At 49.6% G+C, this 108481-nt stretch overlaps 6 protein-coding genes across 6 annotated transcripts in view; 3 read left to right on the top strand and 3 right to left on the bottom strand.

Moving 5' to 3' along the window:
- Positions 1–18680: 18680 nt before the first annotated feature.
- On the bottom strand, positions 18681–23065 carry si:dkey-16n15.6 (organic solute transporter subunit alpha). The gene is made up of 8 exons (XM_068749301.1): positions 22966–23065; positions 21283–21434; positions 21119–21192; positions 20886–21041; positions 19821–19932; positions 19445–19697; positions 18856–19326; positions 18681–18763 (listed from the first exon to the last, which is right to left on the bottom strand). Exons 1-8 carry the CDS (start codon positions 23063–23065, stop codon positions 18681–18683), a joined length of 1401 nt encoding a protein of 466 aa, XP_068605402.1.
- A 1489-nt stretch (positions 23066–24554) lies between these two features.
- Positions 24555–31029, bottom strand: LOC137902589 (protein-serine O-palmitoleoyltransferase porcupine-like). The gene is made up of 12 exons (XM_068746683.1): positions 30894–31029; positions 30179–30371; positions 29974–30017; positions 27815–27996; positions 27615–27745; positions 27338–27463; positions 27159–27259; positions 26144–26220; positions 25723–25786; positions 25458–25543; positions 25268–25378; positions 24555–24914 (listed from the first exon to the last, which is right to left on the bottom strand). Exons 1-12 carry the CDS (start codon positions 31027–31029, stop codon positions 24816–24818), a joined length of 1350 nt encoding a protein of 449 aa, XP_068602784.1. The 3' UTR covers positions 24555–24815.
- Positions 31030–37533: 6504 nt separating this feature from the next.
- LOC137902524 (myelin transcription factor 1-like) lies at positions 37534–70428 on the top strand. The gene is made up of 21 exons (XM_068746615.1): positions 37534–37588; positions 37916–37958; positions 38040–38105; positions 40352–40584; positions 40694–41752; positions 42842–42961; positions 44075–44165; positions 44464–44577; positions 44710–44927; positions 46728–46948; positions 49976–50191; positions 50310–50458; positions 66711–66773; positions 67650–67718; positions 67883–67945; positions 68226–68309; positions 68989–69210; positions 69371–69462; positions 69726–69829; positions 69924–70067; positions 70285–70428. The coding sequence occupies exons 1-21, from the start codon at positions 37534–37536 to the stop codon at positions 70426–70428; spliced, it is 3570 nt and encodes a 1189-aa protein (XP_068602716.1).
- Positions 70429–81413: 10985 nt separating this feature from the next.
- asxl1 (ASXL transcriptional regulator 1) lies at positions 81414–92180 on the bottom strand. The gene is made up of 13 exons (XM_068746604.1): positions 92124–92180; positions 90427–90509; positions 89978–89980; positions 89638–89755; positions 88979–89180; positions 86896–87056; positions 86707–86791; positions 85714–85880; positions 85507–85603; positions 85266–85371; positions 84789–85187; positions 84068–84644; positions 81414–83987 (listed from the first exon to the last, which is right to left on the bottom strand). The coding sequence occupies exons 1-13, from the start codon at positions 92178–92180 to the stop codon at positions 81726–81728; spliced, it is 4317 nt and encodes a 1438-aa protein (XP_068602705.1). The 3' UTR covers positions 81414–81725.
- Positions 92181–96943: 4763 nt separating this feature from the next.
- Positions 96944–98218, top strand: LOC137902624 (zinc finger protein PLAGL2-like). Its single transcript, XM_068746721.1, has one exon. The coding sequence runs from the start codon at positions 96944–96946 to the stop codon at positions 98216–98218; it is 1275 nt and encodes a 424-aa protein (XP_068602822.1).
- Positions 98219–105754: 7536 nt separating this feature from the next.
- The window catches only part of mfn2 (mitofusin 2), a 10697-nt gene continuing 7970 nt past the window's right edge, over positions 105755–108481 (top strand). The window contains exons 1-6 of the mRNA XM_068745320.1: positions 105755–105932; positions 106954–107089; positions 107201–107363; positions 107438–107562; positions 107640–107748; positions 107852–107959. Coding sequence (XP_068601421.1) covers positions 105755–105932; positions 106954–107089; positions 107201–107363; positions 107438–107562; positions 107640–107748; positions 107852–107959 — 819 coding nt within the window. The remainder of the gene's footprint in view (positions 105933–106953; positions 107090–107200; positions 107364–107437; positions 107563–107639; positions 107749–107851; positions 107960–108481) is intronic.

The raw sequence follows: 108481 nt of genomic DNA, 5'->3' as shown, positions 1-108481 counted from the left end.
GCGTTAACTGGAAGAATAAACCGTCTTTGAACATCAACCATTGGTCGAACCTCCTCATAGAACACATATCAATGGAGAAAATCTCTGCCTCCAAAAAAATAAATAAAAAACATTAGAAATATTTTACAGAAAGTTGGTCTCCTTTTATTAAATATAAATATTGCAACCTGATTCTGCCTGCTAGCGAAAGCCACCACATTGATCTAAATGGTAATGCTGCTTACAGTTTTTTGCATGACTCATCTTGTTTTTGTTTTCATTTAGGAACCCGGTTTCTGTCTCCAGGACCGAGTGGACCTCAGAACTCATTCATTCATTGTCCCAACCGCTTAATCCGTTATCGGGTCGCGGGCCAAGCTGGAGCCAATCTCGGCAGTCAATGGGCGAGAGGCAGGGGACATCCTGGACAAGCCGCCAGTTCATCGCAGGGCAACACAGAGACAGACAACCAGCCACACACACACTCACACCTACGGACAATTTAGTGTCACCAATCAGCCTGAGCTGCATGTCTTTGGTGGTGGGAGGAAGCCGGAGAACCCGGAGAGAACCCACGCAGGCACGGGGAGAACATGCAAACTCCTCACAGAATGGCCACAAGTCAGAAACGAACCCACGACCATCTCGCTGTGAGGCAACAGTGCTAACCACTGCGCCACCGAGCCGCCAGCCTCGGAACTCACCTCCCAGCCATTCTAACTTTCTATGTTTCAGCTCCAGTCTCCAGCTCAATGTTCTTCACACAAGGATGGTTGATCTCCGGGGCTGTTGCATGCTGGGCTAACTCTTCAGGGGCTGTCCCCGTGGCTTGATATACGCAGCCCGGCTCCTCTGGTCTCTGCAGGGTGACGCATGCTTCCCGGGCGGCCGCAGGTGTTCCCCTGGGTTGCCGTGCCGGGGTGCTGGCCTATGCGTTCGGGACGGCGCTGAGCTGGCGCAGTGTGTCACTCCTCTGCTGGTAATAGCGGCCCGGGTCCGACTGGTGACCTAGGCGTGGCCATTGCCCCCTGACCTCCCCTCCCTCCTCTCTGACCTCTCTCCTCCACTCTCACCGTCCCCCGCTCGCCCTCTGCTCCTTGGTCCCGTCTCCTGTCCTGCCTCCCCCTCTCCCTTTTCCTTCGCCTCCTCTTCCCTCCCCCCGTGGTCTTCCCCTTTCCCCCCTCTCCCCGCCTCTCCTCTTCCGGCATCCCGCCGGGGACTCGCGGCTCCCTCCTTCCTGGGGGCTGGGTGGGAGGCGTCAGAGGCGGTGCTCGAAATAGAAAACAAACTGCCACTCAACAAGTTTGGTGCAAAACAACTTTTCTTTTTTAAGTGTCCTGCTTGACATCAAGTGTTATAACACAATATAAATATTGACAGCATATAACATTCTTCAACTTCTGTATTTTTTGTGCAATAAGAAAAGTGCAAGCAGAAGATATTGTATTTAATATATTAATAAATATTATAACTACTAAATGCAACTAAAAGCATGGATTTTTAAGGAAGACCAATAATTTAAAAGTATAAAGTCTCTGAATTTATTCTTTGGTAACGTTCGTTAACTTTGTTATACTGAAGTAACATAATAAATAATGTACAGTAATATCTTGACATGTCAAATAAATGTTTCCAAGATAAAATATCTGGGGGAAAAAAGTAATCCGTTCCGTGGTGTACAGTGCGGAGGAGGATGGAGGGAGAGTTGGATGATACGTACACACTTTATTCTGTAATTATACCTTTACACGTACTCTTACATAAACTTAGACATAATAGTTGTGCTGTCCTACCAAATGTGAAAATAGAGCCACTCGAGAGTTTACTTTCTGATCATCCGCTCAAAGTCACTGCAGCAAATGGGACGGATGTTCCTTTTGAAGGGTGGATAGAAGTTTTACTCGAGATCACAAGTTCACAACATGGCTCTGTGTCCTTGTATGTTCCAATGCTTGTCAGCCAACAAAGTGTAAGCACTCCACTGCTCGGCTTTAATCTCATTCAAGAGATCATAATGGGAAACAGTGACAAAAGCGACAATATCAGTTTAGTGGACTTGTTGTCAGAGACGCTGAAGGTCGAGTCACTCATCTCGGATGTTCACACCAAGTCAACGGAAAAAGGAGGAGGTGAAATGCTGTTTGAACCATGTGTGGGAAGTAACTTACCTGATGGTTTGGAGTTATTTCCAGCTCTCATTGATGCAGCCCCTGGTGCTACAAAGACAGTTAAAATCCCAATCCAAAACTCAACCAAACATGACATTTCCTTACATCCAAAGACTGTGTTAGGACGTATGGAAAAGGTTTTTGAATATAAACCTATAAGCATTTGTCCTGAAAATGTCAAACGAACCAACCAGTCATTCTGTCGTACAGCTCAAGTGTCATGTGACGGTCAAAGCGAGGAAAAAGAGACTTTGAGTGCAGCTCCTTCACATCTGAGATGGTGCCCAAATGTTGATTTAAGAAGGTGCATTGCAGCCATTTCCTCTGCAATGCACCTTAAAGTTCTCACTCCGGTAGAGGTCGAGCTTTAAAACATCTCTCAGAAAGTGATCAAGAAGTTGTTCGCCAAATGCTCTATGAACAGTCTGATGGTTTTGCCTGTGAAGAAGGGGATATTGGATGCATTCCTGGACTACAGCTAAAAATCAACACCACAGAAACACACCAGTGCAAAAGAGCTACAACTCCATCCCAAGACCGCTCGACAGAGGTAAAGGAGTATGTTCAGAACCTTTTAACAGACGAGACAAAACTGGAACCGTTTGGTGTTAGATATTTGAGTTATGCAGCACGCTCACAATACACAGGGTGCACAAACACTCTTAGTTTCTTTATCTCTACATACTTTGTGGTAATAATCACACACATAGATTAATCACATATAAAGCATCACACTTTGTTAACTGATACATGGTGGGAATAAGTCAGGGCCCTAACGGCCCATCCCAGGAGGAGGGTGTTTTCACGCCCACTATAAAGATCACTGCCGTAGAACATTCGGGACTCTTCTACAGAGTCCCGCTTCCGCATCTGTAGGAGAGTCCAGCGCTGCATTTCCTTACCAGCTTTGTACTTACTGAAAACCTTCAGTAAAACTTGATTCACTTTATAATCCTGACTCATTATTGAATAAGCACCTCCAACCTCCAAAAGGAGAATCCCAACATCGGCAATGCACATCAGCTCTATGTTCACAAATGCGAAAATGATGCATACCAAGGAAAGATCACTGCTGTGAACCATGGAGGAGGCTCCATTATGTTCTGGGGCTGCTTTGCTGCATCTGGAACAGCGGTTGAATCTGTGCAGGGTGCAATGAAACATCAGGACTATCAAGGTATTCTAGAGAGAAATGTCGCAGGTCAGGATAATGACCCAAAACACACAGCTAGAAACACCAGAGAATGGCTAAGATGAAAACACTGGACTCTTCTGAAGTTTATTTTATTTATTTATTCGTTTATTTAACAGGGACAGCGCACATTAATAAAATAAATTCTGTAAATGTGCCAGAATTAGCCAAAAGGCTATTTTACATCTGTTGTCCCTGGACAGATTCCAAGGCCCCCCAATATATACACACATATGAAATAAAAATAGATATAAAATAACCACATAACTAAAAGCAATATCAAAAAACAATTTCAAGTAACTGTAAAATATGTCTCATAACGTAAAATGTATAAAACAACTAAAACCATAAAACAGCAGTTTCTTTCAGTGGTGACACTGTGTGCTAATGAGCCATTCCGTAAGTTTAAATTTAAACACATTACAGGTCTCTGGATTTCTGACCGTCACTGGGATGGAATTCCACTCGTGTGCAGCTTTAAAGGAAAAGGCAGACTGACCAAATGAGCCTTTCCTTAGTGGGACAACACAGTCCCCCCTTGCAGCACCTCTAGAAACTCGATGTGTGGCAGTTCTTACATCCACAAACTGTCCGAGCGGAGGAGATCTTAAACCATTAATAATTTTATACATCAGACATGAATTTATATATTTAATCACATTTTCCCAGTTTAACAAATTGTATTTATGTAATATCGGGTAGTGATGAAAATGTGCTGGTTTTTTGTCCAGTATTTTAAGTGTTTGTTTGTACAGACTGTAGAGGTATTAGAGTAGTGGGACTGGCCTGCGACCAGGTTGTTAAGCAGGAAGTGATATGCGAAAGAATCATTGAATGCATATACGTCAGCGACGCCCCTCTAGACATGTAATCTCTAGTGAATCTAACATTTGAGAGACAGAGTTTAACTCTATTACAGACCTTTTTAACCTGTTTTTTGAAATTAAGTTGTAAATCTATAAGGACTCCGAGGTACTTGTATTCGGAAACAATCTGCAGCCTTTCCCCCAAAACAAAGACACTTTGTCTTTGAGAAAAACATGCAGACCGTTTTCGACAAATTTAATTGCAAACAGCACTGCTTCAGCCAAGTTCTGTGAGTTCTTCAGCAACTTGTGTTGTACTGCTACCATAAACATAAATAACAGTATCATCAGCATACATTTGTATGTCGATGTCAGGACAAACAGAGGGTAAATCATTAACATATAAAGAAAACAGCAATGATCCCAGGACGGAACCTTGAGGAACACCTGTAGACTGACCTAGAACAGCTGATTGATGGTTTTGTTGTCGAACACACTGAGAACGGTTTAACAGATATGATTCTAACCATCCAAGTGTGCGCAGTGAAAAATTAAAGGTAGACAGTTTAGAAAGGAGGATTCTATGATTAACAGTATCAAACGCCTTTTTCAAGTCAAGAAATATCGCTCCGACAACACCACCTTTATCCATTAAAGATTTGATCCTTTCAATGAAACAAGTTTGCCGTTTTAGTTGAATATTTGGCCCTAAAGCCAAATTGCATTGGATGCAGAGAAAACGGGCCAGTATTCAGATAGCAAGTTATTTGTTCTGCTACCAATTTCTCTACCACCTTTGACAGTGTCAGGATTATGCTAATAGGCCTATAGTTGCTAGGCAGCAGAGGATTTCCACCTTTAAATATCGGAGTAACAACTGCCTCTTTCCAAATACTTGTAAATTTTCCCTGAGAGATTGAAAGGTTAATAATTTTGGTTAATGGATTAATGGATATTGATGAACTGAGCTCTTTGAGCATAACTGTGTCCATACCAAAGACATCTTGACGTTTTTAAAGATTGAATAATTCTCCTAACCTCCATTTCACTAACATTTCTTATGCTGAATGCTGGTTCATTTGTGCTTAGTGTACTGATATTTGTTTTGCCAACAGGAAAACATTGAGCAATTGTAGACACAGAGTCAACAAGGTAATGATTGAGAACCTCTATAATTTCAGCCGGACTATTTATGATTTTTCCATTTATTTTAAGTTCAATCAATTCCTTGACTTTATTGTGATTTCCTGTTAAATATTTCAAATGTTTCCAGACAATTTTACTATTACCTCTTCCTTTTTCGATTATAGTTATGAAATAATCTGCCTTTGCTTGTCTAATTTTATTGATTACTTTGTTCCTCAGCATTACAAAAAGATGCCTGTCATGGCTAAATTTAGTCCTGAGTGACTTTTTTAAGGCCCTGTCCCTTTCTTTCATTATTTTTAAGATATCAGCATTTATCCAAGGGATGTTATTTTTCCTATTTCTATGTCTCAATTTACAACTAAGGTTAGTAATAGTGTTCTCTAAGCTTTTTGAGGAAGCATTGCTGTCTTCTTCCAGTTCTATCCCCCGCAAAATGTAAGAAAGTGGCCTTTGACGAGCCCTGATCCACATCCTATTGAACATCTGCCGTCTGGAGAAGGCAGCCTTCAAACCTGAGACGACTGGAGCAGTTTATTTTTCACTTTTGTCAGATTCAAATTATTTATGTAACCATTTTGGGGTTTTCTTTCTTTAACCGGGGGGTACCAACAATTTTGTCCAACAAATATATATATAGTATTTTCCAAAAGAACTGGATTGGTATAAAAATGATTCTCTACTGACATAGTTCTAAGGAGGAGAAGGGAGAATAAATGTTTTTGGATGTTATAGCAAGAAAAGGGGTCAGTTATAGATAAGCATTAGCTTCAGCATTCTCCCTTTGGTTTCGTCTGTGTTAAAAATGCTTTAAAATATTGTCCTTTGTCACCATTTCATTCCTTCGACTCGAGCCTGGGGGGGCCCTTCCTCACCGGAGCCGAGGGGCTGCTGCCCCGCCCGTTCTGTTTGTCTCATAAGGATCAATAAGAGACTAAAGTAAAATCGATATTCAGACAGTTAGTCCACTGATTATTCTGAAGATAAACTTTAGTGTCCGGACTTAACAGAAACTATTTAATGCCGCCTTTTTATTACAGTATATAATTAAAATGAAAAAAAATATTTTTGGAATATTGGCGGAAACATAATAAATAAAAATAAAGATGTAAAACTTTTTTATTTAATGCTTTTGCACAAGTGTATTGTATACTATATGTATTTTTAGTCTAATGCTGCACTGTTTGAACACATCTTTTGCTTTTGTATTTATATTTAATTTATGCAGAGAACATGTTTTTTCCCTTTCAGAACTCCTGATCTTTCCCTCTTTTCCCTCAATGACATTTATTATTTCCCTGTTTCAATCAGCCATTTTAGCAGCATAAATTGGTAGCAGGTGAAACTTGTATTCACAGTATATTTCTATGTACCTTCTGGGTAACTGACTCAGTGACTCAAATGACTCAAATGAATCGATTCACTTTAGTGAGTGATTCATTCAAACCCGATTCAGTAAAAAGAATCATAGTTCCCATCACTAATGTAGACTGACACAGCGCGGCCCTCCTCTGGAGCCATTTGCGCATGGCCGCTGGCTCAGTACAATGAAACAGAGCAGAAAGGAGCCTCATTGGCTGGGCTAGTCTCAGTGGGCGGAGCTACGCCTCCGGTCAAAACAGAGAATCAACGAGGCGAGTTCGAACCCCATGCCAGGCCGGTGTTGTTGATGCGTCATTTGACACCTGCAGTAACTCCTGAGGACTTTTCTTCTTCTTCTGTTTTTTTGTTGTGGTGACCAAAACAAAAGAAATATACTGACCAAAAAAAAGCACTTTATTTCAAAATATATACATAATTTACAATACATAACTTGGGACAAAATGTCATTTACAAGAATGCCATGGCGAGGGGGGGGGGGGGGGGGGACGGTTGGAACTGCACCACGACATGCAGAGAGGTGGTTCTGAAGCTGTGGAAACGTCATTGAAAACCTGCAGGGCCGGTTGAGTGAGCAAACACAGGGGAACACATGCACAGCCATGCGTCTTAAAAGCTTTGCTGTATAAAATCTATATTTTATTTTACTATATTTTAAACACATAATGCAGCTGTTGGTATTACAGCGACAGATTGAAAATCTGTTTTCTAAAAATGTAACTTAATGCATTTACTTTAGCTCCTGGGTCTTGTTATTTTGCACGCCGGCTAATATCACATTGTACTGACTTTCTCAGACAAAGACATATTTAATTATTAAAATTAATATTTTAATTGTTCTTTAATTTAATTGCTGCGACATTCATTTGTATAAAGTCCTATACATTGTAGTTCTTTTGTCTTTTGTCTCTGCCAAACTCAGCCCTCGACTCGCATTTTAAGTGAAATTAAATCCTAATTCAGATGATTTTCAATCCCAATCCTGTCCAATCTAGCAGATGTTTCCATAATAAAACATACTTTAGAATGCGCGGTACTCAGAGGGATGTAATAGTGTAGGGTCAGAGCGCCACTCCTAACTTCTCCTTCTTCCCAAACACATTAGAGTCCAATCCGTCTCAGATTATATCTGGCGGCGCTCCCATGGTGTCGCTGCCTCATGTTAGATTTAAGGAGAGTGAATAATGTCGCTCCTTTCAAGGCGGGCCTTCGGTTATTAGGACGTGTAATTGCATTATAAGCAGCTGTGACTGATTATGTCGATTCACTGCTTCGCTTGTGCAACACTTAAACAGTGAGGTTCTCCAATGTTAGCTTAATGGTGGCGTAGTGGCGCGATGATGTGTTCACCTTCGTCCCAGTCGTATTCCAGGAGACAAACGCCGATCAAAGACTGATATTGATCGAGAAAGGCCAAAGGGTGTTTGCTCAGCTGTTCTCAGACGTCTGTCCCAGGACGTCGGACGACTTCCGGGGCGTCCCGCTCTGTTATAGGTTTTCATGTTCCATCGTGTGGTTTCCAACGGCTGGCTGCAAGGCGGAGGTACGTCCCGGGCCAGCCTACGGTCGCAGCATTGGGGGGAGTTTGGCTCTGCGCTGGGGGGAGCCAGGGCTTGGGTCTTTACTGGGGGGAGTCTGGTTCTGCGCTGGGGGGAGCCAGGGCGTGGGTCTTTATCGGGGGGGGGGGGGGGGGGGGGGGCTGGGTCTATGCTGGTGGAGCTAATTTATCTTCGCAGAGTCGGTGGATTGTTCTGGCGAGTTGGGAGGTTGTGATTCGGCTGTGTTATGTCTCCCGACTCGTTTCTTCACTTATTTCCCGTCTAGAGGTGAGGGAGTTTCGATCGCCACCACCGTCGCCGCCACCAACGCCGGGGAGCCGGAGTCGCTGCTTGATTCAACGCCGGCTGGAGAAGGAGGAGAAAAACACATGTTCATTCATAAAACCCTGAAGGGGGGGGGGGGGGGGGGGGCACCGGAGCTGCAATAACATAAAAAACACAAGAAAACTGAATGATCAATGATCTCACCTCTGGGATGGGAGCCGGGGTGTCATCGGGCTCAGCCGGGGGGTCAGCGGGCGGAGCCAGAGTCTCTACGGGAGGGAGCGTGGCTCTCCCCGCAGGGACCTCCACCAAAGGGAAGGGGAACATCCGAAACATCCGCGGAAATAAAAGGTGCGTCTCGGGAGGGAGCTGGTAGATCGGCGGAGGGAACTCCATGGGAGGGATCTGGAATTTCGGCCGAGGGATCATTGGGGAAGTGTAGGCAAATATCCGCGGAAATAAATGGTACATCTCGGGAGGGAGCTGGTAGATCGGCGGAGGGAACTCCATGGCAGGGAGCTCCATGGAAGGGAGCGGGCACACCGGCCGAGGGATCACCGAGGAAGGGTAGGCGAATATCCGCGGAGGTTTTTTAGGCGGTGTCTGCCGTGAGGGAGCCAGAGTCGCTGCATGCTCAGCCGGGGACTCCGCGGGCTCAGCTGGGGTGTCGTCAGACTCAGCTGGGGTTTCAGCGAGCTGAGCCGGATTCTGCAATAACATAAAGGAATTCATTGCCTTGGTTAAACGATGAATGCAGGAAAATAATGGACCACAACTTAAAAAATCATTTAAAACTGGTCTCACTACAGAAAGACAAACAGTTACATGTTTAAGAAATAAAGTAACTCAAAGTCTGCGAAAGGCTAAAGCAAAATTCTTTATGGATATCATTGTGGAAGCAAAGGGGAATGCAAAAATAAACTGGCAAAATCTGAATAAATTACTTGGCAAAGACATTAAAGACTCAAACAAATGTATTGATCTTAAAATGAACAATGCAATGGTAAATAGTCCAACTGTCCTAGCTAATAAGTTTAACTCAGTCAGGGAGAAGACAGAAATGTTTGCACCGTCTATTCTTACTCCCAGCTAAATTAATAAGTAAATAAATCAATAAAAAACACAAGACAACTAAATGATCGATTATCTCACCTCTGAGATGGGCTCAGCCGCGGGAGAGATCTTGTATTTCTGCCGGTGCAACCGCCGCCGCAACCACCGCAGAAGACCCGGGGATTTCCATCGCTTGGTCACCCGGTTATCTCCAACTACAGAAACAGGATCAGAGTCAATCGTCTGAAATGTGTAAAATACAAAAATGAGCTAATGGTGCAAATTACCGTGTGGATCCGGGCCATCGGCCATGGCGTTGAAACTCGCCTGCTGCATTCGGGTTAGGTCCGTACACAAACCTAATCCAAAAAGGATATACCAATATCCAAAAACACTATCCAAGCTCCAAGCACTAAACCAATCTCCAAACACGACACCAAGCTCCACACACCACCAGCAATCAAAACGCAATGAGGTTCTGACTGCCTGGGCTGGGCTTTATATAGGCAGGGCAGTTGAACATCAAAGCTCTGAAATTAACCTCCAGCAGACATTGAGATGAAAGCACCATGGCTTTAAAAATTAGCTTTGGTGATTGGTCCATACGTGTCACGTGATAGTTTAGTGCGGAAGTGTTTGTTTTAATGGTAAACGTGTTAACTTTAATGAATAAATAAATTAAAAAAAATAGCGTCAAAAAGATGTTTTATTTTGAAAAACGACCGGATGTACTCCACCGTAACATTCGCCTGTGAATTTTTATTATACTTTACGCGGTTACGGTGATACGTTACTAAAAACAGACCGCGAACTAGCGAAAATAAAATAAATAAAAATAAAAACGTCTTTTGAGAGCTTCTTTGCGAATGGAGGAGGAGCCGACGACCTCCGGGAAAAGAGCCGGACTCAAAACACTGATCAACAGCTGATCAGCTCCGTTAACGAGCAGGGAAGGGTTCGAAACGGCTTCGGCGCATCGAGACCAAGAACCCCGATTAAAAAACAAGAATGTGGAAATCATGACACAAAAAAACGTGAACGCGAACGACAGAAGCGATTATTAGATATTGGTGGTGTAATGCTTGTTTAATAGCTATTGCAAGTGCATCATATTGTAGCGTCCGCCGGACGCTGAAACGAGAACTGTTACAATATAAAGTTTGGTAAGATTATATTCCTCCGATCATTGCGTGACAACGCGGTGAACGAAAGAGAATTCACTTCTGAAACACAAAGCTTGGGCCGAGATTTGTTCGGGCTGCACAAACTCTCATGATTCTCATCACAACTAGTTTCTGTCATTCAATGCTCTCATCCTTCAAACTCTTTTTCCCACAAGTTATCGCAGTTCTCAGACACTCGTATATAAAATATCAGAATCAAAATATCAGAATCAGAAACGTTTAAATGTAAATATGGCAGAATTAGCCAAAGGCTACTTTCCATCTGTCCGTCCCTGCTTATGAACTGATGCTGAACGTTACTCGGATGCGTTGACCCGATCAAGATGGGGGGGACGCCATCTTGTAATTTTGCTTACATTATCCAGAAAAAACTTTCATTCAATTACTAAAAAGATCCTTTGATGAAACGTTGTATTACGTTTACCTGAACTCTACGTCTTAGTAAATGATCACCTTTACTCTCCTCGGGGAGCAAACGGAGCTGAAATCAAGAACAGCGCTGCTTCCCTCATCTTTATTCATGAAGACGGCTGAGCTTCGTCATGAGCTTCTCTCTTCAGCAACTTTGCTTGTTGCTGGAGCAGCAGACGCCCGGCGGCAAAAGCCACAATCATTTGAGGAGGCCTTCAGTCGGAGCCGTGACTCAATCGTGAGGCGTTGGGAGCTGCTGAAGCTCGGAGGGGCCGGATCTTCACCAGGTGAAGGTTGGAGGAAGCTCTGAGGGGGCATTTTACAGGCAGTACGGTGGCTCGGCGGGCCCAGATCTCATCGTAGGGCCGAGCGATGCCAGCCTGCCGTTCCCTTGGAGGATTGGATAAAGGCAGAGAACAAATTTCAGCCAAAGAGATTCTTCTTCTTCGATTGGAACCCGCCTGAACGAGAGCATCGTTTGAACCAATAGAAACAATTGATCGCAGAGCAGCAGAAAAAATCATAATTTAAATTAGAATCAATCAAAATGACATGACAAAGGAATGATTAATTTATTAAACATGAAAACTTGTGTCTGCACACTTTTACCTGATTCAGTTCCAACACAGTCTATTATATACATGTGTGTATAAATATATACATATATATTCATGGGCGTGCTTGCATACAGTCTACGCCCCAGAGTCTGTGACTCCTCGGACCCCCTCCCTCCAGACGGCGGCGTCACGCCCGTCCCGAGCCTGATGGGGAGCAAACACCACCTCCAACCTGCGGAGGGCGCTGCTCTGGTCACTGCGGGTGACCGTCTGCGGAAGACGATGCAGACGACCGTCACCTGAAAAACAGGATTCACATCGAAACACAGTGAAATAACTGCTAACGGCTAAACGCATCACGATGCAGAAGCTCCGCCCTGCTGCCAGGGGACAGGTGTGTGCGTTACCTGGTCGATGCAGGGGACAGGTGTGTGCGTTACCTGGTGGATGCAGGGGACAGGTGTGTGCGTTACCTGGTCGATGCAGGGGACAGGTGTGTGCGTTACCTGGTCGATGCAGGGGACAGGTGTGTGCGTTACCTGGTCGATGCAGGGGACAGGTGTGTGCGTTACCTGGTCGATGCAGGGGACAGGTGTGTGCGTTACCTGGTCGATGCAGGGGACAGGTGTGTGCGTTACCTGGTCGATGCAGGGGACAGGTGTGTGCGTTACCTGGTCGATGCAGGGGACAGGTGTGTGCGTTACCTGGTCGATGCAGGGGACAGGTGTGTGCGTTACCTGGTCGATGCAGGGGACAGGTGTGTGCGTTACCTGGTCGATGCAGGGGACAGGTGTGTGCGTTACCTGGTCGATGCAGGGGACAGGTGTGTGCGTTACCTGGTCGATGCAGGGGACAGGTGTGTGCGTTACCTGGTTGATGCAGGGGACCTGTGTGTGCGTTACCTGGTTGATGCAGGGGACAGGTGTGTGCGTTACCTGGTCGATGCAGGGGACAGGTGTGTGCGTTACCTGGTCGATGCAGGGGACAGGTGTGTGCGTTACCTGGTGGATGCAGGGGACAGGTGTGTGCGTTACCTGGTCGATGCAGGGGACAGGTGTGTGCGTTACCTGGTCGATGCAGGGGACAGGTGTGTGCGTTACCTGGTCGATGCAGGGGACAGGTGTGTGCGTTACCTGGTCGATGCAGGGGACAGGTGTGTGCGTTACCTGGTCGATGCAGGGGACAGGTGTGTGCGTTACCTGGTCGATGCAGGGGACAGGTGTGTGCGTTACCTGGTCGATGCAGGGGACAGGTGTGTGCGTTACCTGGTCGATGCAGGGGACAGGTGTGTGCGTTACCTGGTCGATGCAGGGGACAGGTGTGTGCGTTACCTGGTTGATGCAGGGGACCTGTGTGTGCGTTACCTGGTTGATGCAGGGGACAGGTGTGTGCGTTACCTGGTCGATGCAGGGGACAGGTGTGTGCGTTACCTGGTCAATGCAGGGGACAGGTGTGTGCGTTACCTGGTCGATGCAGGGGACAGGTGTGTGCGTTACCTGGTCGATGCAGGGGACAGGTGTGTGCGTTACCTGGTTGATGCAGGGGACAGGTGTGTGCGTTACCTGGTTGATGCAGGGGACAGGTGTGTGCGTTACCTGGTTGATGCAGGGGACAGGTGTGTGCGTTACCTGGTTGATGCAGGGGACCCGTGTGTGCGTTACCTGGTTGATGCAGGGGACAGGTGTGTGCGTTACCTGGTCGATGCAGGGGACAGGTGTGTGCGTTACCTGGTTGATGCAGGGGACAGGTGTGTGCGTTACCTGGTTGATGCAGGGGACAGGTGTGTGCGTTACCTGGTCGATGCAGGGGACCCGTGTGTGCGTTACCTGGTCGATGCAGGGGACAGGTGTGTGCGTTACCTGGTTGATGCAGGGGACAGGTGTGTGCGTTACCTGGTTGATGCAGGGGACAGGTGTGTGCGTTACCTGGTCGATGCAGGGGACAGGTGTGTGCGTTACCTGGTTGAAGCAGGGGACAGGTGTGTGCGTTACCTGGTTGATGCAGGGGACAGGTGTGTGCGTTACCTGGTTGATGCAGGGGACAGGTGTGTGCGTTACCTGGTTGATGCAGGGGACAGGTGTGTGCGTTACCTGGTTGATGCAGGGGACAGGTGTGTGCGTTACCTGGTCGATGCAGGGGACAGGTGTGTGCGTTACCTGGTTGAAGCAGGGGACAGGTGTGTGCGTTACCTGGTTGATGCAGGGGACAGGTGTGTGCGTTACCTGGTCGATGCAGGGGACAGGTGTGTGCGTTACCTGGTTGATGCAGGGGACAGGTGTGTGCGTTACCTGGTTGATGCAGGGGACAGGTGTGTGCGTTACCTGGTTGATGCAGGGGACAGGTGTGTGCGTTACCTGGTCGATGCAGGGGACCCGTGTGTGCGTTACCTGGTCGATGCAGGGGACAGGTGTGTGCGTTACCTGGTTGATGCAGGGGACAGGTGTGTGCGTTACCTGGTTGATGCAGGGGACAGGTGTGTGCGTTACCTGGTTGATGCAGGGGACAGGTGTGTGCGTTACCTGGTCGATGCAGGGGACAGGTGTGTGCGTTACCTGGTTGAAGCAGGGGACAGGTGTGTGCGTTACCTGGTTGATGCAGGGGACAGGTGTGTGCGTTACCTGGTTGATGCAGGGGACAGGTGTGTGCGTTACCTGGTTGATGCAGGGGACAGGTGTGTGCGTTACCTGGTTGATGCAGGGGACAGGTGTGTGCGTTACCTGGTCGATGCAGGGGACAGGTGTGTGCGTTACCTGGTTGAAGCAGGGGACAGGTGTGTGCGTTACCTGGTTGATGCAGGGGACAGGTGTGTGCGTTACCTGGTCGATGCAGGGGACAGGTGTGTGCGTTACCTGGTTGATGCAGGGGACAGGTGTGTGCGTTACCTGGTTGATGCAGGGGACAGGTGTGTGCGTTACCTGGTTGATGCAGGGGACAGGTGTGTGCGTTACCTGGTCGATGCAGGGGACAGGTGTGTGCGTTACCTGGTTGAAGCAGGGGACAGGTGTGTGCGTTACCTGGTTGATGCAGGGGACAGGTGTGTGCGTTACCTGGTTGATGCAGGGGACAGGTGTGTGCGTTACCTGGTCGATGCAGGGGACAGGTGTGTGCGTTACCTGGTTGATGCAGGGGACAGGTGTGTGCGTTACCTGGTTGATGCAGGGGACCTGTGTGTGCGTTACCTGGTTGATGCAGGGGACAGGTGTGTGCGTTACCTGGTCGATGCAGGGGACAGGTGTGTGCGTTACCTGGTTGATGCAGGGGACAGGTGTGTGCGTTACCTGGTTGATGCGGGGGACAGGTGTGTGCGTTACCTGGTTGATGCGGGGGACAGGTGTGTGCGTTACCTGGTTGATGCGGGGGACAGGTGTGTGCGTTACCTGGTCGATGTGGGGGACAGGTGTGTGCGTTACCTGGTCGATGTGGGGGACAGGTGTGTGCGTTACCTGGTTGATGCAGGGGACAGGTGTGTGCGTTACCTGGTTGATGCAGGGGACAGGTGTGTGCGTTACCTGGTTGATGCGGGGGACAGGTGTGTGCGTTACCTGGTCGATGCGGGGGACAGGTGTGTGCGTTACCTGGTCGATGTGGGGGACAGGTGTGTGCGTTACCTGGTTGATGCAGGGGACAGGTGTGTGCGTTACCTGGTTGATGCAGGGGACAGGTGTGTGCGTTACCTGGTCGATGCAGGGGACAGGTGTGTGCGTTACCTGGTTGAAGCAGGGGACAGGTGTGTGCGTTACCTGGTTGATGCAGGGGACAGGTGTGTGCGTTACCTGGTTGATGCGGGGGACAGGTGTGTGCAGTGTCTGCGTCGCTGTCCTCGCTGGACGAGCGGCTTCTCCTGGTTCCGCTTCGGCTTCCTCTCTGTGAAGACGAGGGAGACGCGACATTAGTCACAGCTGGACCACATACATGTAACATACAACATAGGACATGCAGCCCCCCCTCAGCGGCCCCCACCCAATCAGAATGCTTTGATTTATTCAATCAGAAGACAAATGAGACAGAATATGCCTGAACCACTGCCGTCTTCTGATTGGTTGGGCACGCTGCATTAGCGATGCTGCAGCTAGCTGCTGAGTGGCTGGGGGGGTGGGGGGGGGTTCTAGTGCTGCTGAGTGGCTGGGGGGGGGGGGGGGGGGGGGGGTTCTAGTGCTGCTGAGTGGCTGGGGGGGTGGGGGGGGGGGGGTTCTAGTGCTGCTATTGCCCTCTGCAGGCAGGAAAACAGAATCTATGACAAACTCACCCGGGGCGCTCCAGACGACTTCAAAGCACGCCACGGCGTTCCTCACCCGCGGTTTCAGTATCCTGAGAGACGAGGGACGAGGACGAGAGACAAGGGACGAGAGACGAGAGACAAGGGACGAGGGACGAGGGACGAGACGAGAGACGAGAGACAAGGGACGAGAGACGAGGGACGAGAGACGAGAGACGAGAGACGAGGGACGAGGGACGAGGGACGAGAGACGAGAGACGAGGGACGAGAGACGAGAGACAAAGGACGAGAGACGAGAGGAGGGTTCGTTGCTTCAGGACCACGTCTGTGTTGACGGGTCATTTGACACCTGCAGTAACTCCTGAGGACTTTTCTTCTTCTTCTGTTTTTTGTTGTGGTGACCAAAACAAAAGAAATATACTGACAAAAGAAAAAAAAGCACTTTTGTTTCTCTCCATTTCAAAATTTGTTTCAACATCTATTAAATAGAGAGGTATAAACTTTTTGTTCAGACCCTCATGTGACTTTAAAGTCCTTTAAGTATTTATAAATACTCGTAGTGCTACATTAACGCGAGCATTCTAGCAAGCCAATATTAGCATGTAGCTAAAATAATTCCTGATGCTCCTCCTCCGGTTCCGCACACATCTTGTGTAAATTAATCCCCAGATCAGCGTTAATGATAAGGAATTAACGACAGGCAGAAATCATGTTATCATTTTAACAATAGTGCTTTTCGCCTGAACGCGATGGAAATACAACGAGTCGTGTTTCTGGAAGTCAAGGGGCAGGATGGCCTGCTGTTTTAGCCGGGTTATAAAGGCGTTATTACATTATAATCTAAAAAGAACCACGGTCAGCGGTGCGTGTGCGCGTGCGCGTCCAGCCCCGCACGCAGAGGTCTTATGTAGACTGCAGTAGCCTCGTGCTGCTTCTTCTTCTACGGTTTCCTTCTCAGTCTTCTTCTATGATGGCGGTAGTCAAAGGGCTCTCCAGCTCATTGCTGCCACCGTCTGGACAGGAGGGTGTATCAGAACGGCTCTGATCCTGATAGACTCGTCTCCATTTATAAATATCTCGTTTATCCTGATTCAGAAACATCTCAGCTCCTCAATAGTTTCAGCGTTTAGAGAGATACTCTGGAGAATCAGGACAGTGAGGAGGATAAACCAGCGAGGAATCAGAACGGTGGACGACTTTAGATTCAGGACACCGGTGTTCAAACTGGACCCCCATGATGCTTTCCCTACCTGGCAGGTATGTGTGGCTGCATGCATGAAAGGAACGAGGACTGTCTTGTGTGTTCCTTTAGGCCAGTGCTTCTCAATTATTTTCTGTTACGCCCCCCATGAAAAAAAAACACCCCCCCCCAACTATAAATACCGTAATATAATTTGTCAATTGTTCAGTGTACCTCTGCATAACATTGTATCTTTATTAACAATAAAGAAAAAAGAAAGAACTATAGATCAACTCACAACAAAGAATAACTTCATTAACATTGTTTTTAAATTTGTCTGAAATTAAAATAAATAAATACATTCAATCCTTATTTAAACTACAATTTTTTTTTGACCAATTGAACCATTTGGTCCGAGGCTACAGTCAAGTCTGTCTGTCTTACGAAAAAGAACATTTTAAAGCAGTTACACAAGACAGTACTGAGTAAATTACGTCTGTCAGCAAGTAATGAGTTACACAGCTAACACAAGGTGCTCTGAGCTAATTCTTGCTGCTTTGAGGGAGCATCTTTCCTGTTGATCCGAGCCAGCCAGAATCTCCGTCTTCTCACATCCATGAAGTCTAATGACGGGGACACTATAAAACTAAATTTAACGATTTAAACATCCATTGACGCAGCAGGAGACGGAACATTTACACTTTGTTTTATCTCGACACTCGGTTCCCAGCTGCCCGCAGATAGCGAGCTAATGCCGAGCTAATGCTAACCGTTACGGCGCAGGCGCTGCAACAGCCGTAAGTCGTGACGTCGTGTGGGGACTATGTGTAGGGACTGTACCGTCTAAACGTGTGGATGACGTTGAATACACCTTTGAATCTCAAATGGTTTTTTGTTTTTGGATGGACAGGAGAAATAATCTATTATGATTTAAAGAAAGTGTGAAGCTCTTTATTTACCTACCTTTACCTTTGATCTCCACCCAGACGTCTCATATCATAACTCAGATTTCTATCAAAGGGTTTGATTAAAGGCGCATTGCTGCGTTACGTTTGAAGTGTAATGTTTACTGCAGCCTCACAATGAGGTGTGTTCATCCAATGATAGAAGCGACAATGTCACGCTGCGTTACTGAGGTGTTTCAGTAGAACCCATGACCTGCTGCTTCCAACCACCAGAGTAAATGATGCAGATCGAGCCGATGATGCATCAGGATACTGTGACATGAATGAAAAGCTCTCTGGATCCAGCGCGCGGTCCTGAACAGGACCTTTGCTTGTTACCGAGAGCATTCTGTTAAAATGGAAAGCTTTTATCGTCCGTGTCAACACAGTACAAGTACAGAGTACAAGTACAGAGCAACAATGAAACTAGAGTCGATGAGTGAGCATCGGCTGCATCAAATAAATCACGCTGCCAACAACTCTTCTTCGAGGTGCAGAAAGCATCAGGTACACAGGAGAACACACGCAGGAGGAAGGAACGACCCGAACGACCCGATGCGCAGGGATTTTATCAGAGAGAGGAGAAATGTCTGCTCTCGTACTTGTTGTACTCACAAAGCGCTTTACATTAGGCCTCACATTCACACTCCAGGGGGCGACTGCTCTGCGACCGGGAGCACCTTGGGGTTCAGCGTCTTGCCCAAGGTCACTCCGACAGTCAGAGCTGGGATTCGAACCACCAACCTACTGATCACCGGACGACCCACTCTACCTACTGAGCCACTGTCCTAGATCAAACCACAGTGACATCCTCACGGTCCGGGTCGTTGGTGTCAGCTCTGACAGTGACGTGGGTCAGATCTACACCAGGTTCCACCGCAGAACGGGGCCCCACTGGTTCTGGTCTTTGTGGGTGTCGACCCCTGGCCTGAGGGAAGCTGAAGCCGTCCAGAGGTGCGTGCTCTATCCTGCACAGGCTGTCAGGCCACGCCTCCTCCTCTGTCATCTGAAAGCAGTCTGTCTGAACAGCCTTCTCCTTCTGCCAGACAGAAGTGGGCTCCCGCACCACACTGGGCTCCTGCACCTCCCGCACCACACTGGGCTCCTCCACCTCCCGCACCACACTGGGCTCCTGCACCTCCCGCACCACACTGGGCTCCTGCACCTCCTGCACCACACTGGGCTCCTCCACCTCCCGCACCACACCGGGCTCCGCCTTACGGAAGGTATGGCGGGCGTACAGGCTGATGCAGAACATCTCCACAATCACGCAGTAATGGTAGATTACTGATGGCAGACGGAGACAGCGACACACAGGTAAAGGCAGGTAACAGCCAAGGATCGACTACACAGAAATAGAGTCTTGATGTTCTGGAGAACCACAAGACTCTGTGCTGTGACTCACGTTGGGACCTGGTCAGAACGGAGAAGGGCGGCGTGCATGGGATGACCTCCAGAGCGCCCATGGTCTCCAGGATGCCGCTCTGCAAGCCACACAGCACCAGCGCCACGACGATGCAGATGAACTTGGCCCTCAGGCCGTAGCCGTGGAGGGCACTCTTAGTGGCTTTGTAAAACAGCAGGTGGCCGTAGAAGGACACGAAGGTGGACACACCTATGATACCGTTCACGTACAGGTTGGGGTTGACTGAATCCACCTGGAGCACAAGAAACCGTTCGAAGCGATTGAGGATAACACCAGACAATGTTCTGTAACAGAGTAAGACGGGCCTACGGAATGATGGCCGCTGGGCGGACCCGGATCGGAAGGACTGACTCACATCTCCATAGTCGTACTGTTCATCCGTCCACAGCACCAGCGTCACAAAGAATAAGATGCTGCGGACGACGGAGAGCTGCAGCACGGCAGCCAGCATCCAGCTACGGCTGCTCCTACGAGACAGGACCGCAGGTTAGCCTTTCCGCTCTTATTTTGGTAGTCCAGGGCTCTTTTACTTTACACTTCCTGTGTGTTTGTTTCTTGCTTTGTGTCCTTATCTCGGGGTGTTTCTATCCTTCCTGTACTTTCAGCCCAGTTGTTGCTGTAAATCATCTTTTTTGGGGCTGTAAGCCATGATCATTGTGGCCCAGTGGGCCCGGCCCAGTGGGCCCAGTGGGTCCAGTGGGTCCAGTGGCCGATAGGTTGGGCTCTGATCCTGAAATCCCCCCACTGGGCCTGGTGGCAGCTCGCATGGCAGCAGCCGCCCACTGGCGTGTGAATTTGAGACTGTGTAGAGTTGACAGGACTATCATGTTGTCACTTAAAAACCAAACTGGGCCGAGCAACACACAATAATAAAGAAGGTGCATCGTTTGAGTCGCTTTTATGTCAGCGCTTTCAGAAACAGTCCAGGTAGACCTGAGCCCACGTAGCTGCGCTGCCCACAAGCCCACTGTGCTGTATGTAGCGCAGGTTTGTGAGGTCCTGGTCTTCAGGTAGACCTGAGCCCACGTAGCTGCGCCGCCCACGAGCCCACTGTGCTGTATGTAGCGCAGGTTTGTGAGGTCCTGGTCTTCAGGTAGACCTGAGCCCAGGTAGCTGTGCCACCCACGAGCCCACTGTGCTGTATGTAGCGCAGGTTTGTGAGGTCCTGGTCTTCAGGTAGACCTGAGCCCAGGTAGCTGCGCCACCCACGAGCCCACTGTGCTGTATGTAGTGCAGGTTTGTGAGGTCCTGGTCTTCAGGTAGACCTGAACCCAGGTAGCTGCGCCACCCATAAGCCCACTGTGCTGTATGTAGCGCAGGTTTGTGAGGTCCTGGTCTTCAGGTAGACCTGAGCCCAGGTAGCTGTGCCACCCACGAGCCCACTGTGCTGTATGTAGTGCAGGTTTGTGAGTGGGTGAACCTGTTGATGGCCACCAGTGGCAGGCAGCAGCAGCAGCAGCAGGGGAATGGATCCGGAGACACCCGCTGCCCAGACAGAACCGCCAACATGCTGGCCTCCCCTCCAAAGAAGTCTGTGATCAGTCCCATGAACTTCAGCAAGGTGATGGAGTGATACCTGCACACACATCAAGAGAGGAGCAGCAGTAGCAGGTCCAAGTCCAATCTGGAGGTCGTGTCGAGACGTTAACTCACAGTGAGGCGATGAAGTTACACAGTGAGGAAGAGCGTGGCACGTACAGCGCTATGAGGGACGTGAAGGCAAACACCTAAACGAAACAAAGAGTTCTCGCTTGTAACGCGGGCCATGGTTCATCTAGCACTGAGAGAAGTCCTGCCTTCAGAAGAGCGGACATTACCGGGTACATTCCTAAAATCCACAGGTACAGCCGTTTCCGTCTGGATGAGGTGAGGAGGCGCAGGAAGAAGCCCACCTCCTCCAGAAACATCCCGAGGAGAAGGAGAGCCAGGGCGGCCGGGATGAGGAAGAGCCACAGCTCGTCTTTGATGGCTGCCGAGACACACCGAGCTGCATGTCAGCGCTACAAACAGGAAACTGTCCAGCTGGACCCACATTTAAGTCCCTCTGTCCCAAGGCGCACTACCGGTCCAACTTCTGGACCGGTAGTCCCAGTCAAGGGGGTACTTATTTTCAGGACTATATCTGTTGCAGATTCTCACTGAAGGTCAGAACTATGAGTGGACACAAGTGGAATTACGTTTGACAGTCTTTGCTTTGATGGTTTAAACGCCCGGCCTTCTGTGGATGAGCTTCCTGAGGCCGTCACCTGAAACGGTTTGTTGTTGGCCCTTCACACTACAGTCCATATCATCCCAAACATCTGACGGTGGGGGCCAGGTCATGTGACACAGCCCTCCAGGTATCTAGTCCTCGCTCCTCTCCTTGGTCTAATAGCCCTGACTCATCCTGGAGCTGTGCTTGAGGTCGTTGTCCTGGTGATGATCCAAGTCAAGTCAAATCGGATGGGCTGGCATGCCGCTGCAGGACGATGGGGTCACCGTGGGAACCATCCATTCACCTCTTCTCCATCACACAAAGACACGGGGGTGGAACCAAAGATTTCGGCGCTGTACTTTTCGGCCGTGGTTTCTTTGCTGCTGCTTGACCATAAAGTTCTGATTCGCTCAGACTAACGTCGTTTCTCTACTGACTGGAGAACCGTGTCACCAACATGGCTTCTGCCACACGATGGTCCAACCCAGGCATGGGCAAACCCAGGCCCAGGGGCCATATGCGGCCCGTTGGTCTTTTTAATCCGGCCCGCCAAACTTGTCCAAATTATATTATTAAATAAAATTGTATTATAATTGAACCTCATTCATTTGACCTTTTCCCTGTAATGCTGCCTGTAAAAGGCCAAATCCTTTAATGCAATAGCTTTCATGTGTCATTTATATTAGCTCACACAAATACTCCATCCATCTGTTCTTGGTCCGGCCCCTCTGTCAAATTTTAGAACCTATTATGGCCCGCGAGTCAAAAAGTTTGCCCACCCCTGGTCCAACCGCATGAAGACGGCGAGAGGATCCACTGATGCACCTTGATGAGCCTCACCTGTGGAGTGGAACACTTCAGGTGGCGACCTCATGAAGCTCATTGAGAGGCCAGGCAGAACAAAAGGGTGGTGAATGTAAAATATAACACGTATTCAGCTCGTTCACATTACTCCATACATCTCGCCTCACAGCTTTGATGTCTTCAGTTTGAATCTGATCAAAGCAATCAAAAGAAAGGAAGGCGTGTCCAGACCTTTAGCCTTGTGTGCTACAACGCAGTAGCTTCTCTGCTGCTGCACCGTCTTCCTGATTGACAGAATGCATCTCAAACAACCTGCGTGTAGCTCAAAGTGCCGACGAGCATCTGATGAAGCAGTTACGCGGTTTAAAAGCTTCAGTCAGGGACAGGCAGGAGGAGTAATACGAACGAGATACTGCAGTATCAGCGCCGTTAAACTGCAGTCACACAGAGCCGAATCTGTCTCACGATCGGGAGTCCTTCACGCTGAGAAAGCTTGACTTACTGCTGAAGATTTGTGAGGACAGCGGGATCTCAGGCCCGATCCAGCTACAGTTGCCCCCCCTTTCCATTCTAGCTGTCACAGCACAATCACTCAGTCCCATTCAGGAAGCTGCGGCGTCCCGGGAGAGCGGCGAGAACATCGCCTTCGCGGACAGTCGCTGTCGGACACATTAATGATTGACCAGGAACCGGCAGGAGGACAGCTGGGATCCAAGTCCACCCTGGGCGAGGCTGCTCTGCTCACTGGGAGGGCAGCAGAAATACACCTGTGTATGTTAAAGCTCACTAATCAATACTATTTATTGATTGTATCGGGTTTGGGCCAATAGATGATGCCATCAATGATAGGTTCTGAGAGTCCTTCATAGGATTATGATGTAATTAATCAAAAATGATTTGACCCAATGTTTCCATCGATCAGCTTGATGAAAACAAACATCTCTCAGCAAAGCGAGAAGCTGAGGAGCAGGATTCAAGTTGTTCATATGCTCCACAGGTAGGAGGTGAGTTAGAGGAGAAGGAGAAGTTCTTACGCTCCACAGGTAGGAGGTGAGTTAGAGGAGAAGGAGAAGTTCTTACGCTCCACAGGTAGGAGGTGAGTTAGAGAAGAAGGAGAAGTTCTTACGCTCCACAGGTAGGAGGTGAGTTAGAGGAGAAGGAGAAGTTCTTACGCTCCACAGGTAGGAGGTGAGTCAGAGGAGAAGGAGAAGTTCTTACGCTCCACAGGTAGGAGGTGAGTAAGAGGAGAAGGAGAAGTTCTTACGCTCCACAGGTAGGAGGTGAGTTAGAGGAGAAGGAGAAGTTCTTACGCTCCACAGGTAGGAGGTGAGTTAGAGGAGAAGGAGAAGTTCTTACGCTCCACGGGTAGGAGGTGAGTTAGAGGAGAAGGAGAAGTTCTTACGCTCCACAGGTAGGAGGTGAGTTAGAGGAGAAGGAGAAGTTCTTACGCTCCACAGGTAGGAGGTGAGTTAGAGGAGAAGGAGAAGTTCTGGAGTGTCTTAGATGAAGTGCTTCAGAGCATCCTAGCAGAGAGTCCTGATTGGAGCAGACCTCAGTGGGCGTGTTGGTCCCGTCATGTGATGCAGTCTGAAGGGAAGGACCGCCCCAGAGACATCGTTACCCACCAGATGGACGTCCCCTCTAAAGTCAGGACAACACGGGGGGCGGCGGGGGCTCAGTGGGCTGGGGAGTGGAGACGTCCACCGGTTCGAGTCCCAGCCCAGACAAAATGTGGAGTGTATGCTGGTGGCTGGAGAGGGGCCAGTCTACCTCCAGAGCACTGCCGAGGTGCCCTTGAGCAAGGCTCCGGGTGCGCCGATCATGGCGGCGCCTCCACCCTATTGCCTCTCCGCACGCGTGGTTGTTTCCAGCGGCCCGTTGTACTACGGCGTAAATACAATTTCATTGTGTTTGCAGTGTAACGACGACATGAATAAAGTTTTCTTTCTTTGACACCCACTGTTCCTCATCCGTTTAGAACCCCCCCGTCTCTAGGGTGTTCTAAGTAGCCGCCGGTCTGTCCATCTGGCTCATGTTAGTGACTATAAAAAGGTTTACATGAAGAAGGACATAAATCAGCACCTTCACATTCAAATATTTAATAGAAAAGGGTATAAAAAAGGTAACGGCAGTAAAAAACAACTGTTGTAATAAAACTTAGAGTCCCAGGTTGAGTTTTCCTGTTAGATGGTATCTCGTCCAGGATCTTCCCCTGATGCTAAACCTGCGGTGTTACAGAACAGATGGGTCTGCAGAGGGTCCTTTGGAAGTTCATCAGGGTCTCCTGTCCCTCTGTGGACGTCTCCCCAGCACAGACGCAGTCATGCTCCCGTCCAACCTCCACCGACGTCACTAGATTAACCGGTAGAAGATCCAGGAGGCCAACAGGACCCAGTGGCTGGCCCAGCTCAGCTCGGACCACCTGTGGATGGTGTGGCCGGCTGCATAACCCTGTGAGGAGGACCACAGCCACGCGTGGGTGTCAGCGCTGACCCTCTCGCCGCGCGTACACCTATCAGAAGGCTGCAGAAATCCTAAACACGCCTTCTTCGGACTGACTTGTTCAACGGAGCCAGGATCCAACGACCCGACAGGCCACACCTCTGCTTTTAGGCTAGACAGGTGTCTTTGTTAGCTGAAGGTCAGACACATTCGTATTTACAGAAGCTCGTCTTTCACTTTGAGTCTGAATGTGGTCAGCCTGAAAAGCCACAGTCATAATTTAATGTTGTTTAATGATGTTGTTACAACATCTAACACAACAAATACGGTTTAATGCGCTCGGCTAGACAGGGCGCTCTCACCCTTTCTGCTTCCTGTTCATCATCTGCAGGATCAAACATGGAGCCCAGGTAGGTCAAGTGGAAGATGGCCAGGAAGCTGAAGCCCAGATTGAGCATCCTCACCCAGTACTCCTGCAGGTGAACAGGAAACAGGTGGTGAGCTGTCGGCCTGGTCGTCTAACGCCTGCCACGGATCAGCTTTCCACTGCACCTTCTTGTGTCGATGGCTGCAGTCAGCGGGGCAGGGCCTGGACAGGACACAGGCGCCGAGGATGGACGCCAGCTTCTTCCGCAGAACTGAGGATGATGAACACAAACAGAAGGTTTCATCTTTGAGGTGTGAAACAAGACCTGGCGTGCTCCTCGAGCGGTCTGCGGAGGCAACATGGTGGTCCCAGTAAAACGCTCTGTAGCGAAACAGTGGCGGTAGCTAACGCCTTAACAATTTAAGATGGACAGAGAAATATCATCCATACCCTGTTCAACATATGTGATGAGGCCCAGAGAGAGCAGAACAGCTCCAAGGTGAAAGCTCAGACCCTGAAGGAAACGTTAGAGTCAATCATTCAGCTTCTCACACGCGAGTCATTCCAGACGGAGACACGAGGGAACAGCCGGAGTCTCCGACGCAGCTAGCGTGAGCACCAGAGCGGGCGCCGCGACACCCCCCCACCCCTCAGGAGGCAGGAGAGCGGGCGCCGCGACACTCCCCCACCCCTCAGGAGGCAGGAGAGCGGGCGCCGCGACACTCCCCCACCCCTCAGGAGGCAGGAGTGCTTTACTTTGGTTGATCGATGCTTTTAAAACGCGAAAGAAAGATTGCATCATGATCGGATAAAACCGATGGCGTGACCCCCCCCCACCCACGCTGTGACATCAGGACAGCGTCTTACTGACATGCAGCAGGGCGCTGGCGGTGTACGTCACCAGGATGGCTGGAAAAGTCCCCAGTTTCACTGCGTTCTTAAAGACGTCTGAGGAACGGAGGACAGAACACTTCAGAGAACAGTTTATATGTATACAGTCGTCCCTCGATATAATGCGGTTCATCTTCCACGACTTCGCGGAGTTTTAATGCAACTTTTCAGATTTTATTTTTTGCACTTGAACGCGCCTTGAAACGGCGCAAGGACGAAGGGGCGCGGTCGGAGGAACTGTGAAATACGCGCGAGTTGCTATTAATAACTTCTCATGTGTTCAACCTCGTAGGTTGATCATTAAAATTAAATTTGTTATTTCTAAAAGCTATCATGTTTATTTGTTAAGCGTTTGTTTTATAGCGCTCTTATTCTCTGTGTAAAAAGAGGCTTTTATTTTGTAGGAGCATAAACGTCACGTCCCTTTTGGGTTTTGTTTCTTCCTGTTGCTACATGTAGCCGCTGCCGTTCCGCTGTGCTAAGCTATCCAATAAAGCAGCATGAGAGGCTAAAGACAGCACGAGTAGAATATTTGTTCTTCTGCACTCCAAGCGGCTCTTTCCTCGACCTGCACGCCTTAACATTATTAACAGGAAAACGTTTACTGTACGTACTATATATTTATATTCCTCAAACAAATGTTTAGTTCTGAAAAGGTTCTGATCTTTGGTTTCATTCTATAATACTGAAACAATCTATTTAGATTAATGCCTGACTGTTAAACGTGTATAAAGTGTGTGGTGAGGGGTTTAACAGCCTTAAAACATTTATGTACATGTATAATAATTAAAAATAAAATAAAGATCACTACATTGCGGATTTCACTTATTGTTGTTTTTAGAACGTAACCCCCGCGGAGAATGAGGGACTACTGTATTTATATATGAAGCATTTCTTCCACTAGCTGACTACGGCGGCTACCACTAGCACCACGATCGTTCCCGAGCAGGCTACCGTAGCATCAACACCCTACTAATGAGGACACGGGGACTCACAGGTCTTCAGCCACTGGGACATGGGGACGTTCCAGGACGTCACCACAAGGACCATGGAGCGAGGCATTTCCACGCCGAGAGGCTTGACCACGCTTAAATCCCTGCGCGGGAGAACAGACACAAAGCACGGTGGCACCGGAAGACATCGGCCTTCCGGCGCGCGTGAAGAGGAACCTCACCACGACACGGCGCCTTTCTGCTCCGTGAAGCCCGCCCCAGCCAGCATGCTGCTGCCCTCGCTGAGGTGACCCACAAAGTAGTTGCTGAAGTGGAAGGACAGGGCGGTCTCATAGGCAAGCAGCCACCTGCGTAGCACAGCACAGCAGCACGCTCACCCTATTGTCTGTTCATCTTCATACGTTGAACAAACATTCCCCCAAAGACTATTCATCCTGAGGAACAGGCTGTAAGCGCCGCGGTAAAAAGCAGCCACTCAATGATGGAAGCAGGCCTGACCTCTGCGTCACGGCGCTTCCCTGGATGGGGATGAACAGCTGGAAGAGGAAGGGGGCGATGCAGGTGGACACCAGCAGGCAGACCTGACTCCTCAGGAGGCAGAGGGAGGAGCTGCGTAGCCACGCCCAGCTCTGAGGAACACACCGCCTCGTTACACCTCGGTCACCACACGGGGGAAGCAGGAGGCCGCGGCCACGCACCAGCGCTCTGCCTTCAACGGCTCCCCGATAGCTGGAGAAGCTGGTCCAGGGCCCGAAGACCACGGAGCCCACAAACAGAACGTAACCCAGGAACTCAGCGGGGGAGGGCAGGGTGGCCACGGCCCCTCTGTCCAGGTCAAAGGCCAGGGAGATGGCCTTCATGGCCACCACCATCTGAGAGCCTGGTGGCAAAAGAGAGAGAAACACAACAACACGTTCTACGTCTTCAGTCTCACGGAGGAAAGACAGTTGTAAACGTGTCACGCTGAACTTTTCAGCTCAAAACATTGCAGGTACTCAATAAAGAAAACTCTGTTTGGAACCAGACCCGCTCTGCGTGTTGAGTTTCTGGTTGACTCGGAGACACGCCAGATACATGAACCGAGTGCAGCTCCTTTTGGAGTCAGAAGTGAAGCGGGGTTCAGTCTGTCCCCCAGGTTTTACGTCAGTCTTTATCCCGCAGCAAACGCTCCGATTAGCTTTCATCATGTTTAGTCAACATTATTATAGGAGGCCGGTGACTGTCAGGTCAGCCAACATAGGCTGGTGGTGAGGAAGAGGACTAGTGGTGAAGAGGAGGGAGAGGACAAAGTGGTGGAGGCTGAAGAATGAAGACGTGAGACAGGCTCTGGGTGGACAAGAGAGGCTTCCAGAAGACTGGAATACAACAGCTCAGGTGATCAGGGAGACAGGTAGGAGAGGACTGGGTGTGTCTTCTGGAAGGAAAGGAGACAAGGAGACCTGGTGGAGGAACCAGGAAGTGCAGAAGTGTATCCAGGAAAATAGGTCAGCTAAGGAGAAGTGGGACATTAAGAGGACAGAAGAGAGAAAACAGGAGTACAGGGAGATGAGACGCAAGGCAAAGGTAGAGGTCAAAGGTCAAACAGAGGTCATATGATGACCTGTATGCAGGTTAGATAGTAAAGAGGGACAGAAGGATCTGTACAGGCTGGACAGACAGAGAGACAGAGACAGGAAGGATCCTGAGAGACAGTGGTGAGGACAGCCACGATGGACGGCTTAGAGACAGTGGTGAGGACAGACATGATGGACGGCTTGGAGACAGTGTCTCTGAGGAAAAGACAGGAGGCGGAGCTAGAAGTGGAGGAGATGAAGATGCTGAGGTTCTCCTTGGGAGTGACCAGGTTGGACAGGATTAGAAATGAGACAATAAGAGGGACAGTGAAGGTTAGACGTTCTGGAGACAAGGTCAGAGAGACCAGACTTTGATGTTTGGACATGTCCAGAGGAGAGACAGGGACTATATCGGTAGAAGGATGCTGAGGATGGAACTGCCAGGAAACAGGACTAGAGGACGACCCAGGAGAAGAGACATGGACGTAGCGAGGGAGGACATGAGAGTGGCTGGTGTTGGGGGGGACAATGCAAAGGACAGGGTGAAGTGGAGAATGTTGGGTTGCCGTGGTGACTCCTCACGGGACAAGAAGAAAGGACAGTAGTAGTAATTGTTCTAGTTTTGTGATTTTTACTTCTCATCTTAAACACGCTCCCAGCTTCTTCCCTTTTAACGTGTGAGACGGGCCGAGACCCGGAACCAGGTCCAGGGACCGATCATCCGTCCTACACCGGGGTCGACGGGCCATGATTCATGTTTACCCAGTTACCAATGATGGGGGTTCAGGGTCGAAGCTGAGAGCTTTTTAGTCATTTATAACCAAATTATTGATTAAACAAAATGCATAGATGTAAAATCAGGCCACAATACTTTACTATTGTAAAATATATTCAGTCACTGTCTTCCTTCAAAGCTTCACTTGTCCTCATCAGAAGACTTGAGACGAGACGCGTCTTCGTCTTATTTACATGCTTCACAGTTCAGAATTGGTTCTGCTACTTTGGCCACGCCCTCATCTATTCGGCTCCATCTTCCTCTTTAACTCCTTCTGCTGCGTTTGACCTGAAATGCTACGAGCATTCTGATTGGCCTAAATGGTTTCATCCAAACATCTGTTAACAAACAAGCTAAAGTTATTCCATATTCCTGTTTCCAGAAAGCATGCTGGGAAATGGAGTTGACACGCGATCATTGTTGAAGAAGAAAATGAAAACCGTGTCTCGTCATGTTTCCTACCAAAAACATGCTAACTCACGATAGCTGACAAGAACACAGACGGCTCTCTGCTCCAGGTGATAGTTACCTCTGATCTTGTGCCAGGTCGCCATGTCAACCAAATGCAACTCTCTGGAAGGAAGAGGGAGAAAGACCAGAGCCCAGCATGTTAGCGGTGGTTAGCGGTCCACGGACCGCTAACCTCCCTATGAAATGTGAAAACGGTTCAGCAAGGAGGTTGTGAAGCATCGCACAGGAACGCAGAAGCTGATCTTCAAAGGAAACCAACTCACCCGACGAGGAGGTACGCGAGGATGACCACGGAGAGGAAGGGGCCTCTGGAGCCGGCGTGCCGGGTGAGGAGCAGAACGAGGTAGCAGAGCAGAGCGAGGAGCAGCACCCACAGCGTGGACGAGCGGAAGAAGAGAGCCAGGCTGCAGAGCCCCGCCAGCAGCGACGCCCCATGCTTCACGGCGGACACGCCCCCTGAGGGACACGGGGACAGACCAGCCAGGCAACTTTCATCTCCACGCAGGACACGCCCCGTCCTCAGACCAGGGCAGGCAGCCTGAGACGCGTGTCCCGGCGGCACGCAGAGAATATTAAGAGCCCAACATTTCCTTCATTTGATCATATTTAACGCCTCACAGGAAATGGACACTAACGGTGGCGAGCCCCCGCGGAGCAAGTACAACAGCAGTAGTAACTGTAGTAGTAATACGTGTAAACGATTAGGCTGCGAGTTCCCTCAGTCAGCTAGCCTAGCAGCGGTGTTAGCACTGATCGATCGATGGAGCGCTGATCTGGATCCTGGAATCAAACCTCAGGAGGAGCCTGAGAAAAAGGACCCCCTTTGCAGGGTGGACCGACGTCCAGTCGACGCCACCAGGAGCAAGGAAAGAGCAGGACATGGAAGGACGTCCAACATTTGTGTTCTGTCCTCATGCACTGGAGGACGTTAGCCTGAGCCCAAGGTCTTCTGGCTGACGCCAGGTCAGCGCAGCTCACCCAGCCTGAAGCAGAGTCTGCAGACGAGGCAGAGCAGCAGCAGCCCCCAGACCTGCTGCAGGCTCTGCTGGACGGTGACCAGTCCACAGGTCTCCGCCAGCTCCCGCCACAGCGCCAGCCTGCTGGACACGTCCATCCTGCAGCCGCACACAAGCACAGGATCAGCAGAAACCGAGCACAACTCTCATTCGGTGTCTGGGACCAGGGATCTACTCTTAGTGGGTCTGTCTCGGACCAGGGATCTACTCTTAGTGGGTTTGTCTGGGATCAGGGATCTACTCTTAGTGGGTTTGTCTGGGACCAGGGATCTACTCTTAGTGGGTTTGTCTGGGATCAGGGATCTATTCTTAGTGGGTTTGTCTCAGACCAGGGATCTACTCTTAGTGGGTTTGTCTCAGACCAGGGATCTACTCTTAGTGGGTTTGTCTGGGATCAGGGATCTACTCTTAGTGGGTTTGTCTCAGACCAGGGATCTACTCTTAGTGGGTTTGTCTGGGACCAGGGATCTACTCTTAGTGGGTTTGTCTCAGACCAGGGATCTACTCTTAGTGGGTTTGTCTCGGACCAGGGATCTACTCTTAGTGGGTTTGTCTGGGACCAGGGATCTACTCTTAGTGGGTTTGTCTGGGATCAGGGATCTATTCTTAGTGGGTTTGTCTCAGACCAGGGATCTACTCTTAGTGGGTTTGTCTCAGACCAGGGATCTACTCTTAGTGGGTTTGTCTGGGACCAGGGATCTACTCTTAGTGGGTTTGTCTGGGACCAGGGATCTACTCTTAGTGGGTTTGTCTCAGACCAGGGATCTACTCTTAGTGGGTTTGTCTCAGACCAGGGATCTACTCTTAGTGGGTTTGTCTCGGACCAGGGATCTACTCTTAGTGGGTTTGTCTCGGACCAGGGATCTACTCTTAGTTGGTTTGTCTGGGACCAGGGATCTACTCTTAGTGGGTTTGTCTCAGACCAGGGATCTACTCTTAGTGGGTTTGTCTCGGACCAGGGATCTACTCTTAGTGGGTTTGTCTGGGATCAGGGATCTACTCTTAGTGGGTTTGTCTGGGACCAGGGATCTACTCTTAGTGGGTTTGTCTGGGATCAGGGATCTATTCTTAGTGGGTTTGTCTCAGACCAGGGATCTACTCTTAGTGGGTTTGTCTCAGACCAGGGATCTACTCTTAGTGGGTTTGTCTGGGATCAGGGATCTACTCTTAGTGGGTTTGTCTCAGACCAGGGATCTACTCTTAGTGGGTTTGTCTCAGACCAGGGATCTACTCTTAGTGGGTTTGTCTCAGACCAGGGATCTACTCTTAGTGGGTTTGTCTGGGATCAGGGATCTACTCTTAGTGGGTTTGTCTGGGACCAGGGATCTACTCTTAGTGGGTTTGTCTCAGACCAGGGATCTACTCTTAGTGGGTTTGTCTGGGACCAGGGATCTACTCTTAGTGGGTTTGTCTCAGACCAGGGATCTACTCTTAGTGGGTTTGTCTGGGACCAGGGATCTACTCTTAGTGGGTTTGTCTGGGATCAGGGATCTATTCTTAGTGGGTTTGTCTCAGACCAGGGATCTACTCTTAGTGGGTTTGTCTCAGACCAGGGATCTACTCTTAGTGGGTTTGTCTGGGATCAGGGATCTACTCTTAGTGGGTTTGTCTGGGACCAGGGATCTACTCTTAGTGGGTTTGTCTGGGACCAGGGATCTACTCTTAGTGGGTTTGTCTCAGACCAGGGATCTACTCTTAGTGGGTTTGTCTCAGACCAGGGATCTACTCTTAGTGGGTTTGTCTCAGACCAGGGAGCGGTACTCTAACATTCTATCTAATAAATATATTCATCATCAACTAGCGTTAGCTTCTTAACTTACTCCTAGCTTCTTAACTTACTCCTAGCTTCTTAACTAGCTCATAGCTTCTTAACTAGCCCTAGCTCCTTAACTAGTCCCTTTACTAGCCCTAGCTCCTTAACTAGCCCTAGCTCGGTGCACTCTTAACATTCAAACGCTGACAACGAAGCTCCACAGGACTGAATCCTAAAGTGTGATGACGGTGTTAGTTTATAGTGTCCAGCTAATGTTAGCAGTGCTGTAGCTGCAACTACGAGCTCTGAGGCTATCTGAGGCTAACCTGAACCGGTACCGACCGAACCGGGCGGCGTTCTCAAACCTGACAAAAACCCCGTTAACGGAAAAGGTCCGGAGTCCAGCTCCGGTCCGCTCGGTTCTTCTTCGTCGAGTTTTTACCACAACTCGCGTCCACACGTTGCATTTCCGCTTCTCCGTGTCTCTAGCCGCTGTTTGGGGCGGGACTTCCGGTGACAAGTCCGACCACTAACAGGGAGAGAGTGGAATTAGAGCTAACAGGCTCTAGCGAGGAGTTAGCAGGAATGAGAAAAACTTCAAGAAACTCTCCACTTTCTGTCTGTACTGTAGCATGTATTACAGTACAAGTACAGTCAGACAGTAGCATGTATTACAGTACAAGTACAGTCACACAGTACTATATGTATTACAGTACAAGTACAGTCAAACAATAGCATGTATTACAGTACAAGTACAGTCAGACAGTAGCATGTATTACAGTACAAGTACAGTCAAACAGTACTATATGTATTACAGTACAAGTACAGTCAAACAATAGCATGTATTACAGTACAAGTACAGTCAGACAGTAGCATGTATTACAGTACAAGTACAGTCAAACAGTACTATATGTATTACAGTACAAGTACAGTCACACAGTAGCATGTATTACAGTACAAGTACAGTCACACAGTAGCATGTATTGCAGTGCAAGTACAGTCAAACAGTAGCATGTATTACAGTACAAGTACAGTCAAACAGTAGCATATATTACAGTACAAGTACAGTCAGACAGTAGCATGTATTACAGTACAGTCAAACAGTACTATATGTATTACAGTACAAGTACAGTCAAACAGTAGCATGTATTACAGTACAAGTACAGTCAAACAATAGCATGTATTACAGTACAAGTACAGTCAAACAGTAGTATATGTATTACAGTACAAGTACAGTTAAACTGTAGCATGTATTACAGTACAAGTACAGTCAAACAGTAGTATATGTATTACAGTACAAGTACAGTCAAACAGTAGTATGTATTACAGTACAAGTACAGTCAAACAGTAGTATATGTATTACAGTACAAGTACAGTCAAACTGTAGCATGTATTACAGTACAAGTACAGTCAAACAGTAGTATATGTATTACAGTACAAGTACAGTCAAACTGTAGCATGTATTACAGTACAAGTACAGTCAAACAGTAGCATGTATTACAGTACAAGTACAGTCAAACAGTAGTATATGTATTACAGTACAAGTACAGTCAAACTGTAGCATGTATTACAGTACAAGTACAGTCAAACAGTAGTATATGTATTACAGTACAAGTACAGTCACACAGTACCTAAATTGCTGCAAAATAACAATCAATTAAAAAGACACATAATATGTACAACGTAGGTGGACGTTCAGTTGCAGTTCCCCTGTGCTCCGGCAGGAGGCAGTGCAGCGTGACGCCTGTCCATGGTGCTGAAGATTCGGCTGGAACTGTCCGGGGTGCTGAACGGATCCGGCGCGCTGGGCTTAGTTCGAGGCTGCTGCCACCGCGATCCGGTCCCGCCGAGGCTGCTGTCCGTGCTGCTGTTTCGCGCTCCGCTCAACGACCACGGTGCCGGAGCGGAGCGGAGCGGAGGGGGAGGGGGGCCGTGAGGTAAGGCGTTCTGCCTCACAAAGAGGCCACCGTATTTATCGGTATTTGTCGGGCCTGCTGGCGGCCTCACGGTGACTGCGCACGGAGCCGGACGGGCTCTCCCGCCGTGGCGTCAGCTCTCGGTACGAGCGCGCGACCGTCGGGATTTTAAACCGATTATTATTGTCGCTCCTTATTTCTTATCCCTGCAATGGCGGCCGGATGTCACTTGTGTTAAAATCATGAACCGAACGCCGGCGGCCTTTGTTGTGTTCGCCTGTGCCGGTTAGTTACCGGAGAAAGGCCTCCTCCTCCTCTTCCTCCTCTTCCTCCCCCTCCTCCTCCTCCTCTTCCTCCTCCTCCCCCTCCTCCCCCTCCTCCTCCTCTTCCTCCTGGGCCTACAGCTCTGCTGTCTCCACAATCTCATCTTCGCCGCAGTTTAACTGTAGCAGAAGTAAACCCAAATTTAGGCGTGAGTGATGACGTCACTGCACTCACGATGTCTCTTTAAACCCGTTCTGGCTCTGACCCAGTTCGAAGATCCCCAGAGAGACACGATGTCCCACTCCCTGTGATGATTAGTTTCACTGTTTGATCTTCCTACTTGTTTGATTGATCTTTTATGGTGTTTCATATAATTCCGTTCTTAAACTCTTAAACTCTTGATAAGTGCCTTTTAAAAGCTCCGTGTCATCATGAAGTCAGGATAAGTATCCAGTACTGAACTAATACTGACTGAGAGGAATATACTGCAGTAATAATATTTGTAATAGGTGTTTGTATCTGCTCGATTGGATATTAAATAAACAAATACAATCCTGGCTGACGTAGGATCAGTTTGATGTGTTTGTACACAACCTGCCTGCTCTCACTCTTCTGCTGGGCCAAGAATAGTTACCCTCGCCAATTGGGTCTGTTTGTCTGTCTGTCCGAGCGCATAACTCAAAAACTAGGAACCCAATCGACTTGAAACTTTTACACAAGCAAGGTTCTGTCCGTGGAATGGAGTTGATCCGGATCTGGATCCAGATTCTAGAATTTTTTTAAGGTTTTTAAAGTGGATCCTGCTGCTTTAAATGTGAACGTCGTGCTGTGACGCGGCGCTAGCCACCGTTAGCTTCAGCCAAGCTACACGTCTATGTGTGCCGTTAAGCCCCTCCCCCAAACGTACCACTGTTTGGGTCACAGTTCCTGTTGGGGCCACGCCTCCCGGCCCGGGACATTGCGAGATAGGGAACTTTTTGACATTTTTCTTAATTTCTTCAAAACGCATGGCGGTATGGATCTGAAAGAATCACACATAAGTACTCCTTAAAGGTCTATGACCAGGACTAATTTCGGCCGGATCCAGATCTGAGAGCTAATTTTCATTCTAAAATCAGCATTTTTCAGGAGTCCATCCTGACCTCAATTCTGGAGCTAGAGACTTCAGATTTGGTGTGAACACTCATAGTTCATTCTGGTTTCATATATGTTACAGTTGTAGTTGTATATTTTCCCGTTCCGGAGCAGCAAGCTAGAGCAGGTTTGGCCCCTCTGATCCGGAAGCCCTGTTTACTGACTCACAAGATCCAATAGTCTATTGGAGGCGGAGTCTGCAATCTCTGATTGGCTCTAGTTTGTTATTTTACTTTATTTGTCCAAAGCTTTGCTCCTGAGTGTCTGTGTCCTGGTTCTGGTCCTGGTCCGGGTCCGGGTCCGGGTCCTGGTCCTGGTCCTGGTTCTGGTCCTGGTTCTGGTCCTGGTCCTGGTTCTGGTCCTGGTCCGGGTCCTGGTCCTGGTCCTGGTTCTGGTCCTGGTCCTGGTTCTGGTCCTGGTCCGGGTCCGGGTCCTGGTCCTGGTCCGGGTCCTGGTCCTGGTCCTGTTTCTGGTTCTGGTCCTGGTCCGGGTCCTGGTTCTGGTCCTGGTCCGGGTTCTGGTCCTGGTCCTGGTCCTGGTCCTGGTCCTGGTCCTGGTTCTGGTCCTGGTTCTGGTTCCGGTTCTGGTCCTGGTCCTGGTCCTGGTTCTGGTCCTGTTTCTGGTCCTGGTCCTGGTCCGGGTCCTGGTCCTGGTCCTGGTCCGGGTCCTGGTTCTGGTCCTGGTTCTGGTTCTGGTCCTGGTTCTGGTCCTGGTCCGGGTCCTGGTTCTGGTCCTGTTTCTGGTCCTGGTCCTGGTTCTGGTCCTGGTCCTGGTCCTGGTCTCTGGGTAAAGGGCTTCTTTCATGATGAGCTTCTTAAAGCTTTTAATGTGAATATTCATGTTTCACGGCGCTGCGACTCACCAGGGGCATTTTAACAAAAGTTTTTAAACTATTATAATGGAGAATCTTGATTTTCCCATAATGCAACAGTATCTAAACGCCCTCGGTTTTGACATCCTGTTTCTGCTTTACCCTCCTGACTCGTTTACAGCAACACTTCATTTCTGTGTTCCGCCCACAGAAAATGAGCTTCAAGGTCAGACACTGAACCACCGGCGGACCCGGGTAGAACCACCCAACCAGAGAGGACGAGCGTCAGCATCAAAGTACCTACCTACCTGTACCTACCTGTACCTACCTGTACCTACCCGTATACCTGTACCTACCTGTACCTACCTGTACCTACCTGTACCTACCTGTACCTACCTGTACCTACCCGTATACCTGTACCTACCTGTACCTACCTGTACCTACCTGTACCTACCTGTACCTACCTGTACCTACCCGTATACCTGTACCTACCTGTACCTACCTGTACCTACCTGTACCTACCTGTACCTACCTGTACCTACCCGTATACCTGTACCTACCTGTACCTACCTGTACCTACCTGTACCTACCTGTACCTACCTGTACCTACCCGTATACCTGTACCTACCTGTACCTACCTGTACCTACCTGTACCTACCTGTACCTACCTGTACCTACCTGCCATCACTGTTCTTCATCCTGCTCATGTTCTTCTTTTATCCAGATGAGCCAAGACACAACAGAGACGCGAACCCGTACCCGCTCCAAAGGCATCCGGGGTCAGTACAGAACATGATGTCATCACCGTTCACCTGGAGCACCGAGCCTGCGCTGTTTGTGAAGCGTCCACGCTGTAGAATGAGAAGTTAAAACATGTCCTGCAGCTCCGGGTTCTGTTCTGGTGATCCTGATGTTGAAGCTCTGTAAAAAGGCCACTTTACTGCTCTACGGTGCTCTGGGGACGCAAACCAAGCATGTTTAGGACATTTCCATGTAGCCATGGAGACAGAACGGACCTGTGTGTGCCGGGATTCGTTTTACAGTGTGGACATGTGCAGCTGGTAAAGTAAAGCCTGCTGTAATGATTCTCCTGCTGCCGTCCTCAGTGTCATCAGAGCTCAGCGGACAAGAGGTGAAGCAGGACACAAGGTAAGAGCCGCCGCACGGAGACACCTGTCCTCACGTGGGAAGCGTGTTCATGACGCGTGTGCCTGTCTGGTGTGTGAGCAGCAGCTGCCCCACCCCTGGATGTGACGGTAAAGGCCACGTCAGCGGAAGATACTCTCGACACAGAAGGTAGGGTTCCTGTCGGGTTCCTCAAGTTACTGAAAATCAAGAACAGAAACTAAAGATGAACCTTTCAGTCAAGGAAAGCGAAAAGCTTCAGATGACACATTTAAATTCAATGGAATTCAGTTCGGCCCCAAAGACACGATGAGACTAGTCATCGGCCGGCTGCTTCCGGATTCTAGTCATCGGTCGGCTGCTTCCGGATTCTAGTCATCGGTCGGCTGCTTCCGGATTCTAGTCATCGGCCGGCTGCTTCCGGATTCTAGTCATCGGCCGGCTCCTTCCGGATTCTAGTCATCGGTCGGCTGCTTCCGGATTCTAGTCATCGGTCGGCTCCTTCCGGATTCTAGTCATCGGTCGGCTGCTTCCGGATTCTAGTCATCGGTCGGCTGCTTCCGGATTCTAGTCATCGGCCGGCTCCTTCCGGATTCTAGTCATCGGTCGGCTGCTTCCGGATTCTAGTCATCGGTCGGCTGCTTCCGGATTCTAGTCATCGGTCGGCTCCTTCCGGATTCTAGTCATCGGCCGGCTCCTTCCGGATTCTAGTCATCGGTCGGCTGCTTCCGGATTCTAGTCATCGGTCGGCTGCTTCCGGATTCTAGTCATCGGTCGGCTGCTTCCGGATTCTAGTCATCGGTCGGCTGCTTCCGGATTCTAGTCATCGGTCGGCTGCTTCCGGATTCTAGTCATCGGTCGGCTGCTTCCGGATTCTAGTCATCGGCCGGCTCCTTCCGGATTCTAGTCATCGGTCGGCTGCTTCCGGATTCTAGTCATCGGTCGGCTGCTTCCGGATTCTAGTCATCGGTCGGCTCCTTCCGGATTCTAGTCATCGGCCGGCTGCTTCCGGATTCTAGTCATCGGCCGGCTCCTTCCGGATTCTAGTCATCGGTCGGCTGCTTCCGGATTCTAGTCATCGGTCGGCTCCTTCCGGATTCTAGTCATCGGTCGGCTGCTTCCGGATTCTAGTCATCGGTCGGCTGCTTCCGGATTCTAGTCATCGGCCGGCTCCTTCCGGATTCTAGTCATCGGTCGGCTGCTTCCGGATTCTAGTCATCGGTCGGCTGCTTCCGGATTCTAGTCATCGGTCGGCTCCTTCCGGATTCTAGTCATCGGCCGGCTCCTTCCGGATTCTAGTCATCGGTCGGCTGCTTCCGGATTCTAGTCATCGGTCGGCTGCTTCCGGATTCTAGTCATCGGTCGGCTGCTTCCGGATTCTAGTCATCGGTCGGCTGCTTCCGGATTCTAGTCATCGGTCGGCTGCTTCCGGATTCTAGTCATCGGTCGGCTGCTTCCGGATTCTAGTCATCGGCCGGCTCCTTCCGGATTCTAGTCATCGGTCGGCTGCTTCCGGATTCTAGTCATCGGTCGGCTGCTTCCGGATTCTAGTCATCGGTCGGCTGCTTCCGGATTCTAGTCATCGGTCGGCTGCTTCCGGATTCTAGTCATCGGCCGGCTCCTTCCTGATTCTAGTCATCGGCCGGCTCCTTCCTGATTCTAGTCATCGGCCGGCTGCTTCCGGATTCTAGTCATCGGTCGGCTGCTTCCGGATTCTAGTCATCGGTCGGCTGCTTCCGGATTCTAGTCATCGGCCGGCTCCTTCCGGATTCTAGTCATCGGTCGGCTGCTTCCGGATTCTAGTCGTCGGTCGGCTCCTTCCGGATTCTAGTCGTCGGCCGGCTCCTTCCGGATTCTAGTCATCGGCCGGCTGCTTCCGGATTCTAGTCATCGGCCGGCTGCTTCCGGATTCTAGTCATCGGTCGGCTGCTTCCGGATTCTAGTCATCGGTCGGCTGCTTCCGGATTCTAGTCATCGGCCGGCTGCTTTGTTCAACTGCGACATCACACTTTCAGCTATGCTAACTGATTTATGCTAGCTGATTTATGCTAGCTGATTTATGCTAGCTGATTTATTTATTTATTTATTTCTGGTTTATTTGAATATGGACAAAGACAAAACATAGACACATGTAGCACAAGTATCTGATGCTTGCATTATAGCGCTTATAGCTGAAGCTAATTTGCAGCACCTGTCCATAGATGGGCTTCCAACACAGATATTCAGCTAGCTGATTTATGCTAGCTGATTTATGCTAGCTGATTTATGCTAGCTGATTTATACTAGCTGATTTATGCTAGCTGATTTATGCTAGCTGATTTATGCTAGCTGATGTATACTAGCTGATTTATACTAGCTGATTTATGCTATCTGATTTATGCTAGCGTTCACTTCCATACCCTTCCTGCTTTCCGTAGCACGCTGGGATGTCCAATAGTGAAGAAAAGGAAACTGGAGGAGGCTGAGGCTGAGGAGAACCAGTCTGCACCCAAGAAGAAGAACCAGCCTGCCAAACAGGCAGCAGATGAGAGCGACACAGCAGAGGAGGAGGAGGTAGAGGAGGAGGGAGAAGAGGAGGATGATGAAGAAGAAGAAGACTTTAAAGAGAGAAACAGCGACAAAACAAAAATGAGACCGGATTCAACAAAAAGTGAGTGAAGCAGAAAGGTCACCTTGTGTGTGTGCGCGTGTGTTTGTGCGTGTGTGTGTGCGCGTGTGTGTGTATCATCACATTCATTCTGTATCGTTTGCATCCACAGCTGATCGCGCAACAGAAGCAGCAGTTTGTTGTGCAGCTGAAGACGTCACAAACAAGAGCATCGACTCTGAGGCGGAGAACGAAGCCGAAAGAGGGAGGTGTGAGGAGGTGCCACCGCCAATACTCACCGAAGATTACCAGGAGGAAACGGAAACACGGGAGGAGGAGGAGGAGGCCTGTCAGCTGGTCACGACACCCCAGACACCTGAGCAACATGAAGAAGAAGCAAGGCTCGCCGAGCTCCTTCAGACAAAGGAAGAGGAGCAGGAAGTGGCTGAAGAGGAAGACGAGGAAGAGGACGAACAGCTGGAAGCGCAAGACATCGTTGTGGAGAGACAGATGTTACGGCAGGAAAACTCTGATCACCAGTACTCCAGTGGAGATTACAACCATCAGGCCAAAGAACCAACAGTGGAGCAGAGCAATAGGGAGGAGGAGGAGGAGGAAGAAGAGAGGGAGGTGCCCCAAGAAGTTGACACTTCGTACTCTTTGAGTCCACATACACAGGGATCTGAAGCCGAGGTGTTACTCAGGGAAGAAAAAGTCTGCACCCCCATGACTGAGGAGGAGGAGGAGGAGGAGGAAGAGCAGGAGGAAGGAGCAGACTATGATGAAAGGCAGGGGAAAGAGGCAGGCGAAGTGGTGGAAGAGGAAGAGGAGGACCGAGACTCCAGCAGAGCATCTCCAACGACAGTGGTCATCGAGGTCCACTCTGAGGACGAGGACGAGGACGAGGACGAGGAGGAGGAGGAGGAGCAGGAGGAGGAGGAAGAGGAGGAGGAAGAGGAAGATGAGGAGGAGGAGGAGGAGGAGGAGGAGGAGGAGGATGGAGTAGAGCAGGACCGTGTCTCAGAGGGATCAGGAATCACGGATGACTCCGAGAACTGGGATATGACCCGGGGGAACCTGGGGCTGCTGGAACAGGCCATCGCCCTGAAGGCGGGGGAGGGGAAAGGGAGTGAGGAGGCCCAGAGCTCCCCAGAATACCATCCATACAGCACCTCCAGCAAGAGCTGCCTGCCTGCTGCAGCAGCCCGGCGCACCCCCCACTACAGCAAAGGTACCATTAACGCAGTATAGACCAATGAGTCCGGACTAGCCCAGGACCGGTTACCGGCTGTTGATCCCTCTGAGGTCCACCGGGTGTAGAACAGGACCGGTTACCGGCTGTTGATCCCTCTGAGGTCCACCGGTGTAGAACAGGACCGGTTACCGGCTGTTGATCCCTCTGAGGTCCACCGGGTGTAGAACAGGACCGGTTACCGGCTGTTGATCCCTCTGAGGTCCACCGGTGTAGAACAGGACCGGTTACCGGCTGTTGATCCCTCTGAGGTCCACCGGTGTAGAACAGGACCGGTTACCGGCTGTTGATCCCTCTGAAATCCACCGGTGTAGAACAGGACCGGTTACCGGCTGTTGATCCCTCTGAAATCCACCGGTGTAGAACAGGACCGGTTACCGGCTGTTGATCCCTCTGAGGTCCACCGGTGTAGAACAGGACCTGTATATCAGCCTCTTTTGTGTGTGTGTGTCCGTGCGTGTGTGTGTGTGTGTGTCCGTGTGCGTGTGTGTGTGTGTGTGTGTGTGTCCGTGCGTGTGTGTGTGTGTGTGTGTGTGTCCGTGCGTGTGTGTGTCCGTGTGTGTGTGTGTGTCCGTGTGTGTGTGTGTGTGTGTGTGTCCGTGTGTGTGTGTGTCCGTGTGTGTGTGTGTGTGTGTGTGTCCGTGTGTGTGTGTGTGTCCGTGTGTGTGTGTGTGTCCGTGTGTGTGTGTGTGTTTGCGTGTGTCCGTGCGTGTGTGTGTCCGTGTGTGTGTGTGTCCGTGTGTGTGTGTCCGTGCGTGTGTGTGTGTGTGTGTGTTTGCGTGTGTGTGTGTGTGTGTGTGTGTTTGCGTGTGTCCGTGCGTGTGTGCGTGTGTGTGTGTGTGTGTGTGTGTGTGTGTGTGTGTGTGTGTTTGCGTGTGTCCGTGCGTGTGTGTGTCCGTGTGTGTGTGTGTGTGTGTGTGTGTATCCGTGTGTGTGTGTGTGTTTGCGTGTGTGTGTCCGTGTGTGTGTGTGTGTCCGTGTGTGTGTGTGTGTGTGTGTGTGCGTGTGTGTGTATCACCCCTGGCTTTGCGGTTTATCTCCTTGTTGTCTAACTCGCACCGTCTTCAGAGAAAAAGGAAGTGAAGTGTCCCACCCCAGGGTGTGATGGGACCGGTCATGTGACCGGGCTGTACCCCCACCATCGCAGTCTGTCTGGATGTCCCCACAAAGACAGAATCCCCCCAGAGAGTGAGTACACAAACCCATGTCCGCTCTAGAGGGACTGTTGGTAGCAGCTCTACTCGTACAGTAATACCTAGACATAACGCAGTAATACCTAGACATAACGCAGTAATACCTTGACATAACGCAGTAATACCTTGACATAATGCAGTAATACCTTGACATAACGCAGTAATACCTTGACATAACGCAGTAATACCTTGACATAATGCAGTAATACCTTGACATACGAGTATAATTTGTTCCTGGACCGAGCTCGTAACTCAAATCACTGTTTTCATATAAAATAACTGAAAACAATTTGATCCGTTCCGGCGTCTAAAAACACTCAAATCAATGCTGCTAATGGAAACATGTTTTCATTGTTATATAAATACACACAATGATATAATGAATATGTACAGTATTACTGTAATATAAAATGTGGTTTTATAATGAGTTTAGTGATAGTGCTAACAGCGAGGGGGTAATAACTTTATGCAGTAATTGTACCTTACAGATAAACTTAGACATAGTAGTTCTGCCTCTGGAAGGCTTTGCGTTCTTGACAGCATCCTTCTCTTTGAGGATTGTACACATCGTCCATGTACTCCGCTCCTCCTGTCGTGTCCCATCACTTACGGACACCACGGTCATGTTGATGGATCATTTCATGCTTCATCTCCATCGTCATCATCGTCTTTTCTTCACTGCATCCTCACCCCTCGCTTCTCTGGACCCATCACTGATCAGGAATACTCACAGGTACAGCCAGAACCAGGTCAATACTGGAAACACTACACGGAGACGTGCAGGAGACGGGGACGGGAGGTGGACAACACCTGAGCTGAACCAGCAAAGTTAGCTAGCAGCGCTAGCGTTAGCATCTGAAAGCTACTCGTAGCTCAAATTCATGATCGTGTCTAAGAACACTCGTATGTCAAAGTACTCGTATGTCGAGGTATTGCTGTACTAGTTCCACCACTACTAATGCCTTCTGTTACTGAAATAAATTACTAATGCTCCTACTGCTTTTGTGAAAACTGTGTTTTACAAATACTACTACAACTGCGAGTGATGTGAAACCCCCCTCAGCACACTAATCAGACTGACCCGAGTTTCCATCTGTTGCGTCTGTAGTCCTGGCAATGCATGAGAACGTCCTGAAGTGTCCGACTCCTGGTTGCACAGGCCAAGGGCACGTGAACAGTAACCGCAACACACACCGCAGGTTAATGGCACAGACAAGGACACACACTCTCCACACTTCACGTTGTCAGTAGCTTTGCATTCAAAGGCTAGCTCAAAGTTCATGATGCTACATGCTCATCAGTGCGTCCCTGTAGCCAGGGGTCCAACAGCACAGAACCAGTTTGGTAGTCATTTGATCAGAAATGTAAATGTCCAGTTTATACTAAATACTGAAGTCCAGAGAGATGTACGTACACCTAATACTACTAACCCAACAGCCATGAATGCCCCTGTGTCTCTGCCCCTTGATCTTGATCTTTCCTGTGTACCTCCGACAGCCTCTCCGGCTGCCCCATCGCAGCGACAACGAAGCTGAACAAAAGCCAGGACAAGCAGGTTCACCTGCAGGCCGCGGCCAGCGAGCCCTCCTCCAACTCCGACAGGGTGCTCAGGTGAGGCGTGCAGCCGGAGGAGGTGGGGTCAGCAGGCGCTCCCGCCCTGTCCCTGGCAGCAGCAGACGAAGTGATTCAGCATCATTCAGTATGTTGAGATGGCTCTTGAATAATCAGCGGCCTGCCCTCCAGGCCCATGTGTTTTGTGAAACAGCTGGAGATCCCTCAGTATGGCAGCTACCGCCCCAACACCGTGACCACCACGCCTCGAGCCAACCTGGCCAAGGAGCTGGAGAAATACTCCAAGGTGTCTTTTGACTATGCAAGCTTTGATGTCCAAGTGTTTGGAAAGCGGATGCTCATTCCAAAGACACCCAGCAGCACCGAGTCTTCACCCAAAGCCTTCAAGTGTAAGAGGCACACACTCCCCACCCCCCCGGGGGCTGAGTTGACTTGTTGTCGCATGCTGTCGTCCTACAATGTGCCCTGACCTCATTCTGGATCAGAACCAGAAGACATGTTTCATGGTGGTTCATATCGGACACCTTTAGGGCTGGGACTGGGGCAGATTTTACAAGATAGGATTGTTTTAAAAAGCCTCCATTATAAGTAAATGGGAAAATCCAGATGTGTTTGTATCCAGACGGGAATTTAATTCAATTTCAATTCAATTAAACTTTATTTATATAGCGCCAGATCACAACAGGAAGTCATCTCAAGGCACTTTACGGGATTAGCAGGGAAAGACAGACCCCAACTTGACCCACAAGAGCAAGAACTTTGGAGACAGAGGCAAGGAAAAACTTCCCTTTAACAGGCAGAAACCTTGGACAGAACCTAGGCTCATGGTGGACGGCCATCTGTCTGAGAGAGAGAGAGAGAGAGAGAGAGAGAGAATGGCAGGTCGGAGGAGAGTCAAAAACAAGGAGATGGATAGGGAAGCGATAGCGAGACAGAGCAGGAGCAGACAAAAACAAGATTTATAAGACTATAAATGCTAATGCTAGCGATATGAAGCTATAAATGCTAATGCTAGCGCCGTGGACATCAGCGGTGAGGGACACAGGTCCAGGATCTAAGCTAGACCAAGACCATCTTAGTTTTATGAATCCAGATCCATCCAGCAGATTTTCTGTAATCCTGCTAATAGACGGAGAAACAGAAGCTCTTGGGTGGAGGTGATTATATTCCTTCACTGACTTCAGAGCACATATTAGTGATGGACGTTCTCCGTGACGTTCTCCGCGACGTTTTCCGTGACGTTCTCTGTGACGTTCTCTGTGACGTTCTCCGTGACGTTTTCCTTGACGTTCTCCGTGACGTTTTCCATGACGTTCTCCCTGACGTTCTCCGTGACGTTCTCTGTGACGTTCTCCGTGACGTTCTCTGTGACGTTCTCCGTGACGTTCTCTGTGACGTTCTCCGTGACGTTCTCTGTGACGTTCTCCGTGACGTTCTCTGTGACGTTTTCCGTGACATTCTCTGTGACGTTCTCTGTGACGTTTTCCGTGACGTTCTCCGTGACGTTCTCTGTGACGTTTTCCGTGACATTCTCCGTGACGTTCTCCGTGACGTTCTCCGTGACGTTCTCCGTGACGTTCTCCGTGACGTTTTCCGTGACGTTCTCTGTGACGTTCTCCGTGACGTTCTCTGTGACGTTTTCCGTGACATTCTCTGTGACGTTCTCCGTGACGTTCTCTGTGACGTTTTCCGTGACATTCTCTGTGACGTTCTCCGTGACGTTCTGGGGCGACTGTGGCGCAGTGGTTGAGAGGGTCGTCCTATGACCGGGAGGTTGGCGGTTTGATCCCCGGCTCAGGCGCATGTGTACACTGTCGTTGTGTCCTTAGGCAAGACACTTCACCCGCATTGCCCAGGCGCGTGCGCACGCTGCGACCAGCAGCAGCTCAAACTGCTGTAAGCCAAATTGCCCTCCAAGGGACAGATTAATAAAGTATTGTATTGTATCTCCGTGACGTTCTCTGTGACGTTCTCCGTGACGTTCTCCGTGACGTTCTCTGTGACGGCGTTGATGATCTTAAGGTGGAGTGCTGCTATTAGTGAGTTGTTGCAGCAGTTACCAATCCTTATTGTTCCAGCCTCTGTGTGGTTGCCATCCAGGTGAGCGTCAAGTGACGCGTTAACAACTGCAGCCAGTCAGTGGCTAAAAGCAGCCCAGATGTGCTAACCGCTGCTCCACCCCCACACAGCGAAACCATTCCCCAAGGCCTCCTCCCCCAGTCAAAGTGTGTCCGGAGGCTTTTCCAAGAGCTCCTCGTCCTCCAGTGGTTACGACTACAGCCAAGAGGCAGAGGCCGCCCACATGGCAGCGACGGCCATCCTCAACCTGTCCACCCGCTGCTGGGAGAGACCCGAGAGCCTCAGCACCCAGCCCCGAGAACCCCGAGAACCCCGAGAACCCTGCAGCAAGGTAGGCGGTTCCTGTTGGGCCTCAGGTCGACTCAGTGCGTGATCAACATTCTCTGTGACGTTCTCCGTGACGTTCTCCGTGACGTTCTCTGTGATGTTCTCTGTGACGTTCTCTGACGTTTTCTGTGATGTTCTCTGTGACGTACGCAATGACGTTCTCTGTGACGTTTTCTATGACGTTCTCTGTGACGTTCTCTGTGACGTTTTCTATGACGTTCTCTGTAACGTTCTCTGTGACGTTCTCTGTGATGTTCTCAGCGACGTTCTCTGTGACGTTCTCTGTGACGTTCTCTGTGACGTTCTCTGACGTTCTCTGTGACGTTCTCCGTGACGTTCTCCGTGACGTTCTCTGTGACGTTCTCTGTGACGTTCTCTGTGACGTTCTCTGTGACGTTTTCTATGACGTTCTCTGTAACGTTCTCTGTGACGTTCTCTGTGATGTTCTCAGTGACGTTCTCTGTGACGTTCTCTGTGATGTTCTCTGTGATGTTCTCTGTGACGTTCTTTGTGACGTTCTCTGACGTTCTCTGTGACGTTCTCCGTGACGTTCTCTGTGATGTTCTCTGTGACATTCTCTGTGACGTTCTCTGTGACGTTCTCTGTGACGTTCTCTGTGACGTTTTCTATGACGTTCTCTGTGACGTTCTCTGTGATGTTCTCTGTGATGTTCTCTGTAATCTTCTCTGACGTTCTCTGTGATGTTCTCTGTGATGTTCTCTGTGATGTTCTCTGTGAAGTTCTCTGTGACGTTCTCCGTGACATTCTCCGTGACGTTCTCCGTGACGTTCTCTGTGACATTCTCTGTGACGTTCTCTGTGACGTTCTCTGTGACGTTCTCTGTGACGTTTTCTATGACGTTCTCTGTGACGTTCTCTGTGACGTTCTCTGTGACATTCTCTGTCACGTTCTCTGTGATGTTCTCTGTGACGTTCTCTGTGATGTTCTCTGTGACGTTCTCTGACGTTCTCTGTGATGTTCTCTGTGATGTTCTCTGTGATGTTCTCTGACATTCTCTGTGACGTTCTCTGATGTTCTCTTTGACGTTCTCTGTGATGTTCTCTGTGACGTTCTCTGTGACGTTCTCTGTGACGTTCTCTGTGACGTTCTCTGTGACGTTCTCTGACGTTCTCTTTGACGTTCTCTGTGATGTTCTCTGTGACGTTCTCTTTGACGTTCTCTGTGACGTTCTCTGTGACGTTCTCTGTGACGTTCTCTGACGTTCTCTGTGACGTTCTCTGTGATGTTCTCTGTGATGTTCTCTGTGACGTTCTCTGTGACGTTCTCTGTGACGTTCTTTGTGACGTTTTCTATGACGTTCTCTGTGACGTTCTCTGTGACGTTCTCTGTGACGTTTTCTATGACGTTCTCTGTAACGTTCTCTGTGACGTTCTCTGTGATGTTCTCAGTGACGTTCTCTGTGACGTTCTCTGTGACGTTCTCTGTGACGTTCTCTGACGTTCTCTGTGACGTTCTCCGTGACGTTCTCCGTGACGTTCTCTGTGACGTTCTCTGTGACGTTCTCTGTGACGTTTTCTAGGACGTTCTCTGTAACGTTCTCTGTGACGTTCTCTGTGATGTTCTCAGTGACGTTCTCTGTGACGTTCTCTGTGATGTTCTCTGTGATGTTCTCTGTGACGTTCTCTGACGTTCTTTGTGACGTTCTCTGACGTTCTCTGTGATGTTCTCCGTGACGTTCTCTGTGATGTTCTCTGTGACATTCTCTGTGACGTTCTCTGACGTTCTCTGTGACGTTCTCTGTGACGTTCTCTGACGTTCTCTGTGACGTTCTCTGTGACGTTTTCTATGACGTTCTCTGTAACGTTCTCTGTGACGTTCTCTGTGATGTTCTCAGTGACGTTCTCTGTGACGTTCTCTGTGATGTTCTCTGTGATGTTCTCTGTGACGTTCTCTGACGTTCTTTGTGACGTTCTCTGACGTTCTCTGTGACGTTCTCCGTGACGTTCTCTGTGATGTTCTCTGTGACATTCTCTGTGACGTTCTCTGTGATGTTCTCTGTGACATTCTCTGTGACGTTCTCTGTGACCTTCTCTGTGACGTTCTCTGTGACGTTTTCTATGACGTTCTCTGTGACGTTCTCTGTGACGTTCTCTGTGATGTTCTCTGTGATGTTCTCTGTGATGTTCTCTGTAATCTTCTCTGACGTTCTCTGTGATGTTCTCTGTGATGTTCTCTGTGATGTTCTCTGTGAAGTTCTCTGTGACGTTCTCCGTGACATTCTCCGTGACGTTCTCCGTGACGTTCTCTGTGACATTCTCTGTGACGTTCTCTGTGACGTTCTCTGTGACGTTCTCTGACGTTTTCTATGACGTTCTCTGTGACGTTCTCTGTGACGTTCTCTGTGACGTTCTCTGTGACATTCTCTGTCACGTTCTCTGTGATGTTCTCTGTGATGTTCTCTGTGACGTTCTCTGACGTTCTCTGTGATGTTCTCTGTGATGTTCTCTGACGTTCTCTGTGACGTTCTCTGACGTTCTCTTTGACGTTCTCTGTGATGTTCTCTGTGACGTTCTCTGACGTTCTCTGTGACGTTTTCTGTGACGTTCTCTGTGACGTTCTCTGACGTTCTCTTTGACGTTCTCTGTGATGTTCTCTGTGACGTTCTCTGTGACGTTCTCTGTGACGTTCTCTGTGACGTTCTCTGACGTTCTCTGTGACGTTCTCTGTGATGTTCTCTGTGATGTTCTCTGTGACGTTCTCTGTGATGTTCTCTGTGATGTTCTCTGTGACGTTCTCTGACGTTCTCTTTGACGTTCTCTGTGACGTTCTCTGTGACGTTCTCTTTGACGTTCTCTGTGATGTTCTCTGTGACGTTCTCTGACGTTCTCTTTGACGTTCTCTGTGATGTTCTCTGTGACGTTCTCTGTGACGTTCTCTGTGATGTTCTCTGTGACGTTCTCTGTGACGTTCTCTGTGATGTTCTCTGTGACGTTCTCTGTGACGTTCTCTGACGTTCTCTGTGACGTTCTCTGTGACCTGGCCTGCTTTGACTTCATGTCTGAACCTGCAGGAATCAGACATCGAGGTGGATGAGAATGGCACCTTGGATCTCAGCATGAAGAAGACCAAAAGGGAGGACGCGCAGCCTCCAGAACCTTCTCCCTCGTCTTCTTCATCCTCTCAAGTCATCGGTGCCTCCATATCTCAGGGTCAGACTCAGCCGGAGTGGGAGGAGCCGCTGGACTTCACCAAACCTAGCGGCGTCAAAGAGGAGGAGCATGAAGAGGTGCAGGAGTCACGCACGGAAACCACTGGAGACGAGAGCGTCACAAAAGAGTAGAGCGAATGAAGATCAGCTTCCAGGGTTACACGTTCTCATGTGACAATGTTCCCCCTGTCTTCAGGTGGAGTACACAGCTCCCTCATACTCTTCATCTGATGGAGAGGAAGAGGACCAGGAGAACCTGGATGACAGAACATATCCTGGTGAGGTCACCAGCAGCAGCTTCAAGGTCAAGTTTCAGCCCAAAGACAGCAAAAAAGACATTCTCATGTAAGTGACCCAAAGAATGCCATCTGGAGCATGGCTGACTGGAGACTTGTGATTGGCTGACAGCTTTGACAGTAACTTATAAAGATCGATACTTTAACCAGCACAAACCAAAATGGCCATGTTACACGCCATCCATCCCATAATGTGAACACAACACCCCGCCCATTCGCCATGTTTGCACCAAGTGAAATGTAATCAACAAACCAGGCCGGTGGTGTTTTCTGACTGGACAGTGATTCAATTAAATTCATTTTTATTTCTAGGAACAACAGGAAGTTATTACAAGACACTTTACAAGAGTAGCAGGGTGAGAGAGAGAGAGAGAGCGCAGACGAAAACAACATGTAAAATTAAAGCTGCTGAACAAGATACTGACTAAAGAGCTGCTATATAAAGCTATAAATGCTAATGCTAGCTATATAAAGCTATAAATGCTAATGCTAGCTATATAAAGCTATAAATGTTAATGCTAGCGATATGGACATCAGCGTTGCGGGACACAGGTCCAGGTTCTGCAGCACCACGGACAGAAGGACCTGAAAGAGAGAGAGGGACAAACAGAGGGAGAGAGAGCACAAGACTACGGGGAAGAGAGAGAGATTACTGACATATATTTATAACATGAATAACCAGATAAAGAGGGAGGAGCTTAGTGTGTCATGATGTTAAGCCACCAGTGCTGCCTAATGACAGCAGATTGATTATACTGATTACTGTATCGATTAACTATAAGCTTTGTTAAAAAGGAAAGTCTTTAGTCTACTCTTGAACATAGAGATGGTGTCTGTCTCATGAACCAATCAGGGAGCTGATTCCACAATAAAGGAGCTTGATAACTGAAAGCTCCGCCCCCCTGTCTGCTCTTGGAAATGTCTGGAACCACGAGCAGGCCAGCATTTTGGGACCGCAGGGTTCTAGTGGGGCAATATGGGATAATCATCTCTGTAAGGTAAGGAGGGGCCTGGCTGTTGAGGGCTTTAAAAGTGAGTAGAAGGATTTTATATTCAATCCGTTCTCTAACAGGAAGCAGAGACGCCAGAACAGGGGAAATGTGTTCTCTGTCTGGTTCCTGCGCAGTCCTTTAAATATGCTTTATCTGGGACTGAAAGGACCGGTCCTGATCAAAGATTACCCCCAGATTCTTGGCAGTGGTGCTGGTGGACACTGAGACGCCATCTAGTTCAACTACAACACTAGAACACTCGTGAAATTTAACTCTAATATTTAATGTTTTAGTGACACATCGAACATCTCAACAGTTGTTTACTTCTAGATAACGGTAACAACAACACTGAAAAGGAGCTTTTGATGTTGTAATAACACATTTATTTACAAACAATACAACAACTGTACAACAGCTGCTCCTCGGTGATCCAGGCCAGGCTCACTGTATCGGCCCGAATCCGAACCCGATCTGAACCAAAACCTGCAATTGAACCGTGCGTTTCGGTGTGTGTGGTGACACACGTCGGGAGTTAGACCGACTCACCAGGGTGCAACATCGGCTGTCGCTCCACTTCGGTAGCGCTCGACTCTTCAGCTCCGTGACTTCACCGTGATCATCATCTTCATTTTGAAGAACAGAAACAGTTGCTTCCTTCTTAGTACCGTGACAAACGCTACCGCTTTAGCTGCTTATACTTATCAGATTGTTCCTGCGCTGCCATTATCCCTCCTCCTCTCTCCGTCCATCCTGCTCCGTCTAATTCGTTACATTGTAATAAACAGACACCCAACAATGCTTTCTGACTGAACAGTGATCTTTTCTGACTGGTCAGTCATTTTTTTAGACTTGACAGTGATGTTTTCTGACTGGTTAGTGATGTTTTCTGACTGGCCAGTGATGTTTTCTCATCACTGACCAGTCAGAAAACATCACCGTCTAGTCTAAAAATATTTTTAGACGAGTCAGTGATGTTTTCAGACTGGTCAGTAATTTTTTCTGACTTGTCAGTGATGTTTTCTGACTAGTCAGTATTTATTTTTAGACTAGACACGTTTTCTGAGTGGCGGCCCGGTGGCGCAGTGGTTAGCACTGTTGCCTCACAGCGAGGTGGTAGCGGGTTCGTCTCCGACTTGTGGCCGTTCTGTGAGGGGTTTGCATGTTCTCCCCGTGTCTGCGTGGGTTCTCTCCGGGTTCTCCGGCTTCCTCCCACCACCAAAAACATGCAGATTGGTGACGCTAAATTGCCCGTGAGTGTGTGTGTGTGTGTGTGTGGCTGGTTGTCTGTCTCTGTGTTGCCCTGCGATGAACTGGCGGCTTGTCCAGGATGTACCCCGCCTCTCGCCCATTGACTGCTGGGATTGGCTCCAGCTTTTTTTAGACTAGACAGTGGTGTTTTCTCACTGGTTAGTGATGTTTTCTGACTGGTTAGTGATGTTCTCTGACTGGTTAGTGATGTTTTCTGACTAGTCAGGGTTTTTTTTAGACTAGACAGTGATGTTTTCTGACTGGTTAGTGATGCTTTCTGACTGGTTAGTGATGTTTTCTGACTGGTTAATGATGTTTTCTGACTTGTCAGTGATGTTTTTTGGCTGGTCAGTGATGTTTTCTGACTGGTTAGTCATGTTTTCTCACTGGTCAGTAATTTTTTCTGACTTGTCAGTGATGTTTTCTGGCGGGTCAGTGACGTTTTCTGGCTGGTCAGTGATGTTTTCTGACTGGTTAGTGATGTTTTCTGACTGGTCAGTAATTTTTTCTGACTGGCTAGCGATGTTTTCTGACTAGTCAGGGTTTTTTTTAGACTAGACAGTGATGTGTTCTGACTGGTTAGTGATGCTTTCTGACTGGTTAGTGATGTTTTCTGACTGGTTAGTTATGTTTTCTGACTGGTTAGTGATGTTTTTTGGCTGGTCAGTGATGTTTTCTGACTGGTTAGTCATGTTTTCTGACTGGTTAGTCATGTTTTCTCACTGGTCAGTGATGTTTTCTGACTTGCCAGTGATGTTTTCTGGCGGGTTAGTGATGCTTTCTGACTGGTTAGTGATGTTTTCTGACTGGTTAATGATGTTTTCTGACTTGTCAGTGATGTTTTTTGGCTGGTCAGTGATGTTTTCTGACTGGTTAGTCATGTTTTCTCACTGGTCAGTAATTTTTTCTGACTTGTCAGTGATGTTTTCTGGCGGGTCAGTGACGTTTTCTGGCTGGTCAGTGATGTTTTCTGACTGGTTAGTGATGTTTTCTGACTGGTTAGTAATTTTTTCTGACTGGCTAGCGATGTTTTCTGACTAGTCAGGGTTTTTGTAGACTAGACAGTGATGTGTTCTGACTGGTTAGTGATGCTTTCTGACTGGTTAGTGATGTTTTCTGACTGGTTAGTCATGTTTTCTGACTGGTTAGTCATGTTTTCTCACTGGTCAGTGATGTTTTCTGACTTGCCAGTGATGTTTTCTGGCGGGTTAGTTATGTTTTCTGACTGGTTAGTGATGTTTTTTGGCTGGTCAGTGATGTTTTCTGACTGGTTAGTCATGTTTTCTGACTGGTTAGTCATGTTCTCTGACTGGTTAGTGATGTTTTCTGACTAGTCAGGGTTTTTTTTAGACTAGACAGTGATGTTTTCTGACTGGTTAGTGATGCTTTCTGACTGGTTAGTGATGTTTTCTGACTGGTTAATGATGTTTTCTGACTTGTCAGTGATGTTTTTGGCTGGTCAGTGATGTTTTCTGACTGGTTAGTCATGTTTTCTCACTGGTCAGTAATTTTTTCTGACTTGTCAGTGATGTTTTCTGGCGGGTCAGTGACGTTTTCTGGCTGGTCAGTGATGTTTTCTGACTGGTTAGTGATGTTTTCTGACTGGTCAGTAATTTTTTCTGACTGGCTAGCGATGTTTTCTGACTAGTCAGGGTTTTTTTTAGACTAGACAGTGATGTGTTCTGACTGGTTAGTGATGCTTTCTGACTGGTTAGTGATGTTTTCTGACTGGTTAGTTATGTTTTCTGACTGGTTAGTGATGTTTTTTGGCTGGTCAGTGATGTTTTCTGACTGGTTAGTCATGTTTTCTGACTGGTTAGTCATGTTTTCTCACTAGTCAGTGATGTTTTCTGACTTGCCAGTGATGTTTTCTGGCTGGTCAGTGATGTTTTCTGGCTGGTCAGTGATGTTTTCTGACTGGTTAGTGATGTTTTCTGACTGGTCAGTAATTTTTTCTGACTTGTCTGTGATGTTTTCTGGCTGGTCAGTGATGTTTTCTGACTGGTTAGTGATGTTTTTTGGCTGGTCAGTGATGTTTTCTGACTGGTTAGTCATGTTTTCTGACTGGTTAGTCATGTTCTCTGACTGGTTAGTGATGTTTTCTGACTAGTCAGGGTTTTTTTTAGACTAGACAGTGATGTTTTCTGACTGGTTAGTGATGCTTTCTGACTGGTTAGTGATGTTTTCTGACTGGTTAATGATGTTTTCTGACTTGTCAGTGATGTTTTTGGCTGGTCAGTGATGTTTTCTGACTGGTTAGTCATGTTTTCTCACTGGTCAGTAATTTTTTCTGACTTGTCAGTGATGTTTTCTGGCGGGTCAGTGACGTTTTCTGGCTGGTCAGTGATGTTTTCTGACTGGTTAGTGATGTTTTCTGACTGGTCAGTAATTTTTTCTGACTGGCTAGCGATGTTTTCTGACTAGTCAGGGTTTTTTTTAGACTAGACAGTGATGTGTTCTGACTGGTTAGTGATGCTTTCTGACTGGTTAGTGATGTTTTCTGACTGGTTAGTTATGTTTTCTGACTGGTTAGTGATGTTTTTTGGCTGGTCAGTGATGTTTTCTGACTGGTTAGTCATGTTTTCTGACTGGTTAGTCATGTTTTCTCACTAGTCAGTGATGTTTTCTGACTTGCCAGTGATGTTTTCTGGCTGGTCAGTGATGTTTTCTGGCTGGTCAGTGATGTTTTCTGACTGGTTAGTGATGTTTTCTGACTGGTCAGTAATTTTTTCTGACTTGTCTGTGATGTTTTCTGGCTGGTCAGTGATGTTTTCTGACTGGTTAGTGATGTTTTTTGGCTGGTCAGTGATGTTTTCTGACTGGTTAGTCATGTTTTCTGACTGGTTAGTCATGTTCTCTGACTGGTTAGTGATGTTTTCTGACTAGTCAGGGTTTTTTTTAGACTAGACAGTGATGTTTTCTGACTGGTTAGTGATGCTTTCTGACTGGTTAGTGATGTTTTCTGACTGGTTAATGATGTTTTCTGACTTGTCAGTGATGTTTTTGGCTGGTCAGTGATGTTTTCTGACTGGTTAGTCATGTTTTCTCACTGGTCAGTAATTTTTTCTGACTTGTCAGTGATGTTTTCTGGCGGGTCAGTGACGTTTTCTGGCTGGTCAGTGATGTTTTCTGACTGGTTAGTGATGTTTTCTGACTGGTCAGTAATTTTTTCTGACTGGCTAGCGATGTTTTCTGACTAGTCAGGGTTTTTTTTAGACTAGACAGTGATGTGTTCTGACTGGTTAGTGATGCTTTCTGACTGGTTAGTGATGTTTTCTGACTGGTTAGTTATGTTTTCTGACTGGTTAGTGATGTTTTTTGGCTGGTCAGTGATGTTTTCTGACTGGTTAGTCATGTTTTCTGACTGGTTAGTCATGTTTTCTCACTAGTCAGTGATGTTTTCTGACTTGCCAGTGATGTTTTCTGGCTGGTCAGTGATGTTTTCTGGCTGGTCAGTGATGTTTTCTGACTGGTTAGTGATGTTTTCTGACTGGTCAGTAATTTTTTCTGACTTGTCTGTGATGTTTTCTGGCTGGTCAGTGATGTTTTCTGACTGGTCAGTGATGTTTTCTGACTTGTCAGTGATGTTTTCTGGCTGGTCAGTGATGTTTTCTGGCTGGTCAGTGATGTTTTCTGACTGGTTAGTGATGTTTTCTGACTGGTTAGTGATGTTTTCTGACTGGTCAGTAATTTTTTCTGACTTGTCAGTGATGTTTTCTGGCTGGTCAGTGATGTTCTCTGGCTGGTCAGTGATGCTTTCTGACTGGTTAGTGATGCTTTCTGACTGGTTCGTGATGTTTTCTGACTGGTTAGTGATGTTTTCTGACTGGTCAGTGATGTTTTCTGACTGGTTAGTGATGTTTTCTGACTGGTCAGTGATGTTTTCTGACTGGTTAGTGATGTTTTCTGACTGGTCAGTAATTTTTTCTGACTGGCTAGCGATGTTTTCTGACTAGTCAGGTTTTTTTTTAGACTAGACAGTGATGTGTTCTGACTGGTTAGTGATGCTTTCTGACTGGTTAGTGATGTTTTCTGACGGGTTAGTTATGTTTTCTGACTGGTTAGTGATGTTTTTTGGCTGGTCAGTGATGTTTTCTGACTGGTTAGTCATGTTTTCTCACTGGTCAGTAATTTTTTCTGACTTGTCAGTGATGTTTTCTGGCGGGTCAGTGACGTTTTCTGGCTGGTCAGTGATGTTTTCTGACTGGTTAGTGATGTTTTCTGACTGGTCAGTAATTTTTTCTGACTGGCTAGCGATGTTTTCTGACTAGTCAGGGTTTTTTTTAGACTAGACAGTGATGTGTTCTGACTGGTAAGTGATGCTTTCTGACTGGTTAGTGATGTTTTCTGACTGGTTAGTTATGTTTTCTGACTGGTTAGTGATGTTTTTTGGCTGGTCAGTGATGTTTTCTGACTGGTTAGTCATGTTTTCTGACTGGTTAGTCATGTTTTCTCACTGGTCAGTGATGTTTTCTGACTTGCCAGTGATGTTTTCTGGCGGGTTAGTTATGTTTTCTGACTGGTTAGTGATGTTTTTTGGCTGGTCAGTGATGTTTTCTGACTGGTTAGTCATGTTTTCTGACTGGTTAGTCATGTTCTCTGACTGGTTAGTGATGTTTTCTGACTAGTCAGGGTTTTTTTTAGACTAGACAGTGATGTTTTCTGACTGGTTAGTGATGCTTTCTGACTGGTTAGTGATGTTTTCTGACTGGTTAATGATGTTTTCTGACTTGTCAGTGATGTTTTTTGGCTGGTCAGTGATGTTTTCTGACTGGTTAGTCATGTTTTCTCACTGGTCAGTAATTTTTTCTGACTTGTCAGTGATGTTTTCTGGCGGGTCAGTGACGTTTTCTGGCTGGTCAGTGATGTTTTCTGACTGGTTAGTGATGTTTTCTGACTGGTCAGTAATTTTTTCTGACTGGCTAGCGATGTTTTCTGACTAGTCAGGGTTTTTGTAGACTAGACAGTGATGTGTTCTGACTGGTTAGTGATGCTTTCTGACTGGTTAGTGATGTTTTCTGACTGGTTAGTCATGTTTTCTGACTGGTTAGTCATGTTTTCTCACTGGTCAGTGATGTTTTCTGACTTGCCAGTGATGTTTTCTGGCGGGTTAGTTATGTTTTCTGACTGGTTAGTGATGTTTTTTGGCTGGTCAGTGATGTTTTCTGACTGGTTAGTCATGTTTTCTGACTGGTTAGTCATGTTCTCTGACTGGTTAGTGATGTTTTCTGACTAGTCAGGGTTTTTTTTAGACTAGACAGTGATGTTTTCTGACTGGTTAGTGATGCTTTCTGACTGGTTAGTGATGTTTTCTGACTGGTTAATGATGTTTTCTGACTTGTCAGTGATGTTTTTGGCTGGTCAGTGATGTTTTCTGACTGGTTAGTCATGTTTTCTCACTGGTCAGTAATTTTTTCTGACTTGTCAGTGATGTTTTCTGGCGGGTCAGTGACGTTTTCTGGCTGGTCAGTGATGTTTTCTGACTGGTTAGTGATGTTTTCTGACTGGTCAGTAATTTTTTCTGACTGGCTAGCGATGTTTTCTGACTAGTCAGGGTTTTTTTTAGACTAGACAGTGATGTGTTCTGACTGGTTAGTGATGCTTTCTGACTGGTTAGTGATGTTTTCTGACTGGTTAGTTATGTTTTCTGACTGGTTAGTGATGTTTTTTGGCTGGTCAGTGATGTTTTCTGACTGGTTAGTCATGTTTTCTGACTGGTTAGTCATGTTTTCTCACTAGTCAGTGATGTTTTCTGACTTGCCAGTGATGTTTTCTGGCTGGTCAGTGATGTTTTCTGGCTGGTCAGTGATGTTTTCTGACTGGTTAGTGATGTTTTCTGACTGGTCAGTAATTTTTTCTGACTTGTCTGTGATGTTTTCTGGCTGGTCAGTGATGTTTTCTGACTGGTTAGTGATGTTTTTTGGCTGGTCAGTGATGTTTTCTGACTGGTTAGTCATGTTTTCTGACTGGTTAGTCATGTTCTCTGACTGGTTAGTGATGTTTTCTGACTAGTCAGGGTTTTTTTTAGACTAGACAGTGATGTTTTCTGACTGGTTAGTGATGCTTTCTGACTGGTTAGTGATGTTTTCTGACTGGTTAATGATGTTTTCTGACTTGTCAGTGATGTTTTTGGCTGGTCAGTGATGTTTTCTGACTGGTTAGTCATGTTTTCTCACTGGTCAGTAATTTTTTCTGACTTGTCAGTGATGTTTTCTGGCGGGTCAGTGACGTTTTCTGGCTGGTCAGTGATGTTTTCTGACTGGTTAGTGATGTTTTCTGACTGGTCAGTAATTTTTTCTGACTGGCTAGCGATGTTTTCTGACTAGTCAGGGTTTTTTTTAGACTAGACAGTGATGTGTTCTGACTGGTTAGTGATGCTTTCTGACTGGTTAGTGATGTTTTCTGACTGGTTAGTTATGTTTTCTGACTGGTTAGTGATGTTTTTTGGCTGGTCAGTGATGTTTTCTGACTGGTTAGTCATGTTTTCTGACTGGTTAGTCATGTTTTCTCACTAGTCAGTGATGTTTTCTGACTTGCCAGTGATGTTTTCTGGCTGGTCAGTGATGTTTTCTGGCTGGTCAGTGATGTTTTCTGACTGGTTAGTGATGTTTTCTGACTGGTCAGTAATTTTTTCTGACTTGTCTGTGATGTTTTCTGGCTGGTCAGTGATGTTTTCTGACTGGTCAGTGATGTTTTCTGACTTGTCAGTGATGTTTTCTGGCTGGTCAGTGATGTTTTCTGGCTGGTCAGTGATGTTTTCTGACTGGTTAGTGATGTTTTCTGACTGGTTAGTGATGTTTTCTGACTGGTCAGTAATTTTTTCTGACTTGTCAGTGATGTTTTCTGGCTGGTCAGTGATGTTCTCTGGCTGGTCAGTGATGCTTTCTGACTGGTTAGTGATGCTTTCTGACTGGTTCGTGATGTTTTCTGACTGGTTAGTGATGTTTTCTGACTGGTCAGTGATGTTTTCTGACTGGTTAGTGATGTTTTCTGACTGGTCAGTGATGTTTTCTGACTGGTTAGTGATGTTTTCTGACTGGTCAGTAATTTTTTCTGACTGGCTAGCGATGTTTTCTGACTAGTCAGGTTTTTTTTTAGACTAGACAGTGATGTGTTCTGACTGGTTAGTGATGCTTTCTGACTGGTTAGTGATGTTTTCTGACGGGTTAGTTATGTTTTCTGACTGGTTAGTGATGTTTTTTGGCTGGTCAGTGATGTTTTCTGACTGGTTAGTCATGTTTTCTCACTGGTCAGTAATTTTTTCTGACTTGTCAGTGATGTTTTCTGGCGGGTCAGTGACGTTTTCTGGCTGGTCAGTGATGTTTTCTGACTGGTTAGTGATGTTTTCTGACTGGTCAGTAATTTTTTCTGACTGGCTAGCGATGTTTTCTGACTAGTCAGGGTTTTTTTTAGACTAGACAGTGATGTGTTCTGACTGGTAAGTGATGCTTTCTGACTGGTTAGTGATGTTTTCTGACTGGTTAGTTATGTTTTCTGACTGGTTAGTGATGTTTTTTGGCTGGTCAGTGATGTTTTCTGACTGGTTAGTCATGTTTTCTGACTGGTTAGTCATGTTTTCTCACTGGTCAGTGATGTTTTCTGACTTGCCAGTGATGTTTTCTGGCGGGTTAGTTATGTTTTCTGACTGGTTAGTGATGTTTTTTGGCTGGTCAGTGATGTTTTCTGACTGGTTAGTCATGTTTTCTGACTGGTTAGTCATGTTCTCTGACTGGTTAGTGATGTTTTCTGACTAGTCAGGGTTTTTTTTAGACTAGACAGTGATGTTTTCTGACTGGTTAGTGATGCTTTCTGACTGGTTAGTGATGTTTTCTGACTGGTTAATGATGTTTTCTGACTTGTCAGTGATGTTTTTTGGCTGGTCAGTGATGTTTTCTGACTGGTTAGTCATGTTTTCTCACTGGTCAGTAATTTTTTCTGACTTGTCAGTGATGTTTTCTGGCGGGTCAGTGACGTTTTCTGGCTGGTCAGTGATGTTTTCTGACTGGTTAGTGATGTTTTCTGACTGGTCAGTAATTTTTTCTGACTGGCTAGCGATGTTTTCTGACTAGTCAGGGTTTTTGTAGACTAGACAGTGATGTGTTCTGACTGGTTAGTGATGCTTTCTGACTGGTTAGTGATGTTTTCTGACTGGTTAGTCATGTTTTCTGACTGGTTAGTCATGTTTTCTCACTGGTCAGTGATGTTTTCTGACTTGCCAGTGATGTTTTCTGGCGGGTTAGTCATGTTTTCTCACTGGTCAGTGATGTTTTCTGACTTGCCAGTGATGTTTTCTGGCTGGTCAGTGATGTTTTCTGGCTGGTCAGTGATGTTTTCTGACTGGTTAGTGATGTTTTCTGACTGGTCAGTAATTTTTTCTGACTTGTCAGTGATGTTTTCTGGCTGGTCAGTGATGTTCTCTGGCTGGTCAGTGATGCTTTCTGACTGGTTAGTGATGCTTTCTGACTGGTTAGTTATGTTTTCTGACTGGTTAGTGATATTTTCTGACTGGTCAGTGATGCTTTCTGACTGGTTAGTGATGTTTTCTGACTGGTCAGTACTTTGTTTTAAACTAGACAGTGGTGTTTTCTGACTGGCTAGTGATGTTTTCTGACTGGTTAGTGATGTTTTCTGGCTGGTCAGTGAGGTTTTCTGGCTGGTCAGTGATGTTTTCTGACTGGTCAGTGATGCTTTCTGACTGGCTAGTGATGTTTTCTGACTTGTCAGTGATGTTTTCTGACTGGTCAGTGATGTTTTCTGACTGGTCCGTGATGTTTTCTGACTGGCTAGTGATGTTTTCTGGCTGGTTAGTGATGTTTTCTGACTTGTCAGTGATGTTTTCTGACTGGTTCGTGATGTTTTCTGACTGGTTAGTGATGTTTTTTGGCTGGTCAGTGATGTTTTCTGACTGGTTAGTCATGTTTTCTGACTGGTTAGTCATGTTCTCTGACTGGTTAGTGATGTTTTCTGACTAGTCAGGGTTTTTTTTAGACTAGACAGTGATGTTTTCTGACTGGTTAGTGATGCTTTCTGACTGGTTAGTGATGTTTTCTGACTGGTTAATGATGTTTTCTGACTTGTCAGTGATGTTTTTTGGCTGGTCAGTGATGTTTTCTGACTGGTTAGTCATGTTTTCTCACTGGTCAGTAATTTTTTCTGACTTGTCAGTGATGTTTTCTGGCGGGTCAGTGACGTTTTCTGGCTGGTCAGTGATGTTTTCTGACTGGTTAGTGATGTTTTCTGACTGGTCAGTAATTTTTTCTGACTGGCTAGCGATGTTTTCTGACTAGTCAGGGTTTTTGTAGACTAGACAGTGATGTGTTCTGACTGGTTAGTGATGCTTTCTGACTGGTTAGTGATGTTTTCTGACTGGTTAGTCATGTTTTCTGACTGGTTAGTCATGTTTTCTCACTGGTCAGTGATGTTTTCTGACTTGCCAGTGATGTTTTCTGGCGGGTTAGTTATGTTTTCTGACTGGTTAGTGATGTTTTTTGGCTGGTCAGTGATGTTTTCTGACTGGTTAGTCATGTTTTCTGACTGGTTAGTCATGTTCTCTGACTGGTTAGTGATGTTTTCTGACTAGTCAGGGTTTTTTTTAGACTAGACAGTGATGTTTTCTGACTGGTTAGTGATGCTTTCTGACTGGTTAGTGATGTTTTCTGACTGGTTAATGATGTTTTCTGACTTGTCAGTGATGTTTTTGGCTGGTCAGTGATGTTTTCTGACTGGTTAGTCATGTTTTCTCACTGGTCAGTAATTTTTTCTGACTTGTCAGTGATGTTTTCTGGCGGGTCAGTGACGTTTTCTGGCTGGTCAGTGATGTTTTCTGACTGGTTAGTGATGTTTTCTGACTGGTCAGTAATTTTTTCTGACTGGCTAGCGATGTTTTCTGACTAGTCAGGGTTTTTTTTAGACTAGACAGTGATGTGTTCTGACTGGTTAGTGATGCTTTCTGACTGGTTAGTGATGTTTTCTGACTGGTTAGTTATGTTTTCTGACTGGTTAGTGATGTTTTTTGGCTGGTCAGTGATGTTTTCTGACTGGTTAGTCATGTTTTCTGACTGGTTAGTCATGTTTTCTCACTAGTCAGTGATGTTTTCTGACTTGCCAGTGATGTTTTCTGGCTGGTCAGTGATGTTTTCTGGCTGGTCAGTGATGTTTTCTGACTGGTTAGTGATGTTTTCTGACTGGTCAGTAATTTTTTCTGACTTGTCTGTGATGTTTTCTGGCTGGTCAGTGATGTTTTCTGACTGGTTAGTGATGTTTTTTGGCTGGTCAGTGATGTTTTCTGACTGGTTAGTCATGTTTTCTGACTGGTTAGTCATGTTCTCTGACTGGTTAGTGATGTTTTCTGACTAGTCAGGGTTTTTTTTAGACTAGACAGTGATGTTTTCTGACTGGTTAGTGATGCTTTCTGACTGGTTAGTGATGTTTTCTGACTGGTTAATGATGTTTTCTGACTTGTCAGTGATGTTTTTGGCTGGTCAGTGATGTTTTCTGACTGGTTAGTCATGTTTTCTCACTGGTCAGTAATTTTTTCTGACTTGTCAGTGATGTTTTCTGGCGGGTCAGTGACGTTTTCTGGCTGGTCAGTGATGTTTTCTGACTGGTTAGTGATGTTTTCTGACTGGTCAGTAATTTTTTCTGACTGGCTAGCGATGTTTTCTGACTAGTCAGGGTTTTTTTTAGACTAGACAGTGATGTGTTCTGACTGGTTAGTGATGCTTTCTGACTGGTTAGTGATGTTTTCTGACTGGTTAGTTATGTTTTCTGACTGGTTAGTGATGTTTTTTGGCTGGTCAGTGATGTTTTCTGACTGGTTAGTCATGTTTTCTGACTGGTTAGTCATGTTTTCTCACTAGTCAGTGATGTTTTCTGACTTGCCAGTGATGTTTTCTGGCTGGTCAGTGATGTTTTCTGGCTGGTCAGTGATGTTTTCTGACTGGTTAGTGATGTTTTCTGACTGGTCAGTAATTTTTTCTGACTTGTCTGTGATGTTTTCTGGCTGGTCAGTGATGTTTTCTGACTGGTCAGTGATGTTTTCTGACTTGTCAGTGATGTTTTCTGGCTGGTCAGTGATGTTTTCTGGCTGGTCAGTGATGTTTTCTGACTGGTTAGTGATGTTTTCTGACTGGTTAGTGATGTTTTCTGACTGGTCAGTAATTTTTTCTGACTTGTCAGTGATGTTTTCTGGCTGGTCAGTGATGTTCTCTGGCTGGTCAGTGATGCTTTCTGACTGGTTAGTGATGCTTTCTGACTGGTTCGTGATGTTTTCTGACTGGTTAGTGATGTTTTCTGACTGGTCAGTGATGTTTTCTGACTGGTTAGTGATGTTTTCTGACTGGTCAGTGATGTTTTCTGACTGGTTAGTGATGTTTTCTGACTGGTCAGTAATTTTTTCTGACTGGCTAGCGATGTTTTCTGACTAGTCAGGTTTTTTTTTAGACTAGACAGTGATGTGTTCTGACTGGTTAGTGATGCTTTCTGACTGGTTAGTGATGTTTTCTGACGGGTTAGTTATGTTTTCTGACTGGTTAGTGATGTTTTTTGGCTGGTCAGTGATGTTTTCTGACTGGTTAGTCATGTTTTCTCACTGGTCAGTAATTTTTTCTGACTTGTCAGTGATGTTTTCTGGCGGGTCAGTGACGTTTTCTGGCTGGTCAGTGATGTTTTCTGACTGGTTAGTGATGTTTTCTGACTGGTCAGTAATTTTTTCTGACTGGCTAGCGATGTTTTCTGACTAGTCAGGGTTTTTTTTAGACTAGACAGTGATGTGTTCTGACTGGTAAGTGATGCTTTCTGACTGGTTAGTGATGTTTTCTGACTGGTTAGTTATGTTTTCTGACTGGTTAGTGATGTTTTTTGGCTGGTCAGTGATGTTTTCTGACTGGTTAGTCATGTTTTCTGACTGGTTAGTCATGTTTTCTCACTGGTCAGTGATGTTTTCTGACTTGCCAGTGATGTTTTCTGGCGGGTTAGTTATGTTTTCTGACTGGTTAGTGATGTTTTTTGGCTGGTCAGTGATGTTTTCTGACTGGTTAGTCATGTTTTCTGACTGGTTAGTCATGTTCTCTGACTGGTTAGTGATGTTTTCTGACTAGTCAGGGTTTTTTTTAGACTAGACAGTGATGTTTTCTGACTGGTTAGTGATGCTTTCTGACTGGTTAGTGATGTTTTCTGACTGGTTAATGATGTTTTCTGACTTGTCAGTGATGTTTTTTGGCTGGTCAGTGATGTTTTCTGACTGGTTAGTCATGTTTTCTCACTGGTCAGTAATTTTTTCTGACTTGTCAGTGATGTTTTCTGGCGGGTCAGTGACGTTTTCTGGCTGGTCAGTGATGTTTTCTGACTGGTTAGTGATGTTTTCTGACTGGTCAGTAATTTTTTCTGACTGGCTAGCGATGTTTTCTGACTAGTCAGGGTTTTTGTAGACTAGACAGTGATGTGTTCTGACTGGTTAGTGATGCTTTCTGACTGGTTAGTGATGTTTTCTGACTGGTTAGTCATGTTTTCTGACTGGTTAGTCATGTTTTCTCACTGGTCAGTGATGTTTTCTGACTTGCCAGTGATGTTTTCTGGCGGGTTAGTCATGTTTTCTCACTGGTCAGTGATGTTTTCTGACTTGCCAGTGATGTTTTCTGGCTGGTCAGTGATGTTTTCTGGCTGGTCAGTGATGTTTTCTGACTGGTTAGTGATGTTTTCTGACTGGTCAGTAATTTTTTCTGACTTGTCAGTGATGTTTTCTGGCTGGTCAGTGATGTTCTCTGGCTGGTCAGTGATGCTTTCTGACTGGTTAGTGATGCTTTCTGACTGGTTAGTTATGTTTTCTGACTGGTTAGTGATATTTTCTGACTGGTCAGTGATGCTTTCTGACTGGTTAGTGATGTTTTCTGACTGGTCAGTACTTTGTTTTAAACTAGACAGTGGTGTTTTCTGACTGGCTAGTGATGTTTTCTGACTGGTTAGTGATGTTTTCTGGCTGGTCAGTGAGGTTTTCTGGCTGGTCAGTGATGTTTTCTGACTGGTCAGTGATGCTTTCTGACTGGCTAGTGATGTTTTCTGACTTGTCAGTGATGTTTTCTGACTGGTCAGTGATGTTTTCTGACTGGTCCGTGATGTTTTCTGACTGGCTAGTGATGTTTTCTGGCTGGTTAGTGATGTTTTCTGACTTGTCAGTGATGTTTTCTGACTGGTTCGTGATGTTTTCTGACTGGTTAGTGATGTTTTCTGGCTGGTGAGTGATGCTTTCTGACTGGCTAGTGATGTTTTCTGACTTGTCAGTGATGCTTTCTGACTGGCTAGTGATGTTTTCTGACTTGTCAGTGATGTTTTCTGACTGGTCAGTGATGTTTTCTGACTGGTCCGTGATGTTTTCTGACTGGCTAGTGATGTTTTCTGGCTGGTTAGTGATGTCTTCTGACTTGTCAGTGATGTTTTCTGACTGGTTCGTGATGTTTTCTGACTGGTTAGTGATGTTTTCTGGCTGGTTAGTGATGTTTTCTGACTGGCTAGTGATGTTTTCTGGCTGGTCAGTGATGTTTCCTGACTGGCTAGTGATGTTTTCTGGCTGGTTAGTGATGTTTTCTGACTGGTCAGTGATGTTTTCTGACTTGTCAGTGATGTTTTCTGACTGGTCAGTGATGTTTTCTGACTTGTCAGTGATGCTTTCTGACTGGTCAGTGATGTTTTCTGACTGGTTCGTGATGTTTTCTGACTGGTTAGTGATGTTTTCTGGCTGGTCAGTGATGTTTTCTGACTGGTCAGTGATGTTTTCTGACTTGTCAGTGATGTTTTCTGGCTGGTCAGTGATGTTTCCTGACTGGCTAGTGATGTTTTCTGACTGGTCAGTGATGTTTCCTGACTGGCTAGTGATGTTTTCTGGCTGGTTAGTGATGTTTTCTGACTGGTCAGTGATGTTTTCTGACTTGTCAGTGATGCTTTCTGACTGGTCAGTGATGTTTTCTGACTTGTCAGTGATGTTTTCTGGCTGGTCAGTGATGTTTTCTGGCTGGTCAGTCTCAGAACTGTTTTACTGGTGCTGATCTGTGACTGTCCCGTTTTTAGATGTCCCACTCCAGGCTGCGATGGCAGTGGACACATAACTGGAAACTACGCGTCCCATCGAAGGTAAGCCCTGTCCTCACGCCGTCTCAGGGACTCTGTTGTGGGTGACGGATCTGCCTCTCACGCTGACCGACTGCTTTGTGGACACAGTGATCTCAGCTGGACGCTGTCTCCTGGACACACGTGACACACATGAAAGCCTTTTCAGACTGCCACCCCCGAATCAATGCAGGTGTGGACGCATCCGCGTGTCACTCCTGGATCAAACTAGGTTTGCTGCTCACAGCAAGGCAACAGACCTGTTCTGTCTAATCTACGAGAGGTTGGACGTTGACAAGACGCTGTAGGGGACTGTCCCTGTGGTTGGACAGAGATGCATTTATGTCCTATAAGTAATTAATCGCTTAGTCCATTTGCAGCCGATCCATGATGCCTTCGAGTCCTGCATGGACGTGGCTGGTCGCTGCCAGCGAGTCTCAGCCAGTAAAGCGGCTCCTGATATTTGACCTTGGTCTCCAGGTGCTCTCAGATTATCGTCCCCACCGCGAATAAAGTGAGACGTCCGTCCCCAAGCTGAACAGCCGTAGTTGTAGACGATGTAATTGGACCTTCATTGAGATCGGGTTACAGAGCGCAGTCACGGTGGCCCCACATAGACCAGGGACACTCCCCTCTGGCTGGGTTGGGTTCCCAACTCAACACGTCTTCCAGCTGCTCTGAGTCTGGTCAGGAACCCGCGTGAAGTTCGTCGTCCTTACTGGCTTTGTCCTCCCGTGACACTGATGATGAAATGAGTCCTGTTCTTCTGTGTGTGTCTGCTGCCCCGTCCTGTCCTGGTTCTATAGCCCAGTAACGTCCTGGCTCTTTTCCTTCACTCATGCACAGACATCCTGTCCCCGGTCTGGTTTTCTGACATTGTCTCTCTGACCTATCTTCCAGTCTGTCAGGCTGTCCTCTTGCTGATAAATCACTTCGGACCCTCATGGCTGCCCACACAGCTGAACTAAAGTATGTCCGCTTCCTCCTGCCTCCAACATGTTCACTCAGTCTGCAGCTACAGCTCTGTCCTGCTCTCCTTTAAGACAAAATAGACCACAATATGTCCCAATATGTCCAGCTGGCTTCTGCCTGCGGGAAGCTGTGCAGTGAAAGTCTGTCTGTGTGTGTCGCAGGTGTCCCACGCCGGGCTGTGACGGGTCAGGACACATCACTGGGAACTATGCTTCACACCGGAGGTGGGGCTGCGCCACATCCCGGACCGTACTGTGCTAATGAGCTACAAGCTAATGCTAGCACTACCTTTAGAATCGGACTCCGGTGTCATGAGGGGACATAACCTTTCACTGCATCTGTGTTTGCTTTTAGAACCAATCAGGTTTGAATTGAAATGAACTTCCTCTCGTCCCCACGTTGCCGTTGGATACAGCTGCTTTGGACTATTTCCACGTTTATTTTTCATCTTCCATCTTGTCCGGGTACGAGGATGATAACGAGATTCTGTGTTTCCTCTGCCAGTCTGTCTGGATGCCCCCGAGCCAAGAAAAGTGGGGTCAAATCCACCCCCACCAAGGATGACAAGGAAGACTCTGAGCTGCTGAGGTGAGCAGGGTGCTAGCAGGGTGCTAGCAGGGTGCTAGCAGGGTGCTAGCCTGTTAGCCCCCACGTGACTCCAGGGAGACATACAGATGGACTTCCTGCATGTCCTGCAGTTAAAGACATATGATCATTTCCCGATTCCTATCTGGAGGAAAGATAAGGAACGGAGGGACACTCTGAGGACATCTGGTGGGCATAGAGGGAAGAACATGTGGAGTGAGCGGTGCAGGAGTCATTAACTCACTGAGTGCCAGACATTTTCAGCGCAGCTCTAAGCTGCGTGCCCCACAGAAGACTCTTTACTATCTTCACTGTGACTATGGCCACACCGAACCTACCAAAGATTCAAGTCTCGTCTTTCATCAGGAACCTTTTTCGTGTTCACAGTTATTAGCCGTTGACGAGAGGCTGGGTTATAAAAATCTTTTTAGATGTGAATGGCACTCAAAGAGTTAATGTAGTAAACTAAAGAATAATATCCTTATTTTCCAAAAGTGTCTTCATTTAACTCGTCTGGTTAAACCAGCTCCAGGTCAAGGTTGAGCTATGGCTAGGGAAGCAGCAGGGCAGCCTGAGGACACCGGTGTGGGGTCCTCAGAGTCCACAGCGTGGGGACACGTGTGACTTCTGGGACCTGGGACCACTGCTTCCAACCAGTAAGGTGCTTCCTGTCGGTTTCCAGGTGTCCAGTTCCCGGTTGTGACAGTCTGGGCCACATCAGTGGGAAGTACGCCACCCACCGCAGTGCCTACGGCTGCCCCCTGGCAGCACGCCGGCAGAAGGAGGGTCTTCTTAATGGCACCCCGTTCTCCTGGAAGTCCTTTAAAACCGAGGGCCCGACCTGCCCGACACCGGGCTGCGACGGCTCCGGACACGCTAACGGCAGCTTCCTGACACACCGCAGGTATGCAACGGACCGGGCTGAACTCTAGCCCTAGCGCTAGCCCTAGCGCTAGGGCTAGCGCTAGGGCTAGTGCTAGCGCTAGGGCTAGCACTAGCACTAGCCCTACTTGAAGGACTTTCCCATTGATTAGCTCTCGACCCTGATCAGCAACTCCTCTCAGTCTCTCAGGTTGTCCCAGAGCATCAGCAAATAAGAAGAGAGCAAAGTTTCCTGGAGACGAATACATCACTGCAAAGTTCAGAGCCAGCGACGGTGAGCTTCCACTTTTATTCACATCTGCTTCAGACGTCTTAGAAGTTAGAACCCATGACCTCACTGCAGCAGTAGGACAGGAGCTGGATCCCCACCTCACCAATAATCAATATGCACATTCACTTGGCCCGGTTCCGGAATCAGGCGGGTCGGCCTTTAGACAGTCTGTACAGGTGACCCTCCTCAGAAACATGGAGCCATCATCGGTTCTGGACGTACAAACGGCCAGAACTGATCCCGCCTGTCTTGATGTTCTATCTTAGTTCTGGACAACGACGAGGACATCAAGCAGCTCAACAAAGAGATCAACGATCTGAGCGAGTCCAACTCAGAGATGGAGGCCGACATGATGAACCTGCACACTCAGGTGAGTCCGCTGCCAGAAGACATGCTGTCCCCCCAGGAGACCCCGCCGTGTGTCCGTGCATACCGACAGATGCGTCCATCTGTCTCTGCTCCAGATCTCTTCCATGGAGAAGAACCTGAAGAGCATGGAGGAGGAGAATAAACAGATCGACGAGAGGAACGAAGCCCTGTTTCTGGAGCTGTCCGGTTTGAGCCAGGTCCTGATCCGCAGCCTGGCCAACATCCGCCTTCCCACCATGGTGAGTCTGCACAGTCGGCGTCGAACCTACGACAGGAAGTCCCCTCATAACCGTGTCAGGGTTGAGTGCCAACACCCCCCAGACGGTCCTAGAGTGTCCTTTGAGGGCGCTGCAGCTCAACCTCTGACCCGTCCAACGTGAGGCGGGTCAGAGGTTGACCCTCTGCCCAGCTGTTTGTGAACTAATCAGGACATACCTGGACTTTTGTGTTTTTTAGCAGGAGCCGCTCTCAGAGCAGAATTTCGACGGCTACGTGGAAACCCTGACCCAAATGTTCACCAACAAAGACTGCTACCAGAACCCAGAGAACCGGGCTCTGTTGGAGTCCATCAACCAGGCAGTGAAGGGCATCGAGGTGTGACAGACCGGAGGACACAGCAGCCATCTTCCTTTCCACCCCTTTAGACACTGTCTTCTTAGTTGCAGCTTGGTCCGTCCATCCGTTCTTTCCGTTTGCTGTTTGCATGTTGCTTTCTGACGGTACGAGCGCGGCCAGGTTAGGGCGTGGCTCTGGAGCGTGTCGCAGCACACCTGAACCGAGGTGTTACCCGTAAGCCACAGGACAAGCGTTCCTCCTCCACTCAATAATGTGGATCATATTGAATATGAGCGTCGCACCTTCAGCATAGTTTGTAGATTCATTCTTACTCTTGCTGTGGAACTATTGAAGTCCAACGTATTTATTATCGTGTCTGTATTATGCTTTGATGTTGGACTATTTATGATTCACAATCTATTTATTCACTTTATTTAATCTCCAAATGCTACCTGGTAACAAAGAGAAAGGAATAATTTCCCCTGCATTGTTGAACAAAGAGGAAATATTTTAAGATATCAACTGTGAATTGTTTTATATATCTTATTCATTTAAAATAATGGAATCTTTTTAAGTGCAAATATTTTGTATCTGAAAGTTTTTTAATAATTTTCTAGGATTTGTTTTTGGTGCTTCGGTTTTTATGATTTTCCGTTTTACTTTACAAACTATTTTGAGTACATTTCAATACACTGGGAATATGAAGTATTTGGTGATGATGAACAAAGTGATGGTGAATATTTCTTTTGTATTGTCTCCGTGGTAACGATGGCTGTGTCTGCTCTTGAAATAAAGCTGATCCTGCAGTAAACGTGAACAGACTGGGTTACTGCATCGCTCCAGGTGGGACCGTTAGCGACACGCTGGGATGCGTCGGGGAAGCTTTTCACGCTGCAGCCAATCACCAAGTGTTTGAAGAATTAGCTTGGAATAAATAATTAAACACCATCAGCTGATCAGTGATCAATGAAAGCCACGCTGCTACTCAGGACCGCATGACGGATCGCTGGAATCTCACTGCCTGGTCTCCGCTGTACTTCATGTTTGTTGGTACGTTTACCTCACTGCCTGGTCTCCGGTGTACTTCATGTTTGTTGGTACGTTTATCTCACTTCCTGGTCTCCGGTGTACTTCATGTTCGTTGGTACGTTTACCTCACTGCCTGGTCTCCGGTGTACTTCATGTTTGTTGGTACGTTTACCTCACTGCCTGGTCTCCGGTGTACTTCATGTTTGTTGGTACGTTTACCTCACTGCCTGGTCTCCGGTGTACTTCATGTTTGTTGGTACGTTTATCTCACTTCCTGGTCTCCGGTGTACTTCATGTTTGTTGGTACTTTTACCTCACTGCCTGGTCTCTGGTGTACTTCATGTTTGTTGGTACGTTTACCTCACTTCCTGGTCTCTGGTGTACTTCATGTTTGTTGGTACGTTTATCTCACTGCCTGGTCTCCGGTGTACTTCATGTTTGTTGGTATGTTTATCTCACTGCCTGGTCTCCGGTGTACTTCATGTTTGTTGGTACGTTTACCTCACTGCCTGGTCTCCCATGTACTCCATGTTTGTTGGTACGTTTACCTCACTGCCTGGTCTCCAGTGTACTTCATGTTCGTTGGTACGTTTACCTCACTGCCTGGTCTCCAGTGTACTTCATGTTTGTTGGTATGTTTACCTCACTTCCTGGTCTCCCGTGTACTCCATGTTTGTTGGTACGTTTACCTCACTTCCTGGTCTCCCGTGTACTCCATGTTTGTTGGTACGTTTACCTCACTGCCTGGTCTCCAGTGTACTTCATGTTCGTTGGTACGTTTACCTCACTGCCTGGTCTCCCGTGTACTCCATGTTTGTTGGTACTTTTACCTCACTTCCTGGTCTCCCGTGTACTCCATGTTTGTTGGTACGTTTACCTCACTGCCTGGTCTCCAGTGTACTTCATGTTCGTTGGTACGTTTACCTCACTGCCTGGTCTCCGGTGTACTTCATGTTTGTTGGTACGTTTACCTCACTGCCTGGTCTCCGGTGTACTTCATGTTTGTTGGTACGTTTACCTCACTTCCTGGTCTCCGGTGTACTTCATGTTTGTTGGTACTTTTATCTCACTGCCTGGTCTCCGGTGTACTTCATGTTCATTGGTACGTTTACCTCACTGCCTGGCCTCCGGTGTACTTCATGTTTGTTGGTACGTTTACCTCACTTCCTGGTCTCCGGTGTACTTCATGTTTGTTGGTACGTTTACCTCACTGCCTGGTCTTCCGTGTACTTCATGTTCGTTGGTACGTTTATCTCACTGCCTGGTCTCCGGTGTACTTCATGTTTGTTGGTACGTTTACCTCACTGCCTGGTCTCCCGTGTACTTCATATTTGTTGGTACGTTTACCTCACTGCCTGGTCTCAGGTGTACTTCATGTTCGTTGGTACGTTTACCTCACTGCCTGGTCTCCCGTGTACTCCATGTTTGTTGGTACTTTTACCTCACTTCCTGGTCTCCGGTGTACTTCATGTTCGTTGGTACGTTTACCTCACTGCCTGGTCTCCGGTGTACTTCATGTTTGTTGGTACGTTTATCTCACTGCCTGGTCTCCGGTGTACTTCATGTTTGTTGGTACGTTTACCTCACTGCCTGGTCTCAGGTGTACTTCATGTTTGTTGGTACGTTTACCTCACTTCCTGGTCTCTGGTGTACTTCATGTTTGTTGGTACGTTTATCTCACTGCCTGGTCTCCGGTGTACTTCATGTTTGTTGGTACGTTTACCTCACTGCCTGGTCTCCGGTGTACTTCATGTTTGTTGGTACGTTTATCTCACTGCCTGGTCTCAGGTGTACTTCATGTTTGTTGGTACGTTTACCTCACTTCCTGGTCTCCGGTGTACTTCATGTTTGTTGGTACGTTTACCTCACTGCCTGGTCTCTGGTGTACTTCATGTTTGTTGGTACGTTTACCTCACTGCCTGGTCTCCGGTGTACTTCATGTTTGTTGGTACGTTTACCTCACTGCTTGGTCTCCCGTGTACTCCATTTTTGTTGGTACTTTTACCTCACTTCCTGGTCTCCAGTGTACTTCATGTTCGTTGGTACGTTTACCTCACTGCCTGGTCTCCCGTGTACTCCATGTTTGTTGGTACTTTTACCTCACTTCCTGGTCTCCGGTGTACTTCATGTTCGTTGGTACGTTTACCTCACTGCCTGGTCTCCGGTGTACTTCATGTTTGTTGGTACGTTTATCTCACTGCCTGGTCTCCGGTGTACTTCATGTTTGTTGGTACGTTTACCTCACTGCCTGGTCTCCCGTGTACTTCATGTTTGTTGGTACGTTTATCTCACTGCCTGGTCTCCGGTGTACTTCATGTTTGTTGGTACGTTTACCTCACTGCCTGGTCTCCCGTGTACTTCATGTTCGTTGGTACGTTTATCTCACTTCCTGGTCTCCGGTGTACTTCATGTTTGTTGGTACGTTTACCTCACTGCCTGGTCTCCCGTGTACTTCATGTTTGTTGGTACGTTTACCTCACTGCCTGGTCTCCGGTGTACTTCATGTTTGTTGGTACGTTTACCTCACTGCCTGGTCTCCGGTGTACTTCATGTTTGTTGGTACGTTTATCTCACTTCCTGGTCTCCGGTGTACTTCATGTTTGTTGGTACTTTTACCTCACTGCCTGGTCTCCGGTGTACTTCATGTTTGTTGGTACGTTTACCTCACTTCCTGGTCTCTGGTGTACTTCATGTTTGTTGGTACGTTTATCTCACTGCCTGGTCTCCGGTGTACTTCATGTTTGTTGGTACGTTTATCTCACTGCCTGGTCTCCGGTGTACTTCATGTTTTTTGGTACGTTTACCTCACTGCCTGGTCTCCCATGTACTCCATGTTTGTTGGTACGTTTACCTCACTGCCTGGTCTCCAGTGTACTTCATGTTTGTTGGTACGTTTACCTCACTGCCTGGTCTCCAGTGTACTTCATGTTTGTTGGTACGTTTACCTCACTGCCTGGTCTCCAGTGTACTTCATGTTCGTTGGTACGTTTACCTCACTGCCTGGTCTCCCGTGTACTCCATGTTTGTTGGTACGTTTACCTCACTGCCTGGTCTCCCGTGTACTTCATGTTTGTTGGTACGTTTACCTCACTGCCTGGTCTCCCGTGTACTCCATGTTTGTTGGTACGTTTACCTCACTGCCTGGTCTCCAGTGTACTTCATGTTCGTTGGTACGTTTACCTCACTGCCTGGTCTCCGGTGTACTTCATGTTTGTTGGTACGTTTACCTCACTTCCTGGTCTCCGGTGTACTTCATGTTTGTTGGTACTTTTATCTCACTGCCTGGTCTCCGGTGTACTTCATGTTCATTGGTACGTTTACCTCACTGCCTGGCCTCCGGTGTACTTCATGTTTGTTGGTACGTTTACCTCACTTCCTGGTTTCCGGTGTACTTCATGTTTGTTGGTACGTTTACCTCACTGCCTGGTCTCCCGTGTACTTCATGTTCATTGGTACGTTTACCTCACTGCCTGGCCTCCGGTGTACTTCATGTTTGTTGGTACGTTTACCTCACTTCCTGGTCTCCGGTGTACTTCATGTTTGTTGGTACGTTTACCTCACTGCCTGGTCTCCCGTGTACTTCATGTTTGTTGGTACGTTTACCTCACTGCCTGGTCTCCCGTGTACTTCATGTTTGTTGGTACGTTTATCTCACTGCCTGGTCTCCGGTGTACTTCATGTTCGTTGGTACGTTTACCTCACTGCCTGGTCTCCCGTGTACTCCATTTTTGTTGGTACTTTTACCTCACTTCCTGGTCTCCGGTGTACTTCATGTTTGTTGGTACGTTTACCTCACTGCCTGGTCTCCGGTGTACTTCATGTTTGTTGGTACTTTTACCTCACTGCCTGGTCTCCGGTGTACTTCATGTTTGTTGGTACGTTTACCTCACTTCCTGGTCTCTGGTGTACTTCATGTTTGTTGGTACGTTTATCTCACTGCCTGGTCTCCGGTGTACTTCATGTTTGTTGGTACGTTTATCTCACTGCCTGGTCTCCGGTGTACTTCATGTTTGTTGGTACGTTTACCTCAATGCCTGGTCTCCCATATACTCCATGTTTGTTGGTACGTTTACCTCACTGCCTGGTCTCCAGTGTACTTCATGTTTGTTGGTACGTTTACCTCACTGCCTGGTCTCCAGTGTACTTCATGTTTGTTGGTATGTTTACCTCACTTCCTGGTCTCCCGTGTACTCCATGTTTGTTGGTACGTTTACCTCACTTCCTGGTCTCCCGTGTACTCCATGTTTGTTGGTACGTTTACCTCACTGCCTGGTCTCCAGTGTACTTCATGTTCGTTGGTACGTTTACCTCACTGCCTGGTCTCCCGTGTACTCCATGTTTGTTGGTACGTTTACCTCACTGCCTGGTCTCCCGTGTACTTCATGTTTGTTGGTACGTTTACCTCACTGCCTGGTCTCCCGTGTACTCCATGTTTGTTGGTACGTTTACCTCACTGCCTGGTCTCCAGTGTACTTCATGTTCGTTGGTACGTTTACCTCACTGCCTGGTCTCCGGTGTACTTCATGTTTGTTGGTACGTTTACCTCACTTCCTGGTCTCCGGTGTACTTCATGTTTGTTGGTACGTTTACCTCACTGCCTGGTCTCCCGTGTACTTCATGTTCATTGGTACGTTTACCTCACTGCCTGGCCTCCGGTGTACTTCATGTTTGTTGGTACGTTTACCTCACTTCCTGGTCTCCGGTGTACTTCATGTTTGTTGGTACGTTTACCTCACTGCCTGGTCTCCCGTGTACTTCATGTTCATTGGCACGTTTACCTCACTGCCTGGCCTCCGGTGTACTTCATGTTTGTTGGTACGTTTACCTCACTTCCTGGTCTCCGGTGTACTTCATGTTTGTTGGTACGTTTACCTCACTGCCTGGTCTCCCGTGTACTTCATGTTTGTTGGTACGTTTATCTCACTGCCTGGTCTCCGGTGTACTTCATGTTCGTTGGTACGTTTACCTCACTGCCTGGTCTCCCGTGTACTCCATTTTTGTTGGTACTTTTACCTCACTTCCTGGTCTCCGGTGTACTTCATGTTCGTTGGTACGTTTACCTCACTGCCTGGTCTCCGGTGTACTTCATGTTTGTTGGTACTTTTACCTCACTGCCTGGTCTCCGGTGTACTTCATGTTTGTTGGTACGTTTACCTCACTTCCTGGTCTCTGGTGTACTTCATGTTTGTTGGTACGTTTATCTCACTGCCTGGTCTCCGGTGTACTTCATGTTTGTTGGTATGTTTATCTCACTGCCTGGTCTCCGGTGTACTTCATGTTTGTTGGTACGTTTACCTCACTGCCTGGTCTCCCATGTACTCCATGTTTGTTGGTACGTTTACCTCACTGCCTGGTCTCCAGTGTACTTCATGTTTGTTGGTACGTTTACCTCACTGCCTGGTCTCCAGTGTACTTCATGTTTGTTGGTATGTTTACCTCACTTCCTGGTCTCCCGTGTACTCCATATTTGTTGGTACGTTTACCTCACTTCCTGGTCTCCCGTGTACTCCATGTTTGTTGGTACGTTTACCTCACTGCCTGGTCTCCAGTGTACTTCATGTTCGTTGGTACGTTTACCTCACTGCCTGGTCTCCGGTGTACTTCATGTTTGTTGGTACGTTTACCTCACTTCCTGGTCTCCGGTGTACTTCATGTTTGTTGGTACTTTTGTCTCACTGCCTGGTCTCCGGTGTACTTCATGTTCATTGGTACGTTTACCTCACTGCCTGGCCTCCGGTGTACTTCATGTTCGTTGGTACGTTTACCTCACTTCCTGGTCTCCGGTGTACTTCATGTTTGTTGGTACGTTTACCTCACTGCCTGGTCTCCCGTGTACTTCATGTTTGTTGGTACGTTTACCTCACTGCCTGGTCTCCGGTGTACTTCATGTTTGTTGGTACGTTTATCTCACTGCCTGGTCTCCGGTGTACTTCATGTTCGTTGGTACGTTTACCTCACTGCCTGGTCTCCCGTGTACTCCATTTTTGTTGGTACTTTTACCTCACTTCCTGGTCTCCGGTGTACTTCATGTTCGTTGGTACTTTTACCTTACTTCCTGGTCTCCGGTGTACTTCATGTTCGTTGGTACGTTTACCTCACTGCCTGGTCTCCGGTGTACTTCATGTTTGTTGGTACTTTTACCTCACTTCCTGGTCTCCGGTGTACTTCATGTTCGTTGGTACGTTTACCTCACTGCCTGGTCTCCCGTGTACTTCGTGTTTGTTGGTACGTTTACCTCACTGCCTGGTCTCCGGTGTACTTCATGTTTGTTGGTACTTTTACCTCACTGCCTGGTCTCCGGTGTACTTCATGTTTGTTGGTACGTTTACCTCACTTCCTGGTCTCTGGTGTACTTCATGTTTGTTGGTACGTTTATCTCACTGCCTGGTCTCCGGTGTACTTCATGTTTGTTGGTATGTTTATCTCACTGCCTGGTCTCCGGTGTACTTCATGTTTGTTGGTACGTTTACCTCACTGCCTGGTCTCCCATGTACTCCATGTTTGTTGGTACGTTTACCTCACTGCCTGGTCTCCAGTGTACTTCATGTTTGTTGGTACGTTTACCTCACTGCCTGGTCTCCAGTGTACTTCATGTTTGTTGGTATGTTTACCTCACTTCCTGGTCTCCCGTGTACTCCATATTTGTTGGTACGTTTACCTCACTTCCTGGTCTCCCGTGTACTCCATGTTTGTTGGTACGTTTACCTCACTGCCTGGTCTCCAGTGTACTTCATGTTCGTTGGTACGTTTACCTCACTGCCTGGTCTCCGGTGTACTTCATGTTTGTTGGTACGTTTACCTCACTTCCTGGTCTCCGGTGTACTTCATGTTTGTTGGTACTTTTATCTCACTGCCTGGTCTCCAGTGTACTTCATGTTCATTGGTACGTTTACCTCACTGCCTGGCCTCCGGTGTACTTCATGTTCGTTGGTACGTTTACCTCACTTCCTGGTCTCCGGTGTACTTCATGTTTGTTGGTACGTTTACCTCACTGCCTGGTCTCCCGTGTACTTCATGTTTGTTGGTACGTTTACCTCACTGCCTGGTCTCCGGTGTACTTCATGTTTGTTGGTACGTTTATCTCACTGCCTGGTCTCCGGTGTACTTCATGTTCGTTGGTACGTTTACCTCACTGCCTGGTCTCCCGTGTACTCCATTTTTGTTGGTACTTTTACCTCACTTCCTGGTCTCCGGTGTACTTCATGTTCGTTGGTACTTTTACCTTACTTCCTGGTCTCCGGTGTACTTCATGTTCGTTGGTACGTTTACCTCACTGCCTGGTCTCCGGTGTACTTCATGTTTGTTGGTACTTTTACCTCACTTCCTGGTCTCCGGTGTACTTCATGTTCGTTGGTACGTTTACCTCACTGCCTGGTCTCCCGTGTACTTCGTGTTTGTTGGTACGTTTACCTCACTGCCTGGTCTCCCGTGTACTTCGTGTTTGTTGGTACGTTTACCTCACTGCCTGGTCTCCCGTGTACTTCGTGTTTGTTGGTACGTTTACCTCACTGCCTGGTCTCCCGTGTACTTCGTGTTTGTTGGAACGTTTACTCCTTGTCAGAAGGTCCACGTTTTTCCAAAAAGATCACTGCAACGATTTACAGTATTTTCATGAGGTGACGTTTTGTTTTTTCCTGTCAAATTAAATTAAATCTGAACGGAACCGGAGGCGGCTCGGTGGCGCAGTGGTAAGCACTGTTGCCTCACAGCGAGATGGTCGCAGGTTCGTCTCCGGCTTGTGGCCATTCTGTGAGGAGTTTGCATGTTCTCCCCGTGTCTGCGTGGGTTCTCCCCGTGTCTGCGTGGGTTCTCTCCGGGTTCTCCGGCTTCCTCCCACCAAAGACATGCAGCCTAGGCTGATTGGTGACACTAAATTGCCCGTAGGTGTGAGTGTGTGTGTGGCTGGTTGTCTGTCTCTGTGTTGCCCTGCGATGAACTGGCGGCTTGTCCAGGGTGTCCCCTGCCTCTCGCCCATTGACTGCTGGGATTGGCTCCAGCTTGGCCCGCGACCCGATAACGGATTAAGCGGTTAGAAAATGAAATGAACAGAACCGCTTATCCAAAAGGACAAACAGCTTTCCCCAGTATCTTAGAGCCTTCTACCTAAGACCAGTACTGATCCAGGATCCTCTCTATTGAGTCCTGCAGGAAACCTCTGGTGGGTCGTTGATTAGAGCAGGTAGATTAAGAATATTTCTGTATGCAGGTTAGATAGTAAAGAGGGAGAGAAGGATCGGTCCAGGCTGGACAGACAGAGAGACAGAGACAGGAAGGATGTCCAGCATGTTAGAGTGATGAAGAGTAGAGACAGGAAGGATGTTCAGCATGTTAGAGTGATGAAGAGTAGAGACAGGAAGGATGTTCAGCATGTTAGTGATGAAGAGTAGAGACAGGAAGGATGTTCAGCATGTTAGTGATGAAGAGTAGAGACAGGAAGGATGTTCAGCATGTCAGAGTGATGAAGAGTAGAGACAGGAAGGATGTTCAGCATGTTAGAGTGATGAAGAGTAGAGACAGGAAGGATGTTCAGCATGTTAGTGATGAAGAGTAGAGACAGGAAGGATGTTCAGCATGTTAGTGATGAAGAGTAGAGACAGGAAGGATGTTCAGCATGTTAGAGTGATGAAGAGTAGAGACAGGAAGGATGTTCAGCATGTTAGAGTGATGAAGAGTAGAGACAGGAAGGATGTCCAGCATGTTATAGTGATGAAGAGTAGAGACAGGAAGGATGTTCAGCATGTTAGAGTGATGAAGAGTAGAGACAGGAAGGATGTTCAGCATGTTAGAGTGATGAAGAGTAGAGACAGGAAGGATGTTCAGCATGTTAGAGTGATGAAGAGTAGAGACAGGAAGGATGTTCAGCATGTTAGAGTGATGAAGAGTAGAGACAGGAAGGATGTTCAGCATGTTAGAGTGATGAAGAGTAGAGACAGGAAGGATGTTCAGCATGTTAGAGTGATGAAGAGTAGAGATGAAGGTGTTGACAGAGGTCAGTAGTGTGTAGGAAGATGGAAGAAGTATTTAGAGGAATTAATGAATGAAGAAAACGAGAGAGAACAAAGGGGAGTAGAGGAACCTGTTGTGGACCAGGAAGTGATGAAGATTAACACGAGTGAAGTCAGAACTTAGTTAAAAGGTGAGCAGCAGTAAAACAGAGTACATGTGTGTACATGAGAAGGTCCCAGGGGGGACAGTGAAGCTACAAGGAAGAGACGTAAAGAAGGGAGAGGACTTCAGGTACCTCGGGTCAACAGAGCAGAGTGATGGAGAGAATGTGGAAAGGAGGTGAAGAATCGTGTGCAGGCAGGCTGGAACGGTGGAGGAAAGTATCAGGTGTCTCTGTGATAGGACGAAGGGACAGGTCTACAAGACAGTGGTGAGGACAGCCATGATGGACGGCTTAGAGACAGTGGTGAGGACAGCCATGATGGACGGCTTAGAGACAGTGGTGAGGACAGACATGATGGACGGCTTAGAGACAGTGGTGAGGACAGACATGGTGGACGGCCGAGAGACAGTGTCTCTGAGGAAAAGACAGGAGGCGGAGCTAGAAGTGGCAGAGATGAAGATGATGAGGTTCTCCTTCCAGGTTGGACAGGATTAGAAATGAGACAATAAGAGGGACAGTGAAGGTCATCAGTTTAGGAGACAAGATCAGAGACCAGACTTTGATGGTTTGGACATGTCCAGAAGAGAGACCTGTTGCAGCAGGTCTACAAAGAATCGTAGACACATCATGGACTGAATACTGAGTACGCAGTAGTCAACGCAGTACTTTGTGTTGCATCCTCCTGTTCCCCGTTGTACTGATGAAAAGTGTTCCTGTGTGATCAAGTGGGAGCGCTTCTTTAATCAGGAGACAGCGTTGGACACGCATCACCTCTGTCCTCGTCTGCAGCTGGCCTGGACCCCCCCCCCACCCCCCCCCCAGCGTCCTTCACAGCATCACACTTCAAGGTGTTACCAAGAACACAGAACGGTCAAAGTGTCTTATTTACTCATTTTAATGGTTAAAAAAATACTTCTTTGCGCATGAAGACGACAGTAAGTCCCTGTTCAGAGGAACGGAGGGACAACATGGACGTCCACCAGATGATGAGATGAGGTAAACGTTTGAGAGGAAAGTAAAAAGGCACAATTTACAATCAATCATGCCCCGAATTCACAAGAACAACAACAACAATAATAATAATATTATATCAGTACAGCTAAAAAAAATCTGAGAATGTGCACAACAAAAAATACAGACCAATTCTATAATACAAAGCAGGCGTAGCCTAGTGGCTCCGCCCCCCTTCCGTGACCCGCAGGGACTATCTGACCACCAGACAGGACACGCAGAGCTGGGAGGGGCCGATGCAGTCGTCGTGGCAGAAGGCCCCGCAGCCCTGGCACATGATCATGGCTTTGAGGCGGCAGGAGCACTTCAGCGCCACCTCCTCCGCGGCGCTGTCGGCGAACGCCTGGATGCTGAGGGCCTGGCGGGGGCGGAGCTGCAGGACGCCGTCCGCCACGCTCCGGGAGAAGCCTCCGCTGTCCATCACCGACACGTTGGCCGTGTAGCTGACGCCGCCGCCGCCGCCGCCTTGATTCGGGAGCTTCCCATACAGCTGAAAGGGAAGGGACGCCGTGGACGAGGGGGAGGAGCCAGAGTAGGACACTTTGCCGTGCTCCTTCTTCGCCATCCTTGCTAAAGTCATCTCCATGTTGAGCAGCCCCTCCATCGCCCCACCACTCAGGTAGCCGTCCACAGAGTTCCCATGCTCCCTTTTGGTCACACCCACGGGCTTAGTGGGCGGGGACTTGGGAAGAGACGGGCAAGAGGGCCGTGAACCCATGCCATTCTTTGCAGAAGGTGCAGCAGACGGCGGCTGCGGATGGACGCGAGCAGCCAGCGCCTGTGGGGGCCTCCAGCTGATTTTAATAGCAGGCACCGCCTCTGTGGGACGGGGGCCTGCATGGACAGCTGAGGAGCCATTAGACAAGGCCCGCTGGGAGAACTGGGACCTGTCTGAAGAGGTCCCCTGTGAGGGCTGAGGACCAGGAGACTCCACCGCATGGGGGCTACGGTCTGACTTACTTCTGGGCAGAGAGGTGATGACCGGGACTGCCCCGGGGACCTGCTGGGACACGACCGAGGCCTCCATCACGTAGGATCCCGACAGCATCGGTTCCGGGCTAGGAGACTGGGCTGAGCGCTCAGGCCTGTGCTGCGGTCCCGGGGTTCTGATCTCCAGCCGGTTGGCGGCGTGGGGGGGTAAAACCTTCTCCAGGGGGAGGCTGCCCTGCAGCAGCTGAGTGACCAGAGGGTTGTTGGCCTCGACGCTGGACACCGGCCTGGAGGAGCCGGCCAGCTTCCTGCCGGCAGAGGGCTGTGGACCGCGGCCGTCCTCTTCACCGGATCTCGCCCGGGACACTCTACAGTCCTCTCGGGGTTCTACTTTGACCACAACGTTGGTGTCCCTGAGCCCTCGATGGGGGACACTACTCGGGAAGCAGGGCTGGATGACGGTCTGGCCTTGGCGGCCGGACACGTGAGTGTGGATGACTGGGTGCTGGTTCTGGTTCTGGTTCTGGGGGCTGCAGATGACCAGCTGGGCCTTCCTCTGGGAGCACCAGTCTTCGTCGGGTTGCTGTTCATCGTCCTCGCAGTCTGAAGCGGTTTCCGTGGAGTCGCTGTGTGTGCCGGCCTCGTCCTCTTCGTGTCCACCAAAGGAACCAGCGTCTGCCTGGACCCCGCCGGGGGCTCGCTGAGAGACCGCCTCCTGGGGTCCCACATGGCGGGAGCCATGCTGGATCACGCCACTCAGTCCAGCCTCATTCTCTGCCTGCTCTCTGGGCTGACAGGAACTGGCAAGAGTTTTAATAACGTCCACACCATGAGCTCCGAACCTGGGGAGTGAGTCCGGTATGGAGGTGCAGGCCAGCGGGGGCTTCTTACCCCCCGGCTCCGGCCCCTCGTAGGGGGCCGTGCTTTCGCTGGCTGACCCAGCGTCCAGCTCAGCCGTCTCCTCGCTGGAGCAGCTCTGGACACCGGCCGATGCTGCTGGACTTTCCTCCCCAGCCTCTTGCCCCCCAGCTGCTTCTTCTAAAGGAGGGCTCGGGGTCTGCGGGGGCTCCAAAGACATGGAGGACGAGGTAGAGGACACGGACGGGGAAGGCTGGGGCGTGGCCTCTACATTGAGAAGCTGTAGTTGTGTTCCAGACGAATGAGTGCCTGCAGACGCTCCCTGCTCCTCCACCCCCCCCCCTCCCCCTCCTCCTCCTCCTCCTCCTCCTGGCTCGATGGGTCCGGGATGCTCTCGCGCTCGTCGTCCATTGTTGCTATCCGGTAACCCAGCAGCAGGCCGCAGCCTGGCTGCGGCCGGCCCTGCCCCTTCGCTAGAGGCTGCAACAGCAGCAGCGGCCTCGCGCTGGGCCCGGGCCTGCTGGGCGCGGGCTTTGATGTCTGCCAGGGTGCGCGCGCCCCCCGTCCCCGACCGCCGCGAGCCCTCGCCGGGGGGCACGATCCGCGGACAGATCTGGTACGTAGGGTGCCCTTTGATCCAGGGAGGTTTGATTCTGGACAGCTGAATCTGGGTCAGACAAAGTAAAAGACAGCGGTCAGGCTCTACCCGGACCGTCGGTTGCTTGTGCACCCTGTCAGGGGTCTTACCCGGATCGGCGGCACCTTGGGTTCTTCTGTGGTCGGCTGCGGCTTCTCCGAACGGACACCGTCAATTGTGGTACGAAAGGACTGACGGTCGTCAAGCCGCGGCCTCTTTTCGGGAAAGCTAGAGATGGCCTGAGCCTCGTCTGGTCTTCTCTTCTGCTCCTTGAGCTGGGCGCCGGGTACAGGGGTGGAGACCGGGCTGGGGGAGGGGCTGCTCTCACGGCTGCTGGTGGCGGTACCCCCAGTGACAGAGGTCACCACTGAGGCAGCGTCATCCAGGGGATCCGCTGCAACGGCTGCACTAGAAGATGCTGACGAGGACGAAGAAGAGTCCAGGCCTGCAGCAAAAGCTCCCTGTGTGTCAGAAGGTGAGGAGGGGGAGGAAGCAGGGGAGGAGGCAGATGAAGATGAGGAGGATGAGGAGGAAGGGGAAGAGGTGGAGGCCAGAGCAGGGGCAGGCTCCTCTGGGAGTAGGCGGGCTGTAACTTCAGGCTCCTCGTTTGCAGAAGTGGAAGCAGGACTAGGGGTGGGACTAGGGGTGGGACTAGGGGTGGGACTAGGCGTGGGACTAGGGGTGGGACTAGGGGTGGGACTGGCCGTGGGACTAGGGGTGGGACTAGGCGTGGGACTAGGCGTGGGACTGGGAGTCGGAGCTGGAGCTGGAGCCGGAGCCGGAGCCGGAGCCGGAGCCGGAGCCGGAACCGGAGCCGCCACTGTAGCAGGCTCTGGGGTGGGAGGGGCCTTTGGATCCAAAGAGGCACTTTCAGACGGAACCTCCACGCCGCACTCCGTCTGCAGCACCACCTCGCCCTGAACCACGGCGTTGTCGGACAGCGGCGATCCAACAGAGGCTGCTGAGACGTCCGGCGCCGCGCTGGCATCAGCTGCTTCTGGAGACTGCAGGGCTGGGGGCGTGGCCTTGCACAGGCTACGGCGGGCCCTGCGACGCAGGTCGGCTCGGGTGCGTCTCCTCATCCTTCCATCTCTCCTTCGTCGACCCACGCTGCGTCTCTTGGGTGTACCCGTTGCCACGGCAGCCACATCGCTGTCCAGCACAGCGGAGGACACGTCCCCAGCTTCACTCGTGGTCAGCTTGAGGGACTCCTCCGGGGTCAGTCCGGACCTGCAGGTACAAACGCCACGGGGGGACCTCGATAATCCAGCCCTAACCAAACCAAACACGAAACGGGTTTGCTCTTACTTCTGTCCGTGGTACTCTTCGAAGAACTTCTCCTTCCACACCTCCACCTTCTTCTCTTTTTCCATTTCTTGCCGGAAGCGCACCTGCATCTCGTGGGTGAACTCACCTGGACACACGAGAAGGTTTGTGAAGCAGAGCGATCCGTATGGGTCAGATCTTCCCAGACCGATACGAGGTGCGGCACCGCCACCAGCATCAGGGCGCTAACGGGCGCTAACGGGCGCCAACGGGCGCGGCTCACCCTCGGCCAGCCTCTCCTTCCAGCTCTGCGAGGCGTGGGTGAAGAACTCGTTGTTGAGAGCAGAACTGCTCAGTCTGGCCAGACCGTCAGGTCCAATCTGTGAGGGGCCAACAGCAGAACACAACCAACAAGCTGAGGTAACGGGGCCGCCGGCCCGCCAGCTCTTCACTCTAACCCAGCAGGAGGGCGTGGCCCAGGACTACACACCTGTCGGTCCACCTCTGGCAGCAGCTGCAGGAGCTGCTGCTGCGAGTGGGCGGGGAAAGCTGAAAAGGTGCGCACATTGATGAGCGCTCGGATGTTGGTGTTGACCAAGATGGAGCCCGGCGTTTCAAAATCTACGTCGACGCCCCCTCGATTCCTTTTCATGGGTCCTGCAACAAAACAAGGAAAGAGGCGACCCAAGTCAGCGCAGCCGCTCCGACCCAAGTCTGCGCAGTCGCTCCGACCCAAGTCTGCGCAGCCGTTCCGACCCAAGTCTGCGCAGCCGCTCCGACCCAAGTCGGCGCAGCCGCTCCGACCCAAGTCTGCGCAGCCGTTCCGACCCAAGTCTGCGCAGCCGCTCCGACCCAAGTCGGCGCAGTCGCTCCGACCCAAGTCATCGCATTCGCTCCGACCCAAGTCATCGCAGTCGCTCCGAGCCAAGTCGGCGCAGCCGCTCCGACCCAAGTCGGCGCAGCCGCTCCGACCCAAGTCGGCGCAGTCGCTCCGACCCAAGTCGGCGCAGTCGCTCCGACCCAAGTCTGCGCAGTCGCTCCGACCCAAGTCAGCGCAGTCGCTCCGACCCAAGTCTGCGCAGCCGCTCCAAGCCAAGTCGGCGCAGCCGCTCCGACCCAAGTCTGCGCAGCCGCTCCGAGCCAAGTCTGCGCAGCCGCTCCGACCCAAGTCGGCGCAGCCGCTCCGACCCAAGTCGGCGCAGCCGCTCCGACCCAAGTCGGCGCAGCCGCTCCGAGCCAAGTCGGCGCAGTCGCTCCGAGCCAAGTCGGCGCAGTCGCTCCGAGCCAAGTCGGCGCAGCCGCTCCGAGCCAAGTCGGCGCAGTCGCTCCGACCCAAGTCGGCGCAGTCGCTCCGACCCAAGTCGGCGCAGCCGCTCCGAGCCAAGTCGGCGCAGTCGCTCCGAGCCAAGTCAGGCGTGTTGAACACTGACAGGACTGCTGCTTTATCAAAGACCAGGATGGTGCTGCTCCAGGTGGGTCTCACCTGAGGGGACGTGCTCTCCGTTCACTTTGAGAGGTGTGAGAACGACCCGGGGCATCATGACCGCTTTCTTCCTCTGTCTCCCCGACTGCAGCAACATGATGGGACGGAGAGATGAAGACAATAAAAATGAGTCCATCCTTTAAATCCTTTAAAACGAAGCGAGCCCGACACTGCAGAACTCCCGCTGACCTGTCTGGAGCGGCTCAGTCGGGTCTGGGCGTGCTGAACATGCTGGGATTCTGTGCGTCCTTGCTGCCCTGCTGCCCTGCTGAGCCGGGTCTGAGGCGGGTTGCTGGGAACCTGGACTTCTGTGGAGCAGGAGTTGCTGGATGAGCTCTCATCTACTGAGGCTGCAGGACAGAATACAAAAGCACCACCCTCTGTCACACAAGCAGGAGCAGCCCTGCAACAACCCGAAATCACAAGTCTCCCCGTGCTGCACGTGTGGTTGTCATGGTGATAGAGTTCCTATAATGAGGTTAAACTGGATGAAATCGTACCTTGAGGGACGAGAACAAGTGGTGGACATAAACAGAACCTTGTCCTCGTCCCTCCCGGTGAGCTGTGGGGTTCCTCAAGGCAGCATTCTAGGGCCGTTACTGTTCCTCCTATACATTAACAACACGAGTGCTGCCCGTAACTGCAAATTGTTCCTGTTTGCTGATGACTCAGCACTCCTGATTTCGGGAGAAGACAAAGTGCAGGTTGAGGAAGCTCTCAGCTCTGAGGTCACCAGAATCCGTACTTGGCTTAACGATAACAAACTGTCACTACATCTTGGTAAAACAGAATCTATTCTTTTTGGGTCAAGACACTCTCTGAGTGAGATAAATGTTAATGATTTCAAGGTCACAGTCGATAATACAGTAATCTCGAGCAAAGGAGAGATTACCTATTTGGGCTGTGTTCTTGACAAATACCTGTCTGGTGATTGTATGGCATCTAAGGTGATCAAAAAAGTCAATCAGAGAACAAGATTTTTAGGCAGAATGTCTGCTTTTGTCTCCGGACGCTTGCTGGAGCCCTCGTTCAGCCCCTCTTTGACTATGCTAGCACCTCCTGGTACTCCAACATCAAAATGTCCCTGAAAACCAGGCTCCAAACCTCCCAAAACAAACTGATTCGGCTACTCCTCAATCTGGGGCCCATGACCCACCTTCTTCCTGGACATTTTGCTAGCCTAAAATGGCTCAGGGTAGAAGACAGGGTTAAACAACTCAAAATGGGATTGGCATTTAAAATAGTCAATGCAGCTCTGCCCTCAGTCCCCTCAATCCCTGCATACCTGAATAAACACCTCCACAGATTTAGTGACACCCACAGCCACAACACTAGAGGGAGCTCAAACAACAACCTGATTACCCCCTCCTATAGGACTAACATGGGTAAATCATCTTTTTACAATACTGCCCCCCAAGGGTGGAACTGTTTGACTCCTGCCCTCAAAACATGCACCTCTTTGGCCTCCTTCAAAACGGCCCTAAAAATACACCTTTCAGGGGGCAGAAACGGAGATAGTCATCACGACTCTCTCCGGATCAACCCCCCCCCCCCTTCCCCCCCCTTTTTTTTTTGTCCACCTACGTTGTACATATTATGTGTCTTTGCATTTTATTGTTATTTTGCATCAATTGAGTAATTTATTTTTATTTTATTTGTATTGTTAATTGTCAATGATTTATGTACGAAAGACTTTCAACGGAAACAAGACCACAAGGGCTTTTTATAAATGCTCCTCTTAGACAGGATGTTTGACTGTATTTGTACTGAAATACATACTACAATTTGACTGTACTTGTACTGTAATACATGCTACTGTGTGACTGTACATGTACTCTAACATTCTATCAAATAAATATATTCATCAGGCTAACGGCTACTGATCTATATGCTAGCAACACTCAAGCAGACATCCTGGGTTTCATTTAGTTCAACTTCGAACTTTTAAGGGAGTTTTCCAAACACATTTCAGGAAATTCAAGTATTTTCATGTGACCCGTGAGTCGGTACAATCATTGATCAATGATTGATCAATGATTGATCAATGATTGATCAATCCCACTCTGCCAGCTTTTCACTGGTTTATAACGGTTTGGTACAGTCAACAGAACACCAGAAGGACAAAACCTAAATAAAGAAGGGTGCTAAACTGGACCGGATCATGAGGTGGCTCGTCAGCAGCCAATGGGCCGGCTCCAGTGCTGTCCTAGTTCCTGACCCGCTACCGTTAGAGTCCCCCCATCAGAACAAGGACACTGGACCAACATCCCACCATCGTTGTCTCCGCTGGCGGCGGCCGTCTCCGTGGAGTCGCAGCTCTCCTGCTCGGCTGCGGCCTCGGTGGACCCGCCCGGGGCCAGAGACGAGCCCGCTGCAGGGGTGCTGCTGCTCGAAGACGGGGCGGCGGTACCGGGGGTCCGCTCGGCCGGCGCCTCCGACTCGCATGTTGCCTTTGTCCACTGAAGGGCATTTTTCTACAGTGAAGAGTACAGGGTCCGTGTTAGCAGCAGCAGCGTGGAGCAGGGGGCGGCACGGTGGTGCAGAGGGTAGTGCTGCCGCCTCCAGCTTCCTCCTACCAAAAACACGACGACTTGAATGTGTGTGATAAACTGGCGGCTTGTCCAGGGAGTAGCCCGCCTCCGGCCCACCGTGTAAATAGCAACGCTCGTCTCTGGCCTCTTTCGGTACCTGCTCTGAGGTCACTGGAGCAGAACCCACAACCCAAACGTCACCATCGTCAGAGGAGCACCCCGATAACGTTCACTACCAGCTAACGACCATCTCGGGTCCAGGTCAGGACTGTCAATCACATTTAGTTGTCGATTAACTAGCTGGTTAAGTCAAAGCAACTCCGGGGTCGCCTGCAGGAACCGTCCGGAACCGTCCTGCAGCCCGGTGGCGAGTCGCAGCAGGTCGGGGTGCGTTCAGTACCTTCAGCGTGAAGAGGCTCATCCTGCCCGGCAGCTTGAAGAAGATGCTGTTCTTGACCCGGTCGCCTCTCACCTGGGAGTGCAGCATGGTGACCAGACAGGCCAACGGCGCCGTGCCGCTGCGTTCACACAAACAGGCTCCAGTCAGCGGTGCCGCTGAAGCCTGGGCCGGCCCGGCACCACCAGCAGGCCCAGAGGCCTCCGAGGGCCACAGAGCTCGCCCCCCCAACAGCCCGACACAAGATCCATTTACCGATATGCATCAATACGACGTCACGATTAGCGAGGGAGCAAACGAAAGGTCAGAAGCATGCAAATGAGCTTAAAGTGTTCCAGCCTACCTCCTGTTTGCATCAGCAGCGGGTCCAGGTGGGTCCAGGTGGGTCCAGGTGGGTCCAGGTGGGTCATGCAGGAGGAAACAGAAGAACAGGGGTGTTAGGTCCGTTGGTGCGGCTCACCGGCGGCTCACGGCGCTAATCAATCACTAACCCGTCGCTGATCAGGCTCACAGCAACAAGCAGCAACTCACAATGAAACGGGACAGGCCAAGTGCAATAACCCACTGGACGAGTCGCCAGCAGCAGACACCAGCCTACTGTCCTTTACACCTACGCGTCGCCTCGCTTTCCCCTGAGCAGTTTACCCCCCGACTCTGACAGAATCACGCCGGGTATCACCTCGGCCCGGTTGAAAATAGCACCGGGTACCAAGTCTAGCCGAAAGAAAGTGAGTCGAGGAGCAGGGTGTGTGTGTGTGCGTGCGTGTGCGTGTGTGCGTGTGTGTGTCTGACCTCATTTCCTTCAGCCCCTTGGTTTGTATAACGTGGAGGATTTGTTTGGGAGTCATGGGTGCGTCGGAGAAGTTCTCCAGAACCTGTAAAGCACAAACAGACCCAACAGCACAGTCAGGAAGAATCCACCAATCAAAACTCAGAACAGACGACCGATCGCCTCAACGTGATCGACCCTCCCAAAAGACGACAACACGGAGGTCAGCATGATCTAATGGTAGAGAAAGGAACGGCAGCCGCGTGGTCAGACCCGGGAAGACCCGGACCTCCCCAACGGGCTCCACGAACAACGTGTGACACTCTGGAGCAGTCGCCACCCAGAGGAGGAGCATCTCCCGAGTCAGCTGCCTGTCTGTCTGTCTGTCTGTCTGTCTGTCCAGCACGATAGAAGGCGACGCGGTCCAGAACCGCACGGCAGAAAACCTGGACCTGGTTCTGACGTCTTCAGTGAGATGAGACGTTCACGCTGCTCTGAGTGTCTCAGACCTCCCCCAAGCAGCTCACTCCCCTCCTCACTGGGTCTACACCGTCACCATGGTGATCTGGATCAGCACCAGAAGGTTCTAGATTGTTCTTGGTATCTTTATACACCAACCATGAAAAGTCAAAGTGTCCATCAGAATTCTAATGCAGGTGATTCCCCGAGGCTCCGCCTCCACGGCGGTAACAGCAGGTGTGACTGTTTAGCACTGGCGTGATGCGTCTCGGTTCCCCGTTTGCTTGTGACTGGTGAAGCCCGCTACTACCCGGACCCCGTCCCGGACCCCGTCACGCACCCCGTCCCGGACCCCGTCCCGGACCCCGTCCCGGACCCCGTCCCGGACCCCGTCCCGCACCAAACATCTGCATGTTCGGACAGTGGGGGGCAGCACTGCGCTGTGAATTCACCTCCACACAAAGACTTGATGCGCGTCATCACGCAGAACCCACGACCCAGGTGAGGGCCGGGGCCGGGGCCGGTCCCGACGGGCCCACGACCCACACCGAAACACGACCAGAAACGAACCCAGTCGACACGCAGCCAGCTGCCCGGCGTCACTGTCCGCCTTAATCAATTAAATAAAGTTAATTTGCTGGGGGAACCCCCGCCCCCTCGCTAGCGTCCAACGGTGACCGATTCCTGCCGCTAACGGTTTTGATCTCAGCGCTATAAACGTCGTTTGCCGTTTACCGGCCGACAGACGGGTGGACCGACTGACCGTTAACGGAACCCGCTCGTTGCGTGTGCTTTGCTCAAAGGCAGTGTGGACTCGAGACAAAAGAGCGGTGGCTACCGTTAGCCTTTAGCTGTGCTAAAGCTAGCGTGCTTTGTGGACATCAACATTAGCTAGCATTACGAAGTCCGGCATCACAATAACGCGGAGTTTAACAACGCCACGTATTTGTGGCTATTTGTCAGTTAAAGTGTTTAAATGTTTATCGATCCCGTCTTCTGGCCCGCTTGGGCTGCTTGGGCAGGGCTAGCTAGCGCGTTGTCCAGCAAACAAAGAGCTTAAAATAGGAAGGGTAGATGCTAGCATGCTAGCCAAATGTAGCATATTGCGTAGCTTTTTAACATCAGCAGACAGCACGACGTGCAGCATTAGAATCCCCCCCACAGCTCGGTTAGCACCGACACGCTAACAGCTAGCCGAGGTGCGAGCAGGTCGCAGAGACATCTGTCCCCGCGTCGGGCTCCGCGCCGGGCCGGTGTTTACCATGCGAGCTGCCTCAGCCCAGGTCCGCTCCTTCTTTCTCTTCTGTTTGTCCTTCATCTCTGCGGCGAAGCCTCAATGCGATGGCGAGCTGGGTACTTAGCAAGATGGCTAACGCGAAGCACGCTGCAAGTTAACTGCAGGCTTGAAAAGGCGTTGCGTGCGGGGCGGTGCGGGGCGTGCGGGGCGTGCGGTCTCCTCTTCTGGCTCGTCTAACAATGGTCGCTGCTGCAGCTCAACACATCTCTGTAGCATCGGAGCAGTGCGCGTCGCAGGTCTGGCTGCTGCTGCGGGACGAGCCTCTCCGGAACGCAACAACCAGGTCAAAGGTCAAAGCCTCCGCAGGAATGCAACAAAACGGCGGCCAGCCCCGCAGCAGCAGAACGGAACGGGCCGGTGCACCGTGAATTAGATCTGAACGGGGACGTGGTTACCGGGTTACCGGGTTACCAGGTTACCAGGCCAGAGCTGAGACAGAAGACTGCCCTGCTGTCTCAGCGGGACCATTATCGACCATTATCGATCATCTATAGATATAGATCATCATACTACTTGTGTTTCTCTCCACCAACCAGCACGTTCAAATCAGCAATTACTTATTTGTTTGTTTGTTTCATCCTTGAGATACAAAAATGTAAGAAGATCGATAGTTTAGCATCATTCTGATGAAAAACGTTGCATCTAAAATATTCCCATCTAACAATGTATAGATCAAACACCCAACATATATACATATAATATTTAGTGTAGTACTTGTACTGTAGTAATATATATTCTTTTTAATTTGGTGATTGCTAAAAACGAACGTGATTTCCGCGGGGGTTGGACCGCTGCCGTTTAAACGCATGGTTGCGTGGCAGTGGAGGCCCAGCTCCCACGACAGGACGTCAAAGCGGCGGCCCGCGGCCGCGCGGCCGGGCGTGACGTCACTCTCCCAGAATGCATGGCTTCTGGCGGGCGCCCAGCGGTCCAGGCCCGGACTGAGACACGTCTCTGAAAGTGTTCTGTCCAAAATGTCGCCGTGGGGAAGGAGCGTGGGCCGGACGGGGACTCGGTCGGTGAGTGCAGCGTGCCCGGTGCCGGTGCCGGTACCGGAGCTCGGCCGGTAGAACTTGGAGGAGCACCGCTCTGGTTTTTTCATGCTGCTTCGGCTAACCGAAGCCACGCAGGACGAGCCGCGGTGTCCGGTCCACGCAGCGACACGCGAAACGCGAACCCACGGCGTTCATTTTGTCAACGCTGCGCAGCTAGCAGCCGCGTTAGCACCGGTCCGGTACCGACCCCGGCCCGGTCCGGCTTCGACGTCATTGTACTCCGTGCAAGTTTTCCAGAACTTTATTCGCGTCGGGAGCAAACAGGCACTAAAATGGAGACGAGGACCCGCGAGAGTCCGCTGCGGTCCTGCGTGACGAGATATCGGTGATCGATCCACGTCAGAGTTCTGCGCGACGATACGTCTATCGATTCACTGGGCGGCACGGTGGCGCAGCGGTTAGCTGCGTCTCACAGTAACTAACCCTAACCCGGGTTCGAAACCTGGGTGGTTTGTTTTGTGGAAGTGGGTCTAAAGTGGAGATGGGGTCGGTGGAAGGATGTGGTTAGGGCGTTATGGTTAGTGGGTTAGGGCGTTATGGTTAGTGGGTTAGGGCGTTGTGGTTAGTAGGTTAGGGCGTTATGGTTAGTGGGTTAGGGCGTTATGGTTAGTGGGTTAGGGCGTTATGGTTGGTAGGTTAGGGCGTTGTGGTTAGCGGGTTAGGGCGTTATAGTTAGCGGGTTAGGGCGTTATGGTTAGTGGGTTAGGGCGTTGTGGTTAGTGGGTTAGGGTGTTATGGTTAGTGGGTTAGGGCGTTATGGTTAGTGGGTTAGGGCGTTATGGTTAGTAGGTTAGGGCGTTATGGTTAGTGGGTTAGGGCGTTATAGTTAGCGGGTTAGGGCATTATGGTTAGTAGGTTAGGGCGTTATGGTTAGTGGGTTAGGGCGTTATGGTTAGTAGGTTAGGGCGTTATGGTTAGTGGGTTAGGGTGTTATGGTTAGTAGGTTAGGGCGTTATGGTTAGTGGGTTAGGGCGTTGTGGTTAGTAGGTTAGGGCGTTATGGTTAGTGGGTTAGGGTGTTATGGTTAGTAGGTTAGGGCGTTATGGTTAGTAGGTTAGGGCGTTATGGTTAGTGGGTTAGGGTGTTATGGTTAGTAGGTTAGGGCGTTATGGTTAGTGGGTTAGGGCGTTATGGTTAGTAGGTTAGGGCGTTATGGTTAGTAGGTTAGGGCGTTGTGGTTAGTGGGTTAGGGCGTTATGGTTAGTGGGTTAGTGGGTTGTGGTTAGTGGGTTAGGGTGTTATGGTTAGTGGGTTAGGGCGTTATGGTTAGTGGGTTAGGGCGTTATGGTTAGTGGGTTAGGGCGTTGTGGTTAGTAGGTTAGGGCGTTATGGTTAGTGGGTTAGGGCGTTGTGGTTAGTAGGTTAGGGCGTTATGGTTAGTGGGTTAGGGCGTTATGGTTAGTGGGTTAGGGCGTTATGGTTAGTGGGTTAGGGCGTTATGGTTGGCAGGTTAGGGCGTTGTGGTTAGCGGGTTAGGGCGTTATAGTTAGCGGGTTAGGGCGTTACGGTTAGTGGGTTAGGGCGTTATGGTTAGTGGGTTAGGGCGTTGTGGTTAGTGGGTTAGGGTGTTATGGTTAGTGGGTTAGGGCGTTATGGTTAGTGGGTTAGGGCGTTATGGTTAGTAGGTTAGGGCGTTATGGTTAGTGGGTTAGGGCGTTATAGTTAGCGGGTTAGGGCATTATGGTTAGTAGGTTAGGGCGTTATGGTTAGTGGGTTAGGGCGTTATGGTTAGTAGGTTAGGGCGTTATGGTTAGTGGGTTAGGGTGTTATGGTTAGTGGGTTAGGGTGTTATGGTTAGTGGGTTAGGGTGTTATGGTTAGTAGGTTAGGGCGTTATGGTTAGTAGGTTAGGGCGTTGTGGTTAGTGGGTTAGGGCGTTATAGTTAGCGGGTTAGGGCGTTATGGTTAGTGGGTTAGGGCGTTATGGTTAGTGGGTTAGGGCGTTGTGGTTAGTGGGTTAGGGCGTTATGGTTAGTGGGTTAGGGCGTTATGGTTAGTGGGTTAGGGCGTTATGGTTAGTGGGTTAGTGGGTTGTGGTTAGTGGGTTAGGGCGTTATGGTTAGCGGGTTAGGGCGTTGTGGTTAATGGGTTAGGGCGTTATGCTTAGTGGGTTAGGGTGTTATGGTTAGTGGGTTAGGGTGTTATGGTTAGTAGGTTAGGGCGTTATGGTTAGTAGGTTAGGGCGTTATGGTTAGTGGGTTAGGGCGTTGTGGTTAGTGGGTTAGGGCGTTGTGGTTAGTGGGTTAGGGCGTTGTGGTTAGCGGGTTAGGGCGTTATGGTTAGCGGGTTAGGGCGTTATGGTTAGCGGGTTAGGGCGTTGTGGTTAGTGGGTTAGGGCGTTGTGGTTAGTGGGTTAGGGCGTTGTGGTTAGTGAGTTAGGGCGTTGTGGTTAGTGAGTTAGGGTGTTGTGGTTAGTGGGTTAGGGCGTTGTGGTTAGTGGGTTAGGGCGTTGTGGTTAGTGGGTTAGGGCGTTGTGGTTAGCGGGTTAGGGCGTTGTGGTTAGCGGGTTAGGGCGTTATGGTTAGCGGGTTAGGGCGTTATGGTTAGCGGGTTAGGGCGTTGTGGTTAGCGAGTTAGGGCGTTGTGGTTAGTGAGTTAGGGCGTTGTGGTTAGTGGGTTAGGGCGTTGTGGTTAGTGGGTTAGGGCGTTATGGTTAGTGGGTTAGGGCGTTGTGGTTAGTGGGTTAGGGCGTTGTGGTTAGTGGGTTAGGGCGTTGTGGTTAGTGGGTTAGGGCGTTGTGGTTAGGGCGTTGTGGTTAGTGAGTTAGGGCGTTAGATCCAGTTAGGAGGGGAGCGAGCTGCTTGGGGGAGGTCTGCTCTGAGTGCTGTTCTGGTTAAGCATTAAAATAGAACTGCCCTCCATGTCTCGTGGCTCGAGGGGTGAAGCTGGTTGGACGTTACCCTGCTGCTAAGCTAGCGCTAAGCTAGTTCCTTTCTTGTAATGAAGTAACAGAATAGCGTGTTAAAGAAGCAGTTTAAGCTCCGCCCGCTCTGCTGTCTTCTGGGACGCTCGTACATCCTGCTGAAGTGTCCTCAGTCACGATGTTTTCATAGTGAACCTTTTCTATTCGGTGATGGATCGTAGGTCATGCTGCAATATCTGATCAATCAGAACGATTGATTATTGCCCCAGCAGCGCATGGCAGCCTTCTAGCGTTCTGTCCTCCGTGTATTTGGAGATCAGTTTGTTGGGGACGCAGAGTTTTTTAAAGACAAAGGAAAAACATCGTCTTGTCGACGATGCCGATGGCAGCAGAAGGGCCGGGCTAATTCTGGCGGGTTTGGGTCTGAATGATGTCTCACACGGCGACTCGTCCTCTCTCCCTGTCTCGCAGCTCTGGACGGATGCTGAGGACTGAAGCAGACTGCGGCCCGACACAAAGCTCTTCTCAGGGAACACACAGATCCAGTCAGAGCTTCCGAAGCGCCTCGTCACTGCAGCCCTTCTAGGGTTGCTATGGCAGCTGCTGTCCCAGAGATCAAGTGCTGGACACAGGCTTGCCTCAGTAAGGCCGGACAGACCACGAGTCATCGCCACACAAGCCCCTCAGACGGCCAGCAAGCAGCGTTGAGTGTTACCGCCGGAACGCTTGGTTAGCCGAACGACCGAAGTCCTGCAGGCTGATGCTCGGCTCTCGGGACAATCCTCATGAGTCTTGTCCGTCTGCTCAGGCTCTTGGCCAAGAGTCCCTGTGCAGCAGCAGCGCCAGCGCGGTCCCGCCCGAGAGACGATGTTCCACCAGCAGGACCTCTTGAAGAGCCAGCTGCGGGACAGCCACCCGCCCATTAGGCAGCTCTTCCACTGCCAAGAGTGTGGGAAGCAGTACAACACCCAGCTGGGTTATAGACGCCACCTGGTGGCGGCCCACAGCGCTGCAGCAGCCCTGCCCCGCCCCGAGGGGGCACCTGCCCTGCTGGAGCACCTGGGCAGCCACATCGACAGGCCGCCGCCATCAGAGGGAAACGCCAACGCTGCTCTACCAGCGCGGGAGCGGAAGTACTCGTGCGAGAGGTGCGACCGCCGTTTTTATACTCGTAAGGATGTCCGGCGACACGCCGTGGTGCACACCGGCCGCCGGGACTTCCTGTGTCCACGCTGTGCACAGCGCTTCGGCAGGAGAGACCACCTGACCCGCCACTTGAAGAAGAGCCATGCGCAGGAGTCGGGCTTGATGCCCCCGTGTACACCCAGCACTCCCGTGGCTACACCGACCCCCACCCCCCAGTGTCCGGTGAAGGAGGAGCCGAGCCCTGCGAACTCCGATACAGGCGCCGTCTCCAAGGAACCCGGGGAGACGTACTCCAGGGAAATGTACAACTCCTACCCAATGGCCAATCCTGTCCCGGGATTGGGCCACGCTCATGGCCTCATGCAGGGCTCCTTGTCCCAGGGCATGGGGGCCATGGGTCGCCACATGGCCCCCCAGTCCTGTCACCGTCACCTGCAGCCCTCAGCGGCCCCTCAACAGCAGCCTTACAGCAACATGGCCAGGTACCAGCATGGATCTACCTCATATCCTCGTGCAGACGTGGACAGTTTCCTGCTGGACCTGCAGAGTGCCCCCCCACCTCACCTGAGTGTGAGCAGCTCTTCTGCCTCTACGTCTGCCTCCCCTCAGAGGGAGGTTATGGGCGAAGGCGTGAGTGCTGGTGGCAACCCCCATCCTGCTGGCTCCTCCTCCGAGCTGTCCTGTACAACGAACATGGACATCGGGCCCCTGCTGGGCTTCCTGCCCTTTAGCCTGCCGCCTTACAGCCCCCACATGGGGATGGGAGGGTTAGTGATGAGCTATCCACCTGCCACCACCGCCACTTCCTCTCCGTCCTCTTCTGCAGCGCTGTCCTCCCAGGCTCCAGGGCCGTTCTCGTTCTTCCAGCCTCCCCAGGCTCATGTACACCCGAGCCCTGGAGCCCCCACCCACAGCCAGCTACCTCAGGCTTACAGCGGTCCTGCTATGAGCAACTCGAGCGCCCTACCTCATTACTACCAGGCCTTTCAGCAGTAAGCACATCTGTTCCCACCAACGTTTTTTGTGAAGAGGGTAAAGAAGCATTTCTTTTTGCTTTGTTAAACTTTAGCCTGTCAGTGTCAAAACAAATCACCTCATCAGTATTACCTCATTATTTAAGAAGGAAGCTTGAAACTTTGAGGAAATGTAGATGTCACTCCAACCAAAGTAGAGTAGTGCTTCTATAAGAGACGTGTTACCGCAGGCCATGCACTTAACTCTCGTCACTCGCTGCACGATGCCGAGAGTCGCCCCGTTTTAGGACTCTGTTAGGAAGCTTTTATGCAGTAATTTATCATGTTTGTTACTGAAACCTTGAGATCTTCTCATTTTAGAATATTGGAAAGTAAGTGGCCTTACTAAAATAGAGTACGCTAACACTAACCGAGCGGTGCTCTAATAGAGCAAACGGTTTAACAGAGTCACTAGTGAACACTAACCGAGCGGTGCTCTAATAGAGCTAACGGTTTGACAGAGTCACTAGTGAACACTAACCGAGCGGTGCTCTAATAGAGCTAACGGTTTAACAGTCACTAGTGAACACTAACCGAGCGGTGCTCTAATAGAGCTAACGGTTTAACAGAGTCACTAGTGAACACTAACCGAGCGGTGCTCTAATAGAGCAAACGGTTTAACAGAGTCACTAGTGAACACTAACCGAGCGGTGCTCTAATAGAGCAAACGGTTTAACAGAGTCACTAGTGAACACTAACCGAGCGGTGCTCTAATAGAGCAAACGGTTTAACAGAGTCACTAGTGAACACTAACCGAGCGGTGCTCTAATAGAGCTAACGGTTTAACAGTCACTAGTGAACACTAACCGAGCGGTGCTCTAATAGAGCTAACGGTTTAACAGTCACTAGTGAACACTAAGCGAGCGGTGCTCTAATAGAGCTAACGGTTTAACAGTCACTAGTGAACACTAACCGAGCGGTGCTCTAATAGAGCAAACGGTTTAACAGAGTCACTAGTGAACACTAACCGAGCGGTGCTCTAATAGAGCTAACGATTTAACAGTCACTAGTGAACACTAACCGAGCGGTGCTCTAATAGAGCTAACGGTTTAACAGTCACTAGTGAACACTAACCGAGCGGTGCTCTAATAGAGCAAACGGTTTAACAGAGTCACTAGTGAACACTAACCGAGCGGTGCTCTAATAGAGCAAACGGTTTAACAGAGTCACTAGTGAACACTAACCGAGCGGTGCTCTAATAGAGCAAACGGTTTAACAGAGTCACTAGTGAACACTAACCGAGCGGTGCTCTAATTGAGCTAACGGTTTAACAGTCACTAGTGAACACTAACCGAGCGGTGCTCTAATAGAGCTAACGGTTTAACAGTCACTAGTGAACACTAACCGAGCGGTGCTCTAATAGAGCTAACGGTTTAACAGTCACTAGTGAACACTAACCGAGCGGTGCTCTAATAGAGCTAACGGTTTAACAGAGTCACTAGTGAACACTAACCGAGCGGTGCTCTAATAGAGCTAACGGTTTAACAGTCACTAGTGAACACTAACCGAGCGGTGCTCTAATAGAGCTAACGGTTTAACAGTCACTAGTGAACACTAACCGAGCGGTGCTCTAATAGAGCAAACGGTTTAACAGTCACTAGTGAACACTAACCGAGCTCACCAGCATGGTCACACAGTTTTGAACTATCTTGCGTAGCATCACTATGTTAAAATGCACTTAAATTCCACTGACAACATGGTTGCTGTTTTTAAAGGTTGTGGGCCAGAACGTTTGAGACCGTGGGTACCACGCAGGCAAAGAAGTATTGGACTCTGCGTACCTTGATTAGCGGTTGAAAGACTTTTTCTTTCCGTGGGGATCCTCAGGGATCAGCTGTTCATTGGCACCCAGAGTCGCGTCCGAGGGACGATGCTCGCGGCGTCCTGCCTGAATGAGGAGACAGTAGGGCGGCGGCTGCTTGTGGTCTGACGCTACTGGTACCAGGACAAAACAGAACTCTGACACGGTGCCGATCCGATGGACAAGCTCGGGGTTGCTGCTTGTCCCTGACGACATAGAAAAGTCTTTCACAAGGAGAAATGATCCCCTATAGTCATTGAGCAAAACCCTGAAATGTGTTCTGGGATGAGACGGAAATGATGGACTCACCTGAGTTCTGGAGACGATGGGATGTTCCCCAGCTTGGGGAACCCAACATGTCAACCAGAACACCAGTTTGGTCTTTCCCTGCGGTCCCTGGCACCCAGCCCTCCCGTTCGTAGGCTCCCACAGTGGAACTGCGTCCGATCTAGGTTTAAATGAATCTGACTGCTTCTGGTTCTGTTCAAGCTGGACCACTGGATCTGTGTGGGTTGTAACTGACTCCACAGAGAATCCATGAGTTCTACAAAAGCCTTCCGGAGCACCTTGGTGATAACGTTGGTTCCTCGAAAGTAGTTGGGATGGATTTGAAGTTTCTGGTGTAAAGACGACTCGTCCTGGACCGGGGGGGCGTAGTCAGAGCTGCTGGTCCAAACGGAACACGACTGCTGACAGATGCTCCTCAGAGCGGTCGAGTGCAGTGGAGGAGCCCTCCAGCTGGGAACCAGCCTCCAGGTGTCGCTGCGTTACACCTGAGAACCAGCCTCCAGGTGTCGCTGCGTCACACCTGAGAACCAGCCTCCAGGTGTCGCTGCGTCACGCCTGAGAACCAGCCTCCAGGTGTCGCTGCGTCACACCTGAGAACCAGCCTCCAGGTGTCGCTGCGTCACACCTGAGAACCAGCCTCCAGGTGTCGCTGCGTCGCGCCTGAGAACCAGCCTCCAGGTGTCGCTGCGTCGCACCTGAGAACCAGCCTCCAGGTGTCGCTGCGTCACACCTGAGAACCAGCCTCCAGGTGTCGCTGCGTCACACCTGAGAACCAGCCTCCAGGTGTCGCTGCGTCACGCCTGAGAACCAGCCTCCAGGTGTCGCTGCGTCACACCTGAGAACCAGCCTCCAGGTGTCGCTGCGTCACACCTGAGAACCAGCCTCCAGGTGTCGCTGCGTCGCGCCTGAGAACCAGCCTCCAGGTGTCGCTGCGTCGCACCTGAGAACCAGCCTCCAGGTGTCGCTGCGTCACACCTGAGAACCAGCCTCCAGGTGTCGCTGCGTCACACCTGAGAACCAGCCTCCAGGTGTCGCTGCGTCACGCCTGAGAACCAGCCTCCAGGTGTCGCTGCGTCGCGCCTGAGAACCAGCCTCCAGGTGTCGCACCAATGTCTTAAAATGCTACTGTCGTGCCTCGGAGTGTTTCAGCACTTACTCCTTTGATCTGTACCTCAAACATGAACCACTGTGGGTTTCTGAATTGATTTTATTTCGTTTGCTTCTAGTTATTTGGCGCTTGTGCCGTTAGTTTGAAACTATAAAGGTAGATTTTAAGAATCTAAACTCTATCTAGTGTCGGATGCTGACATTGTAATTCAGTCACGTTTTCTACCTCTACTTTGTCATATTTTCTGCTAAAATCATTAGAAATACTTTTTAACATGTAACGATTCGGCTGTTTTTACCACTGTGGGGTATCAAGTCAGCATTAGACCAGGTACACACAAGTCCTGCGGTGTACCTCAGGGTCAAACATCGTTCTCTGTACTTGCCTTTAATGATATTTCTACTTATTTACTACCTCAGAAGAGACGGGTGTCTGTCCCTCTAACGACAGAGACGGCATCTGTGTAGAGTTTTATTTTTGTCACAGGAAGCACATGTACTTTGTAACTCCATAGTGTCTTCTTTTGATACTGCGATAAACTCCCAGCAGGAGGGGGGGTTAGGGTGCCGGTCCACGCGCCTGTGACTCCGGTCTGGAAGGGTCCGGACGGCGCTGGAAGCACCCAGCCTCATGTTGCTTGGGCAGCAGTCTGCGCCCAGTGGAGGCCCCCTAGTTATCAGTTGGAACGCTGGAATCTGCAACGCCACACGACTCGTCTGAGACGTGAAGGACACTGCGACGCTTTTCCATCTGAACACAGGTCGTCCCTCCCACTGCGGATCGTCCGTGTTGCGTGTTTGGACTAGCACACGTCTGGTGCTGCGTGTTTTCGTCTGTTCGTACCGCCCTGGCGGCCGTAAAGCGTTCATTCAGCGTCTGCTCAGAACCGCTGCCCGGCAGGCTTCACCACCTCCTTTAGATCTGTTTTGCTTTAGGTGATTATTATCATGTAATAGACTAGAAGATGGTGAAAACAAATGGATTTGTTATTTTCTGATTGTGTATAAAGTCATACAAAATAAATCTTTAGATTTTGACTGTGTTTCTTGGACTGGTTCGTTTGCACCTGCTGCTGTCGGACCCGGCAGCGAAGCAGGTGAGCCCGGACTGGACTCCAGGAGGGCTCGTTCTGTCAACGGGTGCGGCTCGCTTCGGACCTGGAGCCGTGCGCTCACTGACGGGTCGTTTTAAGTTGAAGTTAAACTGGAGCCAGCGTTCAACGAAGCCACGTCAGAGGTTAAAGGCTCTTTTTACTACTTTTTAATGGCTAATTGTAAAATTAGTCCACTCTTTGATTTCTATGTTCAGAATTATATTTCATATCGATCATTAGTGTTATTTTGAGAGAAGTAATGATAAAATTATGATCGGATGAGTATTTCCGCGTTGTTGCAGTCTGAATGACGTTGTCGTCCTGCTCCTACTATGGACACGCCCTCCCCTGCCTCTCATTGGCTTTAAATATGATGACGTTCCCGCCTGGTCTAATAGCCATTCAGGTCCCGCCTCCCGGGTCGGTTGCCATAGTAGGATTTCAATTGACACGCAGTTCCTCTCGAACAACCTTGATGGGCTACCAAGAACGTGACGTAGGGAGACTTCCTGTGGACCGGTCCGTCTTCCCGCGATACTTCCTCCAGGTTTGGTCGACTTCTCCTCGAGCGCAGCGCCGACAGCGATTACCGGACTACCGGTATTTAGTATTCTGCTGAAGTGAATGTGTGGAAGGAGCTAGCCTGCTAGCCTGCTGGCCTGCTGCTAGTCCGGCCGTCTGTTCACAACGCCGCCCGCGCTGTGGCTTCAGCGGAAGCGTACGCCCCCCTGGCCGTAGCATACGCAGCTAAATGCTAACATTTAGCCGCGTAGTACCGTTGAAAGCTAGTGATCTTGAGCAAATCTCAAAAGCCGGAGGGCCGGGATGCAAGAGGGGTATCAGTGAGGAACGAGCCGCGTCCACGGTGAGTGACGTCACGCAGCAGGCTGCTACTACCGGACAACTGCTAATCACAGCTAGGCTGTGTTAGCCTTCCAACTCAATGTCAGACCGGTCAGCAGAGACCGATTTTGACCAGTAGGTGGTGCTGGTGTCACGGCCTTAATGGCGATGGGGTGCGCTCAGACCATCAGGTACTAAAGGGTTAATGACGTCACACGGGCCGAGCACCGGGATCACGGAGAGCTTCGTTTGTATCTGATCCGGATTCAAAGAACTGTTTTCATGTGTCGATGGTGTCACTGCGGTTTAACACGCTGGTCCGAGCCCCAAAGCATCAGTAGGTGGACCCGGAGTCGAGCACAGGCCAGCCAATAGAAACACTCGATGCACGAGAGTGTGTCTGAGGCGTGCCCGGTGATGTCACTGACCTTTGACCCGTCAGGAGGTTCTGGTGAGTTCTGGTGTGTTGTCTGAGGCTGTGATGTCACTGACCTGGGACCTGTTTGGAGGTTCTGGTGAGTTCTGGTCCGTTGTCTGAGGCTGTGATGTCACTGACCTGGGACCTGTTTGGAGGTTCTGGTGAGTTCTGGTCCGTTGTCTGAGGCTGTGATGTCACTGACCTGGGACCTGTTTGGAGGTTCTGGTGAGTTCTGGTCCGTTGTCTGAGGCTGTGATGTCACTGACCTGGGACCTGTCGGGAGGTTCTGGTGAGTTCTGGTGCGTTGTCTGAGGCTGTGATGTCACTGACCTGGGACCTGTTTGGAGGTTCTGGTGAGTTCTGGTCCGTTGTCTGAGGCTGTGATGTCACTGACCTGGGACCTGTTTGGAGGTTCTGGTGAGTTCTGGTGCGTTGTCTGAGGCTGTGATGTCACTGACCTGGGACCTGTTTGGAGGTTCTGGTGAGTTCTGGTCCGTTGTCTGAGGCTGTGATGTCACTGACCTGGGACCTGTTTGGAGGTTCTGGTGAGTTCTGGTCTGTTGTCTGAGGCTGTGATGTCACTGACCTGGGACCTGTTTGGAGGTTCTGGTGAGTTCTGGTCTGTTGTCTGAGGCTGTGATGTCACTGACCTGGGACCTGTCGGGAGGTTCTGGTGCGTTGTCTGAGGCTATGACGTCACTGACCTGGGACCTGTTTGGAGGTTCTGGTGAGTTCTGGTCCGTTGTCTGAGGCTGTGATGTCACTGACCTGGGACCTGTTTGGAGGTTCTGGTGAGTTCTGGTCCGTTGTCTGAGGCTGTGATGTCACTGACCTGGGACCTGTTTGGAGGTTCTGGTGAGTTCTGGTCCGTTGTCTGAGGCTGTGATGTCACTGACCTGGGACCTGTTTGGAGGTTCTGGTGAGTTCTGGTCCGTTGTCTGAGGCTGTGATGTCACTGACCTGGGACCTGTCGGGAGGTTCTGGTGAGTTCTGGTGCGTTGTCTGAGGCTGTGATGTCACTGACCTGGGACCTGTTTGGAGGTTCTGGTGAGTTCTGGTCCGTTGTCTGAGGCTGTGATGTCACTGACCTGGGACCTGTTTGGAGGTTCTGGTGAGTTCTGGTGCGTTGTCTGAGGCTGTGATGTCACTGACCTGGGACCTGTTTGGAGGTTCTGGTGAGTTCTGGTGCGTTGTCTGAGGCTGTGATGTCACTGACCTGGGACCTTTTTGGAGGTTCTGGTGAGTTCTGGTCCGTTGTCTGAGGCTGTGATGTCACTGACCTGGGACCTGTTTGGAGGTTCTGGTGAGTTCTGGTCTGTTGTCTGAGGCTGTGATGTCACTGACCTGGGACCTGTTTGGAGGTTCTGGTGAGTTCTGGTCTGTTGTCTGAGGCTGTGATGTCACTGACCTGGGACCTGTCGGGAGGTTCTGGTGCGTTGTCTGAGGCTGTGACGTCACTGACCTGGGACCTGTTTGGAGGTTCTGGTGAGTTCTGGTCCGTTGTCTGAGGCTGTGATGTCACTGACCTGGGACCTGTTTGGAGGTTCTGGTGAGTTCTGGTCCGTTGTCTGAGGCTGTGATGTCACTGACCTGGGACCTGTTTGGAGGTTCTGGTGAGTTCTGGTCCGTTGTCTGAGGCTGTGATGTCACTGACCTGGGACCTGTTTGGAGGTTCTGGTGAGTTCTGGTGCGTTGTCTGAGGCTGTGACGTCACTGACCTGGGACCTGTTTGGAGGTTCTGGTGAGTTCTGGTGCGTTGTCTGAGGCTGTGATGTCACTGACCTGGGACCCATCTTTACACTGACGCTACTTTGACCTCAGCGAGCGTTTGTAAAGGGTCTACGAGAATCTCTGATTGTAATGAACAATGACGTTGACGCTGTCGCCGTGGCGACGCCCCGGTCCTCATTTCACCGGACGTTTGTGGCGTGTGTTCAGCGCGTGTGTTTTCGTGCTCCGTCTAGTGCCATGTCTCTGGTGTTCCCGCGGCCCAACTCCAACGCAGGCCACGGCAAGAAGGACAAGAGACTCATGGCGGAAGTGAACGCGTCGCCGCTCAAGCATTTTGTCACGGCAAAGAAGAAAATCAACGGCATCTTCGAGCAGCTGGGGGCCTACATCAAGGAGAGCGCGCCCTTTCTCCAAGGTACTTCCCCACCTGTCCTCTAGTTGAGCCAGCAGAGAACTGGTGTCGTTCCCGCTTCGCGGCTAGCTGAGCCTCCTCTCAGCAGCAAGAAGGCGATCCACCAGGTGTTCTTTCGTATTGCAAGAAGAATACAGTCGTCCCTCGATATAATGCGGTTCATCTTCTGCGACTTCGCTGCTTCGCGGAGTTTTAATACAATTTTTCAGATTTTATTTTTTGCATTTGAACGCGCCTTGAAACGGCGCAAGGACGAAGGCGCGGTCGGAGGAACTGGGAAATACGCGCGAGTTGCTATTAATCATTTCTCATGTGTTCAACCTCGTAGGTTGATCACTAAAATTAAATTTGTTATTTCTAGAAGCTATCATGTTTATTTGTTAAGCGTTTGTTTTATAGCGCTCTTATTCTCTGTGTAAAAAGAGGCTTTTATTTTGTAGGAGCATAAACGTCACGTCCCTTTTGGGTTTTGTTTCTTCCTGTTGATACATGTAGCCGCTGCCGTTCCGCTGTGCTAAGCTATCCAATAAAGCAGCATGAGAGGCTAAAGACAGCACGAGTAGAATATTTGTTCTTCTGCACTCCAAGCGGCTCTTTCCTCGACCTGCACGCCTTAACATTATTAACAGGAAAACGTTTACTGTACGTACTATATATTTATATTCCTCAAACAAATGTTTAGTTCTGAAAAGGTTCTGATCTTTGGTTTCATTCTATAATACTGAAACAATCTATTTAGATTAATGCCTGACTGTTAAACGTGTATAAAGTGTGTGGTGAGGGGTTTAACAGCCTTAAAACATTTATGTACATGTATAATAATTGGGAAAAAAATACAAATTACTACATTGCGGATTTCACTTATTGCGGGTTGTTTTTGGATCGTAACCCCCGCGGAAAATGAGGGACTACTGTACAGGGAGAAGAGTAAGCTGGAGGAATAGCGTGACGGTCACCACGACGACGTACGACTCGTGAGTCTCAAAGACGCACTCTGACGGATGGCTTCCTCCTGTCCTGTCAGATACCTACAAAAACGAGGAGCTGGACCCCGTCACCACTGAGGAGCAGGTCCAGGAGGTCCGGGGTTACCTGGCCAAGGTGGCAGGGATCGGAGAGGTGCTCGCCCGCAGGCACATGAAGGTGGTTTTCTTCGGGAGGTGCGTCTCCTCATGCTCTCCTTCCTGTTCCTGTGTTGGATCTGGTTTCATCTCAGCATCCATTCTGACCCGAAGCACGAGGATCGACAGCACGGCGTGTTTGCTTTGCAGGACGAGTAACGGGAAGAGCTCGGTGATCAATGCCATGTTGTGTGACAAGGTCCTGCCCTCGGGCATCGGGCACACGACCAACTGCTTCCTGAGGGTGGAGGGCACCGACGGCCACGAGGCCTTCCTCCTCACCGAGGGCTCTGAGGAGAGGAAGAGCATCAAGGTGAGCGTTGAGCTGCTCCACGCCGCCGCGGCGCTGCTCCACGCCGCCGCTCACCGCTGTGCTCTGCGTGGCAGACGGTGAACCAGCTGGCCCACGCGCTGCACCAGGATGAAGACCTGGAGGCCGGCAGCTTGGTCTGCGTCATGTGGCCCAAGGCCAAGTGTGCTCTGCTCAGGGACGATCTGGTGCTGGTGGACAGGTCAGCCGCTAACTCTGGTTCGGGCCGGCCTTGCATTGCTCTCTCTCCGTTTACTAACCCCCCCCTCCCCCCTCCAGCCCAGGGATTGATGTCACCACGCAGCTGGACAGCTGGATCGACAAGTTCTGTCTGGATGCTGATGTGTTTGTTCTGGTGGCCAACTCCGAGTCCACTCTGATGCAGACGGTGAGGCGGGACGGGGGAGGACCCGGTCGGGGGGGAGTGTTGATGTAATGCATGTCTCCGTCTCCGCTGATGTCTTAATTGTGTCCTGCTTGTCGCTGGACAGGAGAAGTCCTTCTTCCACAAGGTCAACGAGCGACTGTCCAGTCCCAACATCTTCATCCTCAACAACCGCTGGGACGCCTCGGCCTCGGAGCCGGAATACATGGATGAGGTCAGTGCGCATTGCCGCGGGTACTACAGAGTACTACAGAGCACTACAGAGTGCTACAGAGCACTACAGAGCACTACTGAGCGCTACAGAGCGCTACAGAGCGCTACAGAGCGCTACAGAGCGCTACGGAGCGCTACAGAGCGCTACAGAGCGCTACGGAGCGCTACAGAGCACTACGGAGTACTACAGAGCACTACAGAGTACTACAGAGTACTACAGAGCACTACAGAGCACTACAGAGCACTGCAGAGCACTACAGAGCACTACAGGGGCGGCTGTGGCTCAGTTGGTAGAGTGGGTCGTCCAGTGATCAGAAGGTCGGTGGTTTGAATCCCAGCTCTGACTGTCTGCGTGTCGAAGTGTCCTTGGGCAAGACACTGAACCCCAAATTGCTCCCAGTGGGTCTGGCCGCACCTTGCATGGCAGCAGTCGCCCACTGGAGTATGAATGTGTGTGTGAATGGGTGAATGTGAGGCCTCATGTAAAGCGCCTTGAGCGCCGCGAAGCGGTGGAAAGGCGCTA

The sequence above is a fragment of the Brachionichthys hirsutus genome, chromosome 2 (genome assembly GCF_040956055.1).
Source record: "Brachionichthys hirsutus isolate HB-005 chromosome 2, CSIRO-AGI_Bhir_v1, whole genome shotgun sequence".
Classification (NCBI taxonomy): domain Eukaryota; kingdom Metazoa; phylum Chordata; class Actinopteri; order Lophiiformes; family Brachionichthyidae; genus Brachionichthys; species Brachionichthys hirsutus.
Note: the sequence above shows the minus strand (reverse complement) of the source record. Positions and strands in the feature narration are given on the sequence as shown.

What these genes read in the sequence shown, in the direction of transcription:
- si:dkey-16n15.6 (XM_068749301.1), bottom strand. Translation starts at nt 23,065, where the DNA reads ATGGGACTGAGTGATTGTGCTGTGACAGCTAGAATGGAAAGGGGGGGC. An exon ending in GTCCTCACAAATCTTCAGCA is followed by an intron (nt 21,435 to 22,965) that starts GTAAGTCAAGCT and finishes GTGTCTCGGCAG; the next exon opens with CCATCAAAGACGAGCTGTGG. An exon ending in TGACACCAACGACCCGGACC is followed by an intron (nt 18,764 to 18,855) that starts GTGAGGATGTCA and finishes TTCGAATCCCAG; the next exon opens with CTCTGACTGTCGGAGTGACC.
- LOC137902589 (XM_068746683.1), bottom strand. Translation starts at nt 31,029, where the DNA reads ATGGACGTGTCCAGCAGGCTGGCGCTGTGGCGGGAGCTGGCGGAGACC. An exon ending in CAGAAAGGCGCCGTGTCGTG is followed by an intron (nt 27,260 to 27,337) that starts GTGAGGTTCCTC and finishes TCTCCCGCGCAG; the next exon opens with GGATTTAAGCGTGGTCAAGC. An exon ending in CATCACATATGTTGAACAGG is followed by an intron (nt 25,544 to 25,722) that starts GTATGGATGATA and finishes CATCATCCTCAG; the next exon opens with TTCTGCGGAAGAAGCTGGCG.
- LOC137902524 (XM_068746615.1), top strand. Translation starts at nt 37,534, where the DNA reads ATGAGCCAAGACACAACAGAGACGCGAACCCGTACCCGCTCCAAAGGC. An exon ending in GAAGACTCTGAGCTGCTGAG is followed by an intron (nt 68,310 to 68,988) that starts GTGAGCAGGGTG and finishes GTCGGTTTCCAG; the next exon opens with GTGTCCAGTTCCCGGTTGTG. An exon ending in AAAGTTCAGAGCCAGCGACG is followed by an intron (nt 69,463 to 69,725) that starts GTGAGCTTCCAC and finishes GTTCTATCTTAG; the next exon opens with TTCTGGACAACGACGAGGAC.
- asxl1 (XM_068746604.1), bottom strand. Translation starts at nt 92,180, where the DNA reads ATGAAGGACAAACAGAAGAGAAAGAAGGAGCGGACCTGGGCTGAGGCA. An exon ending in AAGGCCCCTCCCACCCCAGA is followed by an intron (nt 84,645 to 84,788) that starts GCCTGCTACAGT and finishes TCCCACCCCTAG; the next exon opens with TCCCACCCCTAGTCCCACGC. An exon ending in CCAAGGTGCCGCCGATCCGG is followed by an intron (nt 83,988 to 84,067) that starts GTAAGACCCCTG and finishes TGTCTGACCCAG; the next exon opens with ATTCAGCTGTCCAGAATCAA.
- LOC137902624 (XM_068746721.1), top strand. Translation starts at nt 96,944, where the DNA reads ATGTTCCACCAGCAGGACCTCTTGAAGAGCCAGCTGCGGGACAGCCAC.